Raw genomic sequence first — 118,621 nt, forward strand, 5'->3', positions numbered from 1 at the left:
AATAATAATAATTATTCTGTATTAAAGAGTCTGATGGCTGCTGGCAGGAAAGACCTGAAGGTACTCCGCCAAAACACCTTCAGCTCAAGTAGTGGATGTGAGGAATTTATTTAGATATTGCCTCATTTACATATTTCCACATAAAATTTGACCAAGCTTGTAATACAAAAAATAACTGTCTTAATGTAAGTAATAACATTGGGAAGTTTCATGGTGATAACTGTGAATGTTTTACCCTTTTCACCTGTGGTGTGTTGAGGTAATGCGGCTGCTTGCAGTTCCACCTCTGGACACAGAGTGGCGCTGTGGCGGCGCTGCCTCCACTCACTGTGACTCTCTTGTCTTGGAAACAAGAATCTGTGTTGTCAAACGTTGCTAAGGAAGTCGCGGAGCTACTTTTCTAAATTAGCCACTCTGAAGAGACCAAACAGCACAGCACAGTGTGAATCGGAGGTAAACCTGGCTTCACTTATTCAGCGACACATTAATTACCACGCAAGACGGAAACTACCAACATTACTTTAATGGTACGAGTTTATTATAAAGGTTATAACGCTGTAGCCGTTAGCTCACCTAGCCTGCACGCCGCTAATGTTGTGCTAATATTTAATAGATGTAAGTTTAATAACTAATGTAACTCTGTAAACCTAGAGGGTTGAGCACATGATAGAGCTGTGTATCTAAATGTGACTTGATGGGCAAGTCAGCTGAAATCACGGTGCTTTTATAAGTGATGAAATTGGGAAAACGACAGGATTATGGCCCCCGGTGTCTTGGCTAAGTGTTAGCGTTAATTAGCTCCCGGTGCTACAGTAAGTTAGCTCTTCGTTTAACGGTGTCTCAGCGACACGGACAGGTTTGTCAGGTTAATTGATGAGCTGCAAAAGATAAAGAAAAGGATGAGGTAAACGTTAACTCACCTCAGTGGCTCTGTCCGAGATGGGAAAACTGCACACAGGAGGGTCAAACTCAAAGAAACAGCCGGTTACAACGCATTTCAATTGACTTTATTGTATATTTAAAAAAGTGTAACAGGGCTCCAGACTAACTTTTTTTTACTGGGACCAAAGTGGCCCCTAACTTAAAATTTTAGGTGTGCAAACAGAGGGCACAAATTGACTTGCAAAGCAAATATTCACATTTCCTTTCCATTCATGATCCTCATACACTTTGGCCTGTTGCCACCTGTAATGACAGATACCTCTTTGAGTGTAAAAAAAACAAACACACACAGCAAATTTACTGGTTGCACATGTGCAAGTAGATGAAAAATTTACTTGCACTGTCTCAAATTTTAGGGCCAGTCTGGAGCCCTGTTTTACACACAGAATAACAACATTTAGGGAAGCTGAACATGGTTTCAGATTAGCATTTTATGATTTGGTATTCAAGGAAAACCTGTCAATAAATAGATCCTAAATTATTTACACTCTCTCTATATTGTATGTTCATCCACAGAAGTAAAAGTCAGATGAAAGTGGTGCATTTGTGGCTGAACAGCCCACCATCTCACTTTATAATATTCTGCTCTCTGTTTTCAGGTGTTTGCCACTTAGCGATGAGAGAGCTTTATCCACCTGACCGCAGCTGGCCTCAGACATGACGAGAAGATGACTGAGAATGGAGAGGACAGCAGCATCCATCAGTACTACAAGACTCCTGACAAAGGAGATTCAGTTGTCAATGACAGCCGGCCACTCAAGACCTGCTTAGTAGACGTCAAACCCTGCAAGGAACACAATGATACCCTTGAACTCACAGCTAGAGACAGGGGAGAGGAGGAGATCAGTCCATACCAACCTCGGCCGCCCTCGCTACCCAGGCAACTGAAGCTCAGTAAAAGTGGCTCGGTTGCGGAGACGCTGAGAAACAGACGACTCAGAAACAGCCAGGAGAGTCTGAGCGACCCGGCTGAGACCGGCTCCTCCACAGACTCGCTCAAAGACGACCGGACAGTCACGGCTCCTGGCGGCTTTGTCGGCAGTCGTGCCACCGCCCCCATCGCGACCCAGGACTCTGGCGCGAGACCCCACTCTGCTGCCGTTACGACAGGATCCCCGGTCTTTCGGGAGAGAGGGGGCAGCCTCTCGGAGTACGACAGGAGGCCTCACAGCCAGCAGAGCGACCCCACAGACCACCGGGCGCGGCCCACCAAGTTGCGCCTGTCTCCGGTGCAAGCCATGGGGCCGCTGCCCGCTCTAGAGAAGAGCTTCGTGTCTGCAACTTTGAGGGCGGCTAATAGGATTGACAGGGATTGTTTGGATTATGCTGCACTGGCCAAAGAGGACCTCGGGGAGAGACTCCACAGGAACCTGAGCGACAGCCGGCTTCTGGAGAACATGGGCTCGGACAGCGCCTCTGTCAACTCCATGAGGTCCACCTACAGCGTGCTGAGCCCCATCAGACCTCAGGATGTGAGGAACAGGTACAGTAGAGCAGAGCACAACATGTAGATGAAGATGATGATGACAGCAGCTGGAGTCCTTCTCACGCTGGGTGTGAAGGCTCTTAAATAAAGGCTTACTCTTTGTGGTATCAGAAGGCTATTACGGTAACTAAGCTCGTAACTTACATATAGGCTGGTACATAAAATCAGCCAAATTTAGAACGTGATCATCTGTGTATTTTTGTTCCTATTTTTCATCATTTAATAGCACATGTAGCTGAGATTGTCAATATTACAGTATCTCACTCAGCCCAGGCTTCAGTCTCTGTGTTCATAAGAAGAACTTGAATGAATGAATAACTTGAATGAATGAATAAAAGACTGATTTCTCAGTTAAAGGCTATGTGATGGAAAGGGTGTAGGTAGAAGCTAAGCTTATGTACACCTACCGCTTTTACTTTACAAAATGATACTCATCATAAGACAAAAACAGTAAAGCACAAAAATGACAAATTAATCGTATCTATAAACTTGTTAAAATTTACAGTGCAAGACCAGTAAACTTAAAGAGACCCCGAGGAGTTTGCTTTTGGTTATAAAACCTCATATTAATCTGGATGAATCTATGTTACCAACACTTGTTAATGGGTCTGTTTTCAATAAATATATTGTTTTGTCTTTACAGTTATTTTGATATTATTATTTTGTGGTCGACTCGCCCTGCATTTCCTAGTTTTGGTTTCCCGGACGCTGCCCGGCGGGTCATGGGAATAACGCCGCCGGATCGCTAGTTAGCATCGTTTATAGTCGGAACTACGACGGTATCTGATCGTCTTTGAACCTCTGACTTTTGTTCTTGATTAATGAAAACATTCTTGGCAAATGTTTTCGCTTTAGTCCGTCTTGTGCAGGTCCAAGAATTTCACCGTGCGTGCAGAGGCTCATGGGAAATGTAGTGTGAAAACACTTTGCTTTCCTAAACTTCTCGTAGTTCCTTTAATTTTTCCATATTATAACGAGAAATTGCATAATTTTTATGACGTCTTTTGAAACTGGCTAGGGTGCTACATAATTAAATTTTTTCAGGACAGTTTCAAGTTTATTTATTTAAGAAATGGGACAATGAATATAAATGAACATTAAAAAAAAAAAAGTAAATATGAAAAGAAATTGTAGCCATACGGCTAATTTCCATCTCTGGTCCCATAGGCAGATAGGTGTAAGATGGGAAGAGAAGAGAGGAAGGACAATAAATTGATCGTAGAGTAAAGTGCTCATTTGTATTGAGTGCCCATATAAAGGGCTAGATTGCGGAGCAAAAGTGGCTGTATAATGTGCTACTGCTGTATAATTGCAGGATGCCCGGCCGTAATAAAGTGCAAGATTATACAGTAAAGCACTGATTCGTATTGCAGGGATGCCTGTAATAAAGTGCTGGACTGTTTTTTTTTTTTTACATTGGTTCTAGTCTTTGGTCTATCAAATAATAATCTTCCCCTTAGGTTGTATCTGGTGTCATTTTACACAGATTTTGGACATGTGGGGTGAGACGTTTGTTTATGGCTGTGTAGATGGTTTGTTTCACTAACTGTATGTGTTCCAGCATTGTTTATGATTTAGATTTTATCTTCTATGAGGCTTCTAGTACTGCCTGTGCTCTCTGCTTGAGGCGGTGAGTGTATTGCAGGTGGACCTTGGTTCACCAGGAGGACTGACTGACTGTTAACGCAGCTGCACCAACAGACTGTTAATTTTGTCCTGAAACCCGGGGCTCCAGACATTTACACATTGTGCGTGTGCAACGCTCGCATCTTTAAGAGAAAAGAGGAACATGATAGTGTGGAGGGGGATTAACACAGGATCAGAGAAGATGCTTGTTCAGCACAGTTTTTGACAGGAGGAGGAGCAAAAAAAAAAAATCTTGATACACAGTCAGAGCCCAGTAGGGAAATTATTGACTGAACATCTAAAGACCAAAGTCTTGCTTTTTCTTACAATGAATATTTAAGATTTAGTAGTAATCAGCTGAGATGAAGGAACCTTAACCCAACCGCTGTGCGAGCCAGTAGAAGTGCTAATTTGTCCTCCTACCAAACCAATGTGTGTATTTTTCTAGGAGCTTTCTGGAGGGCAGCGTGCTGGGAAGCGGCGCCCTGCTCGGGGCGGAGGAGCTGGACCGATACTTCCCTGACAGGAGAGTGGGCGTCTACGTCACCACGTGGAACATGCAGGGAGAGAGGGTACGAGGAAGTCACGGCTCCGCAGCATCTAGCACACCGAAGACACAACACAAGTTCACTGACTGAGTGGTAACAAAGTTTCTATAATTTTTTTCAGGGGCTGCCGAACAATTTGGACGACCTCCTCCTCCCGACTGACTCTGAATTTGCACAAGACTTTTATGTCATCGGGGTCCAGGAGGGCTGTCCTGACAGGTAGGATGTGCTTTTGTTTGGTTTTAATCATATTCACTGAATAAAAGTGAGTGATCAGGGCTGTAAATGTGACTGTGTGTGCAGGAGGGAGTGGGAGACCCGTCTTCAGGAGACTCTGGGACCTTACTACGTCATGCTGTACGCAGCATCACATGGTGTTTTGTATCTCACTGTGTTTGTCAGAAGAGACCTCATCTGGTTCTGCTCAGGTCAGTCACACCAGTGAATAAATCTACTAGAGCCAAAACAACCAATGAATCAATTAGTCAATGAACAGAAATAATTGGGAACAGTTAATGATTGTTTATCTTATCTTTTTTAAGACAAAAATGCCCCAACTTTCCCACTTATATTCCTTCTGTGAAAGTAGACATTTTGTTTAACAAAGATGCTTTGATTGTTTTTGCTCTGAATTTTGTACAGAGGAAGTACTGTTAATTGATGATGAAAAATGGAGTTGGAGGATGATATACTGTATATATTTGAAGCTTTAAAGAGGAACTAAGCAGGATTTTTCCCGTGGATATGCTACGTTTTTACCTTAATTAAGAAGCTTTGGAGTAATTGTGATGACTTGTGACTTGTTACGAGTGAGAACAGAGGCTCTCTGCCTTCCACCTGGCGTCTCATGGCTGAAAATCAACCTTGCAGCATCAGCGCAGTACTTTGCCGCCAACCTGGTGTCCCAGCTCTCGTCTCTGCGGCACCGCGACACAAACGCTCTCCGTAACCCGCAATCTTTTGTTTATGACAGTTAAGACTACACAAATATACACGTCGTAACATTGAATATGTTATATAATGTTATCCACTGCTCCATGGATTGATTTTTCGCCGGCTTCGTTAAAAACAAATGCACATGGCCGAGAGGAGGGTTAGCAAAACAGTGGAAAAGTGACCTGACTTGCATAGTTCCTCTTTAAAATAATGCTACAATCGATCCTCATTGACAAAACGAGGACTTTGACGTGGGGACATATTTTCTTTTCTGTGCACAGACACAAACGCAGGGTTTTGTGTTTGAATGAATCCGACACCAACGACAATATTTTATATTTTTTTGTGTTGTGTCCACACAGAGGTGGAGCACGCCACGGTCACAACCAGGATCATTTCGCAGATCAAGACCAAAGGGGCCGTGGGAATCGCCTTCACCTTTTTTGGAACTTCCTTCCTCTTCATCACATCCCATTTTACCTGTGAGTAGAGGGTTTCTGGAGGGGCTGGAAATCTGTACCTTAGTTTTTACTGCTTCAGCACGTTGTTCAATGTAAATATTACACCAAAACATACATTCATGTTCTATGACGGATGCCCACAGTGATACATAGGAAGCATTTAACCTGTGCAACACTGACATCCTGGCAGTCTCACTTATTTCTAATGTGTTTTTCTGCTCTTCTTGCAGCTGGAGACGCCAAAGTTTATGAGAGAATACTCGATTACAACAAGATCGTCGAAGCTCTAGCTCTTCCAAAAGGCCTCCCAGACACCAACCCGTACCGCTCCACGCCATGTAAGACTCTTTTCTTTTTGTTCGTGAATGATATAAAGGATGAAAACAGTTAGATGAAAGAATATAACACAATTAAAATATTATTACTGATGTTTATTCCTTAAACTTAACAATCTGGCGGTGGGTTGATGTTGGCTAGTGATCGGTATTTGATAACCAAAGGATGTCATCTTTAATTGTAGCTGACGTGACCACAAGATTCGACCAGGTCTTCTGGTGTGGAGACTTTAACTTCCGGCTGAGTAAGGAGCGCATCGATGTGGACACGCTCATGAACAGCACGGGAACTGGCAACATGGACGCCCTGCTGGAGCACGACCAGCTCTGCAAGGAGATGAAGGATGGTATGTTTACACAACTATTAGACTTTTAACACTTTTAAAGGGATAGTTCAACATTTTTGGCAAATTGGCCCATTGCCATAATCTCTATAGTCTTAGCAGTAGGTTCGTTACCTTTAATTGTCAGTGCAAGCTATTTTTTAGAACGGCCGAGCAGAGCCGCGAGCTGCTCAGAGCTACGCTACGGAGGCTAATGGGATTTCTTGGATTCCCTCATCAAACTCATCAAATACACAATCCAACAACTCCAAAACGCTCTGGTGGACAAGTTGTGACCTGCACATTCACCACACTATGAGATAATAACAGAACGTTACGAGACAGAGTTGTTTTCGAGGTAAATGCAGGGACTTTTGCTGAAAAACTGCCCCCGACGGGAATGCGCATAAGCGGTTTTGCATGAATTTACCTCTAAAACAACTCAGTCTTGTAACGTTCCGTTATTGTTTCATAGCGTGGTGAATGTGCAGGTCACAACTTGTCCACCAGAGCGTTTTGGAGTTGTTGGATTGTGTATTTGATGAGTTTGATGAGGGAAACCAAGAAATCCCATTAGCCTCCGTAGCGTAGCTCTGAGCAGCTCGCGGCTCTGCTCCGTCGTTCTAAAAATAGCTTGCACCGGCAATTAAAGGTAACGAATCTACTGCTAAAACTATAGTGATTATGGCAATGGGCCAATTTGCCAAATGTTGAACTATCCCTTTAATGAAGAACCTTGTCGTGTTTGATTAATTATCAATCTGAAAACGTGCTTCTGTTTCTCCAGGTTCCATCTTTAAAGGCTTTCAGGAGGCACCGATTCACTTTCTCCCCACGTACAAATTTGACATCGGCTGCGACATCTACGACACCACCTCTAAACAGAGGACGCCTTCATACACAGTAAGAAGAACGAGAATCAACTTACATGTGACAAAACATAATCATATGCTTTAGTAATGATGGATGTGTCTCAAATCAGGGCCCTGCATTTGAAGACTGTGTCATAGTGGCAGTAAAACTCTATTATATTTCAAAGTCTCCTTCAAACACAGCTGAGAAATATTTTCTTCAATACCACCATGCAACAAGCGATCTGATGGATGAAGCCTTTGCGGCACAATCTATCCTTCAAGATTCACTGCATGTCACTGCTGAGGATCTGTAAATCATACCCTCTCGTTTCAGTGCAGTTGTTGTAGTTTGTTCAGCTTTCCAAGGCCACACCTTCTCTAGATCACACAGCTACAGATAATAAAATAAGCCAAACTTGTGGTGCACTGTGTTTTTTGACCGGGACCGGGCTAAACGTGTCTGTTGGTGTTCACAGGACAGGATCCTGTTCAGGAACAGGCAGGCTGACGACATTAAAGTGGTGAAGTACGCCAGCTGCTCCAGCATCAAGACCTCAGACCATCGGCCCGTCGTCGCCGTCTTCCAGGTCAAACTGAGGCCGGGCAGAGACAAGTGAGTAACGGAGATGAGTTCCTTCATTGTGGTTGCCATATATGTAACGATGCAGAACTTAATAAAGCTGATACAACACCAGCACAATTCATCATGTTGGAGAAGCAGGTACAGTGAGCAGGACCAATTTGTTATAAGTTAGATTATGTAGCAAGGAGCTGAGTCAAAAGTCATTATGAAATGTATTTGTAATTCTGGCAAATGTCTGTTTTCTACAAAGGAGTATTAGGGCCACACATGAAAAATAATATCATTTTTTCATTATGCACTTCGAGAATAAAGTCGAAATGTTGAGAAATGTTGTGGAAAAAGTTGAAATGTGAAAAGTTGAAAACACGTGATATGAAATCAGTTAAGTTTGCAGTTGCATAACTTCAGAAACCTACTCTACCGTTACACTCGTGCAGTCACAGTCCACATTTTGACTTCACTCTCGACATTGATTTTATTCTTGACATTTTGACTTTATTCTTGAAATGCATAATGAAAGAATAATCTCCATAATACTCCTCTGTTTTCCCATGTTTGTCGAGTAACAATTCTCTCACCCCCTAAAACTTGATGATTATTTTTTGTATTTGTTTGTCAGTATTCCTCTGGGCGCAGGGCAGTTTGATCGTAGCTTGTACTTGGAGGGCATCAGGAGGAGGATCACCAGAGAGCTGAAGAGGAGGGAAGCCATGAAGAACCAAGGCAGCAGCACCATCTGCGCCATCTCATAGACCCTTAAAGTGGGCTCTCTAAGACCAGGACTGGATCGGACTGGACCAGACCGGACCAGACCGGACTGGACCGGACTGTGGTCAAACTGTGCCAGAAACGGGCAGGTGGAGCAGGACCAAAAAAGGAAACCAGAGTTGTCTTAACTACACAGAGCCTCAGTGGTGGTGGTTGTAACTGAGCAGAGTGTGCCCTCTATTGGGCATTTTGGGTAACCGTGTGTGTGTGTGTGTGCTTGTGTGTGTGCGTGTCCTGGTCATCTGAAGTGTCTGGCTGTACTCGAGGGCAGGGACCTTGAGGTCAGACACAGCAGCAGCAGTCTGGCCTTTATTTATTCAGCCCCTCCCCCCTCCTCCTCTAGTCAAACATGACTGGGACACGGTGGGAGAGAGAGACGCCACCGTGGCTTACTCTTCAGTCACATGCTGCGGTGTGAACTGATGTAACCATGCAGCCTCTGTGTAACTGCATTTCATTCACTAATTCATTTAGAGGTGTTTTTGTTTTTTTAAAGCACCAAGAACCACAGTATTACGTTTTCATTTTTTATTTATTTCTCCGAACGTCGTCCAGATGCCTTGTGAGCTTGTCATCAAAGAGCACGACCATGATCACAGTAAACATTTCAGACGCTTTTAAGTGTCTGACATTGGTCGATTTCTTTTTCAAAGAAAAAAAAAAAAAAACGCAGCAGGATGGAAGAAGAAGGGAGCTGTCACTTTACGATCATGATGTTAATCGTCATCAACGCTGCAGTCATGAGGTTGTTGTTACAGGCTACTGTTGAATTTCAGGGAGATCAAATGTATTTGACAGCTAATATTAAACCTTTTAATGTAAAGGAATTCACCTGCTATAAAACAGATGGAGCATTTTATTTATACTGTTAACGCCTGTCACAGATTTTCTCTCTCTTATTAGGCCAAGTGACCCTTTTGGGGCAGATTGTAACTTATTGCCTTATCTCTCATCTCACAGCTGTGTAACCTCGTATATATACATATATATTTACTACAAACTATCCATGTACTGTATGTTCTGTATGTTCGCATTAATGAACTTGCATTCCCAGCATGAAGAGCAGTCTGCTCCTTAAAAAAAAAAAAAAAAGTGCCTGTGGGTCTTGATTTCATTTCCTCAGGACCTCTTCTCTTTTTCTATGTCAGCTAACAGCCCCTTAATAAACATTTCAAAACACGTCTTTGTCTTTTAAGTTGTTTTACATTTCACTGCAAAGCAAGAGCTTTTTAAAATATATATAATTTTATTAATGGAAGTAATTACATTTATTTACCAGTTGGTGTACAGATGTTAACAGAGGTCACATGTAACATATTCACTGTAGTCAGAAGCCACTGAGATAATGATAAAAATACACTTGGGTGGTGGGTTTGGGTGCAGATCAATACAATGTTTGTTTTATGTATATAATTGTATCTGGCAGTTGTTAAACCTCTAAGTTTGTGAAGGTGAGGCAGAGGAGACATATCTATGAAAGTAACAGTTTTAACATTTCCATGTATTCATTTGTTTTGTGATGGGAGAAGAATAGAAAAGAAGATCGATACCACATCTGTTGGTTTCAGGGCCAGGAACGTGATCAAACCAAGATCAATACTTTTCATTGTCAAAAGCAGCTGATACACCTCTGAATATGTATTTAATTTACCAACCATGAGGTTTTTCTTTGCTTTCCCGTTAATTACTTAATCATGTGCATGTTAGAACACAAGATGGTGTTTAATGTGAATGATAAATAACAATTAAGTTAATTCTCTGAGCTTATTGACGATAATATCAATACTCAAAATAAGACTTTGTATCAGGAGTATCAACATGGGATCAATCTGCCCTCCCATATCTCATCTAACCGTCTGCCAGAGAAGTGAATCATTCACCAAATTTCAAACTCTGCCTTTAATTTATCTTCTTAAAGTTTATTTGAAATTTACCAACAAAACAAAAAGGACGAAAAAAAAAAAAAGACATTACAAAAAAAAACAAAAAACAAGATTTACTATCGATCTTTACACGTCAAATGAGACATTGGTGACACAAACCCATGATTTGAGACTGGCTACAGTTGTACAGTTGGCAACAATGATCCAGAAAAGAAAATCCAGCAGCAGCAGCATTATTATTATTAATCAGTGAACTATTGCTGTGTGTTGCGTCTCCTGTGCCTCTAAAGGGAGATCATTAAGTGCTGTCGTTTATGCTTTAGAGAAACGTCTGAAGTGGAGTTTGGTGAATTTGGTGAAAATGACACTTAAGGAAAGTGTCGGCTCAGAAAAGAAGCACCAGCGTCGTCCGTTGTCTCTGTGCTGTTTTACTTTGAAGACTATTTCACAGTGTAAGAACATAACAGGTGGGTGTGGAAGGTTTTTTTTTTTTTTCTTTCTTTTTAAAATGGGAAATTAACACTTTTGATTTTTTTTTTTTGCCTATGGGGGGCTGAACTGTCCCTTTAAAACCAAACTCCTCCTGCAAACCACCAGTAAATATAATGACGTATGGCTTCGTGCCCACAAACAATAAATACATATACTCCAACCGCATGTGGACTACACTTAAGAGTAAAATGCAAGTTTTTCTTTTTTTAAAATCCCCAGTCTCAAAGGTTCAAGTTGAGAGGCCGGGGATTCGCCCCACTCACCCCCCCTCCCTGAGTGAGCTGTGCCGAGTTCTGCGCTGTGGGAGAGGGGGACGCTACTGTAACCATCCACAGTCCAGTTTATTTACACTGACGTCTGCCGGTTCAGACTGGCTGAGTGGGCTTGGATCGGGTGGATGAGGGCTGCGTCTTATCGGAAGAGGCGGTACATGCGAGGCAGACGTCCGTCCTTGCTGGACAGAGCCGCCTGGATGTGTTCGTACGACGGCAGCTCCGTCAGGTCGCCCAGAGCCGCTACTGCCGGTTTACTGCGCAGCATCTTGGTGGTCACTCTTTTAATGTCACTGGCTGTCACGTTACCTGCAAAATTATTTGTTGACAAGTTACAAGAGATGAATTTGTCAGGGTGAAATGAGACTGTTTTCTACTTTTTGTGTCATTTTAAAGGAATAGTTAGCCAAAAAATTTAATTCAGTCATTAGTGACTCTGATGAATACTCTGGAGTAGTTTTTCGTTCGTAGCCCAACAAAAACTTTATATCAATAGTGCCCGACACAAAAACGTTCATAAAACTACACAAAAACCATTTAATATTCCTCCATGCTCCTCATCCACTGCAATCCAAGTGTCCTGAAGGGATATAGTCCAGAGTTTACTCAAAACGACGTCATTTAGGACATTTTTACAGCTGAAACCATCCTGTATTGAATTTCTCTGGGGCGCGTTCACGGGATGCACGCAGACGTGACCGGACTTGCCTAAATGACGTTGTTTCGGGTAAACTCTGGAATGAATTCCTTCAGGACACTTGGATTGCCACGGACGAGTGGTGTGGAGGAATATTTCAAGGTTTTTGTGTAGTTTTATGGACACCTGTTTGTGTCTGGTACGATGCACGCGTGAGCACGCCCCAGGCAAATTCAATACAGGACTGTTTAGGCTGTAAAAATGTCCTATATGATGTTGTTTCCAGTAAACTCTGGACTACATCCCTTCAGGACACTTGGATTGCAGTGGACGAGCAGTGTGGAGGAATATTGCATGTTTTTTGTGTAGTTTTATGGATGTTTTTATGTTGGGCGCTATTTTTCTCATATAAAGTTTTCGTTGGACTACGAACCGGCCTCCCGGGTCTCCAGATGCACTTTGAGGAATAAAAAACTACTCTGGAGTATTCATCATTATGAGGGTGAGTCACTAATGACTGAATTTCATTTTTGGTGAACTATTCCTTTAAGGCCGTTCTCTCTCTCTCTCTCTCTCTCTCTCTCTCTCTCTCTCTCTCTCTCTCTCTCTCTCTCTCTCTCTCTCTCTCTCTCTCTCTCTCTCTCTCTCTCTCTCTCTCTCTCTCTCTCTCTCTCTCTCTCTCTCTCTCTCTCTCTCTCTCGTACTCACTTATTAGATCACACAGTTCGTGCGGCAGCTTTCTCTTTCCGGTGGAGAGGACCTGACGGCCGACGTCTTCAAAGATGACCGGCCGTGACTCGAGGTTCATCATCAACATGGACTTGAGCTGAGTCTTGGCTCTCTCTAGCTCCATCTGGACACACAGGGGAATAAACATTACACGTGTACTGTGTACTGATCATACAAGAATAATAAATACTAATAAACCAGTAGGAATCATTACCTCTCCTGCATTTCCAGCCATCTGAATGAACTCTCTGGTTATGATTTCCACCATTTCCCGCACCTGGAGATCAACATACGTCATGGTTAGGGAGATTAACATCAAGACAGAAGAAAAAAACTAATTAACTGAGATTACAAATTACATTTAAAGGGGAACTATGCAAGTCCGGTCGCTTTTCCGCTGTTTAGCTAACCCTCCTCCCGGCCATGTGCATTTGTTTTCAACGAAGCCGGCGAGAAATCCAGAAGTGGAGTGGTAGATAATGTTATATATCCTATACGCATTACGATGTGTATATTTGTGTAGTCTTTTCGGCCATGAACAAGATATTACAGGTTATATTTGTGTCACAGTTTCGCAGAGACGAGAGCTGGGACACCAGGTCGGAGGCTCTGATCTTACAAGGTTGGTTTTCAGCCAAGAGACGCTACGTGGAAGGCAGAGAGCCTCCATTCTACCTCTAACATGTAACAAGTCCTTTATTTAAGCATCACAGTTACTCTGAAGCTGTTTACTTAAAGGGATAGTTCAACATTTTGGCAAATTGGCCCATTGCCATAATCCCTATAGTCATTAGCAGTAGGTTAGTTTTTCTTTAATTGTCGGTGCAAGCTATTTTTAGAATGGCGGAGCAGAGCCGTGAGCTGCTTAGAGCTACGCTACAGAGGCTCATGGGATTTCTTGGTTTCCCCTCATCAAACTCATTAAATACACAATCCAACAACTCCAAAACGCTCTGGTGGACAAGTTGTGACCTGCACATTCACCACGCTATGAGATAATAACAGAACGTTAACAGACAGAGTTGTTTAAGAGGCAAAATACAGAGACTGCTTGCCAAAAAACAGTTCACAGTTTTGCATGAATTTACCTCAAAAACAACTCAGTCTCGTAACGTTCCGTTGTTATCTCATAGCGTGGTGAATGTGCACTGACAATTAAAGGTGACAAACCTACTACTATGACTATAGGGATTATGGCAATGGGCCAATTTGCCAAAATGTTGAACTATCCCTTTAAGGTAAAAATGAAGCATAGTCGAGTTAAAAATCTTGCATAGTTCCTCTTTAACCCCTAAAACCCATTCTAGCTAAAGTCTGTGCAGTTCAGCCAGAAATGATATATGATTACATAATATCAAAATCTTTACACAATCTGAACCTGGATAAACAGCAGAAAACAGGTGAATATGTTAGGGGCCGGTACCGACCTGTCTGGGGTCTGCGCTGGCATGGATACACAGCAGACCGCTGTCCTCATAGCTGTGGTGGTAGGAGGTAGCGTTGTACATCCAGTGATGCCTAACACAGGTGAGGAAAAGCAGAATCAGTAACGACGAGTCACACAGAGCTGCACAAAGCAGGAGGTAGAGTCCAAACTGAAACTCGAGGCGTTCACCTGTTGAGCACGTTCAGGTAGAGGCGGGTGAACATGCCTTTACCAGGGCCTCCTGCAGAAAAGGAGCCTCCTCCACCCATCATCATGTTGAGCACTGCGAATGGGATGAAGTCGTCCTCCTGTTAAAAACAAAACAGGGGAAACAAAAAGAAAAAAAAAACTTTTAAAATGTAAAATTTTGGGAGCATCTCATCAAACTGATCAATCTGATTAGAAACAAACACCCACCAGGAAGGAGCAGCTCTCCAGGCCGATCATGATGTGGGTGAGCTCAGGGATCGGGGTGGGGCCCAGGCTCACGTCTGACATGTCCTTCTCCATCTGACAGATGGAAAATTAAAATGCTGTCAAGTCAAAATCACCTCATCGATGCCCTATGCTCAATTAGAATGGCTATCCACGTAAACGATTAAACAAAAATATGCTTTGTTGGAGAGACTGTGGAATAATGGACCAGGGTTTCCGATCTTTTCTTGAAATCATTTTCCAGACTTTTCCAGGACATTTTCAGCTGTTACAGTATGATATCTTATCACACCAGACAATAATACATCCCTCATCCCATTCATACTTTTGGAGAAGTCTTCTTTTCGACAGGTGTACCTAATTTTGTACATTCAACCAGTTTGTTTCTATGTTTATTCCTCTCTCACCCCCAGAAGTGTAGTCTATGGCTCGAATTTATCTATGAAATAATCTCTTACAGGCTTAGAAATTATAACAAATTTATCATATAACAACGCAAACATGTTGTTTTTGTTTTTATACAACACCCACAACAGCTCTCTGCTGCTCCTCTATCTGTCATTCAGCAGAGAAAACCCTCATGATCACGGCCAATACTGGTACCACTCATCAACTCAAAGTTGCTAGTTTCCTCTTTAGGCACTTAGCGACTAGCGAGGTCTGAAAAAGTCAAATAAAGCTCTGGTAGCTGATGTCATGGTGTGATAAATAATTTTCCAGGACAACTCGAGCTTTTCCAGGACATTTGACTTATTTTCTAATTTTCCTTTGACTGGAAAATAGTTTAACCATTTTCCAGGTTTTCCGGGACGCATGGGAACCCTGATAGATGCGGATCACTCACATATTTTTTGGAAATGTGATAAAATAACACAATTTTGGAAAACGTTATAAGATGCACTGTTAAAAAAAACTTGGTTATAAGATTCCTATGTCTTGTACAGTTTTGTATTTATGTACCTTATGTGAAGAAAATATACAAGTGAAGGACAGATACTTGGTAAAAATATTACTAACAGCGGCTAAAAAAAAGCTATTACAAGAAAATGGAGAAATGAAGAAAACCCTTACACAGGATCAATGGACACAGATTATAAAGGAAATCTACATAATGGAAAAAATTACGCACCGCCTAAGACTACAGGAAGCTCAGTTCGAAGAGAAATTGAGATGGACAATATTTAAGACCAAACAGCAACAAAGCACAAGACTTGATTGAGTAAAAGAAAATGGGAATATGGACAGATTGCAAGACAGTGACTCCCATGTGTTTATATCTGTTTTTGTATTTACCTGTATAAACTTTGGTTTTAAATCTGTATAAAAGAAAATTTCTCAATAAAAACCTTAGTGACAAAAAAAAAACCAAAAGGCCAATCACCTTGACGATGCCACCAGTGTACTGCGCTACAGACTGGTCCACGTTGGCCACGGTGCCCGCTCCCCACACTGGCTTCACACCCAGCAGGTATTTCCTGGCACATTCGACCAGCTGCTCGTGTTCGATGCCGACTCCCGCCAGCACCATCCGCTCAGGACAGTAGTAGTTGCGCAGGTAACTGTGAAGCACGTTCCTGTCGATCTTGTCCACATTATCTACAGGACAGAAGCGAGGCAGTCCCACCGTGTTGCCTCGATATGCAGCCTAGGAGTAAAAAAACGAGAAGTACAGAATTATCAATCTGTTGTCTCTGAGTCACATTTACATGACCAAGACAAAGTTATGGAGACTCTAAGAAACGGAAGAAATACATCACAATCTCAAAGTGACAATGCGTGACAATTGTTTTAGCCACATCCTGAATAATGAATAATTTTTTAATGAAAAACTAGTAAAACTGACAAAAGCGTAAACCGTAATAGAAAAAACTAAAAGATTGTGTCCGATCATGAATTCCTGTATTATTTCTGAACAAACTATTTAAACTGTTACCTTTTGACAAACAGTTTTTCACTTTTCTTATAATTATTCAGTGAAGCCATCAAATAGAAACAACATATTTACCAGTTACAGCTAAATATGTTAATATTACGTGTAGGGCTGCACAATGAACTGCAATGTAATCCAAACTGCGATCTGCCAAAGTGCAAGATCACCATTTATACCATTCACAAATGACCATTCACACTGAAAACGCATTTGCAATATCTGCACATATCATCACAATATGATATGTTTTTGCAGCCCCAATCTTTGTAATACAGTTATAAAACAACCTTTTTCATCTACAGGCCAAGCAGACCTGGATGAAACTTGTGGTATTGTCAGAGTTTTTGTCATGGTACAACAGAGAAGAAGAAGCTGCAGCATGACTTCCTGGATGATAAAACACATTAAAACTCACCGCGTGGATCATCTCGGTTAGTAGAGGTTCAGGGTCCGGTCTCATGTTCAGGTCTTCTAACTCAAAGCGCACCACCATTTTGGTCATGTCGATTTCTTCATCTGTGTGTAAACAAAAATATCTACGTTAGAGAGACACTCAAAGACTTCTTATTTGTCATTTCAGGTAAAAGTGAGGTGAGTTCCTCACCCAGCAGGCGGGGCTGCAGCACTGCGTCAGAGAGAAGACTAACCACTGTGTCCAGACCCTTCACTTCAGCAGACACTGCATACATGGTGGTGTCCCTGCACAGTGAAATAAAGCAGGTTTAAGTTGTTTTGGAGGGGTGTGCTGTTAGTTTGGACTCTTGGACTTTAACAAAAATAAGGAAAAGTCCAATGAAACGTTTATCAACACTGAGACAAAGATTTATTCATTTTTTTGTTACCTTGATGTCTGGCAGTCACATATCCCTCCGTGCTTTTCCAATGTGAGCAGGATTTCATCTTTACTTCCGTATTGAGCTGTGGACTTGAAGGATAAACTGTTATCAACATCAGTCCTCAGTGTAAGATGACCACTTTTGATTTTTATGTTATTTCCCTTTCTGTTACCAAAGCATCAAGAGACTTACTAAGACAAGCTTTTACTGGTCAATATAAACAACACACAAAGCCAAACTACTAAGATCTACTAACTGTCGGCATTAATAATCAACTTTGAAACCACATTGAAAAGAAATTAATGATACTTACAGAAAAGGCAAGTTTCTCTAAGAAATGTGCTATTCCACTTGGATATTTTGCTTCATATCTGGATCCAGAGTTTACTAAAACTAAAAGAAATAAAGAAAACATTCACAGTTTACCAACTTCTGAGTGTGTAGAGAGTTATAATTTCTATATTAATCCTGCAACTTACTTCCAACTGTGCAGAATTGACCAAACTTGTTTTGCGAAGCCACCTTGAGGCCATTTTCTAGAGTGGTGATCTTGGTTTCATATTTTTCCTGACCATCCACCGATGCAAACACCGGCTTGGGGATCCCAGGCAGCGGTGAGGAGAGGGAGATGTTTGGGTATCTGCCAGTGCTGCTGTATTTTCTGTAAGCTGCAATCCCAAACCTGTAAAAAGAAGAGGAAAAGAAAAGCAGCTCTTCCTCAAAAATCCTTCCAGCTGTTGTGGAATCAGTATAGCTAGAGAAACAACGGTATATTGACTGACAGAGAAATAATCAAGCAGCTATTTCAATATATGTTTTTAAGAGAATAATATGCTAACTTCTTAACTTGAACAAAAGTAGCTATACCATACTTCCCATATGGAGTTGCCACGCTCATCAACAAGCAGCAGCCTGTCAGTGGAGCAGTCATTACAGCTGTCAGGACTTTCTACTCAAACCCTTAGAACTTTATTGTACAATGGGGGTCACAACATTTCACCAAATATGCCATTTTTATTTATTTATTTTTTGCATCTACTATTACTGACTTCCTTTACTTGTGTCAACATAGTAAAATCTCCAGACATGTCTTAAAACTTTATGACATTTAAACTAAACACAAAACGAAGCTGGCTTCACACAAAACACCTGACAAACCACAGTAAGTAACTAGTACACAAAAATAAAACTTTCTCTGTTACACCTGTCATAAAAGCGACTGCGGGGTTTTTTTCCGACGCTGCTTTTCTGTTATTATGAAATCATGAAGCAACATTAGCTCAGGCTGTTAGCATCGTGCTAACTGACTGAGCTAATCTCAGATGCTGCTGACTGACGACGTAAAGTCCCGGGACGCAGGAAACCGAAGATACAGCTCGCACCGTGTTTCTGTGTCCAGGCCTTGATGTGGCGACAGTTTCAGAAAGTTCATTTCAAACGCGTTATTACCTCTGAACACGACTCCAGGTTCTACACCTCGACATGTGAGTCGCCATCTTCGATCCTCTGTGACCGGAAATCAACCCGGAAGAGGATGAAAATCTGCTTAAGCACTTCCGCCGCAGGCAAACAAATAAACAACAAACAACTACAACAAAGTAGCCTACCGTATATATTATATTTTTTCTTTATTGCAAGGTGCAAAATACAATACAAATAAGCATATTCAAATGCAATTACAAAAGTCGTTGCTTTCAGAACTGAGCTTAGCATTTCTTACATTAAAAAAAGAATAGGATAAGCAGGACAAGAAAGTAAAACAATAGAAAAGAAATAAATAAATAATAAAAAAAATTCTTAAAGGGGATCAGTTGATAAACTGTCATACAGCAATAGGGCTTTCTTTGATTTCATAAGTTTTAATGAATCAAAGTAAAGTTGCAATTCTTTAGAAAAAAAAAAGCATAATTGTGGCCTACAACAAAGTATGTAGTATTTTTTTGTGACTTTTTTTCTTTTCCAACTTATTATAGTTCAGAGGCCACAGCACAATTTGATCTCAAGTGGGCTGGACCAGTAAAATATAAAATGTATTAACTCCGAAACAACTCGGTCTACATCTCTCTCTAATTTGGGCTCGGGGAAATCTAACAGAACAATTGATCCCTCAGAGTGGTCACATGACCAAGAGCACTATTAGCTCCCATTTAGTTCCCATCACTGAATCAATTACAGAGCAGAATTAACTTTAACCGGACTCTGATGAGCGGCAGCAGATGATTTAATGAACTGAGTTGATCCTCATCACAAGTCACAAGTCTTTGGTTGCCCACTACAATGTTTTCTATGTTGCAGGCCACAGCAGTAGCGTTTTGGTTGATCTCTCCGATGTCACGCTGCGGCTCGGCCTATCAGCTCCATGACACCATCCACACTCTGAAAGAAGAAAACCTCGACCTGCAGCACCGACTGGAGAGCCTCACCCGGGCACTCAGAGATTTAAAACACCTGCTGAAAGAGTACAAAGGTACGAACACCATCATCTCTTTATTGGATTATAAATGAGGTAATCATCAGCATAGGAGGAACGTATAGGGCTCAACCATATAAAGTAACAACAGCTATCATCATTGTACCTTATGTACCCTTGTACATATTTTCTTTTCACTTTTACTGCACTACAAGGCATTATAGGCTATTTTATTTATCTATTAGGGACTACGGATGAAAATTAGCGTCTAGGCTATAATCCGACATATTTACTGCAGTATTTTTTTATACCAATGTTCATTAATATGCGCTGTCCCTATTCAAATAAAATGTTATTATTATTATTATTATTATTAGGAAAGAGTTTACACATTTACTTTATCTTTCAATGGATGAATTGTAAATTGATAAATCGATCTAGAGAATAACAAATCCATTATGAAAATAACAATTAGTTACAGTGAATTTATCTCCACTTTGACCAATTACAAACCAAGTGCTGCTTACACATGTCATGAACCTAATAACACACTTATATTCATGCAACGTGTCACACAGGTCAGTTGTCTCCATTTAGTACTGTTGCTTTTGTGTAGGCTACATTTTCAGGATTATTATAACATACCATAACTATATTGTGACATTTTCAACAGAGATCTACAGAGTTTGTTTAAAAAGTTGTATTAGCTATTTTACGTAAAGGATCTGTATACTTGTTCATTTCTTTCACATTTTCCAACAGTTTCTGGGATGAAACATGACACTGATTACCTGCACGCCTGGAGGGAGTGGTCCCGACATGGTAAAGTTTCTGAATGAGGTGTAACATTATCATCAATCATCATTTGTTTCTGTCTCAACAACGCGTCTTGTGCTTTTCAGGCATCAGCACTGAGACTCACCAGTTGCTGCAGCAGGCCCTCTGTTTAACTGAGCTGCACAGTGCTGCCAACTCCAGCTTCATCACCAGCTCCCTCCTCCTCCTCCTCCTCTCTCCTCTTGTGGTTCTCACACTGCTGTCATGACTCAGCTCCAAAACACCAACGACTTCCTACATGTAACATCTTCATCTAGCTCATTTACATAAAGTCCCTATGACAACTCTTAGCCCTGTAATGATGTTTCAGAAGAGGACTGATTTTGCCTAAGAATTTTTTGATACAGTTAAACTCTGTACAGTTGCCATGGCAATATGGAAATTTCATATTTTATTGTTCATTTCACTTTGAAATGAACAATAACATTTTTGAGTTAAAGGGATAGTTCAACATTTTGGCAAATTGGCCCATTGCCATAATGCAGTAGATTTGTTACCTTTAATTGTCGGTGCAAGCTATTTTTAGAACGGCGGAGCAGAGCCGCGAGCTGCTCAGAGCTACGCTACGGAGGCTAATGGGATTTCTTGGTTTCCCTCATCAAACTCATCAAATACACAATCCAACAACTCCAAAACGCTCTGGTGGACAAGTTGTGACCTGCACATTCACGCTATGAGATAATAACAGAATGTTACGAGACAGAGTTGTTTTAGAGGTAAATTCAGAGACTGCTTGCTGAAAAAACTGTCCCTGAAGGCAACGTGCATCAGCGGTTTTGCATGAATTTACCTCTAAAACAACTCTGTCTCATAACGTTCTGTTATTATCTCATAGCGTGGTGAATGTGCAGGTCACAACTTGTCCACCAGAGCGTTTTGGAGTTGTTGGATTGTGTTGATGAGTTTGATGAGGGAAACCAAGAAATCCCATTAGCCTCTGTAGCGTAGCTCTGAGCATATTATATTTTTGTTTGTACATTATCTTATGTTTGTTTGTGTGAAACATTCAAATAAAATAAATAACACCCAACTCACCTCTAACATCCACAGTATCTCCTGTCATCATAATTTGAATGTTTTTTTTATTTGTCATGAAAAAGTAGTAGTAGTAGTTTAGTTTAATTTAGTTTACTAGTAGTTTATTAATAACCATATTTTCATAATTAACATTACAAATGTGACCAAACTAAATAAAAATTGTCTAGAAGTAATAAACCACATTTTGTTTCAAGTAAACTCATCAACTGTGATAAACAGCAAAAACATTCAGCAGCAAAAACACTTCAAAACAACTACATCCTCATGGATAGAAGGGGAACAGCTCCCAACTTATTTACCAATATTACTGTAATTCGCCAACATAAATAATAACAATCAATAGCCTTGCAGGGATCTCTTGAGAGTGAGAGTTATATTTTCGCTTCTTTTGCTTCGATCCACCAATTAATATCCCCAGAAAATGATGTTGAAATACACTACGTAATACCATGTGTGGTCAAATGCAATGAGACATGATGCAAAAGCTGCGTGCAAAAAGTCTGGTGTGAAAATAAAAATATGATGATAACTGATAATATTTGGACATATAGGCCTAACAGATAATTTTATATTATACCGACATACATTAGCATTGAGAAAAGTCACTTCCACTCAATATCGCCACTGCACGGAGCTGTTACACAGATCGTTGCAGAGCACTGGGATGCTACACATCCTTTGGTCGATTTGTGTGTTTGATGTCGTCCTGAATCCAACAATGTTACATTTCGCCTGCTAAACCAGTCTTTGTCTGCTTAATTAAAATGACCCTCCCTGCATAGATTATAAATCGGTGCATTTGTACTTTAATTTCCATTTGATTATGCTGAATGGATTGTCAATTTACATTTGCAAGGACTTCATCTGGCCCCTCGCAGACGTGTGGCAAGTCTGCAGTAGTACAGGACTGCTGCACGTGAGACGGATTTGTAATAGGTCAGAAGAAACACCATCAAAATCTACAGCAGCAGCAGCAGCAGCAGCTCTGTGTGAGGCGGCATTTTAGGCGCAGTTGTGCTCTGAGCTAAATGCTAACATGCTCACATAGACAGAGCGAGCATGCTCATACTCTGCATGGAAGATATTTGTCAGTTTTGTTTTATAGTAACTAGCAGAACTGTATGAAACATGTTCTTTTAAGGCTCCTTCAAAAATCAGTAGCATATATGCAGATATGCAGATTTTTGTTGATATGAAATCTTGCAATCTCGCTATTGTCTTTTTTTAATCCCCTCTAATTGCTTTACCCTCAATTTCTTTGTATTGCTTTTATTGCTTTCGTTGTTCTCATGGCTTTCATTTATCCTTATTATTATCCTTATTGTCTTTACTTTATTCCTCATAATCTCATATCTCTTTACAAATGTTTTCATCTGTTTATTGTAGGCCTATTATTTCCCTGAATTCAGCTGCTCTTATCCATATCTGTTTTTTTATTGCTTCTAACTCTTTATGCCTTCATATTGTGCTGTTGATTTATTGTAAATATTATTATTTTAATTGCTTTTATTACACAGGCATATGCAGTCCGAATTTCATCAAATATGTGTGTGTAATTTGAAATATCTGGGCAACATCTCTGAACAAAGACAGGTTGGTCAACAGCTTAAGAACAAAGAATCTTACATACAAAGGTTTAATGTGAATTTAATGACTTATTAGGACGGACACTGTTCACAGATGCTGAAGCTGCCAAACTGCTTTGTCCTTCACTGCTCTATAGCGACATAGATCGATTGGCTGTTGCTGGGATGGTCATTATTACCCATCATTAACCTACATTTACAAGCTCACAGCTCAATCTGCTGAAGATGTGCATCAGTGTGTGCTGACGTAGCATCCTACAGTTTTTCTTTATCCTGTTTGATTATGGTTGGATGATGTCTGCTGTGTGAATTTACCTTGCTGAAGAAAAACGAGCAGAACAACATCCCATCTATGTGGTGTGACAGGTCACTGAATGGTCTGGAAACCAGATCTGAACCCAACTGAACATGTTAGACATAGACAGCACTCTTCATCAACATCATTTAAACAAAACAAATGTCAAAAATAAAAGATAAAAATCAATATCTATCTGAAAAATGCCATTACAGAAGACCATCAAAACTGTTCCAGCAGCTCAAGACATGAGCCACTTGATGTTTAGTGAAAAGAAAAGAAGCCATTTCCATCCGAAAAACCAAACATTTTTTTGTGTGTTCGTTATTTACACTCTTACTGTAAAAGGATAGCAACATCTGTCATAAATGGTGATAGCGATCATAGATACCTAAAAATACATTTAACCATTACAGTAAATAATCTCCCTGCTGATACTCGTGCACTGTGATTACTGTAACTCAGGTTGTATCATGGTTGATATTACATGTAAACAATTTTCTCTGCAGCAGATTGTGGTACAGTATTGTATTCTGTGTGTGATTGTGTGTGGCGCCACATTTTCTAATGTCATGCTCCTTCAGTCACTACAATCAGTGGACACTTGGCTTCACATCTGAATTTATTGTTTTGTGTCTGTGTGTGGAGCGTCGTCTCGTCGTGTGTCGCCCGTATCTGCTCCTGTATAATAATGGGAACACAATTAAGGGTTTTGTGCTTCATTACAGCTGTTGGCGGCTCTGAATGAGAATGCAGAGTGTGTGTGTGTGTGTGTGTGTGTGTGTGTGTGTGTGTGTGTGTTAAGTGTGGGTGGGTGGGTGAGTGGGGGGTGACCAGTACATGGGACCGGCTGCTGCTTGTTGTTCTCTCCCAGCTGGAAACTGCAAATGCATCAGGAGAACAGAGGATCAGCTCAGACTACAGACGGACTGAAAGTGATTGAAGACGAATGGGCTGAGGAACCAAACCAGAAACAAACCTTGGACACGAGCAGAGTAAGTATCAATACGTTCACTGATCTTTAAACGAAGCAGATGAAGATTATTTGCATCCATATTGTATTGTAGCTTTTGTAAAATCAAAACTTTTCTTTCTCATCAGGACACGTTCAGGTGCTCTGTGCTGTGTCGTCTTTGTTGTGTCGTTTGATATTTTCCATTTTCTATCATATGCAAATTCAGCCCTCACAGTCGCACCATACAACATGTTGCACAGCATCCAATCAATAGAAACTGGGTAGGCAATTTGTATTTCATTATATCTTGTTTAAATCTGTTTGGTGCATGCAAACAGTTCACAGCACTAAATTCATATTTGATCTGTGTTAAGAAGCATTTTATTACTGTGGATCTTCAATGAGACAGAATTAAAAAGACATTTGTAAAATATTGACAAAAGAGCAATGAATTCTAATTCCAATTTTTGTTATATGAACAAATAACATCACAAAAGACCAAAAATATTTGATTTGTGTTTGCCAAACTTCTACTTTTGTATGTGAAAGATCCTCTGACCTGAACTAGTTATCACTGCTGATTCAGCTCATTCAACCACTTCCTTATAAGTTGCATGCTGACTGACAAGTGATATTTAATTTATTGGCATTGGTTTGTTTATATTATGTTTGAAGACTGATGCATACAGTATACAGTATATGATGCAATATTACGATGGCATTGACGACTGAAACTCAGCAAGTCCACTCATTGATTCATTAAAAAAACAAAACAAAAAAAACCAAGAAATATCAAGCTTTTGACAGTCGGCATCGTACGATTCTGTGTGTGGGCTAAAAACAAATTAATGACATGCTAAACAGTGTAAATGATCTGTTGTGAGTCACACAAATACACACCCCCAGGCTCTTAGCATTATGTTAGTACAACTAGCCACTAGCCCTGCTGTGCTAATCAAGCAATTCATTGATGCATTTAGTTCAACAGTGATGACTAATACCCTAATGTCTAAAATCAAGGGGGTTTTGTTTGTTTGTTTGTGTGTTTCAGTATGTCATTAGCCCACTGGTGGGACTTCGCTTCCAGTGTTTGTTTTCTTTTTTTCATCACTTTTGTCCTTAAAAAAACCAAAACAAAAAAACAGAACATAACTGGTAATTTAACATGAATCTAATCTGGGAAAAATATACAGTAGATGAACAAATAATATTGTGTTTTTTAGTCATTTAGTAATTTAGTCATTGAAAAAAGTTTAAGACATTGTAACAACAAACTGTGTTTAGGGTTTATTAAAGAACTGTATTTACAACATCACAGTATTTCTTTCATTGCTGGGGTGGAAATTGGAAAAACAATATATATGTTTTGTATGCTATATGTGTCAGCAGCCTAGAATATGATCAATGTAGTATGGAAGATACCACTGTAAGATGTTGAATTTTCAGTGGAAAGTTCCTAAATCTTGCTAAAAACATAGGTAGGTGACATAGTGTGTCAATTAGCACATTTAAAAAAAAAAAAATCTCAAAAAGCTGTTTTCATTTACATGTTTTTCAATTTATGTTGTCAAACAAGGGAACAGGGGAAACAGAGGCCCCAATAACACAACATGTTACCCAACAACACATAATTTAACACGAGACAAAAACCATGCTGTGGTTTGGTAATAATTTCTTGTCAAATGATCATTCAAAGGGAAAGTGAGAGAGATCATCTTTCTCCATCAGTTAAACAAGTGGCTTCGACCTCATGAGACCATATCATATGGGCGACTCTCTTCTGTAAAAAAGAATCAAAAAAGTTGATAGATTTTTTATATTTGTGCATTATTTCATTGCCAAAAGGGTCTAAATATGATGTAGCAGAAAAAGTTTGCAGCTAATTATTTTGACAGCAGCAAATGGGAAAAGTCCAACACTCCTCCAACCAATGATGTAACTTCATCACTCAGTCACTCATGAGCATTTAATTGGCTGTAACTTGGAAATCTGTGTCTGTTTATCACATCTACAGTAGAGAAACTGTTGCGGCCTCTTCTTCTGCAGTAATTTAGTGACACTAGACTGCAATGCTAGCGCCACCTGCTGTTTATCACCGTATCTCTAATATCATAAGACTCACGAGATGTCGATTTGAATTTTCGGTAACACTTTACTTGACGCCTATCTCTATAACACATTATAACCATACTTATAATGAGGTATAATGCAGTTATAACACTGTATAACTGTAGTTATAAACACTCATAAATGATCATAATTCTTTATAACAATAATCATAACACACTATGAAGCGTTTTATCATGACTTATAAGGTCAGGTATTATAATATGTTAACATTGTTAGTAACTGGCTGACAATGCCCACATTTATAATGCATTATAATTATAGTTATAATGTGTTATAATTGGCTTATAAAGGTGTATAACTATTATTATAAACACTAATAAATCACATAAGACTTTATAACAATAAGCATATACATTATAGAGCATTATAATTCTATTATAATACTAAGACCTTATAAGCCGTTATAAAATGCTCTATGATGTCTTATTATTGTTATAAAGCCTTATGATAATTAATGAGTGTTTATAATGATAGTTCTACATGTTTATAAGCCAATTATAACACATAACTATATTAATAATGCATTATCGATGTGGGCATTGTCAGCGAGTATAACAATACTAATATAATATATAATATATACCTGACCTTATAAGTCAAGATAAAATGCTTTATAGTGTGTTATGATTATTGTTATAAAGCATTATGATCATTTATGAGTGTTTATAATTATAGTTATACAGTGCTATAACTGCATTATAACTCATTATAAGTATGGTTATAATGTGTTATAGAGATAGGCGTCAAATAAAATGTAACCGAATTTTCTTTTCCTGATGTGTTTGGAAATGTCTGTCTATTGTCTCTTCATGTTTCGATTGCACCATTTTTTGTTTTGTCTTTTACCAGTGAACCTGCTAAAATGATAACGATGATCTTTATGTGTCTGTGTCGGTTTCCCTTCCACATCAACTAATATTTACCTGTGCAGATTCAGCAGTGAATAAGTGAAAAATCTGTGGCACACTGAAACACTAAAGGATCAGACCTTACATGGCCATATTGAGGATCATGAAAGCCTATATGATCAGACGGGTATCAGTCCTCTCAGGGGCCACTAACTGATCTTCACAGTACAAAGCTCCGCAGCCTCTTTTCATGTCACTTTCATTGAGTGGAGGGTCACAGTGCGAGCTCTATAAAGTGGCTGGGCCCATTCAAGGGACTAAAGAGGACAAAGCTGAGCTCGCTGCGGTGCCACAGACTCACAACCAAAATAGGAATGAAGCAAAGAGAAAAGGGAGGGGAGGGCACAAAGAGCAAGAGAGACATGGAGGAGGAGAGAGAATGATGTTAAATTCATCTGCTGAATACATTTGCTGGAAACTGATCAAAAGTGAATGTATGCAGACCGCAGGTTCATCCTTATGTGGTAAGGTCCAGTGAGCGCTAAAGACAGAAGCTAAAAATGACGTTGTATCACTCCAAATCATTTTTACATCTGTTCCCATCATGCTGCACACTTATGTCAGTAAATGGGTCACTAATGATTTAGAAGAAAAGTGTCTCTTTTAGGATATGTCCTGCTTAGTGTTGCCAAAATGCATTCAAATTTAAATATAGAAACACAGCCAAAACAAACTTATTTTAGTGTTTTCAGAAGAAAGCATGCTTTTTATAAGTGGCCTACCCTTGAATCCACTGTATAGGTGGATTAAATATATATCTATCATTATTTAGTGGTTACACCTTTTGACATTTCCAGGGCATTCAATCTTTTGTTAAAAAATGGGGCAAAATGTCATTTCAAATGACATGAAAACCAACATGAATACAAAATGTACATTTTAACAAATCTGATTAATGCTTTTAAAACATTTTTTAAAAGATAAGATAATAAGAGCCTCATGATGAACTTCAACACTCAGAGCAAGGGACTCAGAGCAAGGGAGCACATTGTGGAGAGGAAACAGTCTGCATCAGTGCTCATGGCAGTGGGTAAAGTGAATTAACAGCTGACACTGACACTTCCTGTTTCAACTCCTGCCTGTTGTTTCTGTGCGCTCACACACACTCTCTCTCTCTCTCCCAGCTGACACCATGGACGAAGCTGTGTGGTGGTTTCCTCGTGCCTCCCAGGGAGCTCTGCAGTAGGATGACTGTCTGTACCTCCGTCTGGATCCTGCCACAGATGACTCCCCACCTCTGTTTACTCATCCTGTCCAGCCTGGCAGTCTCGTCCCAACTGGGTGAGCCCATGTGTCTTAGACGACTGTAGACAACATACTTTTACTAAATATATGCTAAATATAACCTGAGTCTGTATAAGGAGATATACTGTAAACATGAAATGGATATTGTGTCCAATTATATTTCCACTGTGCTCCAGGTTTGGAGGATGTTTTCTTCAGTCCTCAGGACCAAACCGTCAGGGAAGGAGAGGGAGTTTTCCTCCAGTGTGTGTCGGGGGAAAGTTCGCCTCCTGCGAGCATCAGCTGGCTCAAAGATGGAGGGGAGGTCACAAGAGGTCGACAGATCCAGGTAAAGACCTGATCTAATTCACTGTATTCACTTGTAGTATTTGTTTACCCTTGTAATACGCTTCCCCCCCTTTTTCCAGGTAATTGGGTCAAAATTTACACAAAGGTGATTCAAAGTGTTTAATAGTAATAAAAGACACATAAAATAGAAGTGTGTAAAACAAAATAGAAACACAGATTTCTTTCATTCATTTTTCTACGTTTCGTGAAATAATATTTATTTCTCTTTCAAGAAGTCACAGGCCTCAAAGAGCCTCTTAAAAGCTCAAATAAGGGGGCAAAGCATATGAAATAAAGGAGTATTATGCAGCCATGGTACATTTGTCTCTTGTGTCTTTATTATCCAATCAAAAAAAAACAAGTTGATTTAAACAAAAAATATATTTTCAATCAAATAATAACTCACTTCAATAAAAAAAAAAAAACCTTTTCAATCAAGAAAAAAGGGTTCAAATGCAATTTTTGCATTCAAAAATGCACTTTTTTCTTTTTGATTGAAGTGAAGTTTGTTTTGATTGAAAATATCATTTTTGTTTAAATAAACATTTTCTTTTGATTGAATAATAAAGACACAAATGTAGGCTACCTCCATACCATCATGGCCGACAACATTCCCTACTGAGTCCTGACTTCTTAAATCTTACACTTAACAAACTCTACTGGTCCCAAATCGTGAATCACAGCACAACATAAAAGATTTAAAAAAACGAGCCCTCATCGTGTCCTTCTTAGACAGAGCTGTATGACGGTGTGTGTTTTCTGTTTCAGGGAGAGTTCGGAGGTGGTCACCAGAGGAAAACCTCAGGAACTCTACATCTTTTCAACGTCACAATCGAAGATATTGGGATTTATGTTTGTGTCGCACACAATCCTTCACTGAACATCAGCAAGATGAGCAAACCAGCTAAAGTCACTGTGGAGGGTGAGGACAAACATGTGCATGATGTTGTTGCTTGTTGGGAGGTTGCATAAGTAAACACCGATGTATAGATTTTAATTTTCATTTAGTACTATCGCTTTAAGAGCCACTTCTATACGCTGGGGTCACTATCTTTCCAGTGTTGGAACTCTGAGTGTCCATCTGTCTTGCAGGGGTTCCCAGACGGCTGCAGATCATCCAGGGCCCTGACAACATCACTGTTGCTATAGGAACAGAGGTCTCCATGCACTGCACTGTCCGCGGCTTCCCTGTTCCCATGGTGCACTGGTTCAAAAACGGCTGCCTCCTGTCGAACTGCTCGGCCTCGTTCAGCCTGCAGAACAATGGGCAGCTGCTCACATTCAGGTGGGACAAGAGGAATATTAATTCTTTATTGTTGTTGAGATGAAATTGTAATGATGTGTGTGCAATATGAAGCTGCAGGAGGTATCGCACTCTCTGGAGTTTTGATTTTAGTCAAGATGATTTCATAATTTTTGTCTCAGGAATGTGACGAGGGAGGACGAGGGCTTTTATCACTGTGAAGCATCAAACCAGAAAGAGACCATCAAGTCCCAACCAGCCTTCCTACTTCCAGCTGGTACTGTAGTAATAATAATAGCCTAATAACAATTGTGAATTTAATTGTGTCGCATAGTATAGCTTACAGCAAAACACGTTTTGTGTTTCCAGAGATGGACTGGAGTTTTGTGCAGCAGCCTGTAAACCTGACAGTGAAGAGAGGCGACAACGTCACAGTCGCCTGCAGACCTCCACTCAGCAGACCGGCAGCACAGGTCGCCTGGTTCAAAGACAACCAGCTCCTCAGTCCCACAGCTCGTGTCACCGTGCTGCCCAGTGGAGACCTCTTCTTTCACAGGTGTGTGCAAGCTTTTTTGGCAAAACTTTATAATAAGTACAGTACACACTATTAAGCATTAGTTAAGCTTTAAATACTGAATTCATAACACATGAATACTCATTAGGATGTAGTTTATAAACACAGTAAAAAACGTTTTACTCATCATTGATAACTGTAACTCTAACTGTATTTATAAATTACAAACTAATGAGTATTCATGTGTTATAAATGAAGAATTCAGTATTTATTAATGCTTAACTAATGCTTAATAGTGTGTATACTTATTATAAAGTGTTACCAATTAGATAGATTTAAAAACTAAAGATGACCAGGCCTTTTCAGTCGTGGTTCTCGTCCTCTGTTACCTTAAAATGCAGAGTTTGTCTATAGTTTTAAGAAGTTGTTAAAAACTCACCTGTTTTCTTTGTGGGTTTGTCTTGTGTGTAGTTTTTTATTGCTTGTGTTTAATTGTTTTTTACTATTTTGTTTTATTTTGTTCTGTGCAGAACTTTGTACGCTTGGTGCTTTAAAATGTATAATATATACTGTATATAAGTGCTATAAATATTTATTTTGGTCATGTGTATACAGCCACCAGTTCATTTCTGTGTTGCACATTTTTAAAGTCATGTGACTATACACATATAGCAGTTTATCTGTCAGTATTATTCAAGGTACAATAACACATAGGCCTACTAGACACTGCTAACAAAATATGTGAAAGTATATTTGAGCTGCAGTGGTTTCTGTGGTTCTGGATTTCAGCACCAAGTCTGGAGCATTTTTGTGCAGACTACTCATGTGCCTGTGTGGCTACTTCGACTTCCTCCCAGTCCAGAGACATGGACCGTTGGGTTTAACTGGTGACTCTAAACTGTGTAAAAAGTATAGCTATTGAATGTTTGATTATCTCTGACGTTGTTTTCTTTGCAGCGTCGAAGCGTCTGACAGTGGGAGTTACTTCTGCAGAGCCTCCAACATCTATCTTCACAGATTTCTCACCTCTAGACGAGCGACACTAACTGTGCTGGGTATATTTACACTGTAACACTTATCATTCAAACTGATGATTTCTAGTGGAAACTGTCAATGACTCTTTTACTAATTTTTCCTCTCTGGCAGCACCTCCAACTCTCAAAGTGTGGCCCCAGCTGTTGACGGTACCAGTGGGTGCTCGGGTGGTGCTGGAGTGTCAGGTGTCGGGTCACCCTTTACCCTCCATCAGCTGGATCAAGAGAGGCCACTCCAAGCAAACTGGAGGCAAGATTGCTGTGGGGTAAGTATGCTGTTATCATATCAGTAACGCGAGGCACTAAGACATCTGCTCTCTGGTGAATGATCTCTTACATCTTACATCTCTCTGCAGACTGAGGAATGCCACTCTCTACATCCAGTCAGCCAGGAGCTACGATGAGGGAGTGTATGTGTGTGAGGCCTCGAACACACTGGGCCAAAGCCGCAGCACAGCAATGCTGAGAGTTGCTGGTATTTTTAAAAGCAACACATTGCAAAAAAAAAAAAGAATTATAATTTTAATACCTAAAATGCAGAATTTGACTTAAGTTTCTTTTCATTCTCCTCCCAGTGAGCCCCATCATTGTGACCTCTGTAGGTCACCTGAGCTGCAGGGTCGGGGCTGCAGCCGTCCTGCCCTGCAAGGCTGCAGGGATTCAGCCCATCTCATACACCTGGACAAGAGACAGAGAGACACAGTCCCCTGTTAGTCTCACTGAGGACAGACATGTTGATGGTGAGCAACAGGAGAGGCGCAGTCTGGAGTTATTTTCAGCAGCAGACATTATTTTATTTTATTTATTTATTTTTTTACAAAAGGTTGAAACAGCTGGAAGACAGCCAGTAATATCTGCTTGTTTTGTTTTTTTTACTGCGGTGTAGAAGACGGAGCTCTGCATATTCTAAGTGTGCAGAGGTCTGATGGAGGAGAATATTACTGTACTGCAGAGAACCGAGCAGGACGCCATCAGAGACGCACCATCCTCACTGTCACAGGTACTTTACTGGTATTTCTTATTTCATGTTTAACTTTATCTGTTGTTGTCCTTGAAATATATATTTAAAAAAAAGTGGAGCTAAGAGTGAGACAGAGTCTGTAGCATTTACAGAAGAGGAGCACATGGAAATAAGGGAATTATTCGTCAATTTCCAAAAGATTTCCTATAATGTAAGGTTTTATAAAGCGTTGAATATCCCACTAAAATTTACAGACAGATGACTAACAATAGGATATGTACTAATACTGTCACATCACTGTATATTTGTTTTATGTGTGTATGTATGTCTGTGCTGTAAATGCATGGTGTAATGTATATATATGTTTGAGGTTTTAGTTTTGCATCATCACCCAGGCACACTTAGAGCACACAGGTATATGATTCAGTGCTTTGTTGACCTCATGTGCACAAGTCTATTCTCCTTGCTGATTCTCTCCCATGCTGTCCTCTGTCCTAAAGCTGAAGATCATCCAGCTGATAGTGGCATGAAGCAGACAAGACTGGTTTTGTCTGCTGTGAGTAATGATGTTGATGTGAAAATCTCTGCTATGGCTTGTGTGGTGACAGACAGCTTGTGTGGTGGAGAGATGTTTGTTTGGCAGAGCTTGAGTACCACGGGACTAAACTATCCAGCATACAACATGAAAATGCTTCAAACACATTGATGCATCATAATATAATACATAACCATTTAAGCAGGAGTTATGATGGCACTTTTGTTTGAGTAAAGGATCTGTTTCCTCTTCCACCACTAGGTGACACTGTTTTGCTTCCAAAACAGTGTGTGGACACTTTTCCCATTTTTTCTATGTGTGGTCTCAGGCCAGAAGCTGTAACTTTATTTGTGGTGGCTTTCTGCTGTCATGAGTGACATCATTGTTCGTTATCTGTGGCCTTTAACCTGCTTATAACTGGTTTTGTGGCTTAGCTCGTTTCTGCTTGTTTGAAATGTGTTGTCTGTTTTGAATCAGACTCTTTGTTTTCATATTTTTCCAGAGTATCAACACTAGCAAAGAACGGCCAGTTTCCCAATCCAGCAACTTTATGGCTGAGCAATACCTCAAGACAAGACATCATCTACATGTACAGGCACAGCATAAGGAAGCCACATGTATGTATTTTTAGACCACAAACCATATTTATAGGTTATGAAAAACAACTTAAACAAGACAAATGCTCCAAGATTTAAGAAGTTACTTACTTAATGATGCTGGTGTGAATTTTAAAGCTTGTCATTACTCACTTTCTCTCAGGGTAACTATAAGTGAGCATCCTGTTTTGTTGGTTGGAGCAAACTAAGTTGTCGGAAAACAACTTTTCTGCATTGGATTTGGTATAATCAAGATGATAAGGAATTGCTTTTGTATTTCACCATTTCAGGCTTCTCATCAAATTGTGATGCTACAACAAACAGAGCTGCCACCTTTTCTACGTTTTCAAGGGGAACAGTGGCTGGGTCAAAGATGGCACCGAGGCCGCTTGGGCATCTTTCACACCACCTTCTGATTCAGCCAACAACCAATCCAAACCAGCCTTTAATCACGCAGATGCAGCCTCCTATGTTGCCGCCTCCTCCGCCTCCACAACTGCCAGTAACTACTGCCACGCTTCTGATTTCAGATAGCGAACCAACAACAACGACACCCAGCCAGACATCAGTGGTCACTGTTGAAGTGTTGGGTACAACCCCTCAGTATGAACTCCCTGAAAGTCAATCCCATTTAACGTTAACATCACATGCACAATTTCAGCATGAAGTCACTGAGGAATTACTGACAATGCCTGATACTCAGAGATCTACCACCCGTACTGTGTCTCCAACCATTCAAAACACAGAGTTCCTCACAGAGACGCCCATGACCCAAACACAGTCAAAACGTCCACTGGCCGGACTGTTTGGTTTTCTCAAGTCAAATTCACATTCACAGACTCCAATTCCGAGTATTGTAACGAAAACTATGACAAGTATCTCTGGTTCAGCCACCCAGTTGCACCTATCTCAAACTCACAAACCCCAGCTGGTCACAAAAAGTAAATTCTACCCATCCTACCATGAGCTGACCTCAGCCCAGATTTCCCAAACCAACCCTCTGCATCAACAGCCGTCACCGACCCACTCACAAATCCCTCAAACCCATCCTCAACAATCCTTCACTTTCAGTTTCTTACCCAAGTTCCATCTGGAGTTATCAACAATTCAGCACCATCTGCCTCCTACACAACCTCCACCTTCTTCAATCACGACGTCTCAGCCATCCAAAGTTCACAGTCAACCCTCGACAACAAAACCAACTTCATCCATTTCAACACCTCCTAAAACCCACCCTCAGTCATCTCCAACGCAATATTCAGGCTCAACTGTCCACCCTCATGATAAGACCACTGATCTCCTAAAAATTGACCCAGAGAATCCAGTTGTCCGTCAGGTAAACATCTCTAATCAACGAAATGTTACTCAGCAAGGTGACCCAGGTCAATCAGCTAAATCAGCCAATGATACTGAGCTTACTGAGTGGCTGAAGAGGAATACTTCCCAATCCCCTATGACCAGTAATGATCCCAGGTAGGTCAAATGAAAAGAGGATGGAGCGACCGGTATTTCATGCTACTACAGAGTTTCATGGTAAGAACAGCACAACAACACTTCTGTTTGTCGTTCACGCTCCAGAGTGACGCAGCAGTCTCCTTCATGGCTGCCCGTGCTGGAGAAACACGACATCCCCATTGTGGTGGGAGTTGGTGTTTCTTTGGCCTTCATTTTCATCACGGTTACCTTCTATTCGGTGGTCCAGAAGAATGAGCCTGCACCAACAAGCCGAGCAGGTCTGAAATCCCTAGCAGCTCCAAATGACAGCACACCTATTCTAAGTACTGAACAGTTTGTATATAGTTCAAATAAACAATTTATAAGGTGTTTGAGCTTTAGATGTGCATGTAATGAGACCTTAGCTGTGTCCCAATTCCTGCCTCCTTTGTGAAACCAATTGGATCACAGTGGTGCAACTAGACTTTCCCATTTCAAAGGTCCCTCCCTTCATATGTGGAGCTCTTTTGTTGCCCAGTCTATTCCAAGATTTATTGTGCCCCTGTAAAGATAGGAGTGGACATTTCATTTTGGGTTTCACTGTCTATAAATGACCACATTTTTCTGGTCCCTATATTGGAACACAGCTATTATGATCATACGTCAATGCTAGGCTTATTGTTTCCTTTGTTTCTAGGCTTGGCTTTCTGCTGGGACAAACTAATCTCAGTAAATGTCAACGTCAACTTCTTTTAAAGCCAAATTATTTAATTAATGCCCTTAACAGCTCAGAGGAATCTGGGTGTACCCATACGACACGCGGAACGACGAGCAGCAGGACGTACATATGAAAACAAGTGAGTATGCCATTAGACAATAGAAAATGAAAGTGATAGGACCTTAGAAGCGATCATAGTGTTGTTTGTCTCTCTCAGAGCTTTTGAAGACGATGACTGCGTGGCAGTGATTGAGCAGAGCCCCAACACATCAGACACCCGAGCCCGACCTCCAGGACCCAGTCTGGTCACGGTGCAGATGGAGCCCACATTTGAGGATCGTCAAGAGGATACACCAACCAACCTGGGCAACCACTCAGTCACTGTGGAGACTTATCCTGAACCGATTCTTGACACAAAGGTTTGATACCAGAGAAAAGAGAGCTCATTAAAACCCACTGGCCTGTGGGTCATATTGCTTCTGCAACATGTCCTCAAGTTCCCACCTTTTTCACTCCTGTTTCAGATTGATCCTTCTCTGGAGGAAGAGGAGAAGGGCTTCACTTTGTCCCAGCCCAGCATTCAGCTACAGTGCTCTGAGGACTGGACCAGCAACAGAGAAGACAACCACAGCCCGTGCCAGGATGCCTTACCTCCTCCCTCATCTTTACCCTCCCGATCACCTTCCCCCTCCCCACCATCCAGACGTGAGGAGGGCCTGCGCTCTTCATTAACCCTGCAATGCGCGGAGCCCTGTGTAGCACCGATCCACCACAGCCTCAGTATCTCACATGGCAACCCTCCCCTGCTCCTGTCCCACCACGTCTCCTTGGGTCTCACTACGGTCGCTGTTGATGTCCATTTTTACCCAGCAGCCACTGCTTCGATGGCAGTAGGCACAACCACACATATCAATTCAATGTCTAATTCCTCTTCAATGACTGCCCCTCTCTTCAGTCCTCCATTAGTGAACAGTCGGGACAACGACCAATCAACTGCCAGATGTCACCAATGTAAGTAGCTGCAGATAAAGACATTAAGTCCAAGACCAACCAACTCCAAATGTATCTACACCACTTTACCCATGATGAGGAATACAGGTTTGATGTGAGAAAAATGAATATTCCACATTGGAAAGAATGTTTTCCAAATGAAAGATACATGGATATAAGATAAATAAGTGTCACTAAATGGACACAAGCTACATTTGCTCATAGTTAGCAAAAAAATGTTTGTTTTTTTAATATCCCTGTGTAGGCTACACGTTAAACAAATTATATCTTCATATAAGGCTATTTTTGAATTTGGACAGAAATAGGCTAGCTGTTTTCACTGTGCTTTAAGTTTTTATGCTAAAGTAGCATACGCCGCCTAGCTAAGACAGCCAAGCTAAATGCATACCTCATGACTTCAGTTTCCATAAATAATACACACAAAAGAAGCTATTTGATGTTTTGCTATTACTGCATTGCCAACACTAGCATTAATAGCTGCTCTCTTGCCAAAAACTTCACTCAGACAAAACAAGAGGGCTAGTATGCTAACTTCACCACAAAAAGAAGCGATAGAATAAAAGTAAAAAATAAATAAATAAATAAAACCTAACCCTCAATAATAAACACTCATAAACAGCTGTTAATGCTAACATTAGTCATGCAGTGATAGCAAAACGTGTTGCTCTTTAGGACCAGCGTCGAGGCCTTGAGGCAGTTACTTTAGCTTATTTTGGTGTGGTATTAATATTCTCATCCAGCAGCACTCGGCAATAACAACTTTTGGTTAATGTTTATTTCATAGCTTTAGTACAACATTTTCTGTATCTGGTTACATTTTTAAAAAAATGTCATGTAACATGTTTAACTGGCTTTTTCTGAATACAACTACAATTTAATCGTTAATACTGTAGTTTTGTTTTCTTTTGTTTTAATTATCTCCTTTGAAAACACAAAAGAGAAAATGTACATGTCTAGTATTAATTTTATTATTATTTAGGTAGACCCTCAGTCATATATTTCATATTATGTAAGTGATTATAAGTTATTTCAAGTAGGCTAATAATGTGTTGTATAGTAGACAAGACTTCTATAGTGAAACAGCCAAGGATACAGTACATCACTTTGTCAGAAAACATTGCAATTTTTGTGACTTTTCAGTGATCTGCTCATTCTCGTATATCAAGCTGCTTGACTGTTAAACCATTTTTTGAAACCAAAGGAAGATAATTGGGGCTCTATCAATAAATATTTAGATCATACAGCCAAAGTCCTCAGTGATATTTTTGCATGTACCTCAGATCCTTCAAAATAAAGTGTTCCTTCATTTACTGAATACAGGGAGCTCTAGTGCTTCTTTGGACATATTTAGATGGTAAATTTATATGAATGTCAGTGATGGAAAAGTATTTAACTTCAGTGTCATTTTCTCACCTTGTTCTCTGACAAAAGAGGTTGAGCACTGCTCAAGAGACAGATAATCAAGCCTCAATTCTTCCTGCCTGTTTTGAACACTGATGTTTTATTATAGCCAGTTTTTAAATCACTCTATGATGGGTAGATATTTTTCACTTGTGCCCCAGTGAGTCATGGCAGTGTGGCTGTAAGCACAACAACCAGGAACCTGAAACTGAGATAGATTCACTTGTCTGCAACGGAAAAGGCGATAAACGAAAAAATATATAAACTGAACATACTGTACTGTTTTGGTGCCACCTAGAGGCTTCAATGTTCACAACCTCAAAGTGATGTGCTGACTGCTACTGCACTGCCGAGTGGACATGTGCATCAGCAACCTTCAAATATTCAAGACATTCAACAATGTAACCTACAGAGGTCAGTATAACCATGCTTTTTTCCCCATAGTTCACATTACATTTGCATCCGACTAAACATTATTGCATAGTAACAAATGTACCTTACCTATTATGCATTAGATTTTTGATTTTATCTGTTGTTTCTCACGATTTTATCTACACAGTAGGTACTGCATGGTTGCCAATGATGACACAGCAGTTCTGGTTTCATGCTCATCTCTGTGCAACAAATGTCACCTCTAAACTTGTGTAAATTTGTGCACAAAACTCCCCCTTAACTTTTGGGACATCAAAAAACCCACAAGCGGTGGGTGACCACTTTTTTCACACGTACTGTAGCTACAAGGAGATAATAACACCCTCATCCTGTCAGTCAGTGTGAACTCAGACACATCACATTTACACATTTAGTAGTGAAACTGTATAGTTTTTGTCGTTCTCAGTTCAGAAAACCCTCACAGTCATGTTAGTGGTCCTGTGAGGCTGTAGTCTATCGCTACCAAATGCTGTGCCACTAACATGCTCATAATGACTCTAACATGTTGATGCTATGCATATGCTAGATGCATTCAAAAGGCAAAACCATAATTATTAATGCAAATTTATTAAATACACATTGACGTTTGTTGTGATTCAAATTCAGATCTAATGCTCAATTGCATTTTTAGGTTTCAATATTTTTTTTTACGAGAATTTTGACAATGTATGAAATATAGAAATGTGGATTCAACCCTAACCACATTTATCAACCCACTTGCAGCTATATTGTGTCAGAGAGAGGAATCTAACCCCTGAATTGGCGTTTTTCATGACAACATGATCTCATACGTACATTATTTCTCTCTTCCTCTTTTTTCTTTATTTGAAATGCAGAGACCCACTCTCTTTGTTGAACAGGCAATTTGTTTTGAAATAAAATGACACAAAGAAAAGCTATACAAAATATAAAAAAAAATAGGGATTTTCCTGCAAAGTGGTAATGTATACATTGTTTTCACCAAAAAAAAAAGTGTATACAATTTGTCAGCTGTATTTTCCAGGAGGTATATGTACAGTGTATCATTTGCTGAGCATTGAAATAATCCTTTCTCCAACCAAATCCAGTCCAAATGGTATTATAACAAACTTTACAATGGACTGCCACTTAATGTCATCTATAATAAACTGATTCATTAAAGCTCAGTAGATGGTTTCCTCGGTTTTGCCTCTTGCTCATCTCGTGGAACATGAAAGTCCACATATGGACACCACTTGGTGTTGAGACACACTAGTTTCTTCAGAGTGGAAGTTTTGACGATGTTGAAGCCTGTCTCCCCTCCGAAGGTGCTGGGCTTCCAATAATCGGGGGAGCAGATGGGGTTTCCCATCAGGCCTTTCAAAGAGAAGGGAGCGCCTATCTCCACCATGCTCTCACCAAATATACCATTAGGACGAGCTTTCTCCAGCATGACTCCAGGGTAAAACTCTAAAGCATTAATGTCCCCGTAGACTTCCTCAAGATCTCTGGCCATTTCTTTGTCATCTGTTCAGACAGGATGAAACAACTGGTTATTACTGTAACCTAGGCTACAGGTTGTTCACTATTTCTACATCACACCATAGACATTATAAACAGCCCCATGTAGGACTGTATATTGAACTGCAATGTGCTCTAATTGTTCCTCTAAGAGCAGTTTGCAGTTTGGAGGAAGTGGTTGTATATAGCCTTAATCACCTTGTTGTTGCCTGGTAACAGTAAATAAATAAATGATAATAATACAGATACAATCAAATTCCAATACCGCCCATTCACATGGACCAGAATGGCCCTTATGGATAAATACATGGTTTATATAACTGCTTAGAACACGGCTCTCTTGAATACTCGATTCTGATTGGTCAATCACCAATATTCTGTGGTGTTAATTTCTTGATAGACCACCGCTGAGTGGACCGTTGCTAGGGACTCCATAACAAAAACATTTTTGGGGCTTTGCAAGCCTTGATATACAGAAGGTGCAAGACAGAAAGTAAATCAGGGACAGAAAAACCCACAAGATTTATCTTAGAAAAGACAAACAACTAAAACTTTGCCTCAATAACTTTTTTTTCCCACTTTAAACCCATCAGCAAGCTGTTGTCTAAACATCCTGAAACATCCTGAAACAAGATGATGTCAAAGGTTTTTTTTAAAATATATATAGTATATGTACATATATATACAGTATATCTGTGTGTGTGTGTGTGTGTGTGTGTGTGTGTGTGTGTGTGTGTGTGTGTAAACAACCAAAAGAGGCAAGAAACTTTCAGAGGGAAGTTGTATTTGCATTTTTTTTCTTGCTCACCAGTAAACTCAGAAAAAGAGGTGTAAGGCTTCAGTTTGAACCTCTTCCTGTATTCATTGAAAGGCTGCACACGTGCTGCTCTGGACTCTTTGATGACCATCTCTGCCACTTTGAGCACAGCTTCATGAGAGTTGTGACCTCCACCGATCTGAAACACAGGGGAAGTTACTGTGGTATTATTTCAATGAACAGTTCGACAATAACGCAACTGAGAAGTAAATCATCCCCTCTGGTGTTGCTTGCCAAGCAAAAAACATTAATGATCAACACTGTGTTTCACACTTCTCTGCAAAAAGAAACCTCACACTTTGCATGCATATGCTGTTTTTGTAACATTGTATCTGGCAGCATCTGTCAGTTGATTTTAGGAAGTAATTATGAGAAGAAGAGCACTTTAATGTGGAATTTAAAAAAAACACTGTGGTTTAGTGGTTGTAAAAATGTGTCAGGGTACACGTTGCACCATCACTTAGGCCTATAGATGTGAAAGACTGTCTTTCTTATCTTTCTCATAGAAGTGAGTAGAAAGGTTGTGCAAAACTCGTGTCAAGTATTCACTATTTCTTTAGGTCAACTAAAGCTACTCTGAAATATCACAATATCACAATTTGGTATTTGAGTACAACATTTATACTATAAAATAGTTTTTACTCAAAGTGTTTGCTACCACCGTGGTTTGTATGTGTCACAGAATGTTACATAGCCTACTCAAGTGAATGGGGAAGTAGTCTCAGACTTTATGGCGCCAATGCATATTTTCTCAAGATATTTGCTTCTGTGCCATTTCATTTAAGTTATTTACAACTCAAGACTGTGACAATGTTACACAGAATGTAGCTCCTCTACCTGTCCTGCAGGCTGTCGAGAGAAAGCATCCACCAGTTTCTCCACCCCGTAATGCATGAGGATGGAGGTGTTGTAAAGAAACTGTGAGAACGGGATTTCGTCTCCGTCGATGAGGAAGCTGTCGGGCATCAGCGGGTGCCAGTGGTAGAGCTGGCAGAACTCCAGAGCGATGCGATTGCTGTACTGGAAACGTGCGTTGAAGAGCAGGGTGGGGTCGAACTTCAGGTCCAGCTGGTAACCACTCAGCTGTTGCACATACTCCTCTATTATAATGTTGATGATCTCCCCTGGAGGGCAACAAATAAAACCATCAGATGCTGTCATAAAAACAAAAATATTTAGAAGATAGAAATTTGCACATTTGATTTCAATTTCAATTTATTTATTTAAGAAAGAAGGGACAATGCATATTTATGAATATTTGAATGTAAATATGCCATATTGTAGCCCCAGGCTTGTTGGAGTTAAAGATGAAAGCCTAAAGATTTTCTTGGCTGAGTGTAAAAAAAAATGTGTCACTCATCAGTGCTGGCTTTTGAGAATCATTAAATACACTACGTGGAAGAGACATGTAGAAAACACTGGAGAATATGAAACCGTTACTCACAGGAAGCAGATACTGATTAAGTTGAAAAGGTTCTCTGCCCCATATGTTCGTATATTAAACTTAAAATGTTAAAAATAAAAAACCATGGTGACCACAGTGACAAATTAGTGCAGAATGATGAGGTCGTAAAACTCTGATGCTCTAACTGTGAGGTTACAGTGACCTTGACCTTTGACCTTTGACCATGTGAATGTTTCTGCTACAGTATTTATGAATTATAACTTCTATCTCTCTATTACTCTTTTTTTTTGCCCTTATGGATAAATACATTTGACTGTAAAGTGCTAAAGCCATATAAATAAAAGCAAATGTCATAAAAAATTAAATGTTATGTACTATTTAAGTAAGGAAAAAAACAACATTAATAGTACAATTAAAAAATGTAAAATTTTAAGCCTGCTTTCTTTCACAAACAGATGAACAACTTGTCCAAAATGTTGGTTAGAAAGTATGACATAAACACATGACTTTAACCGTATGTCCCTGAGGTCCTCACCAATGATGATGAGTCTTGTGGTCTGGAAAAGCTGCTCATCGTCCCAGGTGGGATGTTCAGCCTTAAGGATGTCACACACTCTGTTATGCTCCCGCAGCCATACGGTGGCGTACATGGTCAGACCCGGCACGATGCCGAACAACTCCTGACCAATGACCAGACGCTGCTGTGGAGGCAAAGCCTGAGGGTATGCCATGTGCACAGGGACCTCAGATACAGTCGGTGGGTACATCTCTCCATTCACTAGCTGTGGAAGAAAAAGTCAGAGGAAAGTTTGAATAAAATATTTGAATATCTTTCTTTCCTCAGTTGAAGAAGTTATTCCAAATGTCTGTTTTGTTTTGCTTTGTCGTGGCTAAAAGTAAAACCCAAAACCCCAATGAGCTGATAAGATTTGATCATAAAAACAACTTCCTCAAGCAAAGGGACTTTCAAAGTTTAATATTTGAGGAAGTCCTGTTGCAAGCCTCTATCACAGCTAAGTGTTTTTTTTTTTTTTAAACGATAAGCTGCCATCAGTGAATACGGAAGCGCATAAGCATTGAGGTACAAAAACGTACAAAAACAAGCATACCCAACAGTTTTTATGTGGGAAAAAGAAGTTGCCTATAGTAGGCCTATGGTTATGAACATTATAGGCTACAGTAGTAGAAACAGCACTTGTCCTCAGACTCAGTGAAACAAATTCTCAAATAGAGACTAAAAAGATTAGTTTATCAAACTTGAACAACATCATTGCTATAACTGAGCTCAGGGCATACAGGCTATAGCCTAATTCAAATTCAGATAGCATAAGAATAAAGTAGAGTTATGATGAGTGGTTTAAGTTATTCAGTAATTTGATTTAAACTATAAAAATAAATTGTGTTTTTTTGAACAGAGGAATATATTTTTTATATAATAAAATGGAAAAAGTTAAAACACTCAAAACTTTAAAAACGCCAGTTTCATAGGAACCAATGTTGTAGTGTTGTGTGCTGAGGGTTTGTTATTAAGGTAGCACCTGTCGATCGGCAGGTGAGGCGCAGGATGAAGATCGATATAATGTCGAGTTCAGCAGAGTGAGATTAAAGTTTTAATCCGTGAAGACTGAAATTAGTACTTGACGATGTTTAAAGCGAAGAGTTTCTTTCCTTATCTCTGTGAGTTATCGCGGTCAATGAGGTGGGGAGCATCAGTCCGACTGCCCATAAGTCCGACGGCTCATTTCTCCGACTACCCATTCTACGGTGTTAAGGTTAGGTTTAGGGTAAGGTTAAGGGTTAGGGCTACTTAACTCGGAGAAATGGGAGTTCGGACTAATGGACGCAAAAATAAATAAATGTATGGTCGGAGAAATGGGTAGTCGGACGGACGTCATGCGCCCCAATGAGGTAGGGCCTATGGGCGACTCCGACCATACATTTCTTTATTTTTGCGTCCATCAGTCCGACCTCCCACTTCTCCGACTTAAGTAGCCCTAACCCTTAACCTTACCCTAAACCTAACCTCAACACTGTAGAATGGGTAGTCGGAGAAATGAGCCGTCGGACTTGTGGGCAGTCGGACGCCATTTTTTTAAATCGTCTGAATCTGCTTATTGTTATATTTAGCCTAGTGTGTATGCAGACGTGGTTCGTTTGCTTTGCTCCGATTCGGCGGCTAAACCGATACAATTGTTGCATTTTTATTTTGATTCCTTTTTATTACTGTACTTATTCAGCCTACGGGTGAAAAAAACAATAGGCCTAGGCCCTAGGGCCTACCCTTGCTGCTGCAAAAGACAAATCCTTCATTTTGCATATTAGCTAGCCTAATTGATAAAATACACTAATAGTAGCTAGTATGGGTGTCAAGTTCTATAAATTTAAAGTCAAAAAGTGTTTCTGTGCATTTTTTTTAAAGAACATCTACAACAACTAGCCTATAACATTGATGCAAAATAAAGCACCAAAATAAATAAACAGATAGGAGAAAACAGTAGTGATCTTGAATGACACATATTTTACACTCTGAATTTTTAGCAGCATCTTGTTCTTTTGCAGTTTGCAACATAAATAGACCATAAAAAGGCTGAAAGAACATCAAATTAAGTTATGAAATGTGTAATATAGCCTATCAGTTTGGTGATTTTTGTCTATGATCATGATCTGCATAATTCTACTTTACTAAATTATTATGATTTTTTTGTGTTTTCAGCTCTCGAGGAGTTTGCAGCCCAAAGAGGACCTTGTGGTTGAGATTCAACTTGGGTAAAGTAACAAACAAAGAAGACGTTGCCGAGCTGTCTGCAATGGATTTTACTTGACAGAAGTCGTGACCCATGTCAGGACTGTTTCATCTGTGAACACCTGGAGTAAAGGAATATGAATAATGGAGGAATAAACAGACAACTGGACTTCACCACCTTTAAAGGTAGGTCGAGCTCACCACAGTTTGGCCACGCTGCTGCTATAAAGCCAATACATCTGAATATATCAGACTTTTATACTTGTGGTAAAGTAACACAGTTGCATTGTGGGGAGTACATCACAATACCTGTAGCTTTGGTGCTTTGCATTAGGTTTAAACTTCTTGACATCGACCTGGTGGGCTTTAAGAGTTATATGCATCCCTAGCTAGCTCTATATTGTGTTTGTGTGGTGTGTATTTGCAATGTAGTTTGGTTGTATGGTGTGTACATTCAGCACGTTGTTTATTTGGTCGTGCAGTGTTTATCTGCAACAAATGTGTTGTCAATTGGTGAAGGTGTATTCAGACTTTGTATCTTGTTTTGGTGGGCTTCTAAAGTTAGACAATCAGACTCTTTGCTTTTTCCTTTCCATGTCAATATATTGATGTACGGACTAAAACACATGATGATTTAAGGCTTAGGCACACTTCATTAACAGACAGAGCAAGACTAAAATGTCAAGCTTCTTCTTTTTCTACCTGATATTTCAACTTTCCATCTTTCTGAAGCCGGAGTTGAAGCTGCCTCGCGAGGTTGTCTCCATAAATGTTACTGGCATCTACCTGAGTGAGCAAGAAAAGAGAAGTTTGAAGGTCAAATTCATCCACAATGAAAGAAAGAGATAAGCTTCATGTTTGATTCTCAACAGGTTTTATTGTTAGTCGCTAGAAGCCGTATATCTCTTACCCCATGTCCTAAGGCCTTGGTGAAGCCACCGGGAACATCATGGTTTGTCTTGAAGAACTGGTGGGTGAAGTGCTGCGCCATGAAGGCAAACATCAGATTGGTTCCCTGGGGGTCAGGCCTGAATTTGGTTCTTTTAAAGAAACGCTGAGCAAACTCTTTGGGATCAGGAAGCACAGGTTTACCTGTAAAGACAGAGTTACAATCAGGAGTTACAATGACATGAAGTGTTGTTCTTGTGCTGATGAATTAGATTTGGAGAAATTTACATTATTATTATTTGACACTCAGCCATTATTTGAAAAGCAGCCTAAAAAATGTGCAATATGTGGTTCCACCTTTAGCTCCCATTGGCAGTGGGCAGCCTTCAGGCACAGGAGGGAGGAGCCGGGTGTAGTAGGAGATGTTGTAGTAGGACTCCCAGTTGAGGTATCCGTATTTGGTATTGTAGGTCGGAGGGCTTGGAATAAGGTCACTTCTGACTTTGGGAGAGGACAAGAGAGTAAAAGTGATTCACTGCAAATTTCTTCACATGTTCGCTGGTGCAGAACCTTTTTATCTTATCATCAAACCTCTAAAAAGTAGCCTGATACATTTTGATGAAAAAATGCTTTGTGTCTCTGAGAGGTCTCTTAAGTTGATTAGTAGATCTTAAATGACTGCAATTCAGAAAGACAGCTTAGCTTTCCTATTTTCTGTCTAATCAATCCTGTGATCACTTGAGGGTTCCTCTTGAAAAGGTACTTTTACACTTTGCTGTATGAGGAAGTCATCTCACTATAACGTGTTGTATGTGTCTTCACATTCAAAGTCAACTTTTTTTCTCTTAAATTGGTACTTTGGAGTAGTTTTGGGAGCTTAGATCTCCATTGTCATCCATTATCTACTATAAATACCAATTAGCCACAGCTTTGTATCATGTTTCACTACTGCCCCCCTGCTGTACATGCTCAGTAACACATCAAATGTGTCCTAATCTACAACTGAAAATAGTCACAAATAATAGATGTTTGTGGCCAGTTGTAAGATGTTAACATCATCAGTTGTAGCCAGCGCGGTTAGAGGGAATCTCAATGCTTTTTTGAAATCAGTTCCTCTTGTGGGCTCAAACCATCTTTTACAGAAAAGGTTTGGCTGTGCACGTGCTCAGATCAGGCTGTTTATCAAGAGAAAAATACTTCAGGTTCAGGTTTTGATGATTATTTTCTCACGAGAATTATGAGTTCCTTTTTTTAGTCGCTTATGCATTTCACAATACTCATATCACCCACCATGGTGTTATTAACATGCCTGTTAATACTGATAGCTGGCAAATATGACTAAGACCATGACTCATCAAAACACACGTGTTGTAAACAGATGTTAAGAAGATCTAAAGTAAATTGTGAGAAAATATTAGGTGTAGGCCAGTCCTGTTGCCTCATCTGTGATCTGTGGTTTTGCTGGTTCAGTGACTTGTTACTTGTTGTAATCTCACCACCTACCTGTCAGCACTAATCTCATGATGGTGTCTCGCAGGAAAGAGTTGTTGATCAGGTACCAGAACCACTGGAAGTGGGTGAGGAAGTAGTGAACCACCGAGGGGCTTGGCTTCAGTGTCAGACGAACTCTGGTCCAGAACTCCGCTACACACAAAAATAAAAAATAGCCACAATTTTAAATTTGTAACAGGTTTGTAAGTTGTAACATGTTACGAACATCCATTTGACTTGTGTTTATCTCCTTCTGAGATTACTGTATGTACATCTATCGATGCATAGATTTAGGCTGAAGATCAAATTTAGTTTCACTTACGAACGGTGCAGTTTTCTCCATAGAAGCCAGTGCGAGTGCAGTCACATTTGTAGTCGTCTATACCAAATCTCACACACACTCCTGAGTTCTGACAAGGGTAGTAGCAACATGGATTCACTGCAGATGAGGAGAAATGTACCTTTAGTACTATGAATGAATGAAAAAAAGAATGAAGTAAACTCAAATGAAGACACCATAGCCTCAAAGCTACCGCAAAAAAGGTAAAGCGACTACAAATGAAAAACAAACACAAAGAGACACAAACAGTGACATTAAAGATACAAAATGGCTGCAAACAGACACAATAAATGACATCAAATAACGCATCGGAGGAAAAAGAAATGCAAAATGATGTCTGTCTAGTGGACCATTGTCTCTTTATTATCATTGATATGATTTCGTATTAGAATATTTTAAGTTGTTTGTTTGGCATTTCTTCATTACACTATGGATGAAAATAACTGCTAATCATAATTTAGCTCCAATAATTCTTTGTGTTGCATTTCCTAATAAACCGCTGTAACTAGCTGTAGCCAAAAGGTCATTATCACCACTGTTATGTGGGTGACCAAGACCCACTAGAAATGCCCATTGGCCAACAGCCAACAAACTGTATTGCAGTTTTCAATGCAGAAATGCATTTTCTTCACAGGAACTGTAACTAAACATAACTGAGCAAAAAGCTGTTGCTGCCGTCCACCCATCCAAACCACCACCACCTCATATCTTTAACGTCCTCTGCAGTAGAAACACTGCTTCCTGTCCTCCCTTCACACTTGCACAGGCTCAATGTGATAATGTGCACTACTACTCCTTCTTCTTCCTCATTAGCTATGAATAAGAAGATAGATAAGCATGCACACTCAACCAGCACATATAGATATAGGCTTCTAAAAGGAGAGGGTGTTTGAATGTATGCATGTTGTTTTAAATAATACTGTCATGTTCATGTCAATAGAGGCCTCCCTCTTCCAGGAAAGCTCCGGAAGCAGATGCGTGACTATAGACAGACTAGGATCCGGTCCAAGTCAGAAATAAGTATGTTTAGTTACTTTCTGCAGAGTTACATAAGTAAATATGCAAGATTACCCGGAGGTTAACCTGAATTCTGATGGAAATAATGTAATCCAGTTTATCAGTCACATCCAATAGTGGCAGGACTTGCCACTAGACAGTAAATTAATTTTCATTCATAGCGTATTCAGTGATATGGAAGTCAAGTTAGCTTCTTATTCTTACTTGTAGAGAGAGTTTGTATTTTTATGTTGCTACTTTTATTGAAAGAGAAGCTCTGAATAATTGTTACTCATAGATCTTAAATCTTAATGAGTGTTTGAAAGAAGAGTTGGTAAAAGTGAGCATGATAACCTATATGACGGCAGGTAAGGAATGAGATTTGGTGACTCCTTTTGCCATGGCCTTGTGCCAACTCCATCATTAATTTACTCATAGAGGCTCTCTTCTATCCTCCAAGTAGTTTTTTGATTGATTTGAGCCTCATTCATATGGTTTACAATTGAATTCCCACCCACCACAATCCAGAAAGATAATTAACAGATGTTCGCTTCAGAACACATAATTTGGCCAATGTTAAAAAATAGCCATAGTTGTGCTGATAGCCAACGATACAGTCCCTCTGAATATAAAAATAAGTACAAATCTGGTTCACAAATTCTCATTAGTCTAAGCTATAAAGACTCTAAAACAATGTGAAACTGTGATTAAAAAATAAAAAGAGAAATCTACTCACCAACACTCGAGTCATCAGCACAGACTGAGCTCTTCAGCAGCAGCAGGTTGATAGAAACCCAGATGGAGAAGAAGCTAATCTCTATTTTGCAGAATAAAAAACACATGAATATCATAACTACAGTAAAAGAAAAAAAAAGACAATCATGTTCAGTGGGCAGTTTTTGTACAAAACTAATTTCAACTCACCTCTCATGACTTTCACGGGTGATTAGGGCCCAAGGATGAACAAATGAAAAGATTAGACTTAAAATAGAAAAATAATTCACAGTATTAATCTGTTACTAGAGACATGTGAGACTCTCCATAACAATGCAAAGTGACGGGGGCTTTGTGGCTTTATATCATCAGCTGTCAGAATGGGCGGTAGTGCAGTTTCCTCTACTTCCTCTATTAAGTCTTCAGCAGACTTAGAAGAAAGCTCACTGGAACTGGAGAAGAAGTCATTTTGATGGATCATTTCTAACCAGACGTAGTTGTTAAAATATCAAGATATAATGTTTAAAGCCATCCAGTGTGTCGGAGTAAAATGTTTTGTCTTTAGATGATGAAGATTAATAGTTTTTATGTGGTATACAAAGTAAAAAGTTTTTAGTGCTTTATCACCACCTGCTGGCAAATTAAAATATCATTCATTCCTCAATTATAAAAAGAAACTCACAGAATTTCAAATTCATTACATTAAAACCCCTGTGTCTAACAAAATTAGTACTGCGTATTTACTTACTCTACCATTTCTCAGTGTGGTTAGGTATTAGTACCTTTGACCAACTAAAGACTGGATACTTCCTCCACCACATCTAATGTGGGAACATCAACTTTATGAAAGTCTTTAGTATCTTTTGATGTTGGCACAATGGGGACACCTACTGTTGGAAGTAGAGATCCATTTATCTATCAGGCAGGTCGAGTCATTTTTAGACTATTAAATAACAATGTCATTGGGTTTATGATTGTGAAAGTAGTAAACACACACTTTTGAGAGTGGAAGGTCAAATATAAAATTATAGCTGTAACACATATGGTTGATTTGTTATGAATTTTCAAAGTTTTGAAATTTAGAGGCGTGCTGTAACGCCACCATCAGGACTACTGTCTTGTGCTTCCAGTTGAGGACATCTGGCATTTTGATGCGTCGTCATCATCACCTTGCTGGGGGTTGTGTGGATTCTCTGGGTTAGTTCACGTTCACCCAAAATATGATTGAGTTCACGAACGATCATTCATTGAATGCGTTTGGGCACAACGCTACTAGATCATTGTCAATATTAAAGCAGAAGTAAGCGATCCGGTCGTTTTGGCTAACTTCTTGTCAGCCGAGTTAGCAGTCCCCGCCTTCGTCATGGATCTGTTGGTCTTCGTCCCTACGTCACCACATTCACGCGCATCCCTTGGCTGCACACACAGCCCTTCATGCCGTTCTCTCTCCTCATTGGATAAAGCTTGTAGGATACAAGGAAATATACAAGAAGTTTTCTCCTCGGCTTACAGCAGAGCAGAGTGACTGACAGACCCGTGTTTCGGACCAAACGCTCTATGTAAGTGATTGCCGTCAGAAGATATAACTATTTAAGACTTATATTAACACAAATATTCCGCTTACTTTAAGTGCAAATCAACCCCGGACTGCACTTTTAGCTGAATTTGGTACCAGTTGAGTTTAAAAACCATATCGGTATCGGTTTCCAAAAAAAAAAGTTATTGTGCATCATGCAGTAATAGAGGGCCCAAAATAAAATTTTGCTTATAGGGCCTCATGGAGACTTACCTTACAGCTAACAACTAAAACATTAGCACTGACAACTTGCATGGAAGATACAGTATCTCATTGTTCTGGGAGGCTGTACATGTTTTCCAGCTCTGATAATCAGAAAAATCTAAAATATCACGTAAACAAAGGAAGGACGCTCTTCAAAAAGGCACCTAACTCATAAATAACTTTTAGTTAATCAGCTCATAGTAATTAGTTTAAACATAGATGGGCGATTTACATAATACTTTTGCAGATGTTAAAGACCTACTGTACCAACATAGGTAAATAGATATAGGTAAAGATACAGTGGGGCTTCGTAAATACTGTATATAAAGTGTAGGTGTAACACTTGGCTCTCCCTAGTCTTCTTTTGTTTTCAGCAGCTTGCTCAGTCTTAATTCATTCCTGTCTGTTCACGTGACAGTGACAAAGCTGAGAAACACCCTGTAGAGGTCAGCAGTTTATCACAAGAAAACAACAAACAACAGACAGCCAGAATCACTGACACTGGTGGGTAATCAATGTGATTTGGAATAATGACAGGGGGGGAAGAATAAAAAATCCCAAAAATTAAAACTGTGCAGGTTTTTTAAAGCTGAAGTGGTTTCTTCCAAAGACGATAGAGTACACACATGGTGCGGCTGAGTTGCCAGGTTCTGATCTTTGATATCTTCCCACCGAGACGTTATCGGAGCCAAACCTTTGTGAGATTTTTGCCTGTTGAAGTAACTCTCCTGAGTAATTTCCTGCATACTGTAGCAATTTTAGGACTAGCTTGTCTGCAGTGTCCACATGGAGATAAGTTAAATCTTGACCAAAACATGTTCAGCTAATTCTTTTCAACTTTGCAGACCTCTCTCCCTCTCTCTCTCTGAGGTTTCATATTATGTTACTGAACATGTTTTTGAAGTTAAAGCTGGTCAGCGTCAGAAAATAATTAACTTCATCATAAGTCATTTCTTAACAAGGGCCCCGTAATCCCGGTTAGTTTCCCAATCCCGTTTATCTCTCTGTCTCATATCTTTAATTTCCTCCTCCTCGTTTCGTTGACTTCATCCTTTCCGATTAAACGTCAGCAGCGATAGTTCATCTTGCCAACCAGAGGCCACAACAGCAGTGATAAGGTTTCTTTCTTTCCATAACCCGTCATCTTCAGGGGAGGGTACAGTTTGTGTCATGGTTCACATGCCAAAACCAAATGAGCTCAGCTTCTTGTCACTCTCAGACTAGATGGTGCTGTCTGCCAAAGTTTGCTCTGTTTATGTTACAGGGTGTGGAGCTTTGAGGCTTCAGGACAGAGTAAGAGATGATGATCCTACTGTCTCATGATCTTATAAATTACTCTCCAATTGACTCTATTTAAATAGAATAAAATGTTTAATTTTAGATTCTTCCTTATGCTTTGACAACAGCAATAATAATAACTCATTAATGCAAATTCCTTTCAACGTCAGTATTTTATTTGATGCACAATTAATATATATTGGCCTGGACACTCATGAAATCTACTGCAGTTTACTTTTCTAAATGACAGCCCTAATTATAATCTGAAGTATTGATACTAACTAGCAAAGATATGGAAAGCATTTTAAATATCATGAAGACACACTGAACAAATCTTTTTCTTCCCACATTGACAAATCACCATGTGGCGCAACACAAGGTTTACCTTTTTAGATAAATGTACCCATATACACAGTAAACCTCAAAAGCATATTCATATTTTATCATCCTAAATATTCACAGTGTTGGGACCAAAGTCAAACTTGAAGGAGTAAATGAGGAGCACTTGAATGCAGCACTAATTTTCACTCCTCCCACTCGAGCTTCCTGGGAACTGTAGGCCTGTCTCAAGTGCGAGGACAAAAAGCCATCCGTATTGCACTTACCGATACGTTTCACAAATGAATTTTGAAACATGCTCAGAACCATCTTCTACTTTCAGGTTTTTTTTTTCTTTTTCAGTGCTTTGCTTTTTCCTGGTGTTTATTCTTGAAGGTTCACCACCGTGGGCATCCATACATCACTCTTCACTGGATGTTCACTATACATTACCAACAGACCGAACCTCTGCAGCTTCAAACGGTAAAACTGTATTTGAATTACGATCTGTTTCCGAGACATGATTGATATGAAAAAGAATGGGACACATCAGGAACTAATTATCAAATCATCATTTCAAGTGCCTGAAAAGGACTCCCTATCTGCGCCGGGCTCGTAGACATGCCGCCGGTTGCCATGGTGCGGTTGGTGCAGGCTGCAAACCGAGGCTCAGTGCTTCTTCCTATATAGCATTCCTGGTAATTGAGATCAGATGCTCCCGCTCCTGAGTGGAACCTGGACTGAGAGTAACCTGGAAGCATTTATTTTATGGAGAAGATGTTTAGTTAAGCCGTGCTCCCGCTCTAAATGAGCCTCGGTCCCGGGCTCTGGTGATGAATACGATTGGTGAAAGCAGTGAAGGCTGGTTCCTGACTTCTTCCTTCCCCAGGATCGGGTTACAGATTAGCAGACTTCCTGTCCAGTTGTGGAACAGGCCAATCCAAATGACGGGGAGGCGATGGGCGTACAGGCGAGGGCATCATGTGTTAGCTCAGATGGGGTTTCTGACGGAGCCACACAGTGGTGGGTCCTCAAACGGCCCACCAGGCAGTTAAACCCGTTAGCAGCAGCGGGTTTGTGGAAGAAGACAGACCTCCTCAACTGGTGGTCCACCTATATACTGTAGGCTGTCAATCAGTTTATCAGGTGTATTAAGCACAAATAATTAAAACTGTTGTAGTCTAGTTCTGCTAATGCAGGTAATGTTCAGTTTTTATTGAAGAGTGGCCTTTCTATTATTCTGTCAACCCTATTTACATCAACACAGGAAGATTATGAATATGATAAACTGCAATAGAAATGAATGTTGGTTGTTGTATCAGTAAAAAAAACTGTCACAGAAGGAAGATTCATTGTAAGACTGTTGAATTAGCCTATTTTAGTTAAAAGTAGGTGTTCTTAATAAACTTCCAGGTGAGTGTAGACAACAATGGAGCGTCCATTCATGTCTTAACTGTACTTAAAGGTGTACAGAAATGGCCGTTTGTCCTGTTTGTTGCGCCGAGTTGTCACGAGTTGCCGCACGAGTTTACCCGAGTAAGGAAAATTAATTTGATTGGTCGTTATCGAGCGGGCGGGATATTCAAAGCTTGGGGCGAGACCGAGCTCGGTGTATGTGTGTTGTCTCAGACGTTTGATTGACTGATGACGGATCCAATATCAGTGGCTGGTGAATCGTGAGCAGGCTGACGTATAATCCGTGCGTCTGCATTACCCAATGCAAAAAAAAATTACCACTTTCATCCCGGATTTAATCAAAAATAGAATTTTGCACAAAGTTTTTTTTTGTTTTTTTGCCTTTATTTGATAGCACACAGTAGAGATAGACAGGAAAGGGGGAGGCAGAGAGAGGAGGAATGACATGCAGGAAAGGTCTGCCTGACGCGGGATTCGAACCGGGGACACCTGCGTTAAGGACTGTAGCCTCTACATGGGGCGGCCGCCTTAATCACTGCGCCACGCACCGCCCCGAATTTTGCACAAAGTTTGGCCTACATCGTCTGATAGATGAGTTATTACACTAATTTTATGACCCAGAGTGGGCTCAAATTCAATTTTCTTTTCTGTACAGCTTTAAAGCTGCACTTATTTATGTATTTTACACAAACAACACATTAATTGACTAATAACTAATGTGAAAGGTGACACAGATAATTATCACAAAAGGCCGTTGGCTGACCAAAACCAAAACTGTGAGGAAAATTGAATTGTGTTTTTATGTAACCAAAGCAGCAGGGAGCTCAGGTGTCATTGCCATGCTCCATCTGGCAGGGGGACTGCCAACGGAAATTAGCCTTTTGGCTATAATTGGGTGCATTTACATTTTATCTTTTTAAAATGTTCATTAATGTACACTGTCCCTCTCGAACAAATAAAGAAAGAAAGTTCATCATTGCACGTCTCATCCTGATGCCATATTGACCTTGTACAAAATACAGACATCCTAGCCTTGAGCAAAACCATAAAGTACATCTGCTAAATGCTACAGTGTGACTTAGCCAGTGATTTTAAATCAATCAATGTCTGTCATTAAAGTGTAACATCTCTCTCTCTCTCTGGTGTTACGCTGATTGTCTGGTATTGTCTGGGATCATCTGACTCTACTGCCACTGTTTTTTTTTTAGTAATTTTTACCTCATTGTGCTTTCACTTTTTTGTCTCTAATCTGCCAGCTGCAGCAGGTAGCTCAAAGCTGCCCATCCACCAACATGTTTTTATGCATTGTTTTAATGGTTTGGTTCAGTTGAGTACTTTTTTTTAATTGTCAGAATCTCTTCTGAAATTCTTCTTGCGTCAAAGACACTTGTTCCTCGTAACAAAAAACATTACAAAATATAACACCAAACAAACATCAAACAAAATATCACACCAGACGATGACAAAAAAAAAGGTTTCAGGTTGCTATTGGACTGTACAATCACATATTTTGGCGATAAGATACACACATAAATGGGTGCGTCGTATAGCTCACTGGGTTAAGCAGGCGCCCCATATACAGAGGCTATAGTCCCTCGGCAAAAAGCCCCAAGAAAATATATTTTAAAAAAAAGAAAACACACATAAATGAACAGCATGTCACAGCAACATCCTCATCGCAGTAATAAAAACATAATCTAATATAAATAGATATGCTACAGTCCATGTTATTATATACTTGCTAAATTATTTTTGCATTGCTTGTTTTGCTAAAGTAAAAACTTTAAACATTTCTACTACAACTGCATACACCACATGTTTTCATGTAATCTGAGCTTGACTACATTACAGTACTGTAGATTACAGTTACCTTGTCCACACATCGCACTAAGAGCAGGGTTTAGGAGTTCACAGTCCTCTGACATTAAAGTAGATGCTGCAAATGATCCCAGGTCCATGGGAGGAGCCAAACTCCTGGACTCATTCATCAGCTGTCAGGGAGCTGCCACAGTTCACCGTAGAAAAACACAGAGTCCCCTCACTGTAATGTCGTCACTCTGCTCACACACACACACACACACCACATTTTTAGTGGTTCGAGAGTGTTGGGTCCAGAACCTCAAATGTTAAGGTTGCATGAAACACAAACACAGGTTGCATTCGTGAGCTGAATATCTGTCAACATCTGTCACCAACTGAATATTGCAATATTGCGATCATAATGTGCCACTGGTGTCTTTGCACACTCTGCCTTATCACACGCTCTGGTACAATATGGTGAGGGGATACTTATCAAAACAAACACTGAGGGAGTCCTTGCTGGTGCTCCAGGTTATAGATCCTTTCCAGTGCTCTTTGCTAAAACACCCCGCTCTGTTTCCTGTCCCACCTTCCACACTTCCCCCCTCGCTGAGCGGAGAGCGGAGAGCGAGCGAGCGTGCCCGGCACCCAGCCACCTTTCCTTGACACCGCTCGGCTCTCTCTGCTCTCCACTCAGGAGCTGCTAGGATCAACACGGCAGCAGGATATTGCAGTCGGCATCAAACTAAACACACAATGCGTCCTGCACAAGTAATCTCTACGTTGAGCCTATTTGATGTGACAGTTTAAACACTTGAACTCGGCGCTGGCCTGTCGAAGGGGGGAGGTGGGGTTGGTGTTGGTGGAAGCTGGGTGGGCTGCGGTGCTGCTGACCCAAAGGGTTTTCTGTGATTAGGAGCCCCGTTCACCTCTGATTGCTCTGGGTCAGCGCAGGTGAGCGCAAGTGGTCGGAAGGAAGTAATTTTCCTTCTGGAGCTGGTTACCTGATTGGGTAAGTAGCTGATCTCTGACACTGACCCGAGTCCTCCAACATATCAAGAGCTGAGGCGAAGCGCTGGACCCTGATCAGAGACCAGACCGGGGCTAAATTAAATTACACAGAGCTATAACAATATGCTCAGCTCATGAAACTGAATCTTGTATGTATTACTCTCATCTTTTTGCTGTTACACAGATTGCTGTGAAATCGTTTAGGCAACAGGAAATGTCTTTTTTTAAACCAACTTTATTCTTCTTTTTCTGATGTTGCTTATTTTTGTTTCGCAACAAATTTTCAATGAGGCACAGATACACAGATTTCAAACATTGTCCGAGAGTACACCCCTGGGCCGTAACACTAAAATGTGAGTTAATCATAAATCCTCTCCGTTTAATAAGAATTAAGCCAAGAAATAAAAGGTTTGACCAATTAAACTATAATAAAGGTTAATTGTAAAGAAGCTACTTGTATCTTGCTATTGCTGCAAAGCCAACGTAAACATTAGCAGCTGTTTACCCATCAGACTTCATCAGACTGTCCCAGAAGAAATTTTCTAATAGTCACTCACTCCCGTGCTGCTCAAAGGATGCATGATAATGTCTTTTAAATGCAACAATGGCTTAAGCTCTTCCTGCTAAAAGCCAACTACAACAAGAGTCAGTACACCCTTCATTATCTTTTTTAATATTTTATATATCTGTATTTATTCGTGATGACAGAATCGATCCTCCTTGGCAGGGACGATGCCAGTCTGACACAAATCTGTGGAGAGATGCTTCGTCTTCTCCTTCACAGATTATTTTCTTTCAGTTGATCCGTCCTCTGGATTGGATTTGTTGCTTTACCTTCTTCTCATTGTCAAGTTGGAAAAAATGCCTCTCCTGCCAAGTTTCTTCAGATTGGGAGTCATCTTCTCATTCAGGACTTGGACATACAAATAGTGACGCCATTGGTACTCATGCAGCACCATCGTTTCATGGTTGGCACTGTTCAGTGATAGTCCTGGCTGGGTCCACTTCAAACACACTGGACTTCATCCGATCCAAGGAAATTTATTTCGTTTTTATCTGACTAAAGAATGTGCTGCCAATATCCATTAGGTCTCTTTGGGAAAGCTTGTTCTTAAAGTTTTGTGCCTGTTGTGAGCAATTGTTTCTTTCTTAAAGAGGAACTACGCAAGTCTGGTTACTTTTCCACTGTTTTGCTAACCCTCCGCATGGCCATGTGCATTTGTTCACAACGAAACTGGTGAAAAATCAATACATAGAGCTGTGGATAACGTTCTATAACATATACAATGTTACAAAGTGTGTATTTGTCTAGTCTTAACTGTCACAAACAAAGGATTGCGGGTTATGGAGAGACGACAGCTGGGACACCGGGGCGGCGACCGAGTAACTACACTGATGTTGGTTTTTTCAGCCATGAGGCGCCAGGTGGAAGGCAGAGAGCCTCCGTTCTCACTCGTAACAAGTCACAAGTCATGTAGTTAACTATCACAATTACTCCAGAGGTTTTTAATTAAGGTAAAAATGTAGCATAGTCACAGGAAAAATCCTGTTGATGGTGACTTCATGTAATGTCTGTTTTTCATGGCAAGGTTGTGTCAAGGATGACCTTCTGTTGTTGGTAGTATGGTTCTTCCTATACCTCTTATAGCTCATGTTCAGGAACTTAGTGATGCTGTTGTACCTTGTGTTTTCTTTATGAAGTCTCACAGTCTGGTTTCTTACTTGTTTGGGCAGGTTTATTTATCACATGGAGCCATGTTGCCTCAGTCAGACCCAGGCCAACACTAAGAAGCTGTGGTCTTCACAGGTTAATTTATAACTGTGCTTATGCTACAGTATGGTATTTAGCCTTCACTGGAAACCGCAGGTGCACTTGAGGCTGCACTCATGTCTAACCTTTTTGCTATTTAAGCTCAAATCCCCTACACTTCAGTTTTGAGTCATTTAACATTTTAGTGATCTTGCGCAGGACTGTTCTCAGAGGATAAGAAATAATGCGCTACTCAAAGAAAGTCTCCGCTGGGAGGTTGGAGGTCAGATCTGGGATCCTAAAGCTGGTGGAGTTTCAATATCTCCCCAATGGATTGTCCAACTTTTTGCCTGCAAGAGAAACTCCAACAACTTTTAACTCTGTCATCAAAAACAGACTAACAGACTTTGGAATAGACTTTTTATTCCTTAACTTCATCTGAGGTACTGCTTCTTTATAAAGGTGTCCAATAATGATGATGTGGTTTTTCTTCATGCCTGTGATTCTTCTAACCAGCTACAGGAGCTGAAATGTCATTTTTTATTCCCCTAATGCAGACAGTCAAAATCTGCGATAACCCCTCACACAGAAAGCTCCTTTAGCGCCATAGAAAACATTATACAACTGTTTTTATGGATGAGGAGTAGCCCTCATGTCAGTAAAGGATTGTGGGTTATGGAGAGACGACAGCTGGGACACCGGGGCGGCGACCGAGTAACTACACTGATGATGGTTTTTTCAGCCATGAGGCGCCAGGTGGAAGGCAGAGAGCCTCCGTTCTCACTCGTAACAAGTCACAAGTCATGTAGTTAACTATCACAATTACTCCAGAGGTTTTTAATTAAGGTAAAAATGTAGCATAGCCACAGGAAAAATCCTGTGGTGATGGTGACTTCATGTAATGTCTGTTTTTCATGGCAAGTTCAATAACAAGTTGATCTGAGGTACTGCTTCTTTATAAAGGTGTCCAATAATGATGATGTGGTTTTTCTTCATGCCTGTGATTCTTCTAACCAGCTGCAGAAGCTGAAATGTCATTTTTTATTCCCCTAATGCAGACAGTCAAAATCTGCGATAACCCCTCACACAGAAAGCTCCTTTAGCGCCATAGAAAACATTATACAACTGTTTTTATAGGATGAGGAGTAGCCCTCATGTCAGTAAAGTGAAATTCATACATGTGATAAATCAGTGACCCCTTTGATGTTTCCAGAAAAAGAAATGAGACAAAGATGACAAGCAGACACGGAATAAAAAAGCAGGGCGGGTCGCTGAATGAATCATATATGCAGCGTATAATGGCTGTTGCATTCACCAGATCCAAAGCTTATTGAGCAGATATCAGACTATTTTCATTGTCGGTTAATCTTCGGATTATTTTTTGTCTATGAAATATGAGGAAAAAAGGGGGAAATACTTGTTAACATTTCCCACAGCCCAGGGGGATTTGTTCAAATGGCTTGTTTTATGTTGCCCAACACTTCAAAAACCCAGATATTTGGTTTATTATCAGATGTGTCTAACAATAGCGTCACATTTTCATATTTGAGGACCCCAAACCAGCGAATGTTTGGCGTTTTTGCTTAAAAAATGGCTGAAATAATGAATCGAATGAGTGAAATGATTTCTTTTATTTTTGTTTACTTTTGGATAACGGATGAATCGACTACTCGCTGCAGCTTTGATGTGTAGTTAGACGGAAAACCACCAGGACACTTCCAGCCAAATGAAACTTTCCACACGTTAATGGGTCGAGCTGAAAAAGTGTGTTTGATGAATTTTTATGACCGTTCTCTTGGTTTGTGTTTGTTTCATTCTTTCTTCTGCTTTTGTAAACTATGTGTTTTTCTCTCTTTTGTTTGAAAAAGACAAATTTGGTATTAGTTTATTGCAGAAATCCTGCATGTGGGGTAAATGTTTACTTCTCCGTCTGATAAATAAATCCATACAGAGAAATATAGACTAAACGAAGGGTTCAGAGAAGCTGCTGTTTGTGGTTAAAAAATAAAAAAGCTACTCTCTAACAACTAATGCATGTTTTTTCTCCTTATGAACAAGAAGCATTGCAAAAAATGGATTCAGTAGTTTCAGCAGGAACCAGTATCGCTATGTTGGGTTTGGGATAATCCTGAAACATCAGTGTTTGGAAGTTGTCTCTTTTGATGTGGTAAAAACAAAGATGCATTTTAAGGAGACACTTAATTTTACAGCGCTCACTGGCCGGTAGAAAGGGTTTTGTACTTTCACCCAGTAGAGCAAAACACATCAGCTCTCTCTTCCTCCGTCCTCCAGTGGAATTGATCAGCTGCTTCCTGGCTGTAAATAAAGAGGCATACTGTAATCCACTTGATAAATATCAAGCAGAATACGGCAATCAGCTGAAAGCAATTTGCATGTCTGTGCTCAAGCCAGCGGCTCGTGATTTTCTCTCCTGTCATCTATCATAGACCACACGCTTGGGCCAAAATACACAATACCCCCAAATTGCTGTCATATGGAGTGCAAGCCCTGAAAAAAGCCCTTCATTTTTCTTTGTCTGTACTTCAAATAAACTTGTATTTGTTAAATAACTGGAGAGTTTTTTTCTCTCCGATGCAAGTTTTCAGAGAGAGAGGGATGGTGTAATGTGCCATTTCCTTTGTTTGTTGAAAGCTTGGCTGCAGGACTGTAATCTAGATGGGTTTGATCTCAGAGTAGATGCAGCCTGTTGAATGTTGGACGGTGCTGGATGGTGAGTCTTCAAACATCAAACTGATTCTCCAACAAGCTCCCATAGGCAAACACTCACTGACTCAGATTTTCTTGTATTATTCATGTGCTTCACTTCACTTCCTCGGCAGTTGCTCCCTCTGTAAGATCTCACATTTGTATGCACACATCGTAAGGATTTAAATAAATATTTGGTGGACACTTGTTTTCGTCTGACCTTCCCCCGCTGCCCTGTCAGATGAGCTCGAGTACCTCTTCATCAGCACCATATGTTCCAACTATATCCTTATTTGCATTAGTAATTCTTTCGTACAATTGAGTTCACAGCTTTTGTGGTCCTGGTCAAATGTGCATGTGTGCTGTGCTGCTACTGCTAACACTGAGACTGGATGAGTCAGGCATTTAGCCATAAAGTAAAGTCATCATCATCTGTTAATACATTAGTGATACATTTAAATTTGGTTGTTTATTCATCGCTTTCAATAATGTCATCATTTAATTTGGTCATTAGGAGACTGTTTATATTCGTTTAGCTAGCTTGAACTTCATTGGTTTTTTAGCTATTTCAGCAATTTATTCTTTACTTTTAGCTAACATAGTTTACTTCTAGCTAACTATCTGACTGTTTTTCTTAACTATCTCAACTCTTAATAACTGTAGTGAGTGACCCTTCTCTTTCTAACCCCCCCCCCAAAAAACAAGCGACCATGGTGGCTGGTCAGTGGTGGTTTGATGACGTGTGCTTGTGTAAAATAAAGTAAGCATCCAAACAAAGTTTACACAGAAAACCAATATTTATTCTTGTTACTTTCTATTGTTAAAACTAAACAAAAATCCAAGTTCTGTGTAATTTCCAATACAAACCAGTACCACCTTTACTTAAACACGGCAGAAAAAAAAACGGTGTGCTTCCGATCAGCAACACCTGGCACTGATCGCCTGCCATATCCAAATAGCCCTCGCACCCCCTGTGCATTGCCTCACTTCCTGCCTCTTGGGAAGCTCATAAATAATAAACATGAGCACAATAATAGCTCTTACAATAGCTTTTATCAATTTAAGTTTACTTTTGGATAGTTGGGAATTGGTTTGAGAGACAGCTTTACAGGCCAGGTAAATCAACAGCTGCCTGCAACAATGGATGTTTTGAGGCCCTGTTCTCACACCGGCTGGTCTCAGATCCATCTTATCTCAAACATCTAACTGTGTTCACATGGACCACAGAGGTTCTACAGAAACAAGATAAGGCCTCGGTGTTACGTTTAGGGGCTCGCTCCACCCTTCTCCAAACATTTTCTTCCAGCCGACATGCCAAGCAGAGCATCAGTCATCACTGTAACGTGGCTTTGTGCTGGCTCTCTGTAACATGCGACCTCTGGGGGAAATGAATCACGCACATACGTACAGTTTGTCTCCGCTTTGCCCAAACTGCAGAGAAGATGTGGCTGTTAATGTTTAACCTCATAATGTCATCATCATAAACACCTTTATTGATTTAATCAACCTTGAACATACAGACAAACATTGTTATATGGGAAGAAGCAATGCAAGAAATATAATATAGCTCGGTGAACTTAGGCCGAACACAACAGATGTCTTGTATAAGATTGTATGCACTGATATATGAGTGCAACAGTGTGTGTGCACTGCAAACAGATGACAAGTGAATCAATTCAAAACACATTCAATGTTCACATCTCTGTTGCTACAGTTCAGAGAGAAGCTCTGTATAACAAAGTTTGGATTTAGGTGACGAATGCGCCTTTTGTGGTTTTTCTAGCTCTGTGTGTATCTTACTGTGAAATCGACAATGTCAGAAAGACTAATGATGTTTGATTTGGAGTAATGCATTAGATTTTACTGTAGTGAATATATGGTACACATGCAAAAATATCAGGTATTGTTCCAACATAAGCAATGGTTTTAAGAAAAATCATTAATCATGTCATGTTAACGAGATCGCTGTGTCCAATAGCCGCTGGAAATTTTGTTCCAATTGGAAAAACATGATTGGGTTTTATTTTATTAAGAGATTAACACTCCAAACGAAGCTAATCTACATCATCAGAACAAGGTGGGTGTGGTTTCAGTGGATTTCATGGACACTGACCAGGCAGCATAAACAAACAACCACACCAATGCCATCCAGTTCTGGTTGCAAAATCCTAATTGGGGCACAGAAAATATGTGACATAAACTTTGTGAGTCACACCCACTTTAAACCAGTGGAAAGACCACAGGAAAAAAAAAACTCTCCTGTGAAATAACCAAAACGGGTCAACGTTTGGCAGAAAATACCACATCACTCAGAGTAAAATGGCGGCTGAGGGGGAAAAAAAGGAGGTTTCCAGAGTCTTTAATCATGAGAGAATGAGTCTGATATTTCAAGATGGGAAGATAATTACTGTGTGATTTCCATAGACAATTGTATAATTAACATTTGCAACCACAGCAGCTTCTTGGCTATCAGACTTCTCATACAAAAGGATCCAGTGGAGGTCGAGAAGACAGATGGCCAAAGCCAGCACATATCTTGATTAGAAGAGCCATAAAACCATAAGATCCATCTAATACACTGAGTGCATTCAGGCTCATTTGAATGAGATTACCTACTTTTTTATTGATTAGATTTCTAGGGATGTCACGGTTGGTTGATTTCAGGATTCACTGCGGTATTAAACACCACGGTTAATTAATCATGAAGATTCCTCAATACCGACACTTTCCAAAAAAGATAAACACATACGGTACGTAACGTATAGGCAGATCAGCACAACTCACAGGGAACAAAAACAAACTTGCACAACAACCACGTGTTACTGGTTGTTTAACTTTGTTTTCGTTCAGTGCGATTATCTCCTCAAAACAAATGTATGAAGTCAATGACAGCCTGTAAAACGCTGCAATAAAGTAACAGCCAAAGGAGGAAATACGTCGGGAAAAAAAGTGTATATAATCAATAATAATAAAAATAATAATAATAAACTTTATTTGTAGAGCACCTTTCATGCACAAGTGCAGCCCAAAGTGCTTGAACAACACAATCTCAGAAACAAGAACAAGAACAAGAACAGCAGTTAAAAACAGTTAACAAAACTAAAAAACTAACACTTTAAAAAAGTAATATAAAATCAACCCATATTACAGTAAAAGCCAAATTAAAAAGATGGGTTTTCAATTTCTTTGCAAAGGAGCCTTCCATTCTTAGATCTAAAGGGGGGGTATTCCAAAGTTTAGGGCCATAAAAACAAAAAGCAGCTTCACCGGTTCTCTTGTGGGACACCTTGGGCACAACTAAAAGACAGGCAGTGGAAGATCTAAGAGTTCTTGATGGGGCATAAGAAGAAAGGCATTCGTTAATATAAAATGGTGCTAGGTTATTTAAAGCTTTAAGCAGAACTTTAAAATCAATCCGAAAAGAAACAGGCAACCAATGCAATGATGCAAGCTGAGGACTAATGTGATCTCTTTTTCTTGTATTGGTTAAAATCCTGGCTGCAATAATATTTTGACTATATATTTGATTTCACACATTCATGGTGTCGTGAAATTGTAAGAGTAAGATCATTGTAATACTGTGATTATTTCAGTGATAATAATCGTACCAAGAAGTTCTATCATCATACGTGTGACATCAATACATTGATCTTGCTGATTGCTAGCTGCTAATGGGAAGGTAACAGAGAAACATAAGCAGAGGGTGGTCATTGAAAATAACTTACTACACTGCATTAACAGCAGGAGGTTCATAGGCCTGGCTTTAACCCCTAACCTTGGTGAGTGGAGGCCTTTGTGTTACACAGGCATTGTTATTCAGTTGTGACAAAAGCACTCCACCTTAATGCCGGTTGTTTTCCAACATTCAGCACTGTAAATAAGATCCTGCCCTCATGTGAACCCCTCTGCACCTCCACAACGTACGTCATGCATTGTCGACATACCAGCCATCAAAGTGTCCACTGGGGCTCATTGGATGGGTCTAATAGCTTTTGCATGTGCTGCACAGTTTTGTTTTTATTGTGGCAGTGCGCTGGCCGCTTATTGTTAGCGCGGCTCGTAGACAGCTGTGCGTAAAGGAAGGAGGGCGGGGCCTCGCGCCGGATAAAGAGCTCACATACAAACACGTGCCACGGCCATACTGTGACTTTCACACATCCACGGAGCTGGGCAGGATGCAAGAGGTGACCCATCCTCAGATATTACACCATTGTCAACGGGCTTTTTTGCACGCTGCCAAATCTACAGAGAGGAAATTCAGTAAGGCTGACGTACAGACAGGGGGGCAGGTTTACAAACGCGTGACAATACGTAGACGTATAAAAGCCTCTTCTCTAAAATGACTACGTGACGGCTCTGCATCTCGTTGTTAGGGTTCAACATTTTGCATCTTTTTGAGGTCATTTCATCTCTTTCACTTATCTCTTTATCTCCGGAGGTCCTTTCATTTTCTTGTTGTGTTGTCAACTCTCCAAAAAGAGGTTTTAACGATTGCTTAATAAAGAGGCTCTGATGTTAATTACCCAACTATCTGTCCCCTTCTCATTAGTAGGAGGAGGTCTGCACCACCTCTAGTCCCACCTCACCTCTGGGCACAGGAAATGAGACATCACACATGTGTTCATCCATGTGCAATGGATAAAAATGTCTTTATTTATTTATTTATTTTTTGTTCATTGATTAAATAAATAAATAAATGAACTTTCAGTCTTGACCTCGGAAATGCCATTCACTCCAATCAGAGTCCACTTTCTCACTTGCTCTGGAGCTTTTGATGGTATCACACAGTCTTCATCAGATTACTCCGCCATTATTCCAATGGTAATAGTCAATGGAGAGTAATGGGACAGCTAGTGATGAATTAGTAAATGTCCTCTGATGACGATGGTTGCAGCAATTTCCACAAACATGCAACTACGTGGACATTTGGCTATAGAGATGTTTCTGTCAAGCTGATTTGGAAAAAGTAGAGTTGGGGGTGCATACACCAGATTTGATCATTAATATCCAGATACTAAACTGTGCAGTAAGTTCTATTTATTCATTTATGTCTTAAGAAACTGTAAAATTAAAGGGATAGTTCACCCAAAATTCAAATTTCACTCATTATCTACTCACCCTCAAGTCGACTAAGGGCTGGGAGAATTTTCAGAGTCCTCCGTGCCTTCTCTGAGTTACGAGGGGGTCCACGCAGCAGTATTTGTCCATAATGGTTGTGAATGGTGCTCACTTTTCTTCATTCAAAAATAAGCAATTAAATACGCTTTAAGGGGTTTAGGGGTTTGGACAGTGTACAACCATCTAGAGAAATGAAAATATATTTGCTACTTGTCATTTTTAAATCAAACAAAGATCCAAAACACATTGGATTACATCTTAGGAAACTCACTCTCTCTGAAACGCTGGCGTTGTGGGTGTCAGTATAGAACTAAACCAGTGACAAACTGGTCAGAAACCAGTCTAAGTGGTCGAAAACCTTCACTCTTACTAATCATCACTTAAAGAGTCTGGATAATGGAGGTGAAATGACGCTCTTCCCTCCTTAAAGTCCTGCTGCATCTTGACCAGCTCCCACTTCCAGTCGACCTCTGCTCCATCTGGTAATTACAGTTAATGCACAGAGCCGCTGAAGTGCATTACACTGACAAAGCAGAGAGGCAGAGACAATGTAATTCTGCTGTTACGAATGCTTTTTATGGGATCAATAAGTAATAAAGTGTCATTGATTTCATGGAAACCTTCACTTTAAGTCGTTTTATTCCCTCTCTGTGTGTGTGAGTGGGCGGTTGTGGTGTGTGGTGGTAGGTGTGTGGACTGCAGCACAAAAAACCCACAATAACTGGAGTAAAGAGGATTGAGACGTCTCTGTCGTCCAAACAGAGGAGCTCATCAGTTACTGAGCAGTTTGGCTTTTAAATCATCATAACCAATAAAACATGGAATAGACTGTAATCTAAGTTTTTCCTCTTCATGAACTTTCAAGTTATTGCTATCCAAGATTCGCCCTTTTGCTTCGCTAAAAGATTTAGGACTTTATTGCCATTTCAACGCAGTTAATAGGAGTTTGCTTTGGTGGCTTCAGTGTAAGAGGAAAACTAAACAGAAACATACTAAACGTAACCACACTGAGACATAAAACAAGTGATAAAAACATAAAGTGACCGCAGCCAAACAATAAAACTTTTATTAATCAAAACAAGCGCTCCCACAAGAGGCACACAGCAGTAAGTATGGAAAACAAAAGTTTAAAGGCTAAGGAACTTTTCTTTATTTTTATATATAAGTCATTTTGGATGATTTAAAGGGTGTTTAAAATAAACTTAATGTTTCTATGTCAAACGTTGATGTTGAAATGTCAGATTCATGGCCCAGATTTAGTAATTGGTACCATTGTGTAATAATAACTGCCTCACATGTAAAACAGTTGTTTCTGGTTGTTTCGAAAAGGTTCAGGACACTGAAGTCGTGCAAATCCGATTCAGCGAGCTGTTCTTTGACCCTGAGGAGACGTCTTCGCTCCGTGAGTTTGATTCATTTACATCAGAGGAAAAGCTGCTGACATTCAATCACTGTTCAATATTGTCTCTGATCGGTTGCCAGTTTGGCCCCGATACGACCTGTTCCTGTTCTATTCAATTTCCTGTGAATCAAAACCACGGGCTGAAGAAGATGTTTGGAGATGTGTTTTTGTGTGTGTGTGTCTGTGTGTTTGTTTCCTTGTTGGCTGAGATTTCTTAGACGCAGGACACTAACATGACAACAAACACACAGGACTCATCAGTCAAGGATAATAAACTTTTCTTTTTTTTTTTAAGGAAGTTTAAGGCACCGACCGAGACGATACAAGGGTCTTTGTTCCCTGAGATCTGAGTTCTATCAAAGAGGGGAAACCGGACAAATACATTTGCATTCACAATAAACAGATTTAAAAAAACGACAGCATGCGCCACAACTTTAATGTCCACGCTGCTCCAGCTGAACGTTGACGTCACGGCCCAGCGCTCAAGCGATTGGCTGATTTTTACTATCAATCAACTGAAACCCAGTTCCTTATAAACAGGATGTGCTTGGTTTTATCCACGTGTCACTGTGTCGTTAATGGGAAATGAAGCTGGAGGCACGTTCACTGAATTAGTCAGTTTTTTTTCTCAACCCCCATTAAATCTGAAAATTTGTCATAAAGTTTGATTATTATTATTTATCTATTAAGGTGCACAAGAAATCATGGTAACACTTTATTTGACGCCTGTATCTATAATGCATTATAACCACACTTATAATGAGTTATAATGCAGTTATAGCACTGTATAGCTATAGTTATAAACACTCATAAATGATCATAGTGCTTTATAATAATCATAACACACTATAAAGCATTTTATCATGACTTATAAGGTCAGGTATTATACGTTATAACTGTTAGTACCTCTCTGACAATGCCCACATCGATAATGCATTATAAATATAGTTATAATTGGCTTATAAACATGTAAACTGTCATTATAAACACTCATAAATTATCATAAGGCTTTATAACAATAAGCATAACACATCATAGAGCATTTTGTAATGGCTTATAAGGTCAAGTATTACTGTATAATAACGTTATAATGCTCTATAATGTGTTATTCTTATTGTTATAAAGCCTTATGATAATTTGTGAGTGTTTATAATAATAGTTATACACGTTTATAAGCCAATTATAACACATAACTATATTTATAATGCATTATCGATGTGGGCAAGTTAGTGAGTTACTAACAATTACGTCTTATAAACCTGACCTTATATATGTCATGATAAAATGCTTTATATTGTGTTATGATTATTGTTATAAAGAATTATGATCATTTATGAATGTTTATAACTTTAGTTATACAGTGCTATAACTGCAATATAACTCATTATAAGAATATGGTTATAATGCATTATAGAGATAGGCGTCAAAGTGTTACAGAAATCATGACACTGGTCAGTTGTGTTCACCACTGATTACTTTGCGTGTATTGTTTATCATATTGATCTACTCTCTGCACTTTTATGTGGTGATATGTTCATATTTATAGGTAATTTTTTTATATACATATGATGGCTCATGAAGTGTAAAGTCCTTTTAGATTCTGTTGTTTTACACGATGAGCTTGCTGTTGTGTTTTTCTTTGTCTAAACCTGCCTAGAGACAACACATGCAAACGAGCTATTATTAACTCTGGTGGTGCAATTGGATTTAATTATGTGCTGCCTTCATAGAAATAAACTATAAAAGATATAAATGAATAACATCTCAGTTGTGTATTTTACAACATTTTCTCTCCATATACATATAAGCCATATAAACTTTTCATATTATTCTTAATCTATAAAAATACAGGTTATGTTCTGGGACTAATGTAGAAAAAAAAGTAAATCCTTCTGAGTGAGTGTAGTTTGAAGACAGACTATGATGATAATTGTCCGGTTGTGAGTTCAAAATCATCCAAACTTCACACAATAAATGTTCTTTAAAATTAGATAATTAGCTTTAAATAGCATCTTAAAGCCTCCATAGCTCTACAATCAGCAGTGAAGTGGTCCCACTTGAACAGATGGACTCTGGCCTCCATCGTCCTCAGAGCTTCAGGAGAAGTTTTCAGAGTTCAGTGTTCCAGTTGTTTTCAGACTTTTATGATGTTTATGTTTGTGTTTTTTCTTTTCTTCTGGTGATGAGGCAGCAGAACAAGCAGAGGTGAAGCCGGTACCAGTGCTTCTGCTGCACGATCCAGTGGGCAGCAGCATCACATCCTGTGTGTGTGTGTGTGTGTGTGTGTGTGTGTGTGTGTGTGTGTGTGTGTGTGTGTGTGTGTGTGTGTGTGTGTGTGTGTGTGTGTGTGTGTGTGTGTGTGTGTGTGTGTGTGTGTGTGTGTGTGTGTGTGTGTGTGTGTGTGTGTGTGTGTGTGTGTGTGTGTGTGATAGAGAGAGAGAGAAACTGAACTGGGTGTAAACTTCTGAGCGTCGAGGCGGGGAGGAGAAAAAACCACAGGGAGGGTGGTGCTGCTGGTGCAACTGGTTTGATTCCCAGTTCCTCCAAAGTTTAATCAAGTTGGATTATTTTGTAGAGAGCGAAAGAGAAGGAGGAGAAGAAAGAAGAAGAAGAGTGTTTCTGGGAGGAAAGCCTGCACAAACAACCATGTCCACCGGAATTATTTGGATATTCTCCCTCTGATGTCCCGCACAAACTTTCACCGGACGATGTTTTCGCTGCTCCTCTCTCCGTGTATGATGATGATGATGATGATGATGATGACGACGGAGTAGCCTACTACTATATGTTTTTCTTATTCCCATAGGGGCCCTCTCGTCTTGTTTCACTGCCTCCCAATATTTATACCCTAGCTGGCAATTAACATATCTTACATTCCGGCTCATTTCGACAAAATGAAGGACAACACGGAGTCCGGATTGCCACCCAAACGCAGATTTTTTGGCAGTTTATGAATGCAGCTGTAATCACCCAGGGGAGCCTCGAGTACTTAAATGGGTCCATCATGAGAAAAAGACAATCAAGCTCCTTTATTCCTCAAGATCAGCTGCAGTTTCTGCACATTGTCTGTTATGAATAGACTGATCTCCAGTTGAGCCTCTTCACTTTGGAGATTTTTCGATTTTCGATTATACAGCTATTGAAATTAGGATGCGCCGCTTTTTTTCTCCCCCCCTCTCTTGGCTTGGTGGCTCGGTTGCCTTTTCTTGATTGACAGGTGAAATTGACACTCGTGTCGCCTCTTATCAAGCGAAGCATTTCAATCCAGCGCTAATTGCAGATATAGTGCCATCCTTTCTTTTCACTGCGTTTTGATTGCATGGGAATACAGCCACCCATTGCGCACAAGAGGAATGATCGATCACATATAGTTTTTTTTTTTCTTCCTCCTTCTAATTGCATCAAAATTTCTTTTGTTGCCAGGGTTTAAATGCAGGAGAAACTGTTATTCGTTGTTTTGGACCGGATATAGTGTGGGTTGGGGCAGAGATGCGTAATGCGCAGAGCAAGCTCCATCTTCTCTCCAAATAGGCAGCGTTCAAGACCCGAAAAATGGTGAGTCACAAACATCTGGGCGAGTTTGGGTTTGCAACCTTTTGATTTCTTTGTCTTTCGGTCTGTGCAGAGGTCTCGTCGATTTCTCCTGTCTTGCTCTCTTTCCTCAACTTTATTTTTTGGTGTTCAACCTCCGGCAGAGGCTGCAGGTTGGATCAGGACGGGGCTGCAGGCTGCTGTGGCACCCGGGCACCAGCCCTCATCTGTCTATCTATCCACTTTTAATCTGTGGATTTGAGTTCACATAATGAATTACAGATTTTTAACGGACACTTTTGACTGACATTTTGAATAATGTTCTCCATGATGTGTATAGAGCAGATAAATATACAGTAGCTGGAGAAAAATAAATCAGAGCAGTTGTTGTTTTGTTTCCAGTGGCTAGATCCGCGTGTTTCCTCCACATCCCTGCACGTCCTATGAAATATTAGGATTTTTGTTTTTTTGTTTCAATCCCAATCATTCTCTTACAATTAATTTTTTATTTTTTTAAATCGAGGCGATGAACCGTGTCCAGTGTCCTGTGTAAAACCTGGTCTTTTCTGACGCAGTCTAAGTCGGAGGTGAAGAAGGAGTCCGGGGAGTCCAGTCCGTCGGAGGCCGCCTGCCTCTGCTCTCCTGCGGCCGCCAAGAACCAGTGTGCGAGCTGCGGCATGGAGATCCACGACCGGTACCTGCTGAAGGTGAGAATAACATCCATATATGTATAAATGTATATTTATATATGTTGTTATTATGTTATTAAGTGTCTGTGAAAGAATAAAACCTGTCCATAAAGCTTCAGGAAGTTGAAGATCCAACTGCGTCTTTGTAGAATGAATTTAATTCTCTCTCTCTCTTTTTTTTTAATCGTACACCAAGAAAACAGAAAACTAGTAGCAATAAATATTCTTTCTTTCTTTCTTTCTTTCTTTCTTAAATATATAGGTTATTAGATATTTTTCTCTAATTCTCTTTAATTCCCATAAGACTCGTGTCATTCAGTCTGATGAGCATCTTGATTATCTTGATCGTCTCTGCATGATCATCAGTCGTGCATCAGTCAGCGTGTGTGTGTGTGTGTGTGTGTGTCTCTGAGTGTGTGTGTGTGTGTGTGTGTGTGTCTCTGAGTGTGTGTTTGATTGTCGTATTGTCTGATCTCGGCAGGTCAACAACCTGAACTGGCACTTGGGCTGTCTGGAGTGCTCGGTGTGCAGAGCGTCTCTGCGCCAACACAGCAGCTGCTACGTGAAAAACAAGGAGATCTACTGCAAACTGGATTATTTCAGGTAAATCAATCTGTTGTTTTTTGTTGTTGGGTTTTCTTTTTTTTTCTGCCACAGATTTTCATCCCGTGAAGCCCCGAGCTGTTTCCTGTTTATTTTGTGACGCTGAACAAAGCCTGGTTTTATTATACAAATCAGTATTGTTATTATTAATATTTATTTTAATCAATATCAGATTTTCGCATGTTAAAGTTTTTAAATGCACGTGTTTAGGCTGTTTTTCAAAATTAATAATAACTATCTGTTTTATATAGCGAAGCGAGGTTCAGTTCAAATGAGTCCAAAAATAATTAATTAGTCAATTCAAATTTATTAATTTAGCCTATTTCATTTATTTTGAAAGTTTATTTCATTTCGATCCCTTTTCCGGTCATTTTTTAGGTCGTTTTATTCTGAAAAAATAAATAGCAAATAGTCCGTGCAGGCAAACTGCATGGTTTGTTAATTCTCAGTTAATTTGTCGAGATGACGTGTTTTAGCCAGAGAGAGAGAGCGAAAAAAACAGACAAATTAAAGATCTGAACCGGAACCATTCAATAAATTCCTGTTTCTCCGGATTTTATCTTATCTCTAAGTTTCCAATTTAATCTTTCAAACTCTTGTGAACGATCCGCTGTGAGCTCATGCGTTTGTTTGTTTGGGTTTTTTTCGGTTTTGGTTGTTTTCTATTTAAAAAAAAAAAAAAGCCAGGCAGACAGATAAATCAGCAACAAGCTGTAAAACAGGAAAATAATGAAATTGGCACTTATTTGAATTTAGCTTTTATTATAACTTAATAACTTCAACATAAATGGAGAAAAATGAAATGACTGATGACTTTAAGATTATTTTTGTTCAAGTGATAAATCATAAGGAATAATTTGGATTATAATGTGTCTGGGTGTTTTTACAGCTAATAGTCGATTTTCTCCCCAAAATCAACTTCGGACCTAAAAGTACAACAAGATTTATTTGACTTATTAGCTAATTTCAGATGCTACAGTGTCTGGGGCCCTGCCATCAAACTCTTATTGATGTAGATTATATTGTGCATTTCAATAAAAGATGCTGGAAACATCAATTAATGATAAGTCAGTAAAGAACCATGCCCTTGTTAGTAAAAATGCACATAACATTATCTCTCTTATTATCTAAGAGATAACACAGTATTGAGACAGTGGCACAAGCAGAACTTACAGTAGCCTACATATGCTGTGGTTTTGTGTGTTTTACCTTTAGTTAAAATTAAAAAAGGGGTTCTCCACCCCTTAAAATACAACATTGTCTACCTGTCGCCTGGTTTTCCTTCCAAAATTACCTGCTTAAAATGATTTTTCTGGACTCTATTAGATAAATTATGAAGCATTTCAAAATAAAAATCAAATATTTTGAGAAGTTGTTCATTTTTCTCCCTTTCAATCAACTTCATGCCCTCTCAGATCCAGGGATGTCGAACCCTCAGGTTGGAAACTACAGTGATTTAGACCATGTAAACACTTGACACAGAGATAAAGAGACGCTGTGCAAATCTCTCTGCAACAATTACGCTGCAGATGAAACACAAACTACCACAGCAAACAATGCAAAATACTGAGGGAGACCATCAAAGGACGCCTCAGTCAGACAGTGGCTTTTTCTGCTGTTCCAATTCAATTATTTTTCCTGTGTGTATGTGAGTTTGTTGTATTTAAATGAAATGTAACAGTGTGGCTCTCTGAATACGAACTACTGTGATATCAAATGTGGGGAAAAGACAAAATTAGCATTAAAAGGAAATAAAACCAAAAATATTACACCAGTTTTTGTAGAAATGTTAAGATTTAATGTGAAACTATATAACTATAACAATATTTTGGCAAAGGGTGACTGGATGAATTTCAAGCTCCAAAGATATTTTAAAACTTGTATTAACATAGTTATGGTCCAACAGCTGCAGTGTGATATTATGTGAACTGATTGCATTAAAAGAGGCAGCAACACTGATCCCACGATGGGTTTTAGAGAGGAGTGGGAGTCGTGCTCTACAGTACATGATGGGATGGCCCACAGCAGAAAAACATGTGTGTTGGTTTAGATACAACACTAGTGTGTGTCCAAGACAAATTATTTTTGGTGCAGGATAAATAGAAAGTCAATATTTGCAGGAACAGAGATAAAAAAACAGTGTTTTTACAGATTAAAGCAGAAATGTGAAGGTTGATCTTTATTTACAGGATAATTAAACATTGAATACAACAGAATAACGTGCTATCGTGGACTGGACGTCCTTATTGGCTGTTAGTTGTGTTTAAGCCAATGAAGTGTATTGTTCCTGAGCAGCCGACCTTTACCCCGCCCCCCACTCCCTCCTTCCCCCTCCTTTCTCTTCTCCTTCACAGTAGGTTCGGCACTAAGTGCGCTCAGTGTGGCCGGCAGGTGTACGCCAGCGACTGGGTGCGCCGGGCCCGGGGCAGCGTCTATCACCTGGCCTGCTTCGCCTGTTTCTCCTGCAAGAGGCAGCTGTCCACCGGGGAGGAGTTCGGCCTGGTGGAGGGCCGCGTGCTCTGCCGCAGCCACTACGACATCATGCTGGACAACCTCCGCCGGGCCGCCGAGAACGGTAACGGATATCAACCTCTGATGACGACGGTCTGGGAATGGGACGACCCAGGCAGCCAAAATATACAAGAGGCAGAAGAGGGGCTGATTAACTGAGGAGGGGGGGTGGGGGGGTCTCAGGGTGAAAATGTGTTGCTGGGGCCCATGTTGACCCCCAAGCACACAGGTCAGTTTCCCCAGGCAGCCTGAAAAACAAACAGTGCTCTTCAGCTGGAATGATTAGTTGATTAATTAATTAATTAATTAATTGATTGATTGATTGACTAGATCACCCAGGTGGAGATCCAGGCTTGTTTTTGGGGCCTGGAACAAAATATTCAGACAACTTTTATCCACCTTTTTCCAAACATCAAAAACATACAGTAAGCCGGTTTTGCTCTTCCGGTGGAATTTTATGTTTACGTTTCCATGGTTTCGGTAGTCGTGGTAAATGCATGGATCATCACACCAGCTTTTAACAATGGATATCACACAAATTGACATCCGTGTTAAAAGACAGCATAAATAGATCCATGCATTTACTGCAACTATGACAACGACTGAAAACCATGGAAACGTAAATGTACAATTCCACCGGACGTGCTTCCGGTTTTGACCATAGATGACGTTCGGAACTGTGAAGACCCTCCTCAGCCCCTGTTTTCAACATGATACACCGATGTTCAGTCTCTGTTCACATCTTGAGTGTCAGATAAAGATCTGAACGAGGTTCGAGGGAACTGAACCTGGAGAAGAGAGAGAGAGAGAGAGACATTTTTGTGGAGCTGTAACATAAACAGTCACAGTGAGAGGAAAATAAGTCAGGAGGAGAGAGGCATAGATAAGATTCATGAAGGGATGTTTCACACAGAGGTCCAACATGTTCAATATAGACCCTGATATTGATCATTATAGAGAATTAAAGCTCCAGTTGGTAAGTTGACGAAAGTGAAAGTAAACTCCGCGACTTGGTCGGAAATTTCAAGACAATACTCCGTCAGGTCACTTTATGAACCTCTGCCAAGCGCCCCACACACACACAGACACACACAAAGTAGCCATGAACGCACCCACAGAGAAAAAAAAAAAAAAAAAAAAGATGTACCGTATCCATAGCACGACGTGTAGGAGCTGCGATTGGCTGCTCCTCCTGCTCCCTCTACCTGACTGGTGGAGAATCGTCGGGCGCGGTGGATTTTGGCAAATACGATTACAGGCTGTAGGTGGAGCCAGAGGAGTTGGATTTTGTCCTAAATTACTCATTTAATGTCTGACCATCAGAATATAGTGACAATTCCAGCAAATATGACTGAATAATTGTTACCAACTGAAGCTTTAAAGCAGAAGTAAGCGGAATGTGTCTTAAATAGTTATATCTTCCGACAGCAATCACTTATATAGAGTGTTTGGTCCGAAACACGGGTCTGTCAGTCACTCTGCTCTGCTGTAAGCCGAGGAGAAAACTTTCCTTGTATCCTACAACCTTTATCCAATGAGGAGAGAGAACGGCATAAAGGGGCGGTCCTCTCTGTGTGTGCAGCCAAGGGATGCGCGTGAATGTGGTGACGTAGGGACGAGGGCGGGGACTGCTAATTCCATCGGCTGACAGGAAGTTAGCCAAAACGACCGGATCGCTTACTTCTGCTTTAATTATTATTTCCTGTATTTTCACTCTGATATTAATTGGAGGGATGTACTCTCTGCTGTGAGGAACATGTAGGTAATTGTAGTATAAACTCTTGTGTGCAATTTTATGTTTTTGTACCTTGTCTGGACGATTCTTTTACTTTCATGGCTCAGATCTTGAAGAGATTGGTAACAAGATTGTCCTGTTGTGCAACCTCACAGCGTAACAACTGACTTATTTTTTTGTTTTGTTTTTTTGTGTCTTCAGGCACAGGACTGACTCTGGAAGGAGCGCTGCCCTCTGATCAGGACTGCCAACCAAAACCAGCCAAGAGAGCGCGAACATCGTTCACTGCTGAGCAGCTGCAGGTAGATCCTGCTCCAATGTGTGTGTGTTTGTGTGTGAGTGTATGAAGTTGTACATGATATAGTACAACAGGTTATTATAACTCATGCATTCATGTTAAAGCAGGTTGTGACTCTTGCTGGTTCAGGCGAAGCTCGTTTTTAATGGCTTGTTGGTTGTTTAATGGCTAGTTTGTGATTATTTGCACTGTGGATTAACCTGTCCATTGATTTATTGTTTGTTTTGTAAATCACAAGTTTTAAAAAACAGAGTCCAGGAGTTTTCTTCTCTCTCAGTGTGTGCTCTCTGATTCAGGAAACATGTCATTTACTCTGAAGCAACAGTTCCCTGTCAGTTTCTAGGAGCTGTGAAAGCACTGATAAGGTGGAGAGCCATGACAAACAGTGTGTGTGTCTGTGTGTGTGTCATGGTCAGTTTGTGTCTCTGTTGGTTGGACAGAGGTTACACGAGTTTAGGCAAGACGGGAGCTTGTGTTTAGATTTTGGTTTCCAATGATCTCGACTCCTGCACGAGCTTGTGCCATGTGAGGATTCAGGGTTTAAACAAGTCTGTGCAGACGACAGCTTCACATTTCAGACTGGCTTCACTGCTGAGCTGGTTCATCGTTTTTTTTTTTCTCCTGGATGCATCAAGCCGAGCGTCATTGAAAATCCTTCTGCTTTCAACATCCGAAGCCTCTCGAAAACTCACAAGATTTCCATCATTACTCAGAGCTGCGTCACACCTTCCACTACTCAAACAGCAGAATTATTCATTTAACTAGAGGAAATAATCACATTTGAGAAGATGAAACCATGAAATTCTCAAGGCACTATCTGCAGAGAAACATTTTAAAGAGATAGTTCAGCATTTTGGCAAATTGGCCCATTGCCATAATCCCTATAGTCATAGCAGTAGGTTCGTTACCTTTAATTGTCGGTGCAAGCTGTTATTAGAACGGCGGAGCAGAGCCGCGAGCTGCTCAGAGCTACGCTACGGACGCTAAGGGAATTTCTTGGTTTCCCTCATCAAACTCATCAAATACACAATCCAACAACTCCAAAACGCTGGTGGACAAGTTGTGACCTGCACATTCACCACGCTATGAGATAATAACAGAACGTTACGAAACGGAGCCGTTTTCGAGGTAAATACAGAGTCTGCTGTCCCTGAACATCAGTGGTTTTGCATGAATTTACCTCTTAAACAACTCTGTCTGGTAACGTTCAGTTATTATCTCATAGCGTGGTGAATGTGCAGGTCACAACTTGTACACCAGAGCGTTTTGGAGTTGTTGGATTGTGTATTTGATGAGTTTGATGAGGGAAACCAAGAAATAGCCTCCATAGCGTAGCTCTGAGCAGCCTGCGGCTCTGCTCCACCGTTCTAAAAATACCTCACACCGACAAATAAAGGTAACGAACCTACTGCTATGACTATAGCGATTATGGCAATGGGCCAATTTGCCAAAATGTTGAACTATCCCTTTAAAATGATTAATCAGTTGCCAGAAAGACTAAACTGATTAATTTTGTGGTAATTTACTAATCAATAAAGCATCATATTTTAAAAGTTCTTCATATGTTGTGTAAAAATAAACATGTAAAGTCTAAAGCTGTCGAATGAAGGGACATAAAGTAGACTAGATGTAGAAACTTTCCACCACCTGTTGGTTCACACCTGTGTGTCCTCGCAGGTGATGCAGTCTCAGTTCGCTCAGGACAACAACCCAGACGCTCAGACTCTGCAGAAACTGGCAGAAATGACGGGACTGAGCAGACGAGTCATACAGGTAGGTGCTGATAGAACAGAATATATAACACTATGGCACAAGTTTATATTGGATTATAGCATAGACATAGAAAAAGAGGTTGAGACATAATTAACGTGAGAGGAAAGATGAAAATATTCACATTTCAGATCCGCAGAGATATATTTAGTTTGGACCCGTCAGTTGTTTTACCTTTTCAGGCTTTTGGAAACAGTTCAAATGAAACAATTTGAAAAAATGTAAAATCACACATGTAGTTTGTGATAAGCAGTCAGACAAAGACAAAAACAGTTCTCGTGTGTACAGTACAGTGTTTTATTGAAGGTCGAGACTGATAGCAGCAGTTTTTAGACAATTACCACCCAAATAAACTGAATTTACCCCATAACTCATAATGATTAGTTGGAAAATACCTTAAAAACCCTTTTAGATCAGTGGCTGCCAGTTTTCTTGTTTATAATCTTTTAAAATGAAGAGCTGTGGCCTGTTCGTCCCTCTGAAATTGACCTGGTGAACCTGGAAAACTATCCAGTATTTCAAAATAAAAGTATCATAAACTTTTTTTTTTAAAATTCTTTTAGGGAAACAATTAGCTGTGACATACTTTAGAGTAAGATTAGTTTCATTATAGTTTTTACACATTAACACCATTTAATATGATGGGTGAAATCTTACCAATCATGCAAAGCAAACTAATTCTATTTGATTGCAAATTCAAACACTGACGAGAGACTCAACTTTAAAGATTTCAGTTGTTAATAGTTTATTTTCAGTTCAAGTTTTGTTTTATCAATTTGAACTGAAGCCAACAGGTTGTTATTATTCATCATTAGTGGGTCTGATGGATTTTATCTTTCATAAACAAGAAAATATGAATGTACCTGTGATTATTTTGGTTTGGGGTTATTAAAACTACTTCAGCTAGAGAGATTCATCAATTAGTAAATTAATTATCTGTCAGTAAATAAACTTGTAGTTTGAGTTTAATGGACTGGTCGGTTTCTCAAATAACGACTTGTTACAGTGTGTTGTTGTTACAGAGTACACCCGCCCCTTCCTGCTGCATGTTCACATTACCTGTAATATTTTTTTCCAGGTTTGGTTTCAGAACTGCCGAGCACGACACAAAAAGCAGCCGCCTCAGAGCAGCTTCTCTCAGAGCGCTCCGATGTCCAGGATGCCTCCGTCGCTGCCGGACGATATCCACTACTCGCCCTTCAGCAGCCCAGACCGACCACATCTACTCGCCCTGCAGGGATACCTGGACAGTGAGTGCCGGCTCCTCATGTTAGTGCCAAAAGACACACACTGATCACAGGGAGGATTATACTTCTGTAATGACATTTAACACCATAATTAATTGGTATTTGAATAGGGAGTTAAAACGTTTATTTAATATGCAGTGATGGAAGTTCATTTACTCACATATTGCAATTGAGTGGACATCTGAGGTGCTTTATTTAATACTACTTTATTATTTATTCCTCTTAATTTACACATGTATGTACTATATATTTACTATACTGCACATGTTATTAGATTTTAGGTAACACTTTATAATAAGCACACACTATTAAGCATTAGTTAAGCATTAATAAATGCTGAATTCTTCATTTATAATGCATTAATACTCATTAGTATGTAGTTTATAAATACAGTCAGTGCATCAATGATAAGTAAAAATGTTTTAATTGTGTTTATAAACTACATACTAATGAGTATTCTTGTGTCAGTATTTAATGCTTAACTAATGCTTAATAGTGTGTACTTAACATAAAATACTATACAGACTTTAGTCATGCTACTTTACATGTCTATTCAACAACAACTACATTTCATAAATAAATACTGTATGTTTAAGTTGTTTACACACATTTATCTGACAGCTATTGTGCCTGGTTATGATAGAGAGTAGGAGTTTACATTAAAAACACATGGTCACTCAGTTAAATATGATACTGCTGAACTTTAAAATGCCCAGCAGTATATATACTGTAGAATAGTTAAAACCATATTTCATATCATGTCATAAAATGTGGTGAAATGCATAAGGATTAACTCTTGTTATGCGTTAAGAGTATGAATGTGGATCAGAACAAGGAACAAGTAACTCCAAATTGTAATGAAGTGCAGTGCTTGAGTAAATGTGAGGTGAGGTACTACTGCAGTTTTATAGTTTTTGACATAGGAAGCTTCAATCTTGGAGTAACAGGGCGACTTTATGGCTACATACTTAAAGGGAACTTAACAGGTTAAAGACTGCATAGGCCGTTTATGCAGCCAGCTCATGTTCTTTGGATTGACTCCGGTCCAGAAACAACAACACTTTCTTGCCTTTTTGCTCATAGCAGTTTTTTTTTTAAGTTTGTAGAGTCTGCACAACATCACTGTCGATAACAACATTTGTTTTTTTTTCTCTCTCTTCAAACGTCAAATAATTTATTTCTTCTTTTCTCTAAAATGCCCAACCGTAACTCCCCTGTTCCCCATCATTTTATTTCCTGCCACTCTTGCTTCACTTTAGGAAGCAGTTAGCATTTTTATCGCTGCTCGAGTCACACAGTGTAAATTGAGGGTTTTATTACAAAGTGTTACAGTTTTCCTTTACTCCCACAAAAGAGAGAGGAGCTCTGATTAGATTTGTAGTTCAGGATGATATGAATAGCAATGGCTACACTTAGAGAGAAGTGCTGAAGGCCCGTGTTTGAATCAGCAGTTCATTCGAAAGTCTTCACGTCTCATCAGTAACCTCTTTCTTTAACTAAATCACAGTAACGCTCCGTCACTGTTTTCCTAAAACTTCTTCTCTTCTTCCTGCAGCTCATCCCTTCTCCGTCCTCGCTGCTCCGGGTCACTTGACCCATTCGTCCATCTCTTTACCACAGCTTCCCATCAGCCGCTGACCGACCTCCTGCGTCCACTTTTACACCACACCACCGCCGCCGCCGACATTGGGATAAACAAGAACAAGAAGAAAAAAAAATCCATTGGGACATACTGTCAGTAATCTGCTCTGTTTGGGAGTCTGATCCTTGGGCGGCAGGACTTCAACAATCTGTTTTCAATCAGCTGGATTCTTCGTTGTGAGACTACAAACTAAACTTGTCTTTTAAAGACGTCAGAATCTGGTGATGGGGTGAAGTGTCCCGCCTCCACGCCAACACAGAAGTTTGTTTTTTTTTTTTTTGTGATGCAGAAAAGAAGACCACTTTTTTATTTTTTAATTCCCTTTTTGTGACTGGACACAAAACATTGCATCAGGTCAGGATTTCTTTTCTTTTTTTTTCTCCTGTGGTTTACCCGACTCATACAAGGTATTTTAATTATCGCTGCAATATGAGCTTTCAAAAAAAAAAAAAAGAAAAAATGAAAGTTGTAGCAGTATTACAGTAAAACCTCAGCATTTGTCTTAATATTTTGTGTTTTATTATAATTATTTTGTGAGCACATTTGCAGCTTTACTGTTGTTTGTTGTTGTATTGTTGTCAGAAAATGGAAACTCTTATTTATTCAGAACAAAACTTCACTTTTAAAAAGCACTTTTAAATGTGTCTTGAAATGGAACAATTCAGTGATTGTACATTGTAAATACTGCTACAGTTTAATAAAACGTATCAGATCCGTTACGAGAATTTTTAGTATTTGAATAATTAATGAGGTTGATTTAATCAAGCTGGAAAAGCAAAGGGAGGGGCACCAGCAGTGTGCGTGTGTGTGCGTTGTGTGTGTCCCACATTTCGACAGGAGACTATTTTTACAACGCGTAGCCGCTAAAATGTAAAGGTCGACTGTCAGAGGCCAAGTAGCTGCACTAACCTCTTATCGAGAGCGATGTCCTGTCACAAACCTACACTTCATCTCCAATTCGCATGCTGTTACTTAACAGGAAATGTGATCAGTGCCTACTGTGAAAACGATCGGAGGGGTTTTCACTCAAAGCGCAGCTATTGATCGGGCACTTTGTTACCTTTTGTGAGGCCTTTTAAAACAGATTACCTGCAGTTGTTAACATTGACTGACAGCACTTAAGCTGCTGCAGTGATGGGATGATGATTGAATGGGATACTTTGAGTTAAAGGATATCGTTAGATTTTACAAACTGGATCAATTTGGATTTTTTTTTTAGCACAGAAGTTCAATTACTATTCACTGCTCTAACCCTGCACGTAACCCTGTTCACATTTACACCACTGATCTTCAGGGAACTATGATTTCTAAGGCTGAGGCTGAAAACTGTAAATTAGATATCAGCTTTTTTACCTATATACTAACGTTTTGATACGTATTTTACGTATTTTGATACATATTCAGCCATTTAGAAATGTCTTTGTCATTGCTCTCTGGTGTTTGTATCAGAGATTTTCTCCTCACTTTAACCTTCATTACTTCTTTTATCTTTTACTATGACCACCTGCAGTCTTCCTGCTGATCCGATGTTTTCACTTTGAGTTTCAGATGCGGCAGACTGCCTTGTTTCTCACATCCTCTTTTACAATTGTGTTTGATTAGAAATCCAACTTCCAATTTGGTAGCATAAGACCTTGTCCCAGCTGTGCTAGTAAGGCTAACAGTTTCTTTAATTCTAGTCATAGTACAACATTGTGAAAACATGTCCTGCAATGATTTAACATTAACAACACAGCAGCTGATCAAGGCAGGTCCCATGTTTACTGCCTATACTAAGGTTTTGTGTATGGCCAATGTTTGGAGTGTTTTAGGAATTATTGTCAGTATCATACTAAAATTATTTGTCACTTAAAGATTGGTGAGTTGATACTACCTTAAAATTATATTCCTTAAGAACTGCATTAAGGCCAATGTATGATACTAGAAATTAAATAGTAGTTTATGTTTGTGACATCATTTCAGTCAAGACAACTGGGTCTGGGTCCTAGACATTAGAAGAATACATGGTTTATAGTTATTTATATAGAACATTGTTTAAATATGGAAAGAAAACTTCTAAGAGTGAGTCAGTTCATCTCAAACATCCATACAATGAATAGTCAGATCTTAGGGTATGGGCTGATTTTGTCATCCGCAGCCAGAGGATGAAACTGCTTTGTCCTATAATCCCAGTCTTAATGCTAAACTAACTAGCTGCTACAGTAGCTTCATTCTTATCGAATGAGCATTAGTGGCTTTGAATCTGTTTCCACACATGAGAAACTTAACCATTACAGGAGTAAGTGCATTTAATCAAATATTTATTTAGTTGTTGATTGAACAGATTTATTTTCACCAATGGAATTAGGTGTAACCCAGATATCTTATTCAAGTGGGGATGCATCTGCATTAATTCAGTTTCAGGTGACAGCAGCGTTTCTCTTGTTGCTTGTGGAGGAGCAGGGATGTCAGAAACAGACAGCACAACTACAGCAGATAAAAACATACACACAATGGTTCCCTTTATACCGCAAAGAGATTTAATTAAAGATGCCCACATGGTGACTGGACCAGGTGTGTCTCATTTTTAAGTGCTGGTATGTGTGTGTGTGTGTGTGTGTCTTTGTGTGGGAGTGTCCTGTATATCTGTGTGTTTAAAGAAAAAAACTGTGTGGTGGTGGTGGAGATTACTAGATGTAGGGCATCAGAGGAGGTAGAAGAGGACTTGGTGGAGCGCTCTTGTTCTTTCCTAAACTTAACTCTTAAATCAAACTTTATTCTAATCAATCACTTTCAATCAATTCAATCCAGGAGGAAACCTGTTCAGGAAAATGATGCTGCTCCTTGTGAAATCTTAGAACAAAAGCCGTCTTCATGCTGAGCAGAGAGATGATTATCAGGCTGGCTGACACAGTTTGGGCCACCTGCCAGCACTACACTGTAAAAACGCACATTTCTTTTTCCCATTAAAGTCCCTCTCAGATACGAGGCAGCATTTAGGCATGTCTCTCTCCATGCACAAGCATCCCCGAGCGTTTAAGCCACCCCGTTTTGTCATCCTGTCATGCGCCCGCCTTGGTGATTGGCAGCTTCAAGTGGTTGCAGATGAAAGCGGGCCCCCCATGCTAATGAATAGGCCCCTGATTGCAGAGCTGCTCGCTCGCTGAATTACAGCGTCGCCCGCCTAATGAGCAGATACACTGCAGTGCCCCTCGTCTCTGCGTATTCACATTTCTCTCCTTCATGCTGATGAGCTCTCCCCTGCACAACAGTCAACAAAACCTCTGTGCAAGATTGCAACGAGGGCCATCTTCATCAGTACCCTCCTCCTCCTCCGCCTCCTCTTCCTCAAGTTTATTTCAGATGTTGCCATAGCCTGGCAGTGTCTTCTGGGGGATTTTTTTGTGTGTTATTTTTTTCTTCCCCTGCTTCAGTTGAGGATATTATTTGACTGAACTGATGATGCCATGCAAAGTAACTGAATGGCTGATGAATATAATAATGTTTTCATTTCAGCTCTTTAAAAAATGGGTTTTGAATTTTTTTTTAAATGCTATAAAGATATCTAATGAGATCCTACTCTGACCACCAAATGTAGAGGTATAAGACCAATTCTTGATTTGTGTCAGCTACTGTATGCAGTTAAATATAATTTTTCTGCAAGTGCTAAGCTAACTGTCAAAATAACACATTCTACACCTTGTTCAGCAGGCGTATTGTGCCCAAATTTAGAACAATATTGTATTGGGACATGTAATTCACATTTTGAAGAGATCTGATCATTATTGACTATTTTTAAATCCATTATCCATTTGGCCGAGGTCATTTCAAGATGGCACCAGAGCAATTTAGTACAGTACATTGACGTCTTTTAACGGTCATTTCAAGACCATTACAGATCGTAACTTGTTCACTTTACCTTTTATTAAAGGGATAGTTCCACATTTTTTTCAAATTCGCCTATTGCCATAATCTCTATAGTCATAGAGGTAGGCTCAATACCTTTAATTATCGGTGCATGTTGTTTTGAGTTCAGCAGGGCAGAGACGTGAGCTGCTCAGCTAACACAATGGACGTGAAAGGTACAGGTCTTCTCCTGTCCCTCATCAAACTCATCAAATACACAATCCAACAACTCCAAAACGCTCTCCTGGAGAAGTTGTGACCTGCACATTCACCACGCTATGAGATAATCATGTATAACTATGTAACATTACGACACATGTAGCAAATACTCAGAACTACTTGACCATTTGAAATCCCTCCGCCCAGCAGCCGTGTCTGTTCCGTTCACCTCCATTGTGTTCACTGAGCAGCTCGCATCTCTGCGTCAAAACGACATGCACCTATAATTAAAGGTAATGAACCTCAACCTACCCCAATGGTGATAAGGCGAATTTGCCAAAATGTTGAACTATCCCTTTAAGCTTTAACTGAGACTTCTTCAATTCTCTGCTTTTCGGGCTCGTTCTAAACCAAACAGATGTGCTTCAAAAATGCAGGGTGACTGTTCCCTCCAGCAACAGCCAGCTTATTTCTGGAAGCACTTTAAGCATCATATCTAAATTTCATGTCATCCTTCAGCTGTTTGGTGGTGACACACGAGAAAACCAGTAATTTGAGCGTCTCTTTGGCCCGAGGCGGGTGACTAAGTTTGTTGTTTAGGAGTGGACTACTTGAGGCTTCTGAACAGGCCATTTGCCCACGTCAACAAACAACAGTGGGCGGGTTCAACACATGAGTGGACATTTTTAGGTGAAAATCGTCCTTTTTTCAGGGCAAACTACTGGACCACAGTGGATTTACTTTGTGGCTGAGGGTGTTTTGTTTAAATGTGGATATTGCACAGGCCTTCCATTTAACCTCAGCTATAAAAGGTCTACTCAACTGTATTCAGTATCAAGTTTCCAAACAAAGACAAAACAAAGCAAAAAAATGAATTTATTTGACAGCGCTAAGAGTCTGTAGTACACAGTGTACTATGGGCATACTGAGAAATAAACAAAGAAAAGTTTTGCATGTGTAAACCATGACTGTTACAGTAGCACACTAGAGGAGGAGGAGGAGGGCTGATGAAAAGCAAAGGAAATAGCTGAAACATATGATTCACTTCACCCAGGCTGACGGCCAACTGTGCACTATGCAAAAATAAACACGGGACTCCACAGCAGGTTCCCAGAATATGTTTATTTTGGGGGGGACGACAGCAGCTTTTGAAATATCACAGCACTTCAGTTTGATTTATAAGAAGCTGGAGTTGGATGTAAATTACTCTCCCGAGGCATGTTGGAGGAAGAAATGACTGTCTGTGTGCTGCATGTCTTGGGACTGATGGTGGCGCTACACACGGATTTCACACAGTTTAGACACTGAATATGCTCTCGGATTGTCAAAATGGGAGAGAAAACCTTTGAAAATAGCTTGGTTTTCAATGTTATTTAGCCTTTGATTCATTTCTATCTTATTTTTTTTTTATCAAATAATACAGATTTACATACTTATAGACAACAATTGGTATGATGGAGAGTTAGGCCACTCTCAGGACAAAGATCACATCATATGAATCTGTTTTTTTATTTTTTTATTTTAAAGGAGCAAACGAAAAACTAATATTACTCTCTTAAAGTGTAGGTGCCATATCTAAAAATGACATGGCAAACATATTACTTGCTAATTAGTAGTACTTGTGTTATTCAATCAATAAAAAAATAAAGGGGGAGTCATTCTAGTATATCAATCTGCATTATTATTATTTTGACTTCTGCCCTCAGACATTTGTAAAACCTTGTAGTTCAGGACACACAATCATGTAATGTGGGAAATGTAGCAATTAACTTACTGGCTGTTTCTCATGTTGTTACTAGGACACAGTGATGGATTGTCAGGTTACTGAAGTTAGCAGTGGTCTTAATGGTCAGTCTATATACTTTCCAGTACATTAGGAACACACTTCATTTTTCTTCACAATGACTGATGAAGAAAAGCAGAGTGACAGATTACAGAGTTACTGGAGCTAGCATGGATATAGCAACATCAGCTTTCTATTGAGTGCTATCATGCAGGTAGGCTACACCCAGCTAAAGTCAATGCATCCTACTGACAGCCCTGCAATACTATACAATGCTGAAGAGGTGGTTATTCAACTTTACAGTCATTCTGGAGGATTTCACACGCAAACTTTGCATCGGCTTGTGGGCGATTCTCTTGTTTTGTCCACATCAGTGAGGGCAGGTCAAACAACAGATACACATCTACTACTAGCAACACAATTCAACCTGACCATGCAGTTTAATCAACACCTCCAACAAAAGAAACAGTGTATTAAGTTGAGCTAAAAAGAAAAAAAAAATATATTATTTTACTCACTGCTGCTGCTGCTGTTTAACATGTGGTGTGTTTTTTGGTCCACTAGGTGGCTGTGTATTCATGCTTCTTGCTGCTAAGGCTGATTGTGAAAATCCATGACCTGCCTACAGCTGCTTGCATCTGATTGTAACAACAATCCACCACAAATACAGATACGAGGAAGCATTTTCATACAGCATTTGCAATTGTTTATATAGATATCATTTTCAAAATGTTACATCTTCCATGTTTGATGTTTCTGTGATATACATTCAGTTGTAAAGCTCAATCAAAATAATACCAACACCTGTGCAATCTTGAAGTGCTCCTAGCTAGATTTCCACAGTTATTGTGTCTGCCTCCTTCAGAAGCCTGGTGGGTGATAATGTCTATATTTAGATTACAATCATGTCTGTTTTATTTGTGTATGAGCTGAACAACTTGGAGCTTTTTTTTTGTTTCTTTTCAGGTGCTGGTGCAATTGTTTGCAGGGAAGGGATGTGTGGAGAGAGACATGTAAGGCACTTAACCAGGTCAGTGCTGCTGTGTGATCTGATCCTACAGGGAGAATAATGCTCACCAGAGGAATTTTACAATACAGTAACAGGGGATTACATACAGTATAACAGCAGGAGGGGGGCTTAGCTCTAGTAAGTGTACAAAAAAGGTGTGCATTTCTGTGTGTACACGTGAATATAAGCCAAGTTTCCAGTTCAACCAGACCTACGCCCTAGTATTTCTTTCTGCATTTCTCAGGGGTCTTCACTTTCTTTTCAGTCTGTCCCTCCATTGTTTCATTGCTTCCTCCCGTTTCTCCCCGCCCCGCCCCGCCGGGCCGTCCTCAGGTAAAGTCTGCTTCTCACATCGCCTCTGAATGCATTGTGCCCTCGTTCAATGGGATCACTGTGGAGACAGCAGGGTCCCTGTTTCCATCCGACTAGCCACACCGGTTTGTGCTCAAGGTTTCACCAGTCAGGTCAGATGAAGATCAGAGGAAGTAGATGTCAATGGAGGAGGAGGACTAATATAGCTGGAAAAGTCAGTTTGTATGTTGTAAACAGTGCAGGACTGTAATTAAGCATACATACACCTTAATTATTAGTATTTATGGCAGCATTGTGGGACTTCCTTTAGTATTTACATTTTATTGCACTTACACCAAACCACCTCCCAGACAGAGGCATTTATAGTTTATTTTCAGATGAGGACAAAGCATGTAAAACATAAAAACAAGAGCATATAGTTTAAATTAGGTCCACCAGGACAACATGTCTATATTGCTTGCATGTTGATGCATCAGGGATGTTCAGCACTATAAAGTGACTAAATAAGTCCTGTACTTAATTATAAGGAGGAGGTATATTCAATAAAGTTAGAGTTGTTTAAACTAGCCCCACCTTTACTAGCTGAAACATTAAAGTGCTGTTGCATCAGTGATATAATAATGCAATAATTGGCCGTTCTACATAACAAGATCTTTTTCTATTACTTTGGTACTATAAGTATATTTTATGCCACTTAAAACATTTGTTAGTGCTAGTGCAGCAAACAGTAACTGTAAGTTGAGAAACTTTATTCAATTGCTGTAATTGTGAAATTAAATCTTTACCGACTGTCCATGAAATTAATCTCAATTTAAATCCCAATTGTATCCCAATATAAAAGACACCTTCAAACAATTCACTGTTTATGTCTTAGAATATTACATTAATTGCAAACCTTTGATGCTGCAGACAATGAACTGTGTTTAACATCTTGACAGTTTTAAAATCTTGATAGTTTATGTGTACCAAAGCTTTTCTTTTTTTCCCACTGCTCCACAAGGTGTCAAGTTGCATCCTCCTCTTTACTGCTTCACTGGGATTGGACGCACCAACAGCAGCTCCACCCCAACAAAGAGAGTTGTCCCTCTGCAGCAAAACTCACCTGAGAAATCAGCTCCAATAACATTGGCCATTCAACATCATCAGGGTCGAGACCTAATCGAGCAGCAGCAGAGAAGACCGACTGAAGAACAGAGCTCCATGTAAGTACTGTGTTCTGATTTCTAGTTGCTCCTATTCTTCAAATAACTCAACTAAATGTCAGCGAATGGGCTACTGTATACAGTTTGAAGAGGCAGATTTAGAGCTCATGGCTGTTCTGACACGGAAATAGTCTCCTAAACTCCCAACAAATAGATTCAAAATAACTACAGAGAAAATTTAAATGCTTACAAGAGGACACTAAAGACTAAAAATGCAAATCTGTAAACTACAGAGAGACCCAGAGCTACACAGGCAACCACAAAGATGCAAAACAACTACAAAAAACACAAAACAATACTGTTTTCTAAGCATTTTCCATAGTGGATGTCCGGGTTTACTGAGTTACTGAAGTTGAATGTTCATCCTTGAAGGTCAAATGTAAACTCTCAGTCTCAGTATTTTGTTTTTTCTTGCTCACCGACACAAAAATTGTACTTATTCTCTTCTCTGTGCATGTTAAAAGAGCACTCATGTAGCTTCAATAGAGCACTGATAAATGTAACACCAATCTTATTCTTCTGCAGTGGACACCATGGCCTCCACACTCTCTGTACGCAGCTACTCCGTCCGCCAGCCCTCCTTCTCCAGCATTTCAGTGAGGGACAGTGGACGCAGCATCCGCTCCAAGCCAACTGTCTCAACTCTGTCCACTGTCGGCAACCTGTCTCTGTCCCGCTCCGTCTCACTGGGCAACGGCCTCAACATGCTGGGCTCCAACCTCTCCTTCAACGGCCTCGGCGTCGGCGTCGGCGCCAGCGACAAGGAGGCCATGCAGGGTCTGAACGACCGGCTGGCCAGCTACCTGGACAAGGTGCGTTCGCTGGAGAGGTCCAACGCCGAGCTGGAGCTGAAGATCAAACAGCTCATGCTGGAGAGGGCTCCCAAAGGACACGACATCGAGGGGATGATGGCCCAGGCGCATGCTATCGGGCAGGAGGTCAGTGTGTCCAGCAGATACTGAATCAATGTGTCATTTTGAGTTATAATTATTGTTTGGCTTTTCCTTTCTTTCTGCACCAGATATTAGGTTGGAGTGTGCACACATAACCTTGAAGCAGTACATTAAAACAAAAAAAAGATGTTTTGGCTTGTTTAACATGACTCTCTCATTTGATTTTCTAAGCCCTTGCTTCAAAACAGCAAAATGAGCCACTGAGATAACCACGAGATAAAGAAAAACTTAGTAGCAGTAGCTTTTTAGAGGCAGTGACGAAAGGGCAACTCATTCAGCAACCCGTTATGCAGATTCAGGATCTACAGCCAGGTCAAATATGTTGCTGCTCACAGTGGCAAGGCAAAGCAAGGGAATTTTATTTGTACAGCCTATTTTTACACACCGTTTGTCTCAAAGGGCTTTACACAGCATCATTACGACATCCCTCACATCGACTGAGGAAAAACTCCCCAAAAAAAACCCTGAGCAGGGAAAAATTGGAGAAAACTCAGGAGTAAGGATGTGATGCAGGCGCCAGCTGGTGCAGAGGCATTGAGCTCTGGAGAGATCTGTGGAAACACAGAGAGAGTGCGAGACATTAAGTGGTGTACAGGTGGTGGTGTATTATTTTCTGCCAGCAAGTTGCAGTAATTAAACTGCCACATTAACATTATAGAAAAGCACATAATTTCTAGTTGTCCATGGCAGAGCTTAACGAACTTTCCATGTTCCCCCTGTCAGGTGAGGAAGAAGACGCTGGAGAACGCCCGGATCATGCTGGAGATTGATAATGCCAAGCTGGCAGCCGACGACTTCAGGGTCAAGTGAGTGTCACACAGAGGTTCCTTTCTTTTACTTGCCTGTGTGAGTGTTCACATGGGAGCGCCAGACTGCAAAGCAATGTGAATAAATGACCTTTCTGTCAGGCTGCGAAATAAGAGCCCCATTCCCACGGTGCTCAGGCACCTTACAGGAGAACAAACAGCCGCGTCGTCAGTCAGCGCAGGATGTGATAGATCGTGCAGGTCAGAGGGACGTCGTCCGTTTCTGAAGTGTCCACAGTTGGCAGGGCGAAGCTGGAGGAAAGACGGTAGATTCACGATACACCCACTGCTGCTGCTTTTCACAATGTGTTGATGGTATGTTCTGTGGCCCGAGGTGAAGGAGTAATACGTCAATTGACAGAGATTTATGGTATCACATGGACCTTACATGCAGATCTTTGCATTCGTTTGCATGGTATTTTTCACTTGTGTGCATCCAGTCTTGTCTCTTCACGTACACATCTGGACATCTGGATCGACGGTCCACTGCACATACTGTTCACATACTGTTTAATTGTAATCCCAAAAGGAGCAGCAGGAAGTGACACGCAATGTCTGACAGGCAATGAAAACAGAAGAGGAATGACAAATAACATTATTGTTGTTTCACAAATGAATCGTTCTCACGTCTTTCTCACAACCTACATCACCTCATTGAAGGAGCTGGAAATTAATTTACTTATGAAGGCAGCCATGATAATTGTGCCAAACCACACTTTACAAGTTCAACAGTGAATGAATAAACTTGTTCCCTCGAGTGAAGCTTCACAGTCTGTCAGCGGACTCAGTGTCTATGACATCATCCTGTGTTGCAGCTCAGTCTATTATGAGGTGCAAAGTACTGGAAACCAGTTCCCCCCAGTTTTAAGTTTCTCTCTCCTGTGATTTGATCTCATGAATATCAGCTCTGAACATAACAGAGGACGTTGAATATCCAAGTCCTTAAAGATAAAGACAGTTTGCTAGGTTGCTGATCCCTCATAAACCAGTGTACGATGGATTGTATGGGTACAATGTCTCTGTCTCTGAAACATAATCCAATTGTAATTTAAATTTTGAGTTAAATGTTCAGCATGAGCTTTGTAGGACAATTTTGCTGTCAAACCAAATACGTATTTATGTTTATACTGCTGTACTATGTTAGATCTCCATTTAGAGCAGCTAAGGTTAAGAATATCTAAGGTAAATAGTGATCGTCTTCCCTCCTATTTGAATTGTCTGCTGTGTTATCTTCCCGCAGATGGGAGGCAGAGGCCACCTTGTGTCAGTCGGTGGAGAGGGACTGTCAGGCTCTGAGGAGAGCGAAGTCTGACCACGACCAGATCATCGCCACTCTCCGAGGAGACCTGGACAGCCTGAAGGAGGAGCTCTACTTCCTCAAGAAGAATCACGACGAGGTGAGATCCACCACCGAGGTGAAGGTCACGTCAGACATGATCAATGAGTGTTTACTCATCAAGATAAGCACACATGTAGTCTAGGTCTTTATGGAGGAAGCACGGCGGCCTCTCTGAGCTGCATGAAGGTCAATAATCATTATAAACCAGAAACCACAGAGTCGTCACACACTCTCCAAGTCGTTGTGTTGTTTTTATATCGGCAACATAACTGAACCAGGTCGACATGAACCGGCTCTGAGCCACTTTGTGTTTGCTCACTTGGAAAGGAAGCAATATTCAGTTTCTGCAACATGATAATGTTAAGTGTACAGACACACCCAGAGTCTTTGTAGCCACGGTGCTTCCAGATAGAGAGATAACACCCACATAGACAACACAGAGTGTTTGAGCTCATCCAGCCACAGAGACCCATGTCTGTTTAGACAGTCAGGTGTGGTGTCCAGGATGTGGCATGAAAACTCCCAGGCTCCTGCTCTCCCTCCCTGCAGACTTTGACTGAAAAGAGAGCTGGAGAGCTTTTTTATGCTGAGGTAATCACAAAGTTCAAGGTCACCACCAGAGGGAACCATTGTCCTGTTTTGATATTTATGGATTTTATGAAAAGTAAATAGGCCACATGCAGACACATTAGCAGTTAGTCAAATTGAAAGCCTGACAGGAGAGGGGTTGAAGAAAGGGTCTGAAATAATCTCCAACATCTGTCTTAAATGAAGAATGAAAGAAAGAAAACATGCAGTTTTGTTATTTTCCTTTTTATATTATTGTGTTGGCTTAACTGTATCCTGTTTTGGTTTTGATAGTTTCATACTAATAAGACACCTTTATACAAAAAATAGACCGAATATAAATCCCTGCACTCCATAGTAGATGTAGTTCCCTGTTCCAGCTGTGTGCACATCACCTTCGATAGCTCAGTTGGTAGAGCGGAGGACTGTAGTGGAAATCCCAGGCATCCTTAGGTCGCTGGTTCAAATCCGGCTCGAAGGAATGACTTTTCTAAACATTTCCCACGGTGGATGTGTGAAGTGTTTCTGATTCCGTTTAGACTGACACAAGCTCAAACAGAGACGTCAGACGCCATCAAAAACAGCTTTGTCATCACTTAGCAGGTTTTTTGCGGTCAGGGGAAAACCACAGCAGCGGGGCGTTGGAGGATGTAACGATGTTTGTTTTCCTGTGCCCTCATTAAATTATTTGCAGGAGAAGAGCTCACTCAAGTTGCGCCTGGCCAACGAGCAGGTGAACGTGGAGGTGGATGCGGCTCAAGGCCCTGATCTGGGCGCCACAATGGCCGAGCTCAGGGTCCAGTACGAGGGCATCGCTCGCAAGAACAAGGAGGAGGCCGAGGCCTGGTACCTCAGGAAGGTGCATCAATCAATAAGTTCTTATATTATTGATATAAATACTTTTTTGTGTGTCTTTTTGTGGTACTTCTGTACACTACATTATGTTTGATCTTGGTGTGTGTGTCCACAGTTGGAAGCAGTGCAGTCGGAGGTCAAAGAAAACAATGAGGCTTTGCGTTGCGCCCAAACTGAACTCAGTGAGAGACGGCGCTTCCTGCAGGCTCTGGAGGTCGAGCTTGATAGTCTGCGCAAACAGGTACAAGCACAAACAGTAACACTAACCAATGTACATGTTAGACTTTAAAGTGTGATACTTCCTATTCAAAGAGGCCAGAGGAGGATTTCCAGCCTTATTGTCTGTTTCATTTCTATTTCTCTGTTATTTTGCAAACTGTTAATTTCTCATTCTCTCAGCCACTTTCTCCCAGTTTATTGGGTTCAGTCGATTTTAATTGTTTAACAACTTGTGTAAAGCGCTTTGTGGCTGTAGATGAAGCCGTGTGAAGACAGTTTATTGTGTTAGGCTTTCAGCAATGAGACAACTTCATAGGCCACACACCCAAAGCTCCAACTGAAAAGGTGGTAGCTGAGTTGCATTGTGGGTAATTTTAGGCACCTGGTTCAAAATACATGGCAACTAATTGAACTTACATTTATCTATGTTTAATATTTATTCTTAACTGTACATATTGAGCCTGTGTTTAGTGCTGAATCAGTGGAGTGTACTAGAATATAAAATCATTGTCCACCAGAGTCGAAAACTGTTTTTGACTCACCAAAGAAAAAAAGAAAAAACATATAGATCAACTCCTGAACTCCAGAGAGATGTTTGTACTCACTCTGTCCTCACTCTATTTTAGAAAGCAAATAATTTCCCACTGTGGAGATAAATATATTTTCACATTGACTAAGAGAGTTCTGCTTTTTCAGAGCTTAAACCTGTCGTCACATCATCTCACATCATACACAGATGTTGGGCGTCGCTATAGATAACAGCTGCTTTCTCTTTGTCAACAAAGGGGCGACTATAGCGGTGCAGTGCACACAGCAATTTCATTCTGCTCCAATGATCAATCATTGTGACAAAACATAGACATAGACAGGCCCGTTTTCTATGTGTGTGTATGTGTGTCTGCGACAAGCCAACGCAGATCAAACAGCGTAAAGGTCTCCAACTGGAGGCAAATATAGCTCATGTATGTTTGCTCAGCCTGATAGAAAGCACACGGTATTGAATGCAGGAGATATTGTGGCGCTGACAGTCTCTAGTGTCTCTGGCTGAGCGGTGCGGGGTCGTAAACAGATGAGCTCAACAGGTAAACATACAAAGAAATATTGGCTGATAGAAAAACATACATCAAAGGTGATTGTCCGACAGCGGAGACACTTCTGTGGACCGAGCACACCAAGGTCTGTGTGAACAGGCTGAGTCAAAGGGAAGTTTACCTAAACAAACAGAAGTCACACACACACAAGATGCAAATGTGAAGGACATCACAGTGAGCTCTGGTGTATAAACCTGTGTAGGATAACTTGTTTTCTGCTGTTACTCAACAGGTCGGTGTGTTGGAGGGAAACCTCGGAGAGACGGGGCACAAGTACTCTGTGGAGATGGACCGTCTTCAGGCCACGCTGACCCAGCTGGAGGACGAGCTGTCCCAACTGCGCCTGGACATGCAACGCAACAAGACCGACTATGAACAGCTGCTGCGCATCAAACAGAACCTGGAGATGGAGATCGCCACCTACAGGAGGCTGCTGGAAGGAGAGGAAATGTAAGTGTGGGCAAGGAAACCACTGTCATTACTCACAACTGCACACATTAAAAAAAAATAAAGAAAAGTATGGGGGTTTTTTTTCTTTAAGTAGCACTATCGCAAATACAGCAGTAATAGCAATAAAAAACTGAAATATGCAATAAATAGGTCCAGGGGAGCCATAACTATCTGTACACAAAATATAGCCAATGGTGTAGTGCCTGTAGAGCAAATTCCTTTTTGTTATGAGACAAGCCGGTCCGGCACATAGCTTTATCTACTGAACAGCACGCTATGTAAAGAGGACGAGGATGTTTAGCCTATATCTGATACGCTGCACCACCAGCCCTATGTCGTGGCCAAACAAAGTATTGGATTTTGTGATAGTCATACTTTAAAGAGGCAGAAATCTGACAAATGTGAAATTGTTGTTTTATATGTGTGTTTTTATACACAGAGAATTATCAACCAAATTTGCAGCTTTGCATCTTCATATTAACTTTAAGCTGTTTGTTGATTCATCCAGTAGCTGTTAAAAAAAAAAAAAAAAAAAAAACTAACCTGCTGCATAACTCCACCTGCCCAGCTGTGAATATTATGCAGTAGGCTATTTGCTGAGATATCGATCTTCTAATCTAATACTCAGCAGCAAAGTAAATACCATGATCAGCTGTTAAAAGAATACAATTTCTGCTTTGCACTTTGCATTAAATTGTCATCTTCTGTTTTCCTTCAGGGTGAAAGAAACACCTCCACCTCCTAAAAGTAAGTTGATTTTGTACTGGATGTAAAACACAACGGAAATGTGTAAAATCTTTGCGTGAACTGTTTACTAATTATGGTTGAACTATCTAATGTGTTGCAGAAGAGCCTGAGGTCAGGACCAGGAAGATTGTCAAAGTCGTCACCCAGACGATGATCAATGGTAAAGTGGTGGACGAGTCCAGCGAGGTGGAGCAGATTGAAGAACGTAAAAAATAAACCGGAGATGGAGCAGCGATGTCAAAGTGCCTGATGAGTGTGGATTGAGTTCTTCCACAAGTCTCTCATGTCACATCTTGATTTTGTCTCAAAGTTTTAATGCCAAATCTGATCCAAAGATGAAATGAAAATTGTGTCAAAATATGTTCATCCTTTCTGTGCATATGGGAGAAGAAATCCATAATCATGAGATAATAGCAGATTTATAATAGAGAGAAATGTAATATCTATAGACTGTGCTGGTAGGCCTTTTTGATGAAATGCAAAATCCACTTAGCCTATACTAGCTTTTTCTAGGGCTTTCAGCTACACCTCACAGTCCTCCAGCAGATTGAAACACTTTTTTTTTTTTAGCATTCTTGCCAAGAATTAGATAAAGATAAAACCACTCTCATGTTTGTGTTGTAAATATGAGCTTGCTGTATGTTAGCTTAGCTTAGCATAAAGACTGAAAACAAGGGAAAGTCAGTCTGACTCAGTCCAGTGATTTAAAAAACAACAACAATAACTCTGCTAAAAGCATTAAATGGTTATATCATATAATTTAATTCAGGCGAAAACTGTTTCTTATGCTAAGCTAATGCTAACCAACTGCAGCTTCATATTTAGTGCACAAGCATGAGAGTGGTATCATAGTATTTCCACAAAATGTCAAAAGTATGCTTTTCAATACTGACAATCCTTTTTTTTTTTGCCGGTTACAATAAATGTAATTAATTATTTGAAATTTTGTCTTCACTGTAAACAAATACTTTCGAGACAATGTCTTGATTTGCAACAGTGTTTGCACAATAGTTTAGCTGTAAGCATTGTAATGGGAGAGTTGTAGCCTATACTAGAGTTATGATTAGAAATAAATAAATAAATCAACCAAAGCAGCTGTACAGTGTCAATAAAACAGAGTGTTTAAAGATCAGCGTCCCTGTCATTTTGTAGAGATTTTGGCTCAAACAGAAACTTTGAGTGATACTCGGGAGACAAAGCCTACATGGAGAAGGAACAAAGGAACAACACCGAAGGGGCAGAAACTACAAATCCCACATACAGTAGTATCAGGTGACAGTGTTTTGTTTGTGCGAGCCTTGTGTTTCCATGTCTGAGGGCGAACACAGAGGGGGTGGACACAGAGGGGGCTGCAGAGTTTTTTTTCTTTCTTTTAGTTATTACACAGAATAAACAATGCAACTATACAGTAAATAATATACAGTTTAAAAAGCAAGAGATTTAAAGTTGCCTCTTGGCTTATTTTTGTCATTTGAAGTGATGTTGGAACATAAAATAAAAAACTTAAAAACATGAGAACAGTGAAGAACAAGATGATCAATAAGAGTCTGAACAAAATCCTACATTGTTGTGAATAAAAGCCCGTTCTGGGTCTTTGTGAAATAAAACCAGGTCAGATATCCCAAAAACACAGAGACAGTAAACCATCAGCTCCTTTTAATCTTTCAGTTGTCATCATGTTCAGTTTTTAAAAAAAAGATTAATTAAGTGTTTTGTCAATGTGAGATGTTTCTGTGATATTTGTTATGAAGAGGAGTATAGGCCTATAACGTATTTAGTTTAGTTTAGTAGTTAAATTTGCATAAGGAACACTAACTTCACATTATATAAAAGAATTAAAGAAAAACAAAAACAATGAATAATCTCAAAACACATCAGAGCAAACACACGTAATACAAATTGCTCATATTACTTTGTTGGTGGTGTTTCCTTCGGGATGTTTTTGTTTGTTTGTTTGCTTGTTTTTGTTCTGCTATGTTTTTTTTGGGGGGGGTTTTGGTATGATTGCTTATGGTCTGGAGGTTGCATGTACATACATGTGATTTTGTGTGCATGTGTATAATTAAAAATCGAATCAAAATTTAGAATAAAAAAAAGAATTTCTCAAATTAATCAGAAAGAAGAAGTCACAGGAGAAATACTTTTATTTACAATCATGGAATTAAACCGATCAACACGTGCACCCATTTTAAATCACTCAGAATCGCTCATTCACAATTTGGAGGAGAAATGGGAGGTTGAAAAATGTCTGGAACAGGAGGAAGTTATCATCGAGCCAAAACACTTTGTGTGTGTTGTTTGTGAGTCTTTCATTAGACCTTGTTGGGTGCAGCTCGGTGCCTGAGGGTCTTCACTGCAGTGTGAAAAGATTTTACTATGACGCAGTAAAAGAAACCCACATTCCCAGACTCAGACGTCACTGATGACGTCAAAGCTTTAAACCGTCTCATCCACATACGTATACTGTACATACACACAAGCATACACATGGATGTTTGAGGATGTGTAGGTGTAGATTTTCTGGAGAAATGCATTTTCAGTGCCTTTTTTAAATCATATAATGTAATTTAATGTTTTCTTCAGTGTAAATTCTTTGGAGATATTTATGGTGTATTTCTTGATTGAGGTTTTTTTTTGGTACACCCACTCTTATTTGAGTTTAGTTTTCGCCATAGCCTACTGTAGCCTACTTCTTGAAGTACAATATTAAACTATTGACTCATTTGTATTTGTGTTTTAGGTGTTACAGTATTCATCACATAGCTAAGCCTTAAACAGTCATGTCATTAAAATAGTTGCTGGTATTATTTTTTCACCTTGAAGAGAAACTGGTAAAAATCCAAACATAGCTGTTTCTCACTTGGAGTCTATCTGATGAGCTCATACACAAGATTTACAACAAGCTTCACAATGGACAGTAGTTGTTAGAATAAGTGTGTTTATGGTGTATTTCTTGATTTAAGTATTGTTTTTTGGTACACCACTCTTTTAATTGAGTCTAGTTTTCCCCATACTGTACTACTAAACTATTGTCTCCTTAAATGTATTTGTGTTTCAGGTGTTACAATGTTCATCACATACCGTAGCTAAGTCTTAAACAGCAGCCCTATTAAAATTGTTACTTTTTTCTCACCTTCAAGAGAAACTGGTAAAATCCAAACATAGCTGTTTCTCACTTGGAGTCTATCGGATGAGCTCATACACAAGATTTACAACAAGCTTCACGATGGACAGTAGTTGTTTTGTGAAACAGAGAGAGACGAGGCGTGTCACATTCAAACTCCCCCGTCCACTCCTGCAGACAGCACAACATTGTCTGCTATATCACCGTAACACCATCTTTAACCCATTTGAACTGCAATATAATCCATATCTGTAACTACAGTATATATGACACTGGAGAGGAACAGATTGAACTGCAATGGTGATCACATCATCTCCACATCCTCTTTATCAGTCCGGTACTGTGGTTTGAAAGTGAACAGCTCCTCCCTGTGGTGACATGGCTGCACTGTCCCTGCAGGAAAATGCCAAATTGATGTGATTATAAGGAACATTTACTTACAAATGCATCTAATATAAAATGCTTCATACAATAGTTAAAAAGATTTAACATGGTAACAACATTAAATATAACCTATTTTGTCAACATTTGATTAAATTGTGATATTTATTTATTTAATCAATATTCATTCTTAGCACCCATTGCAAATAATCCTGACTTTGAAAATTCTTGTGTAGATGTGGGATTCAGAGATTGGAAGACCGCTGGTATTACAAAAATTGGTGATATGTATATAGGTGGTGCACTAAAGTCTTTTCAGCAACTGCAAGAAGAGTTTAAGCTTTCTCGAACTCAATTTTATCGTTACTTACAAATGAGGAGTTATTTAAACTCAATTTCATATTACAAAAGTGGTAGTAAGCTGAATATTCTTGATAGTCTCATCATGAAAGCAGCAACAATTAATAAAAAAGTGATTACTTATATATACGATCAGCTGCTTACGAATGATGGGACTATAATTAATATCAAAAATAGTTGGGAAAAAGACTTTGGTGCTCACCTAGATGACCAGACCTGGCGTAAGGTGTTAAATAATGCCAAGAAAATTACTAGATCAGACAAATCACATGAAGTACAATATAAGATAATTAACAAACTGCATGTGACTCCTGAAATACGTAGTAAATATGATGACTCATGTTCGGTAGCATGCAAGAAGTGTCAAAAACAACCAGGCACTTATTTTCATTTAATGTGGTCATGTCCATTGATTAAAATATTCTGGTCTACTGTCCAAACAGAGATAGAGAAGTTTCTTGGCATAAAAATGGTAATGGATCCTAAACAGTGTATTCTTGGTATCGATCTTTTGTCTTTGTCTGGTCAAACGGGTAAATTGTTGAATATTATGTTGTATGCCGCACGTCTGTCAATTTTGCATGCTTGGCTTGACGAGCACCCGCCTACGTTAGCAATGTGGTATGAGAAACTGTTATCAATTGTGCCTTATGAAAGACTATCTCATGTGGTGCAAGGAACCTTAGATGAATTTGTTAAAGAGTGGACCCCCCTGAGTATGTTTTTTGGATGCGAGTGGCCTTCAATAATAAGTGTTGGTGTAAATTAAGACAACACCCCCACACACACACCCTTTTTTTTTTTTTTCTTTTCTTTTCTTTTTCCTGTCTTTTGTGTTTTTGGTTCTTTTTATATTATGTAGTATTATTTTGTGTTGTATGTTGTGTTCGCGACAGCGGAAGGCTGTACATTTGTGTTGTTTTTCTGATGAGCTTGTCTTGCTGTCAATGTAAATTAAAAATTAAAAAGAAATTTAAAAAAAAAAAAAAAAAAAAAAAATTGTGATATTTAATACTCAGTTTTTTTTGTGCTTTTTTTTTTTTTTGGTAATATGAGTTTTTTATTATGAGCATTTACAACTTAAAACAACAAACAAACAAATTCCACACACATACAGGACAGACTTGGCCTGAAAAAAAAAGAGGGGGGGGGGGGTTGCAAGAGTGTCATTCAATTAAATGAAAAAGAAATAAAGAGGGAAATGCAAATCAATTCATGAGGCTGTTATAAATAATGTCCCAGTGGTCATCCAGTTTTTGGTCAAAGTCTTTTAGCAGGCATGCTGCCCTTTCCATATTCAAGAGATCCAAAAATTCTCCCAACCATGACTCTCTGGTGAAACATCCCGGTTTGCGAACTTTCCAGTTCATTAGAATAAGTCTTTTGATGGTAAGACAGCCCAGAGTCCAGAGCCGGTTTACTGTGGCTCCCCCAGTGTTGACTGGTCTCATACCAAGTAGGCATATTGTTGGACAAATGGGGAACGTCACCTTGAAAAGTGATGACATATATGATATAGCGTCTTCCCAGAGAGATTTAACTGCTGGACAGTCCCACAGTAGATGAAGCAATGTGCCTCGGGAGCCACAGCTATGCCAGCATAAGTCTTGGTGTTCCTTGTTCATTTTGGATAATGTAACTGGAGTTTTTTTTGTGCTTGACATGAGGCGTCACTGGTTGAGTCTTGAAAATAAGTCTTTACAAAGGACTCAAGTAAACATGTCCACAGCTTCACCTAGTGGTGACAACACAACATAACAGTATGTGCTGGTGACATTCAATGACACAGTTGAAAGAAACTGAAAGTAAATCTGATATTGTTGATCGGAGCGGAGACGCCATTACAGGGAGTGAGATCTCTACTGGAAAACTCACGTTCAGAGGACTGTAAGAGGAGAGTTGAGGACTCAGTAACCCTATGTACATCCAGCTGAGTATTAAAACATCAACAGGGAACAAAAAGAAAAAAAAAGTTAATAGCAGAGGTTTAAGCATCACCAGACTTTGTAACAAGAAAGAAGGAGAAATGGGAGGAGTTTCTCAATGAAAGTGTCTGAGTGTAGTGTGTGAGTGTAGATGTGAGTCATGTCTTAATCACCTCCACCTCCCAGCTGTGTTTCCCTGAGCTGAAGCCCTCAGAGCCCAGGACAGTGTGATACTTGGTGCATCTCTCTGGATTGTCAGGAAGCTGCTGATATGTGTTCTCATATCTCACATGACACTGGTCAGATCAACACACAGATGGAGGCATCTCTTTGCAGAATTGTTGCAGGCAGCTTGAACAGAAGCTGTGGTTGCAGCTCAGAGACACAGGATCTTTGAAAGTCTCTGTACACACATGGCAACTCAGGTATTTTTCAAAGAGAGCCATGTTGTCATATACAACAGCAGCAACAAGACTCATCGAGTTACTGAGTCCTCAACTTTCCTCTTACAGTCCTCTAAAGTGTGTTTTTCAGTAGAGACCTCACACCCTGTATGGGGTCTCAGCTCCGATCAACAATGTCAGACTTACCTTCATTTTCATTCACCTGAGTCTATGATTATCACCTGTGAACACTGTCATGTTTTGTCCACAGCAGGTGGATGTATGAAAATGTCAACTGTAATTTAACACTTTATTTCATTCACAACTTAATTAGGGCCACGGGCAATCGCACCGGGCACTGGTCCCAACAGCTATGAAATAGCTGCAGGCGAAGCCCGGGCACTACTGTTATTGTGTGGATTTTTTCTTCCTTATTATTAGTGTGAATGCTGGAAGCATTCACACTATTGTTATTCGCTTCGGCCATTTTCTGCCTTTCTTCGTCATGTAACTAGTCCTTCATACTTTGTGCTATTTCAACAATTCAAATATCAAAATGTTCAGCCTTTTCGGGACAGGTGTGCTATGTCTTTTCTCTTTTCAACTATTCATACTTTTTGCAATATTCAACTATTTCTGATTTTTTTTCCCCCATAGAGCAGGGGTGTCAAACTCAAATACGCCACGGGCCAGAATTAAAAAAATGTTACAAGTCGAGGGCCACATGGTTGTTTATTGAGAACTTATTGAATGACCTTTTTACACATATTGAACCTAAAACTAATAAAGCTCGTAAGTTATTGCACATAAAACAACAATAATCATTTAATAAAAAAAGAAAAATCAGTTGCATTCATTTCTAATGGCTCTATCTGCAGCTTTCCATAGTAATTTCTAATTAGGGATGCACATGATTAACCAATATCAAAAACTTTGACTGATTAATATCAATTAATATTTTTTAAACTTCTGTCAACTTATGGGGGCTTGACTCCTACTCTCGTGCCTTCAGTCATATCAGTCATTCGTTTCTCAGCAGGAAGTTAGACATATGTGACAGTTATGCAGCGCAGTCCAGTGACAGACGGTCAGACGACAAACATAAAGGGACGTCTGCGTGTGCATCATCTGTAACAACGGCGCTGCTAAAAAAAAAAAAGAAAAAAAGTACGGTACTGTGTTCTCCAGCGCTCCCCAGTGTCAATCTGCAGCTGCACTCGCGCTGTGTGCTGTGTGTTTCATAACGGCAAGAAAAAAAAAGCACATCGTCGATCACCCTCTCAATTGACAACAGAGGATCAGGTTGCTCGCGGCCCCCTGATAGACGTGCACTGGCAGTGCATTGTGGGATTTGTAGTTTTAGTGGTACGTGCAACATACCGGCGGGCCATAATTAGATATTATCAAGCGGGCCAAAGATAATTTGGCATAATTAAGCACTCGCGGGCCACATAAAATGACTTGGCGGGCCACATCTGGCCCGCGGGCCTTGAGTTTGACATATGTGCCATAGAGAATGCATTGGAACAGTCTTGAAACTCTTCAAATCTTCTTACTTCTTTCAGCCTTTAAAGTGTCCACATACTTTCAGCTAGAGACTTCATTCAAATTCTGAGCTGTAGACAAACTTTTTAAGTATTCCTCTATGACTCAGCTTATTGATATCTTCAACAGTTTCTGATATTTGGCCGCTTTAAAATCATTAAGTTTTTTGACAAAATTCACCTTTATAATGGGTGTGTGTTGCGTCTAACGAGCAGGGCTTAGAGTGAGTGACATCATCGCTAGAGTGAGAGGGATCAAAAAAACATTCAGGATTTTTTCTGGATAAATTGCCAGCACGGCCACAAATTAAACTCTAGACACATGATTTCCTCACTGGTTTGTAGCCACACTTGTCGTGTCTCATTTGATGTGTTCAAAACAGCAGACAGACTTACAGAATTGTCTCTATGAGCCTAATTGACCCTTTGTTGGCCTTCTGATTGGTCTGCTGTTCCACCAATCAGAGCGCTTCTCCCCATGTCACATGTTGCACAACATTCTAAGGTTGGACAACTCTGGAATGAAACCCTATGAAACGAGATAGGTAGACAGCAATTTTTTGGGCAAAAACTATTTAATAATTTTTCAATATGGTTAAAATGTGCCTGGGGTTCCTGCAATAGCAACTCACGATATCTGGAACATATTCCTGAAGTCATTTTTATCCCATTCCCCAAACCTAAGACATCAATAAACATAGGCTACTTGGCCCATGTGTAGCCTACTGTATAACATATTACTTTAACCTTCTGTTAGTTGAGCTTAAAGCAGATAACAGCGGCACGGCCGTTTCGGCTAATGCTGTGTTCAAGGCAGGCTTTTGAAACCGTAAGTTACAGCTTCAAGTCACAACTACGACTTGGTAGCGTTCCAGGTAACCCGTAGCTCGTGTTTTTACCGTCCTGTTGTCTGTGAAAGTTCCCTATAACGGCCACTCGTAACTTCCGACCCGTGAACTCGTACCAGATCGAACTGGTATGACTTCACAGGAAGGAAAAACACAAAGTACGAGTTTCCTTGAACGCACCATGAGTTAGCAGCCCCCGCCCTTGTCAGGCGTCAATTGGTCCTCGTGCTACGTCACCACATTCACGCGCATCCCTTGGCTGCACACACAGCCCTTCATGCCGTTCTCTCCCCTCATTGGATAACACTTGTATCCCACAAGGAAAATTTTCTCCTCGGGTTACAGCAGAGCAGAGTGACGGAGAGACTCGTGTTTAGGCTGAAATACTTCATGTAAGTGATTGCTGACGGAAAATAGGACTATTTAGGACTTATATTAACAAAAACATTCCACTGATATCTGCTTTAATAATAGGGTTTGGGGGTGGTCCACTAGGGGGAGCTCTAGGCATAGGTCAGGGGTTAACTGCAAAGTTTTGTTTGTTGTTGTTGTTGTGTGCAGTCCTCATGAGAAGTGAGCCTGTTTTTCCCTGGCTGTACTGAAGTGCTATTGAAGCTCATTCATTCTCCAGTCCACTCTCTGGTCATGTTCATAGACAGAGAAGATCTAATACCTTCAAAATTATCTAGCAAACGTAACATTACCGCTGCTAATGTCTTTTGAACTTTGTGAAGTTTTACGAGGAGAAACGGGAGATCGGCGGAGATTAAGCGTTAGCTTGTAGCTAACGTTAGCTTGTAGCTAACGTTAGCTAGCGTCGTTAGCTAGCTAGTGAGTGACCAAAACAATGATTTTTCCCCATTTTTCGGAAAAGTCAGGTAATGCCCGTTCAATCGCTATTGAGCCACGTCTGTCTTCTATCATGGACACTATTTTTCTGATGTGCTAATTAAAATTTTCCTTACAAGCAATTTAAATCTGCCTATTTTTCAATGGTTTCCAATGGGAGTTAACCCTTCCGTGACCATTGTTTGTCCAACCTAGCAACAGTAACCGTGGGGGGCGGGGCCTTGACAAAGGGTCAATTGTGCAGCTAGACCCGCTCCAGTGGCTCATCCACTTCAATATAAAAGTAGGAGCTGATTTTTTTAGAAAAACAGAAATGCCCCCCTTTTCTACCTTGCGACCCTGAGAAAAGTTTAACATTTAATGCACATCAATGTGCTCAGGAAGGTCTCCTTGCCCCAGTAGTCATGGCCACATTCTGATAAGAGGTACGGTTCTCTTTTTCTGGGCTGTTTTAGGAAGCTGCTCCGAGCTCAAATCTCTCTGCTCTGCTCTGCTCTGTGTGCAGTGGCCAGCTGTTGGGGCCAGCTCGTTATCAAAGTCTATAAATAGAACAGTGCAGGTGCAGCCTGGCCGCTCGTTAAAATCGCCTGTTTGGGTTTTGGTCATTTTCTCCAAAACCACCGGCCCGATTTCAACCAAACCTTCTGCGTTGGACTCCCCTCGAACCCCCAGATGATATATCCGAGTTTGGAGAAATTTGAAGAAATTTTAATTTTTGGTCAAAAAAAAAAAAACGTAAGCCGCGCGCCTGTCGTCTTTTTAAAATCGCCTGTTTGGTTTTTGGTCATTTTCTCCAAAACCACCGGCCCGATTTCAACCAAACCTTCTGCGTTGGACTCCCCTCGGACCCCCAGATGATATATCCGAGTTTGGAGAAATTTTAATTTTTGGTCAAAAAAAAAAAAACGTAAGCCGCGCGCCTGTCGTCTTTTTAAAATCGCCTGTTTTTGGTCATTTTCTCCAAAACCACCGGCCCGATTTCAACCAAACCTTCTGCGTTGGACTCCCCTCGGACCCCCAGATGATATATCCGAGTTTGGAGAAATTTGAAGAAATTTTAATTTTTGGTCAAAAAAAAAAAAACGTAAGCCGCGCGCCTGTCGTCTTTTTAAAACCGCCTGTTTGGTTTTTGGTCATTTTCTCCAAAACCACCGGCCCGATTTCAACCAAACCTTCTGCGTTGGACTCCCCTCGGACCCCCAGATGATATATCCGAGTTTGGAGAAATTTGAAGAAATTTAATTTTTGGTCAAAAAAAAAAAAAAAAACCTAAGCCGCGCGCCTGTCGTCTTTTTAAAATCGCCTGTTTGGTTTTTGGTCATTTTCTCCAAAACCACCGGCCCGGTTTCAACCAAACCTTCTGCGTTGGACTCCCCTCGGACCTCCAGATGATATATCCGAGTTTGGAAAAATTTGAAGAAATTTTAATTTTTGGTCAAAAAAAAAAAAACGTAAGCCGCGCGCCTGTCGTCTTTTTAAAATCGCCTGTTTGGTTTTTGGTCATTTTCTCCAAAACCACCGGCCCGATTTCAACCAAACCTTCTGCGTTGGACTCCCCTCGGACCCCCAGATGATATATCCAAGTTTGGAGAAATTTGAAGAAATTTTAATTTTTGGTCAAAAAAAAAAAAACGTAATCCGCGCGCCTGTCGTCTTTTTAAAATCGCCTGTTTGGTGTTTGGTCATTTTCTCCAAAACCACCGGCCCGATTTCAACCAAACCTTCTGCGTTGGACTCCCCTCGGACCCCCAGATGATATATCCGAGTTTGGAGAAATTTTAATTTTTGGTCAAAAAAAAAAAAACGTAAGCCGCGCGCCTGTCGTCTTTTTAAAATCGCCTGTTTGGTTTTTGGTCATTTTCTCCAAAACCACCGGCCCGATTTCAACCAAACCTTCTGCGTTGGACTCCCCTCGGACCCCCAGATGATATATCCGAGTTTGGAGAAGTTTGAAGAAATTTTAATTTTTGGTCAAAAAAAAAAAAACGTAAGCCGCGCGCCTGTCGTCTTTTTAAAATCGTCTGTTTGGTTTTTGGTCATTTTCTCCAAAACCACCGGCCCGATTTCAACCAAACCTTCTGCGTAGGACTCCCCTCGGACCCCCAGATGATATATCCGAGTTTGGAGAAATTTGAAGAAATTTTAATTTTTGGTCAAAAAAAAAAAACGTAAAATCGCCTGTTTGGTTTTTGGTCATTTTCTCCAAAACCACCGGCCCGATTTCAACCAAACCTTCTGCGTTGGACTCCCCTCGGACCCCCAGATGATATATCCAAGTTAAGAGAAATTTGAAGAAATTTTAATTTTTGGTCAAAAAAAAAAAAAACGTAAGCCGCGCGCCTGTCGTCTTTTTAAAATCGCCTGTTTGGTTTTTGGTCATTTTCTCCAAAACCACCGGCCCGATTTCAACCAAACCTTCTGCGTTGGACTCCCCTCGGACCCCCAGATGATATATCCGAGTTTAGAGAAATTTGAAGAAATTTTAATTTTTGGTCAAAAAAAAAAAAACGTAAGCTGCGCGCCTGTCGTCTTTTTAAAATCGCCTGTTTGGTTTTTGGTCATTTTCTCCAAAACCACCGGCCCGATTTCAACCAAACCTTCTGCGTTGGACTCCCCTCGGACCCCCAGATGATATATCAGAGTTTGGAGAAATTTTAATTTTTGGTCAAAAAAAAAAAAACGTAAGCCGCGCGCCTGTCGTCTTTTTAAAATCGCCTGTTTGGTTTTTGGTCATTTTCTCCAAAACCACCGGCCCGATTTCAACCAAACCTTCTGCGTTGGACTCCCCTCGGACCCCCAGATGATATATCCGAGTTTGGAGAAATTTGAAGAAATTTTAATTTTTGGTCAAAAAAAAAAAAACGTAAGCCGCGCGCCTGTCGTCTTTTTAAAATCGCCTGTTTGGTTTTTGGTCATTTTCTCCAAAACCACCGGCCCGATTTCAACCAAACCTTCTGCGTTGGACTCCCCTCGGACCCCCAGATGATATATCCGAGTTTGGAGAAATTTAAATTTTTGGTCAAAAAATAAAAACGTAAGCCGCGCGCCTGTCGTCTTTTTAAAATCGCCTGTTTGGTTTTTGGTCATTTTCTCCAAAACCACCGGCCCGATTTCAACCAAACCTTCTGCGTTGGACTCCCCTCGGACCCCCAGATGATATATCCGAGTTTGGAGAAATTTAAATTTTTGGTCAAAAAAAAAAAACGTAAGCCGCGCGCCTGTCGTCTTTTTAAAATCGCCTGTTTGGTTTTTGGTCATTTTCTCCAAAACCACCGGCCCGATTTCAACCAAACCTTCTGCGTTGGACTCCCCTCGGACCCCCAGATGATATATCCGAGTTTGGAGAAATTTGAAGAAATTTTAATTTTTGGTCAAAAAAAAAAAAACGTAAGCCGCACGCCTGTCGTCTTTTTAAAATCGCCTGTTTGGTTTTTGGTCATTTTCTCCAAAACCACCGGCCCGATTTCAACCAAACCTTCTGCGTTGGACTCCCCTCGGACCCCCAGATGATATATCTGAGTTTGGAGAAATTTAAATTTTTGGTCAAAAAAAAAAAACGTAAGCCGCGCGCCTGTCGTCTTTTTAAAATCGCCTGTTTGGTTTTTTGGTCATTTTCTCCAAAACCACCGGCCCGATTTCAACCAAACCTTCTGCGTTGGACTCCCCTCGGACCCCCAGATGATATATCAGAGTTTGGAGAAATTTGAAGAAATTTTAATTTTTGGTCAAAAAAAAAAAAAACGTAAGCCGCGCGCCTGTCGTCTTTTTAAAATCGCCTGTTTGGTTTTTGGTCATTTTCTCCAAAACCACCGGCCCGATTTCAACCAAACCTTCTGCGTTGGACTCCCCTCGGACCCCCAGATGATATATCCGAGTTTGGAGAAATTTGAAGAAATTTTAATTTTTGGTCAAAAAAAAAAAAACGTAAGCCGCGCGCCTGTCGTCTTTTTAAAATCGCCTGTTTGGTTTTTGGTCATTTTCTCCAAAACCACCGGCCCGATTTCAACCAAACCTTCTGCGTTGGACTCCCCTCGGACCCCAGATGATATATCCGAGTTTGGAGAAAATTGAAGAAATTTAAATTTTTGGTCAAAAAAAAAAAAACGTAAGCCGCGCGCCTGTCGTCTTTTTAAAATCGCCTGTTTGGTTTTTGGTCATTTTCTCCAAAACCACCGGCCCGATTTCAACCAAACCTTCTGCGTTGGACTCCCCTCGGACCCCCAGATGATATATCCGAGTTTGGAGAAATTTAAATTTTTGGTCAAAAAAAAAAAACGTAAGCCGCGCGCCTGTCGTCTTTTTAAAATCGCCTGTTTGGTTTTTGGTCATTTTCTCCAAAACCACCGGCCCGATTTCAACCAAACCTTCTGCGTTGGACTCCCCTCGGACCCCCAGATGATATATCCGAGTTTGGAGAAATTTAAATTTTTGGTAAAAAAAAAAACGTAATCCGCGCGCCTGTCGTCTTTTTAAAATCGCCTGTTTGGTTTTTGGTCATTTTCTCCAAAACCACCGGCCCGATTTCAACCAAACCTTCTGCGTTGGACTCCCCTCGGACCCCCAGATGATATATCCGAGTTTGGAGAAATTTGAAGAAATTTAAATTTTTGGTCAAAAAAAAAAAAACGTAAGCCGCGCGCCTGTCGTCTTTTTAAAATCGCCTGTTTGGTTTTTGGTCATTTTCTCCAAAACCACCGGCCCGATTTCAACCAAACCTTCTGCGTTGGACTCCCCTCGGACCCCCAGATGATATATCCGAGTTTGGAGAAATTTGAAGAAATTTTAATTTTTGGTCAAAAAAAAAAAAACGTAAGCCGCGCGCCTGTCGTCTTTTTAAAATCGCCTGTTTGGTTTTTGGTCATTTTCTCCAAAACCACCGGCCCGATTTCAACCAAACCTTCTGCGTTGGACTCCCCTCGGACCCCCAGATGATATATCCGAGTTTGGAGAAATTTAAATTTTTGGTCAAAAAATAAAAACGTAAGCCGCGCGCCTGTCGTCTTTTTAAAATTGCCTGTTTGGTTTTTGGTCATTTTCTCCAAAACCACCGGCCCGATTTCAACCAAACCTTCTGCGTTGGACTCCCCTCGGACCCCCAGATGATATATCCGAGTTTGGAGAAATTTAAATTTTTTGGTCAAAAAAAAAAAAACGTAAGCCGCGCGCCTGTCGTCTTTTTAAAATCGCCTGTTTGGTTTTTGGTCATTTTCTCCAAAACCACCGGCCCGATTTCAACCAAACCTTCTGCGTTGGACTCCCCTCGGACCCCCAGATGATATATCAGAGTTTGGAGAAATTTGAAGAAATTTAAATTTTTGGTCAAAAAAAAAAAAAACGTAAGCCGCGCGCCTGTCGTCTTTTTAAAATCGCCTGTTTGGTTTTTGGTCATTTTCTCCAAAACCACCGGCCCGATTTCAACCAAACCTTCTGCGTTGGACTCCCCTCGGACCCCCAGATGATATATCCGAGTTTGGAGAAATTTAAATTTTTGGTCAAAAAAAAAAAAACGTAAGCCGCGCGCCTGTCGTCTTTTTAAAATCGCCTGTTTGGTTTTTGGTCATTTTCTCCAAAACCACCGGCCCGATTTCAACCAAACCTTCTGCGTTGGACTCCCCTCGGACCCCCAGATGATATATCCGAGTTTGGAGAAATTTGAAGAAATTTTAATTTTTGGTCAAAAAAAAAAAAACGTAAGCCGCGCGCCTGTCGTCTTTTTAAAATCGCCTGTTTGGTTTTTGGTCATTTTCTCCAAAACCACCGGCCCGATTTCAACCAAACCTTCTGCGTTGGACTCCCCTCGGACCCCCAGATGATATATCCGAGTTTGGAGAAATTTGAAGAAATTTAAATTTTTGGTCAAAAAAAAAAAAACGTAAGCCGCGCGCCTGTCGTCTTTTTAAAATCGCCTGTTTGGTTTTTGGTCATTTTCTCCAAAACCACCGGCCCGATTTCAACCAAACCTTCTGCGTTGGACTCCCCTCGGACCCCCAGATGATATATCCGAGTTGGGAGAAATTTAAATTTTTGGTCAAAAAAAAAAAAACGTAAGCCGCGCGCCTGTCGTCTTTTTAAAATTGCCTGTTTGGTTTTTGGTCATTTTCTCCAAAACCACCGGCCCGATTTCAACCAAACCTTCTGCGTTGGACTCCCCTCGGACCCCCAGATGATATATCCGAGTTTGGAGAAATTTGAAGAAATTTTAATTTTTGGTCAAAAAAAAAAAAACGTAAGCCGCGCGCCTGTCGTCTTTTTAAAATCGCCTGTTTGGTTTTTGGTCATTTTCTCCAAAACCACCGGCCCGATTTCAACCAAACCTTCTGCGTTGGACTCCCCTCGGACCCCCAGATGATATATCCGAGTTTGGAGAAATTTTAATTTTTGGTCAAAAAAAAAAAAAACGTAAGCCGCGCGCCTGTCGTCTTTTTAAAATCGCCTGTTTGGTTTTTGGTCATTTTCTCCAAAACCACCGGCCCGATTTCAACCAAACCTTCTGCGTTGGACTCCCCTCGGACCCCCAGATGATATATCCGAGTTTGGAGAAATTTTAATTTTTGGTCAAAAAAAAAAAACGTAAGCCGCGCACCTGTCGTCTTTTTAAAATCGCCTGTTTGGTTTTTGGTCATTTTCTCCAAAACCACCGGCCCGATTTCAACCAAACCTTCTGCGTTGGACTCCCCTCGGACCCCCAGATGATATATCCGAGTTTGGAGAAATTTTAATTTTTGGTCAAAAAAAAAAAAACGTAAGCCGCGCGCCTGTCGTCTTTTTAAAATCGCCTGTTTGGTTTTTGGTCATTTTCTCCAAAACCACCGGCCCGATTTCAACCAAACCTTCTGCGTTGGACTCCCCTCGGACCCCCAGATGATATATCCGAGTTTGGAGAAATTTGAAGAAATTTTAATTTTTGGTCAAAAAAAAAAAAACGTAAGCCGCGCGCCTGTCGTCTTTTTAAAATCGCCTGTTTGGTTTTTGGTCATTTTCTCCAAAACCACCGGCCGATTTCAACCAAACCTTCTGCGTTGGACTCCCCTCGGACCCCCAGATGATATATCCGAGTTTGGAGAAATTTAAATTTTTGGTCAAAAAAAAAAAACGTAAGCCGCGCGCCTGTCGTCTTTTTAAAATTGCCTGTTTGGTTTTTGGTCATTTTCTCCAAAACCACCGGCCCGATTTCAACCAAACCTTCTGCGTTGGACTCCCCTCGGACCCCCAGATGATATATCCGAGTTTGGAGAAATTTAAATTTTTGGTCAAAAAAAAAAACGTAAGCCGCGCGCCTGTCGTCTTTTTAAAATCGCCTGTTTGGTTTTTGGTCATTTTCTCCAAAACCACCGGCCCGATTTCAACCAAACCTTCTGCGTTGGACTCCCCTCGGACCCCCAGATGATATATCAGAGTTTGGAGAAATTTGAAGAAATTTAAATTTTTGGTCAAAAAAAAAAAAACGTAAGCCGCGCGCCTGTCGTCTTTTTAAAATCGCCTGTTTGGTTTTTGGTCATTTTCTCCAAAACCACCGGCCCGATTTCAACCAAACCTTCTGCGTTGGACTCCCCTCGGACCCCCAGATGATATATCCGAGTTTGGAGAAATTTAAATTTTTGGTCAAAAAAAAAAAAACGTAAGCCGCGCGCCTGTCGTCTTTTTAAAATCGCCTGTTTGGTTTTTGGTCATTTTCTCCAAAACCACCGGCCCGATTTCAACCAAACCTTCTGCGTTGGACTCCCCTCGGACCCCCAGATGATATATCCGAGTTTGGAGAAATTTGAAGAAATTTTAATTTTTGGTCAAAAAAAAAAAAAACGTAAGCCGCGCGCCTGTCGTCTTTTTAAAATCGCCTGTTTGGTTTTTGGTCATTTTCTCCAAAACCACCGGCCCGATTTCAACCAAACCTTCTGCGTTGGACTCCCCTCGGACCCCCAGATGATATATCCGAGTTTGGAGAAATTTGAAGAAATTTAATTTTTGGTCAAAAAAAAAAAAACGTAAGCCGCGCGCCTGTCGTCTTTTTAAAATCGCCTGTTTGGTTTTTGGTCATTTTCTCCAAAACCACCGGCCCGATTTCAACCAAACCTTCTGCGTTGGACTCCCCTCGGACCCCCAGATGATATATCCGAGTTGGGAGAAATTTAAATTTTTGGTCAAAAAAAAAAAAACGTAAGCCGCGCGCCTGTCGTCTTTTTAAAATTGCCTGTTTGGTTTTTGGTCATTTTCTCCAAAACCACCGGCCCGATTTCAACCAAACCTTCTGCGTTGGACTCCCCTCGGACCCCCAGATGATATATCCGAGTTTGGAGAAATTTGAAGAAATTTTAATTTTTGGTCAAAAAAAAAAAAACGTAAGCCGCGCGCCTGTCGTCTTTTTAAAATCGCCTGTTTGGTTTTTGGTCATTTTCTCCAAAACCACCGGCCCGATTTCAACCAAACCTTCTGCGTTGGACTCCCCTCGGACCCCCAGATGATATATCCGAGTTTGGAGAAATTTTAATTTTTGGTCAAAAAAAAAAAAAAACGTAAGCCGCGCGCCTGTCGTCTTTTTAAAATCGCCTGTTTGGTTTTTGGTCATTTTCTCCAAAACCACCGGCCCGATTTCAACCAAACCTTCTGCGTTGGACTCCCCTCGGACCCCCAGATGATATATCCGAGTTTGGAGAAATTTTAATTTTTGGTCAAAAAAAACAAAACGTAAGCCGCGCACCTGTCGTCTTTTTAAAATCGCCTGTTTGGTTTTTGGTCATTTTCTCCAAAACCACCGGCCCGATTTCAACCAAACCTTCTGCGTTGGACTCCCCTCGGACCCCCAGATGATATATCCGAGTTTGGAGAAATTTTAATTTTTGGTCAAAAAAAAAAAAACGTAAGCCGCGCGCCTGTCGTCTTTTTAAAATCGCCTGTTTGGTTTTTGGTCATTTTCTCCAAAACCACCGGCCCGATTTCAACCAAACCTTCTGCGTTGGACTCCCCTCGGACCCCCAGATGATATATCCGAGTTTGGAGAAATTTGAAGAAATTTTAATTTGTCCTGAGTTGCAGGACAAATTATATATCAAAACGTGCGTCCTGATCGGGATCAGTGTGCTATTACTTTTCTCAACAGTGTACGAATTTTTCGCAACGTAAGTCGCGAAAAACTACGCAAAATTTTGCATGTAAGTCAATGGGACGGGCGGGAAAAAAAGAGCGAAAAAGACCAATCATAGGAGTTTAACAAACGTCTACTGCTCAGGCATACTTTCACCTAGAGACTCCATTTAAACTTTAAACAGTAGACACAAGTCTTGTGTATTGGTGTATTACTCCACGTTTTGATAGGTCATATAGTTTTTGATCAATACCTGTTCAATGACCATGATCATTTTTGGAGAAATGATGAGATTATAATGGTTGTGTATTGCACGGAATGTTCGTGTCAGAGTGCGTGACATCATCGGTTAGAGTGGGAGAGATGCCAGAAAAACTCCAGATTTTTTCTCTTTCCACACTGAGCCCGGCCACAATTTACACTCTACACACATCATTTTTTCAGAATTTGTAAGACAAACTTGTTATCTCTCATGTCATGTGCTCAAAATATCAGAGAGACTTACAGAATTTAAACTCTGAAGGCTCTACTTTCGTGAACTAGGTGCAGGCGGACCGGATCAGGCCTGCCACTTGCCTTCGCTTCGCCAACGGGGAGTGGTCAGGAGCAGATTGCGATTTTCCTTCGAGACGCAGCGGAGCGCATCCCGCCTACTTCCCTCCCACCGGCGCAAATGGCATAGAGGGAGGAGAGAAGGCGTGGAGTGGGTTTGACACAGCCGAGTCAGATCTTCACCAATCAAATGAGCTCCTCTCCTCGCCTTTAAATCCGCCGTGCGCGCAAGGCGGACGTTTGATTTCACCGTGGAAGAGAAGATTTGAATCAGCACCTACAGATTACAGCATAGACATTCAGCACATCTATATCGATTGTCCCGTCACACTGATGAAAGATCAAAGGCTGCACAGATGAAAGATGAGGATGGATTACTGCTGTGTTGACACTACACGATTATCTGCTATATTTATGTAAATTTACTTATTGATTTATTGAGCCGCATCGTCACGCGACCATAACAAATAAAACTGAAAACAAATAAACTATCATCTCTCACAGCAAACCACAATCAGCCTGGCATCATAGTGAGCAGATATTAACATATCCCCTCTCAGGTAAATTCTAAAGAAAAAAGAAAAAGAGAGACGCTCCGCGATGCTTCCGTTACGCACAGCTGTTTGTTTATGTGTGATCTGTGCACACGTGTTTAAATATAGGTTACTAAATATGAGTGTCTTTATTAATGGAAAAGGGGTGTGTGTGTTTTGTTTTTTGTTTTTTTTTACTGGGCAACAGCTCTCAATCTGTCAGAGCAAGAACTGATGTTCTGGTCCGGTCCAAGCTGGCAGTGTCCGGTCGCGCGAACAGACCTCACGGGCTGATGATGCAAAAGTAGTCTGGGAGGGAGGAGGGAGGAGGAGGGAGCAGGTCTATCTATCTATCTAACCTATATTTAAACACGTGTGCACAGATCACAGCATAAACAAACAGCTGTGCGTAACAGAGGCATTTCAGTTTTATTTGTTATGGTCGCGTGACGATGCGGCGCTGGCCCCTAATAAATCAATAAGTAAATAAATAAATAAATAGCTGATAATCTGCAATGGCACAGTGTGTAGTGTCAACACCTGCTCTTGGGACATCCACGGCTGTCTCAGTCCCTCCCTGGTTTCATCTGTGTTAATTCAGTCAGGCTGAGTTTCCATTACGCAAGCCTTTGGTCTGCCATCAGTGTGACGGGACAATCTATATAGATATAGGTGTATGTGCTGATTCAGATACAATAAATAGGGGTTATTGTGATGATGATTATTATTATTATTATTGTTAATTGCATTTAAATGTGCCTGGAAGTGTGGAAATCTGCCTGTGGGGTCTTGGTGACGTGTCTGCACTGCGCGCTGGGCAGTCAAATTGCCACTGCGCTGGCTGCGCTTCGCCTTGCGCTGAGATTAGACCAGGTTGGAGCTGGCGAGCTTTCGGCGCACTCTCCGCGCGGTCTATCGGCAACAAATTGTCACTGCGCCACGGCGAATCTGTCGACACCTCCCCCTGCTGCGCGACCACTCCCATCTCAGCGCACAGCAGTCTGCCAATTTACCGAATCCGCTGCGCACCTTGTTGCACTGGACGAAAATACCACTTCGCCAGCTGCGTCAGGGCT

The 118,621-nt window shown here is 40.3% G+C and overlaps 7 protein-coding genes and 1 non-coding gene across 11 annotated transcripts; 6 read left to right on the top strand and 2 right to left on the bottom strand.

Annotated features, from left to right (window-relative positions):
• The first annotated feature begins 340 nt into the window (after positions 1–340).
• inpp5e (inositol polyphosphate-5-phosphatase E) lies at positions 341–9,935 on the top strand. Its single transcript, XM_085786306.1, has 11 exons — positions 341–453; positions 1,542–2,425; positions 4,503–4,626; positions 4,724–4,821; positions 4,906–5,030; positions 5,901–6,020; positions 6,230–6,337; positions 6,520–6,681; positions 7,445–7,560; positions 7,988–8,124; positions 8,714–9,935. Exons 2-11 carry the CDS (start codon positions 1,611–1,613, stop codon positions 8,844–8,846), a joined length of 1,938 nt encoding a protein of 645 aa, XP_085642432.1. The 5' UTR covers positions 341–453; positions 1,542–1,610; the 3' UTR covers positions 8,847–9,935.
• Positions 9,936–11,171: 1,236 nt separating this feature from the next.
• pmpca (peptidase, mitochondrial processing subunit alpha) lies at positions 11,172–19,012 on the bottom strand. Its single transcript, XM_085786307.1, has 13 exons — positions 18,952–19,012; positions 17,982–18,184; positions 17,816–17,895; positions 17,509–17,591; positions 17,271–17,365; positions 17,082–17,182; positions 16,118–16,381; positions 14,719–14,811; positions 14,491–14,609; positions 14,303–14,393; positions 13,090–13,152; positions 12,855–12,999; positions 11,172–11,818 (listed from the first exon to the last, which is right to left on the bottom strand). Exons 1-13 carry the CDS (start codon positions 18,996–18,998, stop codon positions 11,649–11,651), a joined length of 1,554 nt encoding a protein of 517 aa, XP_085642433.1. The 5' UTR covers positions 18,999–19,012; the 3' UTR covers positions 11,172–11,648.
• Positions 19,013–19,692: 680 nt separating this feature from the next.
• LOC146981255 (uncharacterized) lies at positions 19,693–21,090 on the top strand. Its single transcript, XM_085788146.1, has 3 exons — positions 19,693–19,969; positions 20,675–20,734; positions 20,815–21,090. The coding sequence occupies exons 1-3, from the start codon at positions 19,780–19,782 to the stop codon at positions 20,955–20,957; spliced, it is 393 nt and encodes a 130-aa protein (XP_085644272.1). The 5' UTR covers positions 19,693–19,779; the 3' UTR covers positions 20,958–21,090.
• A 7,693-nt stretch (positions 21,091–28,783) lies between these two features.
• LOC146981256 (uncharacterized) lies at positions 28,784–37,358 on the top strand. The gene is made up of 18 exons (XM_085786308.1): positions 28,784–28,942; positions 29,083–29,234; positions 30,002–30,155; positions 30,326–30,518; positions 30,659–30,753; positions 30,846–31,032; positions 31,948–32,045; positions 32,137–32,290; positions 32,381–32,499; positions 32,600–32,764; positions 32,911–33,024; positions 33,486–33,541; positions 34,023–34,137; positions 34,407–35,589; positions 35,695–35,849; positions 36,338–36,407; positions 36,486–36,687; positions 36,793–37,358. Exons 1-18 carry the CDS (start codon positions 28,849–28,851, stop codon positions 37,285–37,287), a joined length of 3,801 nt encoding a protein of 1,266 aa, XP_085642434.1. The 5' UTR covers positions 28,784–28,848; the 3' UTR covers positions 37,288–37,358.
• A 2,692-nt stretch (positions 37,359–40,050) lies between these two features.
• On the bottom strand, positions 40,051–50,322 carry ptgs1 (prostaglandin-endoperoxide synthase 1). Its single transcript, XM_085786309.1, has 11 exons — positions 50,196–50,322; positions 50,008–50,088; positions 48,258–48,374; positions 47,948–48,088; positions 46,802–46,945; positions 46,467–46,648; positions 46,259–46,342; positions 43,349–43,595; positions 42,246–42,532; positions 41,400–41,547; positions 40,051–40,597 (listed from the first exon to the last, which is right to left on the bottom strand). Exons 1-11 carry the CDS (start codon positions 50,200–50,202, stop codon positions 40,248–40,250), a joined length of 1,788 nt encoding a protein of 595 aa, XP_085642435.1. The 5' UTR covers positions 50,203–50,322; the 3' UTR covers positions 40,051–40,247.
• On the top strand, positions 45,616–83,315 carry lhx6b (LIM homeobox 6b). Of its 3 annotated transcripts, none has more exons than XM_085786310.1 (9): positions 71,063–71,781; positions 71,988–72,119; positions 72,671–72,802; positions 73,266–73,387; positions 75,742–75,962; positions 77,835–77,935; positions 79,609–79,704; positions 80,780–80,951; positions 82,504–83,315. In XM_085786310.1, exons 2-9 carry the CDS (start codon positions 72,117–72,119, stop codon positions 82,584–82,586), a joined length of 930 nt encoding a protein of 309 aa, XP_085642436.1. In that variant the 5' UTR covers positions 71,063–71,781; positions 71,988–72,116; the 3' UTR covers positions 82,587–83,315. The 3 variants fall into 3 exon arrangements, with proteins under 3 accessions (XP_085642438.1, XP_085642436.1, XP_085642437.1); XM_085786311.1 differs by having other exon boundaries at positions 71,572–71,781; positions 75,745–75,962; positions 82,504–82,718; XM_085786312.1 differs by lacking the exons at positions 71,063–71,781; positions 71,988–72,119 and adding an exon at positions 45,616–45,742 and having other exon boundaries at positions 82,504–83,050.
• A 7,537-nt stretch (positions 83,316–90,852) lies between these two features.
• krt1-c5 (keratin, type 1, gene c5) lies at positions 90,853–99,091 on the top strand. Of its 2 annotated transcripts, none has more exons than XM_085786313.1 (9): positions 90,853–90,940; positions 91,466–91,878; positions 92,617–92,699; positions 93,940–94,096; positions 95,300–95,464; positions 95,576–95,701; positions 97,003–97,220; positions 97,939–97,967; positions 98,068–99,091. In XM_085786313.1, the coding sequence occupies exons 2-9, from the start codon at positions 91,474–91,476 to the stop codon at positions 98,181–98,183; spliced, it is 1,299 nt and encodes a 432-aa protein (XP_085642439.1). In that variant the 5' UTR covers positions 90,853–90,940; positions 91,466–91,473; the 3' UTR covers positions 98,184–99,091. The 2 variants fall into 2 exon arrangements, with proteins under 2 accessions (XP_085642439.1, XP_085642440.1); XM_085786314.1 differs by having other exon boundaries at positions 98,071–98,228.
• Positions 95,000–95,086, top strand: trnay-gua (transfer RNA tyrosine (anticodon GUA)). Its single transcript is given in 2 exon segments — positions 95,000–95,036; positions 95,051–95,086. It is a non-coding gene; the product is annotated as a tRNA-Tyr (tRNA).
• Positions 99,092–118,621: the final 19,530 nt, after the last annotated feature.

The sequence above is a fragment of the Trachurus japonicus genome, chromosome 9, assembly GCF_045865225.1.
Source record: "Trachurus japonicus isolate A0001 chromosome 9, Traja_1.0".
Classification (NCBI taxonomy): domain Eukaryota; kingdom Metazoa; phylum Chordata; class Actinopteri; order Carangiformes; family Carangidae; genus Trachurus; species Trachurus japonicus.

Excerpts from the sequence above, each read along its gene's own strand:
- LOC146981255 (XM_085788146.1), top strand. The coding sequence starts at position 19,780 with ATGTTTTCTATGTTGCAGGCCACAGCAGTAGCGTTTTGGTTGATCTCT. Across the intron at positions 19,970-20,674 it reads CCTGCTGAAAGAGTACAAAG|TTTCTGGGATGAAACATGAC; the intron begins GTACGAACACCA and ends ATTTTCCAACAG. Across the intron at positions 20,735-20,814 it reads GAGGGAGTGGTCCCGACATG|GCATCAGCACTGAGACTCAC; the intron begins GTAAAGTTTCTG and ends TGTGCTTTTCAG.
- ptgs1 (XM_085786309.1), bottom strand. Across the intron at positions 48,375-50,007 it reads TGCTGATGACTCGAGTGTTG|TGAATCCATGTTGCTACTAC; the intron begins GTGAGTAGATTT and ends CCTCATCTGCAG. Across the intron at positions 46,946-47,947 it reads CATGAGATTAGTGCTGACAG|TCAGAAGTGACCTTATTCCA; the intron begins GTAGGTGGTGAG and ends CCTCTCCCAAAG.
- krt1-c5 (XM_085786313.1), top strand. The coding sequence starts at position 91,474 with ATGGCCTCCACACTCTCTGTACGCAGCTACTCCGTCCGCCAGCCCTCC. Across the intron at positions 92,700-93,939 it reads GCCGACGACTTCAGGGTCAA|ATGGGAGGCAGAGGCCACCT; the intron begins GTGAGTGTCACA and ends ATCTTCCCGCAG. Across the intron at positions 94,097-95,299 it reads TCAAGAAGAATCACGACGAG|GAGAAGAGCTCACTCAAGTT; the intron begins GTGAGATCCACC and ends AATTATTTGCAG.
- pmpca (XM_085786307.1), bottom strand. The coding sequence starts at position 18,998 with ATGGCGACTCACATGTCGAGGTGTAGAACCTGGAGTCGTGTTCAGAG. Across the intron at positions 17,366-17,508 it reads TGTGACTGCCAGACATCAAG|GGACACCACCATGTATGCAG; the intron begins GTAACAAAAAAA and ends TTCACTGTGCAG. Across the intron at positions 13,153-14,302 it reads CCAGCGCAGACCCCAGACAG|GTGCGGGAAATGGTGGAAAT; the intron begins GTCGGTACCGGC and ends GTTGATCTCCAG.
- lhx6b (XM_085786310.1), top strand. Across the intron at positions 72,803-73,265 it reads ACGACCGGTACCTGCTGAAG|GTCAACAACCTGAACTGGCA; the intron begins GTGAGAATAACA and ends TGATCTCGGCAG. Across the intron at positions 80,952-82,503 it reads CCTGCAGGGATACCTGGACA|CTCATCCCTTCTCCGTCCTC; the intron begins GTGAGTGCCGGC and ends TTCTTCCTGCAG.
- inpp5e (XM_085786306.1), top strand. The coding sequence starts at position 1,611 with ATGACTGAGAATGGAGAGGACAGCAGCATCCATCAGTACTACAAGACT. Across the intron at positions 6,338-6,519 it reads CCCGTACCGCTCCACGCCAT|CTGACGTGACCACAAGATTC; the intron begins GTAAGACTCTTT and ends CTTTAATTGTAG. Across the intron at positions 8,125-8,713 it reads CTGAGGCCGGGCAGAGACAA|TATTCCTCTGGGCGCAGGGC; the intron begins GTGAGTAACGGA and ends TTTGTTTGTCAG.
- LOC146981256 (XM_085786308.1), top strand. The coding sequence starts at position 28,849 with ATGACTGTCTGTACCTCCGTCTGGATCCTGCCACAGATGACTCCCCAC. Across the intron at positions 32,291-32,380 it reads GGAGGCAAGATTGCTGTGGG|ACTGAGGAATGCCACTCTCT; the intron begins GTAAGTATGCTG and ends ATCTCTCTGCAG. Across the intron at positions 34,138-34,406 it reads ACAGCATAAGGAAGCCACAT|GCTTCTCATCAAATTGTGAT; the intron begins GTATGTATTTTT and ends TCACCATTTCAG.